Below are 144179 nucleotides of genomic sequence, written 5' to 3'. Positions count from 1 at the left end.
ACAGCACCCAGAACTCTGATGCTGTGCTTAGTGGGATGTGTGAAGCTTGTGATGGCTCAGGCAGGAGCGTTCTCCAGAGCTGAGGCTATGGCAGCCCCCAGAGTTGAGGCTCCATGGGAAGAGACTGCAGTGGGCACTGAAGAGCATGTTTGGGTAGTCACTTTTCCCCCAAAGCCATTTGGGAGAGGCTTGAAACTCTTCCTCGTTTTACTTCCAGGACACCTTAGGAGAAGTTTAGTGACTCTAGAAAAAGTAAAGGGGAAAAATGGCATGTAATTGTATCAGTTTTAAAAATTGGCTATTTTCTTATTTACTTCAGAGAATGCGGCTTTGAATCCACAACTTAGGGAAAATTCCTGAGCAGAGGAGAGTGGGAAATGGAATGTTAACTTGGGTAAAGGGATCTTCATCCAGTGAGGACTGACTATACCTTGGAGCTGTTTTCCTATTTTGTTTTGCAGGCAAGAAATGAGTGGTGGGATTGGGAGGGGTGGGAGTGGTGAGTCTTGTTTAGGGGTCAGCTTCTTCCTTCTGTAGCCCCAAGCCCTCTGCATCTCCATGGCAGGTGTCAGGAGTTATGAGGAGAGCAGGGATCCAAGAAACTCCAGTATCCAAGATATTCATATATCTGTGCCTCAATCTTTCTGTAGGTTTTTAGCTCTTTATTTTTCATTGGTTATCATCATCCCTTATTTAAACAATTTATATTGAGATGACAGTGATACGAGAGGGGGGCAGGGAAGTGCTGGGTAGAGAAGAGTGGGGTCCCTGGTGAGGGCTCCACTCTCAGGCCTATGCCCATGGACCTAAGTGAGGACAGGCACTCCTGGTTTTGCACCCAAATGTTGCATTTTCTAAGCCTGCTCTGACGCACCATGCCCCACATCCTGGGCCCATAAAATCTCCAAGACTCTAGTGGGCATGGGCACAAGTGGCTGGACATGGAGAGGAGCAGAAGAGCACACTGACTGATACCAGTAGATGCCGGCAGGCCATCAACAGCAGGACCTCATGGAATTCAGTGGGGGCAGTTGGAGGCAAGCTGGCCACTGGGTGGCCTGACTCCAGGTGAAGTCCATCTTCCCACTCCATCCCCTTGCTGGCCTCCCCATCCATCTCACTGAGAGCTACTTCCACCACTCAATAAAACCTTGCAGTCATTCTCCAAGCCCACGTGTGATTCGATTTTTCCAGTACACTAGAGCCTACAACAGAATATGGGATACAGAAAGCCCTCTGTCCTTGTGATAAGTCAGAGGGTCTAATTGAACTGATTAACACAAGCCTCCTGCAGACGGCAAAGCTGAAAGAGCACACTGTAACACATACCTACTGGGGCTTTGGGAGCTGTAAACACTCAACCCTAGATGCTGCCATGGGGTCACAGCCCAAAAACGCTCCCACAACCTGCCCATTTGCATGCTCCCTCTAGGGGTTTGAGCAGCAGGGCACCAAAGAAGCAAGTCACACCCCTGTTGCATGCCCTGCAAATGGGATAAGGGAACTCCTCCCATTTCAATGGCACACTCTGTGCTGGGCAAGGCATATTCAAGAATAAAGATACTATCCCTACCCTTAGGCTGATGAGGTAGTGGGGCTGAGAAATAAGTAGGAAACTAAGTCTGAGCCAAGTGAGGGTGCTGAGATACACGTGTGTGGGAGTCCTCAGGCCTGAGGTCAGAGTTGTTGGATGTTAGTCCCTTGTTGCTCTGCAGTGACTTGTAGTGAATGATGAATACAGATGGTGTCACCTGCTGTCACTTGGGATGGTTGATGGGATGAGTAAGATGTGGATCCTGTGTCTGTCCAAGGACAGTAAACTCAGGCATGGCAACTAAGAGGAGTTTGTGGACCCAAGAAGCATGAAGCGGGTGATGAGGAGGAAGAGATAATGCTGGAGTGAGGAAGGATGGGGCTGACAGAAGCATTGGGGCATCTACAATCTTGAGGACAAGATGATATGCTTATTCAGAGCATCTGTTTTGGAGACAGGAACTTCCTAGTTTAATCTTTTGCCACTTCTCCTAATAGCTGTGTCAAGGTAGAGATGCCTGAGGCAGAAAAATCTATATGGAGACAAGATGATCCAGAGATGTCCCAGGTAAAACCAGAGACGGGGATAAGAAATCTAAAATGGCTGTGATGGTAATGTGTCACAGATTAACATACATTTAAGACATTGTGTCAGGATCTTAGTGACTATATTACTGATTCTAAGAGAGCCAGGAAAGAGAGTGATTCAAGTGGCTGGGATGGCTAAGAGAGATTAGTCCAACGATTAATGGTAATTAATGGGTGTGTTATAATGAGGCTGATGGTATAAACGTGAACACCTGACATAAAGTAGACTAAGTTTGTGGAGACAGATCTAAACTCTACACTATTTTCCATACTATTTATTATATATATATATATATACACACACACATATATATATGTATACACACACACACACACACACACACACACATTTCATCCTGAATCATGATATATTAAAAATAAGTAAAAATGAGGCTAGGATCAGTGGCTCACATCTGTGATCCCAGTGCTTTGGGAGGCTGAGGTAGGACGATCGCTTGAGTCTGGGAGTTTGAGGCCAGCCTGGGCAACGTAGGAAGACCTCATCTCTACCAAAAAAAAAAAAATAAAAAATAAAAAATAAAAATAAATAAATAAAAAATAAAAAATAAATAAAAGGAAAAAGGAAAAATAAGAAAAACATTTAAACTTCAAATATATAAATATATGCTAAAATCAGAAGATTTTGATAAAATATTTTTTATTTATTTTAGTTTAAGATGGTTGACTAGAAGCAGCTAGTGTGCACTGCTCTTATGAAGAGGATACAAAGTGGTGAGTAAATACTAGCTCTTCAAGTGAATTGTCAAAGAGATCACATTGGGATTTACCAAGGAAGTGACAGGACCCACAGAGAGCAGAGAGGAGCAAAGCTGGGCAGCTACACATCTGAGACTGGCACAGAGCTGGGGGAAGCTCCCTAAAGCAGAGAAAGAGTGAGTGAGAGTTCCCGGGAACTCACACTTCTGCCAGGAACCTTTGCAATACTAGGCATGGGAGAGCCCCTCTGACTCCTTGAGCCTCCAGACCAACACAGAGAGCCTGTGCAGAGGCATCAGTTAAGTCCACTTGGAGCCCCATAGGCCTTGTATCCCTAGCAGCCAGTGCCAGCTGCTGTAGGCCAGCCAAAAAGGGGCCTGGGCTCTTTTGCACACCCCTGGGATAGCGGTTGCTGCTGCATGGCTGAGGAGTGGTCAGGATTCAGACTCCATCCCCTGCTGCTACTTAGCAGATAAGGCCTGCATGCCTGGGCTCCCCGAGCAGTGGCCTCACCCCCACCTGAACAGTGCAGTTAGTCATGGTCCTATACTCCTCTGTTGCAAAACTCCCAGAGTAACAGACAAGGCTTGGCACTTTTGCATACCCCCAACCACAAAATCCAGTGGCAGCAATGGAGACTGGTGGGTATGGGGGCACATAGCATGCTGAAAATGGGTCCCCAGTCTCTTCCAGCTTGCAAGGTTTCTGATGAGTAGTCCACTGTTAGCCTGATGGGCTTCCCTTTGAATGTGATTTGACCTTTTTCTCTAGGAGCCTTTGAGTCTGACTATATGCCTGGGTGATGTTCATTTGTATATGCATCACTTGGTGGGAGAGAAGTGTGAGCATGCCATGTGCCCCCATAGCCACCAGTCTCCATTGCCACTACGGAGAGGCCCTGCCCTCCCCAGTGAAAGGCCCACAGCACAGCCACCTGCCCCTGCCTGAACATTTCAGCTACAGCCCAGAGCCCTTCTAAAAACTGAACCCTCGCAGGCCTCTAATACTTCCTAAGGCTCTTACCACCTAAGCATTCTGTCTGCCACTGCATAAGAGTTTGGCCCATGACCCAGGGACCAGCCCAGCCTTTCCCATCACAACCAACACCCGAACTCTGGGCTAGCCTGACCCTGGTCCAACCCCTTTAGGACTCATACTCACTGTCCAGGGGGCCATGTAGGAACTGGGGAACTCCCCACCCCATTACAACTCTGCTGACACCTGACTACTTCTCTCATGGCCTGAAGTTGGGCTGACCTAACCAAGCAACACCACCACAACCAGTATCCACTCACACAGCCACAGTGATGTAGCCCCTCTACTTACAAGAAGTGGCTGTATTGCCTCATTAGAGAACAGGTGAGCAATAAAGCTATCTGTTTTAGGCTGAGTGACAACATTATTCTCTGAAAACACTCCCATGGAGTATCACAAAACATGCATTTCCCAAGGCTGTCAACCACATTGTGGCCAAGAGATAGACTACAGTGTGCTTCTGAACTAGGAGTCATGAGTTCTGGGTCAAGGGTATGATAGGGAAACAGATCAACTTCCTGCCTACCTAAGATGAGGAACCAGTGCAGCTTCCTTGTCTCCCCACAGAGACTTCAGTGTGCTTCACAAGAAGCTCCTGTCAGCCACCCTTTTCAGGGCTTGTGCCTGTGCTTGCCATTGCAGTATTCATGGGCAAGCCAGGGACTCCAGTTCTGCCCAGCAGTGTCCCCCTCTCCCCATGGAGCTGGAAGCTCAGGGCACTGGGTGCTCCACTGTCCATCCTGTCACCTGAAACAACAAAGAGCACTTCACAGTAAACAAAAATTATACCCACCTGCTTGTGCTGCAGCTGGATCTTCTTACCTGTAAGCCCTATCTACTGGCCTGTAGGTTGAACTGCACAGCCCAATATAAAACCTACTAACGTAAGCGCATAGGGCTATAGAAGCAAAGCCAAAAGTCTTTTCCCAATATACTTTACAGTCATACCCTAAAGGGAAAGAAAGAATATATAGGAAAAGAGAAAAAAAGTCTATTTGCATGAAAATAATTATAATAATTAGAAGTGCCAGCCTTTCTAGATGAGAACAAACTGGTATAGGATCTGGCACCATGAAAAATCTGAATGTTGACACACCACCAAAGTATCACACTAGTTCTACAGCAATGGTCCCTAACCAAATGGAAAAACAGAAATGACAGATAAAGAATTCAAAACATGGATTTCAAGGAAGTTCAACAATATCTAAGATGATGTTGAAAAACAACACAAAGAAAATTCTAAAGCAATGCAGGAAACAAAGGAAGAGATGAACATCTTAAAAATAAATCAATTGGAGGTAATGAAATGGAAAAACTCACTTAGGAATTTCCAAATGCAGCTGAAAGCTTTACCAACAGACTCAACCAAACAGAATAAATAATTTAATAGCTTGAAGACTGGTCTTTCTTTTTTGTTTTTTTAATTATACTTTAAGTTTTAGGGTACATGTGCACAACATGCAGGTTTGTTACATACATATACATATGCCATGTTGTTGTGCTGCACCCATTAACTCGTCATGTAACATTAGGTATATCTCCAAATGCTATCCCTTCCCCCTCCCCCCACCCCACAACAGGCCCCGGTGTGTGATGTTCCCCTTCCTGTGTCCATGTGTTCTCATTGTTCAATTCCCACCTATGAGTGAGAACAGGTGGTGTTTGGTTTTTTGTCCATGGAATAGTTTGCTGAGAATGATGGTTTCCAGCTTCATCCATGTCCCTACAAAGGACATGAACTTGGGGGGAGGAGCCAAGATGGCCGAATAGGAACAGCTCCGGTCTACAGCTCCCAGTGTGAGCGACACAGAAGACGGGTGATTTCTGCATTTCCATCTGAGGTACCGTGTTCATCTCACTAGGGAGTGCCAGACAGTGGGTGCAGGTCAGTGGGTGAGTGCACCGTGCGCCAGCTGAAGCAGGGGTGAGGCACTGCCTCACTCGGGAAGCGCAAGGGGTCAGGGAGTTCCCTTTCCAGGGGTGACAGACGGCACCTGGAAAATCGGGCCACTCCCACCTAAATACTGTGCTTTTCCGACGGGCTTAGGAAATGGTGCTCCAGGACAGTATAGCCCGCACCTGGCTCAGAGGGTCCTACGCCCATGGAGTCTCGCTGATTGCTAGCACAGCAGTCTGAGATCAAACAGCAAGTCGGCAGTGAGGCTGGGGGAGGGGCGCCCGCCATTGCCCAGGCTCGCTTAGGTAAACAAAGCAGCCTGGAAGCTTGAACTGGGTGGAGCCCACCACAGCTCAAGGAGGCCTGCCTGCCTCTGTAGGCTCCACCTCTGGGGGCAGGGCACAGACAAACAAAAAGACAGCAGTAACCTCTGCAGACTTAAATGTCCCTGTCTGACGGCTTTGAGGAGAGCAGTGGTTCTCCCAGCACGCAGCTGGAGATCTGAGAACAGGCAGACTGCCTCCTCAAGTGGGTCCCTGACTCCTGACCCCCGAGCAGCCTAACTGGGAGGCACCCCCCAGCAGGGGCAGAATGACACCTCACATGGCCGGCCAGGTACTCCAACAGACCTGCAGGTGAGGGTCCTGTCTGTTAGAAGGAAAACTAACAGAAAGGACATCTACACCAAAAACCCATCTGTACATCACCATCATCAAAGACCAAAAGTAGATTAAACCACAAAGATGGGGAAAAAACAGAGCAGAAAAACTGGAAACTCTAAAAAGCAGAGTACCTCTCCTCCTCCAAAGGAACGCAGTTCCTCACCAGCAATGGAACAAAGCTGGACGGAGAATGACTTTGACGAGCTGAGAGAAGAAGGCTTCAGATGATCAAATTACTCCGAGCTACGGGAGGATATTCAAATCAAAGGCAAAGAAGTTGAAAACTTTGAAAAAAATTTAGAAGAAAGTATAACTAGAATAACCAATACAGAGAAGTGCTTGAAGGAGCTGATGGAGCTGAAAACCAAGGCTCGAGAACTATGTGAAGAATGCAGAGGCCTCAGAAGCCAATGCGATCAAATGGAAGAAAGGGTATCAGCGATGGAAGGTGAAATGAATGAAATGAAGCAAGAAGGGAAGTTTAGAGAAAAAAGAATAAAAAGAAATGAGCAAAGCCTCCAAGAAATATGGGACTATGTGAAAAGACCACATCTACATCTGATTGGTGTACCTGAAAGTGACGGGGAGAATGGAAACAAGTTGGAAAACACTCTGCAGGATATTATCCAGGAGAACTTCCCCAATCTAGCAAGGCAGGCCAACATTCAGATTCAGGAAATACAGAGAACGCCACAAAGATACTCCTCGAGAAGAGCAACTCCAAGACACATAATTGTCAGATTCACCAAAGTTGAAATGAAGGAAAAAATGTTAAGGGCAGCCAGAGAGAAAAGTTGGGTTACCCTCAAAGGGAAGCCCATCAGACTAACAGCAGATCTCTCAGCGGAAACTCTACAAGCCAGAAGAGAGTGGGGACCAATATTCAACATTCTTAAAGAAAAGAATTTTCAACCCAGAATTTCATATCCAGCCAAACTAAGCTTCATAAGTCAAGGAGAAATAAAATACTTTACAGACAAGCAAATGCTGAGAGATTTTGTCACCACCAGGCCTGCCCTAAAAGAGCTCCTGAAGGAAGCACTAAACATGGAAAGGCACAACCGGTACCAGCCACTGCAAAATCATACCGAAATGTAAAGACCATCGAGACTAGGAAGAGACTGCATCAACTAATGAGCAAAATAACCAGCTAACATCATAATGACAGGATCAAATTCACACATAACAATACTAACTTTAAATGTAAATGGACTAAATGCTCCAATTAAAAGACACAGACTGGCAAATTGGATAAAGACTCAAGAGACCCATCAGTGTGCTGTATTCAGGAAACCCATCTCACATGCAGAGACACACATAGGCTCAAAATAAAAGGATGGAGGAAGATCTACCAAGCAAATGGAAAACAAAAAAATGGCAGGGGTTGCAATCCTAGTCTCTGATAAAACAGACGTTAAACCAGCAAAGATCAAAAAAGACAAAGAAGGCCATTGCATAATGGTAAAGGGATTAATTCAACAAGAAGAGCTAACTATCCTAAATATATATGCACCCAATACAGGAGCACCCAGATTCATAAAGCAAGTCCTGAGTGACCTACAAAGAGACTTAGACTCCCACACATTAATAATGGGAGACTTTAACACCCCACAGTCAACATTAGACAGATCAAGGAGACAGAAAGTCAACAAGGATACCCAGGAATTGAACTCAGCTCTGCACCAAGCAGACCTAATAGACATCTACAGAACTCTCCACCCCAAATCAACAGAATATACATTTTTTTCAGCACCACACCACACCTATTCCAAAATTGACCATATACTTGGAAGTAAAGCTCTCCTCAATAAATGTAAAAGAACAGAAATTATAACAAACTACCTCTCAGATCACAGTACAATCAAACTAGAACTCAGGATTAAGAAACTCACTGAAAACCGCTGAACTACATGGAAACTGAACAACCTGCTCCTGAATGACTACTGGGTACCTAATGAAATGAAGGCAGAAATAAAGATGTTCTTTGAAATCAATGAGAACCAAGACACAACATACCAGAATCTCTGGGATGCATTCAAAGCAGTGTGTAGAGGGAAATTTATAGCACTAAATGCCCACAAGAGAAAGCAGGAAAGATCCAAAATTGACACCCTAAGATCACAATTAAAAGAACTAGAAAAGCAAGAGCAAACACATTCAAAAGCTAGCAGAAGGCAAGAAATAAGTAAAATCAGAGCAGAACTGAAGGAAATAGAGACACAAAAAACCCTTCAAAAAATTAATGAATCCACGAGCTGGTTTTTTGAAAGGATCAACAAAATTGATAGACCGCTAGCAAGATTAATAAAGAAAAAAAGAGAGAAGAATCAAATAGATGCAATAAAAAATGATAAAGGGGATATCACCACTGATCCCACAGAAATACAAACTACCATCAGAGAATATTACAAACACTTCTACGCAAATAAACTAGAAAATCTAGAAGAAATGGATGAATTCCTCAACACATACACCCTCCCAAGACTAAACCAGGAAGAAGTTGAATCTCTGAATAGACCAATAACAGGAGCTGAAATTGTGGCAATAATCAATAGCTTACCAACCAAAAAAAGTCCAGGACCAGATGGGTTCACAGCCGAATTCTACCAGAGGTACAAGGAGGAACTGGTACCATTCCTTCTGAAACTATTCCAAGCAATAGAAAAAGAGGGAATCCTCCCTAACTCATTTTATGAGGCCAGCATCATCCTGATACCAAAGCCTGGCAGAGACACAACAAAAAAAGAGAATTTTAGACCAATATCCTTGATGAACATTGATGCAAAAATCCTCAATAAAATACTGGCAAACTGAATCCAGCAGCATATCAAAAAGCTTATCCACCATGATCAAGTGGGCTTCATCCCTGGGATGCAAGGCTGGTTCAATATACGCAAATCAATAAATGTAATCCAGCATATAAACAGAACCAAAGACAAAAACCACATGATTATCTCAATAGATGCAGAAAAGGCCTTTGACAAAATTCAACAACCCTTCATGCTAAAAACTCTCAATAAATTAGGTATTGATGGGACGTATCTCAAAATAATAAGAGCTATCTATGACAAACCCACAGCCAATATCATACTGAATGGGCAAAAACTGGAAGCATTCCCTTTGAAAACTGGCACAAGACAGGGATGCCCTCTCTCACCACTTCTATTCAACATAGTGTTGGAAGTTCTGGCCAGGGCAATGAGGCAGGAGAAGGAAATCAAGTGTATTCAGTTAGGAAAAGAGGAAGTCAAATTGTCCCTGTTTGCAGATGACATGATTGTATATCTAGAAAATCCCATTGTCTCAGCCCAAAATCTCCTTAAGCTGATAAGCAACTTCAGCAAAGTCTCAGGATACAAAATCAAAGTACAAAAATCACAAGCATTCTTAAAGATCAATAACAGACAAACAGAGAGCCAAATCATGAGTGAACTCCCTTTCACAATTGCTTCAAAGAGAATAAAATACCTAGGAATCCAACTTACAAGGGATGTGAATGACCTCTTCAAGGAGAACTACAAACCACTGCTCAAGGAAATAAAAGAGGATACAAACAAATGGAAGAACATTCCATGCTCATGGGTAAGAAGAATCAATATCATGAAAATGGCCATCCTTCCCAAGGTAATTTACAGATTCAATGCCATCCCCATCAAGCTACCAATGACTTTCTTCACAGAATTGGAAAAAACTACTTTAAAGTTCATATGGAATGAAAAAAGAGCCCGCATCGCCAAGTCAATCCTAAGCCAAAAGAACAAAGCTGGAGGTATTACACTATCTGACTTCAAACTATACTACAAGGCTACAGTAACCAAAACAGCATGGTACTGGTACGAAAACAGAGATATAGATCAATGGAACAGAACAGAGCCCTCAGAAATAATGCCACATATCTACAACTATCTGATCTTTGACAAACCTGAGAAAAACAAGCAATGGGGAAAGGATTCCCTATTTAATAAATGGTGCTGGGAAAACTGGCTAGCCATATGTAGAAAGCTGAAACTGGATCCCTTCCTTACACCTTATACAAAAATCAATTCAAGATGGATTAAAGACTTAAATGTTAGACCTAAAACCATAAAAACCCTAGAAGAAAACCTAGGCATTACCATTCAGGACATAGGCATGGGCAAGGACTTCATGTCTAAAACACAAAAAGCAATGGCAACAAAAGCCAAAATTGACAAATGGGATCTAAGTAAACTAAAGAGCTTCTGCACAGCAAAGCAAACTACCATCAGAGTGAACAGGCAACCTACAAAATGGGAGAAAATTTTTGCAACCTACTCATCTGACAAAGGGCTAATATCCAGAATCTACAATGAACTCAAACAAATTAAAAGAAAAAAACCAACAACCCCATCAAAAAGTGGGCGAAGGACATGAACAGACACTTCTCAAAAGAAGACATTTATGCAGCCAAAAAACACATGAAAAAATGCTCACCATCACTGGCCATCAGAGAAATGCAAATCAAAACCACAATGAGATACCATCTCACACCAGTTAGAATGGCAATCATTAAAAAGTCAGGAAACAACAGGTGCTGGAGAGGATGTGGAGAAATAGGAACACTTTTACACTGTTGGTGGGACTGTAAACTAGTTCAACCCTTGTGGAAGTCAGTGTGGCGATTCCTCAGGGATCTAGAACTAGAAATTCCATTTGACCCAGCCATCCCATTACTGGGTATATACCCAAAGGACTATAAATCATGCTTCCCTAAAGACACATGCACACGTATGTTTATTGCGGCATTATTCACAATAGCAAAGACTTGGAACCAACCCAAATGTCCAACAATGATAGACTGGATTAAGAAAATGTGGCACATATACACCATGGAATAGTATGCAGCCATAAAAAATGATGAGTTCATGTCCTTTGTAGGGACATGGATGAAATTTGAAATCATCATTCTCAGTAAACTATCGCAAGAACAAAAAACCAAGCACCGCATATTCTCACTCATAGGTGGGAATTGAACAATGAGAACACATGGACACAGGAAGGGGAACATCACACTTCGGGGACTGTTGTGGGGTGGGGTAGGGGGGAGGGATAGCACTGGGAGATATACCTAATGCTAGATGACGAGTTAGTGGGTGCAGCGCACCAGCATGGCACATGTATACATATGTAACTTACCTGCACATTGTGGACATGTACCATAAAACCTAAAGTATAGTAATAATAATAATAAAAAATAAATAAATAAATAAATAAAAAAAGAGAAGAAAAAAAAAAAAAGGACACGAACTCATCATTTTTTATGGCTGCATAGTATTCCATGGTGTATATGTGCCACATTTTCTTAATCCAGTCTAACACTGTTGGACATTTGGGTTGGTTCCAAGTCTTTGTTATTGCGAATTGTGCTGCAATAAACATACGTGTGCATGTGTCTTTATAGCAGCATGATTTATAATCCTTTGGGTATATACCCAGTAATGGGATGTCTGGGTCAAATGGTGTTTCTAGTTCTAGATCCCTGAGGAATCGCCACACTGACTTCCACAATTGTTGAACTAGTTCACAGTCCCACCAACAGTGTAAAAGTGTTCCTATTTCTCCACATCCTCTCCAGCACCTGTTGTTTCCTGAGTTTTTAATGATCACCATTCTAACTGGTATGAGATGGTATCTCATTGTGGTTTTGATTTGCATTTCTCTGATGGCCAGTGATGATGAGCATTTTTTCATGTGTCTTTTGGCTGTGTAAATGTCTTTTTTTGAGAAGTGTCTGTTCATATCCTTTCCCCGCTTGTTGTTGGAGTTGTTAGTTTTTTTCTTGTAAATTTGTTTGTGTTCATTGTAGATTGTGGATATTAGCCCTTTGTCAGATAAGTAGGTTGTGAAAATTTTCTCCCATTTTGTAGGTTGCCTGTTCACTCTGATGGTAGTTTGCTTTGCTGTGCAGAAGCTCTTTAGTTTAATTAGATCCCATTTGTCAATTTTGGCTTTTGTTGCCATTGCTTTTGGTGTTTTAGACATGAAGTCCTTGCCCATAATGCCTAGGTTTTCTTCTAGGGTTTTTATGGATTTAGGTCTAACGTTTAAGTCTTTAATCCATCTTGAATTAATTTTTGTATAGGGTGTAAGGAAGGGATCCAGTTTCAGCTTTCTACATATGGCTAGCCAGTTTTCCCAGCACCATTTATTAAATAGGGAATCCTTTCCCCATTGCTTGTTTTTCTCAGGTTTGTCAAAGATCAGATAGTTGTAGATATGCAGTGTTATTTCTGAGGGCTCTATTCTGTTCCACTGATCTATATCTCTGTTTTCGTAACAGTACCATGCTGTTTTGGTTACTGTAGCCTTGTAGTATAGTTTGAAGTCAGGTAGTGTGATGCCTCCAGTTTTGTTCTTTTGGCTTAGGATTGACTTGGCGATGTGGGCTCTGTTTTGGTTCCATATGAACTTTAAAGTAGTTTTTTCCAATTCTGTGAAGAAAGTCATTGGTAGCTTGATGGGGATGGCATTGAATCTATAGATGACCTTGGGCAGTATGGCCATTTTCATGATATTGATTCTTCCTACCCATGAGCATGGAATGTTCTTCCATTTGTTTGTATCCTCTTTTATTTCCTTGAGCAGTGGTTTGTAGTTCTCCTTGAAGAGGTCATTCACATCCCTTGTAAGTTGGATTCCTAGGTATTTTATTCTCTTTGAAGCAATTGTGAAAGGGAGTTCACTCATGATTTGGCTCTCTGTTTGTCTGTTATTGATCTTTAAGAATGCTTGTGATTTTTGTACTTTGATTTTGTATCCTGAGACTTTGCTGAAGTTGCTTATCAGCTTAAGGAGATTTTGGGCTGAGACAATGGGGTTTTCTAGATATACAATCATGTCATCTGCAAACAGGGACAACTTGACTTCCTCTTTTCCTAATTGAATACCCTTTATTTCTTTCTCTTGCGTGATTGCCCTGGCCAGAACTTCCAACACTGTGTTGAATAGGAGTGGTGAGAGAGGGCATCCCTGTCTTGTGCCAGTTTTCAAAGGGAATGCTTCCAGTTTTTGTCCATTCAGTGTGATATTGGCTGTGGGTTTGTCATAGATAGCTCTTATTATTTTGAGATATGTGCTATCAATACCTAATTTATTGAGAGTTTTTAGCATGAAGGGTTGTTGAATTTTGTCAAAGGCCTTTTCTGCATCTATTGAGATAATCATGTGGTTTTTGTCTTTGGTTCTGTTTATATGCTGGATTACATTTATTGATTTGCATATATTGAACCAGCCTTGCATCCCAGGGATGAAGCCCACTTGATCATGGTGGATAAGCTTTTTGATGTGCTGCTGGATTCAGTTTGCCAGTATTTTATTGAGGATTTTTGCATCAATGTTCATCAAGGATATTGGTCTAAAATTCTCTTTTTTTGTTGTGTCTCCCCAGGCTTTGGTATCAGGATGATGCTGGCCTCATAAAATGAGTTAGGGAGGATTCCCTCTTTTTCTATTGCTTGGAATAGTTTCAGAAGGAATGGTACCAGTTCCTCCTTGTACCTCTGGTAGAATTCGGCTGTGAATCCATCTGGTCCTGGACTCTTTTTGGTTGGTAAGCTATTAATTATTGCCTCAATTTCAGAGCATGTTATTGGTCTATTCAGAGATTCAACTTCTTCCTGGTTTAGTCTTGGGAGAGTGTATGTGTTGAGGAATTTATCCTTTTCTTCTAGATTTTATAACTTATTTGCATAGAGGTGTTTGTAATATTCTCTGATGGTAGTTTGTATTTCTGTGGGATCGGTGGTGATATCCCCTTTATCATTTTTTATTGCATCTATTTGATTCTTCTCTATTTTTTTCTTTATTATTCTTGCTAGCGGTCTATCAATTTTGTTGATCCTTTCAAAAAACCAGCTCGTGGATTCATTAATTTTTTGAAGGGTTTTTTGTGTCTCTATTTCTTTCAGTTCTGCTCTGATTTTACTTATTTCTTGCCTTCTGCTAGCTTTTGAATGTGTTTGCTCTTGCTTTTCTAGTTCTTTTAATTATGATGTTAGGGTGTCAATTTTGGATCTTTCCTCCTTTCTCTTGTGGGCATTTAGTGCTATAAATTTCCCTCTACACACTGCTTTGAATGCATCCCAGAGATTCTGGTATGTTGTGTCTTGGTTCTCATTGATTTCAAAGAACATCTTTATTTCTGCCTTCATTTCGTTAGGTACCCAGTAGTCATTCATGAGCAGATTGTTCAGTTTCCATGTAGTTGAGTGGTTTTGAGTGAGGTTCTTAATCCTGAGTTCTAGTTTGATTGCACTGTGATCTGAGAGATAGTTTGTTACAATTTCTATTCTTTTACATTTGCTGAGGAGAGCTTTACTTCCAACTATGTGGTCAGTTTTCGAATAGGTGTGGTGTGGTGCTGAAAAAAATGTGTATTCTGTTGATTTGGGGTGGAGAGTTCTGTAGATGTCTATTAGGTCCGCTTGGTGCAGAGCTGAGTTCAATTCCTGAGTATCCTTGTTGACTTTCTGTCTCATTGATCTGTCTAATGTTGACAGTGGGGTGTTAAAGTCTCCCATTATTAATGTGTGGGAGTCTAAGTCTCTTTGTAGGTCACTCAGGACTTGCTTTATGAATCTGGGTGCTCCTGTATTGGGTTCATATATATTTAGGATAGTTAGCTCTTCTTGTTGAATTAATCCCTTTACCATTATGTAATGGCCTTCTTTGTCTCTTTTAATCTTTGTTGGTTTAAAGTCTATTTTATCAGAGACTAGGATTGCAACCCCTGCCTTTTTTTGTTTTCCATTTGCTTCATAGATCTTCCTCCATCCCTTTATTTTGAGGCTATGTGTGTCTCTGCATGTGAGATGGGTTTCCTGAATACAGCACACTGATGGGTCTGGACTCTTTGTCCAATTTGCCAGTCTATGTCTTTTAATTGGAGCATTTAGTCCATTTACATTTAAAGTTAGTATTGTTATGTGTGAATTTGATCCTGTCATTATGATGTTAGCTGCTTATTTTGCTTGTTAATTGATGCAGTCTCTTCCTAGTCTCAATGGTCTTTACATTTTGGCATGATTTTGCAGCGGTTGGTACCGGTTGTGCCTTTCCATGTTTAGTGCTTCCTTCAGGAGCTCTTTTAGGGCAGGCCTGGTGGTGACAAAATCTCTCAGCATTTGCTTGTCTGTAAAGTATTTTATTTCTCCTTGACTTATGAAGCTTAGTTTGGCTGGATATGAAATTCTGGGTTGAAAATTCTTTTCTTTAAGAATGTTGAATATTGGCCCCCACTCTCTTCTGGCTTGTAGAGTTTCCACTGAGAGATCTGCTGTTAGTCTGATGGGCTTCCCTTTGAGGGTAACCCAACTTTTCTCTCTGGCTGCCCTTAACATTTTTTCCTTCATTTCAACTTCGGTGAATCTGACAATTATGTGTCTTGGAGTTGCTCTTCTCGAGGAGTATCTTTGTGGCATTCTCTGTATTTCCTGAATCTGAATGTTGGCCTGCCTTGCTAGATTGGGGAAGTTCTCCTGGATAATATCCTGCAGAGTGATTTCCAACTTGTTTCCATTCTCCCCGTCACTTTCAGGTACACCAATCAGATGTAGATGTGGTCTTTTCACATAGTCCCATATTTCTTGGAGGCTTTGCTCATTTCTTTTTATTCTTTTTTCTCTAAACTTCCCTTCTTGCTTCATTTCATTCATTTCACCTTCCATCGCTGATACCCTTTCTTCCATTTGATTGCATCAGCTTCTGAGGCTTCTGCATTCTTCACATAGTTCTCAAGCCTTGGTTTTCAGCTCCATCAGCTCCTTCAAGCACTTCTGTGTATTGGTTATTCTAGTTCTACATTCTTCTAAATTTTTTTCAAAGTTTTCAACTTCTTTGCCTTTGGTTTGGATATCCTCCTGTAGCTCAGAGTAATTTGATAGTCTGAAGCCTTCTTCTCTCAGCTCGTCAAAGTCATTCTCTGTCCAGCTTTGTTCCGTTGCTGGTGAGGAACTGCGTTCCTTTGGAGGAGGAGAGGTACTCTGCTTTTTAGAGTTTCCAGTTTTTCTGCTCTGTTTTTTCCCCATCTTTGTGGTTTAATCTACTTTTGGTCTTTGATGATGGTGATGTACAGATGGGTTTTTGGTGTGGATGTCCTTTCTGTTTGTTAGTTTTCCTTCTAACAGACAGGACCCTTACCTGCGGGTCTGTTGGAGTACCCAGCCGTGTGAGGTGTCAGTCTGCCCCTGCTGGGGGGTGCCTCCCAGTTATGCTGCTCAGGGGTCAGGAGTCAGGGACCCACTTGAGGAGGCAGTCTGCCTGTTCTCAGATCTCCAGCTGCGTGCTGGGAGAACCACTGCTCTCTTCAAAGCTGTCAGACAGGGACATTTAAGTCTGCAGAGGTTACTGCTTTTTGTTTGTCTGTGCCCTGCCCCCAGAGGTGGAGCCTACAGAGGTAGGCAGGCCTCCTTGAGCTGTGGTGGGCTCCACCCAGTTGGAGCTTCCTGGCTGGCTGCTTTGTTTACCTAAGCAAGCCTGGGCAATGGCGGGCGCCCCTCTCGCAGCCTCTCTGCCACCTTGCAGTTTGATCTCAGACTGCTGTGCTAGCAATCAGCGAGACTCTGTGGGCATAGGACCCTCTGAGCCAGGTGTGGGATATAATCTCTGAGTGTGCCGTTTTTTAAGCCCGTTGGAAAAGCGCAGTATTCGGGTGGGAGTGACCCGATTTTCCAGATGTCGTCTGTCACCCCTTTCTTTGACCAGGAAAGGGAACTCCCTGACCCCTTGCACTTCCCGAGTTAGGCAATGCCTTGGCCTTCCTCAGCTCACACACGGTGCATGCACCCACTGACCTGTGCCCACTGTCTGGCACTCCCTAGTGAGATGAACCTGGTACCTCAGATGAAAATGCAGAAATCACCCGTCTTCTGTGTCACTCACGCTGGGAGCTGTAGACCGGAGCTGTTCCTATTCAGCCATCTTTGCTCCTCCTTACCAACAAAAACACTTTCAAGACACTTGGGTGAATGGGGTTGTTCCCTGAGAATGAGACTGGGAAAGGACGAGGACTTTTCAACTTTCAAACAAACATTTCATGGTTGGAATAACTACCTATTCCTTGCCTCACTAAGCTCTTACCTTGGGTGTGGAAGCAAGCAGATATTAGATGTCCTTTTTGTATCCACTAAGACAATGATATCCAATGTCAAAAGTTTGCCCATGATGGGTGCCTTCACTAGGTTTAGCCACCCTTTGCCAGCATCTGTCAAGTGCCCCAGAGTGGGAATCCAATTAAATATACAGCCACATTTGTCTAAATCTGCTGCCAGGCAAGGAAGCCAGAAGATGCCTCCAATGGGCCCACTGGAAAATAAGCTCCCTGAGAGGGGACTTTGTCTTGTTTCAAACTGATCCAAGCACCTGGACCAGTGCCACATAACTATGTACTGAATGAATAAATTTTTGAACGAATGAGGCTTGGCCTAGAAGTCCCCTGATGATTAATGAAAAGTCTGTCTTCACACTTACTGAGACCTCACTTGTAGGAATCAGCTTCCAGTGGCGGGTCACCACTGCCATAACTTCTGGCTCCCATGAACTGTAATAATGTCTCAAATCCAAACTTTCTTAGTTGATTCTGGTGCCACCTTTCTACACCTTGGGGTAATTCACTGACAGCAGGAGTTCTAGTGGTACTTTGGAGCACAGATCTGACTCCACAGGCACAGCTAAGTCTCTGTGCCCAGGTCTAGGGATCCTTTTTTTTTTTTTCATATTTCTTAAAACATTTTAGAGGAATTCAGGGTACCATGGTGGTCAGGAGCATGTGGTCAGTGAAACTGTCTGGGTTTGCACGGCAGCTTCTTGGAGACCTTGGACACCCATTCTACACGGATTCCCCTCTGTAAAATGGGAGAAGGCTAGTATCTAACTCAAAGGACTGCAGTGAGGATTAAGTTATTTACGGTATGTCAAGCCACTGGTACATTATGAGTCCTATATAAATTATCGATCCTATGAATACATATCCAATTTGCAACTCCTGAAATGATCTCATTTTTTCCCCTTTCCCTAAGTTCCTCTCAGTATATGCCCTTGCAACCACCTCCATTTCTCTCTTTGCACCCATCACCTCGTTAGCTTTCAAGGATCCCTTCCTACCCCATCAACACCCAGATCTTCCCTATAGAAATAATAGGAACATTTTCTCTGCAGCCGTGTGTCCTTCTGCAACCTCTTTCCAGGCCTAACACATAAATTCCTCACGGTCTCCCTATGAATGGAGATAAGTGACATTTCTCATTCTTCTTGTCCTGTGAGGCACTCAGCCTGGGAAATAAGAAGGGGAAGAGCAATAGAGCAGCCTTGGGAGGGGCAAAATAGAAATGTAGGTGGAGAAGAGAAGCTTTATTTTTCACAGAGTGAGACATAAGTGCTGCTAAGCACTGACAAGAACATGGGTGTGGAGACAACCATGAGGGACACCCAGGGAGACCGCTGGAGATCACTGACAACCCTCGTCAGGATGAACTCAGGAGCTCAGATCATGGGCAGGAGGTTAGGAGCGGGTACATCAGACTGAGGTTAACCCTGGGCACTTTGGGTCTCTGGTTCCTCTAAAATTGCTCATCTCAATGTACTGCCAAGGTCAGCAGTAATTCTCTAGCAATGGCTGGAGCCCTTGGCAGGCTCACTGACAGCACTAGAGGCTGTGGTGCCTGTGCCAGTAGAAGAGGTGGGGCCTTTGGTAGGTCAAGCAGCAGTGCCCCACAAAAGTTAAAGTGACCCCAGAACTAGGGCTGCAGGGAAAGGCTGGAGGTAGGTATGAGGCTTAGTACTGGGGTGTGCACTTTGAAGGCTTTGGGGGTTATCACTGCTGCTGGTTTTGCTGGAGGGCATCTCAGAAGACATCAATAGAATCAGATGTGCTTGTAATGCACAAACCTCTGTCAATATCTCTTCTGTGATGGGTGTCATAGACCCCATGCTCTACTAGTGAACTAAGAAATGCACGGAAGAAATGAAAAGTTACTTGGATTTAGTTTACCCTGGAAAAATGCATTTTTCTCTGGTCTCCTACCAGAAAAGGATGCTGAGTCTTTTCTAATTGGGCCACTCAGGTATCTTATCTCCATGTAATCACAGAGAAGAATAAGCCTGTTTGGGTAAACCTTCCTTGATGATGTCTGGTGAGATCAGTGTATCTCTCAGAACATATGTAGGAAGAAGATGAGGGTGTGCTGAAAACCCATTACCTTCACAGTCCTAGGACACCTGAAACATCCTGGGAGGGTGCCCATTAACCCCACACTCTTCCTGGTGCCTCCATCCGAGACCCTCTGCTTCCTTCTCCCCTGATGGAAGCCTGGGCTTGTCTTCCTATGTCTTCCAGCTCAGGTCCTGTCTCCAGCTAGACATCCATCTGATTTCACAGAAGCCAGAGAATGCTGATTTTGAGAAGTCCATGGACTGGAGAGCCCAGGACAGGAGCTCCTAGCATGTGAGGGGCAGCATGAGTGGGCTGCTGGGGGAGTTGACAGCACTAAGCACCCCAGCCCAGCTTCAGGACTTATCCACCTTCCCTGGAACAGGATGGCATGTTTGATCACAGAGAGCCTGGTCCTCACTTGTGCATCTTCCACCCAGGCCTACACGTGTCCTTAAAAGAGGCTGTGCCCTGTGCTTTGTGGTGAAAGGTAGAGTTCAATATGACATGTCACCTGACTTATAGAAATTAATTTTCTAACTGCACAGGCAAACAAGTAAACAGGGAGCCTGCTTCCATGAGAAAATTGCTATAATGTAAGTCACTATGCACAAAGTCTGCAGGTCTTTGTCCATCTACTTTTTTCTAGCATGTTCCCTTAGGAAAACCAAACACCCAGATGTGGTGTTGGGGTGGTGACTTGCTGTTGGGGCAGTGACTGAGCTAAGGATGCTGGACATTCAGTATGGTCTGTGTGTAAAACAGATGGAAGCCTAAAGTCAGGGGAGGTGAGGGTCCCTGAAAGAGCCCCCAGGACGGAGAGGAGGGGAGCCAAATGAATACCTGATTGAAAGGCAAATGTAGAGAAGGAAAGTACAATAGTTGCAGTAATAAGAGTCACAACTGACACATTATAAAAAAGCATGACCTTCCATCAAAATCCAAGGAATGCGTGCTCTTTATTTGAAGACGATGAAAACACTGAGGGAGGAGTCGTTCATCTGCTTGGACTCGGAAAGGAAGTTGTGCAAATGTGCATGATAATGGATGGGCTTGATGAAGATGGCTTTGCTGTACGTGTTGCTGCTTATGAGGTTGATGGTAGTGCTGGGTGCATCTCTTGTAATGAAGCTGACCTGATAGTGTCTATGTTTTGAGTATGCAGAATTGATGCAAACTGAATGCTATTTCCCTGTTAATTTCATTTTAATTTTAAATGAATTTATCATTCAATTAATCTCTAATATTAAAAGACCTTTTGATAGATATTTTTCAAGATAAATCACAGTCAGGACTATAACCAAACTTTAGCCATATTAAAATTATAATTTTCAAAGAAAATTAAATTATGTTCATTATCAGTGGGTGTAATTTTTCTCTTGTTCCACCTAAGAGTTTGCCCCTTTAAGTACATAGTGATGCCTGTAGGAGCATAAATGCACTGGGCTGTAGGGAGGACAGTGGTTCTGAGTGTGGATAGGTAGAGGGTGGGTGCAGATTTTGATATCCTCAGCATCCTTTTCCTGCCTCCAGCCCATGGTCCCTGCCTCTGGCTGGAAGGTATTTTCAGAATCATCTCCAGAACTACTCCTGAGTGGCCGTTTTTCTCATGTTGTTTAGGGTTTCTTCAGTAGACCCTGGCCTGCAAAAAGGCATGTAAGAAAGATGGACCAAGTACTTTCTCATGGTACGTAGATTGTGAAGCTGAACAAAGCTGGGTGGCCACTTTTGCTTCTTAGGAGTAGAATCTCTAGTCTTTGGGATACAACAACAGAGGAGTAAGTTCTAAAGTTTCAAAACACCCCAGAACTGTAGTGGTGGCCCTCCTTCTGTGTCATGGAATGCAGTAGATGTCTGCATATGGGCCTCTCCACAGCCCCACCCCTGATGCCTGGCTTGGGAGGCTCCATACTTGTCCTGGTGAGGATGCCCATCAACCTTTCTTCTCCTCCACGAGGAACTCCCACTTTTTGGCCCCTCTGTTTGTTATCAGAGCAGGAGCTCTGTAGGTTCAAGGCTGAGCAGGTGTCCTGGGATGACTGAGGCTTGGCTGGAGGACCACTGCCCTGCCACTTACCCAGAGCATGACATCAGCTCTCTGAGGGTAATCTCTACCAGGAGTACCACCCTTAGATCTCTGGCTTTCTAAGTTTCTGTGAGCTCAGGTGACAAGAGAACCTGGCCTGCCTGGATATATCTGGATAATTTCATGAGTTAGTAGTGCCAATGGGAATGATGGGCACAGGTGGTATAATGGCTCAGGTTTGGCTCTTTGGAGTGCATTTTAATCAGGCCATATAAAATACATGTAAATGACAATCTAAATAACAAAAAGATCTTCTTCATTCCCTGCAGAACACAGCTTCCTTTCAGTTTAGGACCTTCCCATCCCCAAACCATTAGCATGACCATGGCAAGCAGCTGAGACAATCTGGGTTCTCAATGTTATCCTTGTGTCCCTAGTGGAGACACAGGTACCACAGAGAGATGTGAAGCCCTCCATGTTGTGGTGGTTGGGAGTACAAGGGGAATGGGAAGAGAGCCTTACTAATGGAAAGGATCCAGGAATCCCCCAAACTGTCCAAATATCTGTTCTTTAAATCTTCTGTAGGCCTACCATCTCTTATTTTTCTTTTTGTCCTTCCTCCCCTCATCCCTTCTCTTCTTCCTTCCTGCCCTTCTGTTCTTCTCTTTCCCTTCCTGCCCCCTCCCTCTCTATTCCTTCCCATTCCCTTTCCCTTTCCCTACCTTTCCCTCCTTCTGTCATTCTTTCCCTCTTTACTTTGGAATATGTTGAGCTGAACAGCTGTAATCTCTATTACTATGCCCTCTATATCTTCTTGGGCAGATGCTAAGAGTTTTCTTGTGAGGGAAGTCACAGGACTCTTGAAATTCCTGGGGCCCAGCGTTCCTGTAGGCCTGTCATTTTAATTTTTTCTTTCATTCAGTCATCCATTTATTCAATTATTCAAATGAGATGTGTTGCACTGATATGGCACACCAGGCATTTTGCTATACACAGGAGAGTTATAAATGAATAGGATTTGTTCTCTGTTCTTGAGTAGCTCACAGTGCAGTGGGGCAGACAGACAAATAACAAAATAAGCATGATCCAGTGTGGCAAGTACAGTAATACAGGTGTGTGGAATGTCCTTGGGCTCAAGTTCAGACCCTTTGGGTGTCAAACCCCTTTTACTTGGAGTGACTCTGTGGGGGAAAATGTGTCTAGATGTTGCCACATGCTATCATTTGAGGACGAGATCACTGGCGTTTGACAATAGTATTTGTGCAAGTAGCAGGAGCAGAGGTATAAATCCTTGATCTGTCTGTGGGCAGCCAGCCAAGATGGTGATACCAAGAGGAGCTAACGGAACCCAGCTAATGGAACCTCACCAGGAGGAAGAGATAATGCTGGTGCTAAGGAGAAGGGAGCTGAGGGGGACCCTGGGGGATCTAAGACACAGTGGAGGGGGCAGGATAATGGGCTTGTTCAGAGCATTCATTTTGGACTCAGACATTCCTGAGTTTGAATCCTGCTTCCCCAGGTAGCAGCTGGTATGGTGGTGGGGAGCTACAAAGTGATAGAGGCACAATGGACCAAAGATGTGAGGGGCAAAATCAGAGAAAGAGACAGAAAGTCTATAGAGGCTATGAGGACATGGTTTACAAATTAAAGTATATCTGAGGGCCATTGTATCAGTATCTTTGTGACTGTGGTATTTACTCTAAGAGCTCCAGAGTAGTTTCAGGGAGGGAGTGATCCACCTTAGCTGGGGTGGCTAAGGGAAATTAGCTGAGCTGTGAATAATACTTCATGGATGTGGTGATGATGAGGCCAACAATGGGGAAGCTTGTGAACACTGAATGGGCAGTGATTGAACAGGATTTTGCAAATTGCAATTACATAAGCTATGTAGTATTTGTTCCATTGCATTTTACTATAACATTAGAGATGCATTGCCTCTGAAACACCACATTTAAAAATGGGACAAATCTTTTAAATCAAAAACACAAATTAAAATGATCACAAAATGTTACTGTCTTTTATAAACATTGATGAAAACTTTGTGTCTGGTTATCCTGTTACAGGGAGGCGTATAAGTGATGAAATCTCCATTAGATGATGAAATAGTTAATATTCATGGGAGGAAAAGAGAACCTGTGAGAAGAGGTTTATTCACAGGGCTGTGGAGAGAGGTAGGGAGATGGGGAAGGGCATGAGGAGAGAGGCCTGCTTGTGCAATAACTTTGTCCCCTTGGTAGTCATGATTTATCCTTTCTTCTTTCTTGGCTGTTGTCTTTTGATGTGGAAGCTAGAAAACACTTGATGCCCTTTCCTTTTGTCACCACCAAAGCCACCGTCTCAGAGCCTCAATATTTTGCCTAGGCTGAGTGTCTTCTCTGGGTTTATTAAATAAACACCAGTGTCCACTTACCTCCAGAGGCTGAGAGGCCAACTGAGGAGAAGGCCACGGTGATTCACTCTGCGATGCATGCAAAATCGGGAACTGTCTCCTTTGGACCAATTTTCAATGTGAGTTCCCAAAAAACGGAAATTTGTCTCTCTGATTCCTTATTGTGTCCCTAGTGCCTACAATCAAGCACATAATCAATGCTCAATAAAAATGTGTCAAGTGAATAAATGGGTCCAGGGCTCAGGACTTGGTATTGCCCAGATGCAGTCTGGGGCTCTGTTTTTCTCCACTGCTGGAAACTCCCTTATTGGACTCCATTTTTGAGAGGTCTTTTTATACTTCTTTATAGATTCCCAGGATCTCATTGGTTTGCCAGCAATATTGACTCTGCTCCGTTTTCTCTCCACTCAGATTCAATCCAACCATAGCCAGAACCCCGTCATTCTTCAGTGTAGTGGAATGAGGTGCTCTGGGCCTCCAACCTTGTTCTGCAGCCCCTGACAGGAGGCAGGCTCTAATTCTCCAGTTTTGTCCAGCTTGTGTCATGCTGCTTCCAGGTCTGCACAGAGATGCTGGGTCTGCATGTGGGTATCGCTCACATTCCAAGTGTGGAGCTTTGCAGGCTGTATCAGCCATGGCACACTCTTCCCTGGAGGCCGGGCCTTTCACCCCCTTCACTGTCCCTGGGTGAGAGCTCTCCAGTGATTTCAAACCAAACTTAAACCAAAGGCCCAAAGCTGTGCCTCCTGCTTCAATTTCAACAAATTTCTTTTTTTTTAAATACCGTTGGTGTATATCCGAATATCTGATATTAAACTTCTCTCAGGGTCTTTTTTATTTCTTATTTTTGGAGATGGAGTCTCACTCTCTCACCCAGGCTGGAGTGTAGTGGCACAATCAGCTCACTGCAACCTCTGACTCCTGGTTCAAGCAATTCTTCTGCCTCAGCCTCCTGAGTAGCTGTGATTACAGGTGTCCGCCACCATGCCCAGCTAATTTTTTGTATTTTTAGTAGAGATGGGGTTTCACCACATTGTCCAGGCTGGTCTTGAATGCCTGACCTCAAGTGACCCACCTGCCTCGGCCTCCCAAAATGCTGGGATTACAGGTGTGAGTCACCATGCTGGGCCTCAGGGTCTTTTTGATCCCTAAATTTTAAGAATTAATTTATAGGATTTGACAAAATCCTTTTTTAGTTCAATGGACTTATAAGGTTATCCATCTTTATTTTTAACACCCCCCCTCCACCTGCTCTACTTAGCCCTCACATCAACTTCTCTTAATATTTGTAATTTGACTGTAGTGCTATGTGACACTTCTCTGGCTTTCTGGTAGTCAAAGTGAGATGTTACTCTTAGTTCACATAAAAAAACATTCCTTCAACCCCAGGAGCATCTCAGTTTCACAATTTAGGCCAAAACATGTGACTCCATTGAAGTTGTAACTTCCATGTGTTGATGTCAAGGTCGTGTAGTTACAAAATTAATAATTTTTTGCTTCTTTGGTATATCTATTTATAATTCCAGGGACACTTCTCATTTTCTGCCTTTTTCTTTTTCCTAAAATTCTCATTTTGCACATTCCAATCATCTCATTGACTAAACTCCCAGCCACATCTCTGCTCCATTATCTCATTAATTTAAGCACCTCTCTCAGCTTTCATCCCTTTCCCTGGATTTTCAGTCACTGAGTTATACTTCTTCCCCAGGCTTACATCTCTTCCCTCCATCTTTTGATTCTGCTTCTCCTCTCCCTATTTTCTGTTTCTTTGCCTCTTGATTTCCTGTTTCTTAGTTAGCACCCCAGAAACAGCCCATCAAAACAAACTAGTGGTCTTCTGTCATACACTGGAAATTCCCCAATTGTATTAATGTCCTCTCAGATTTTACAGGAAAAGTCAATTTTTGCACTGATACCCTCTTTGAGTTTGAGGTTGAGTTTCAGGGCCTCAAACCAACACAGCCTGTATCGTTCTCTCCCTCCCACTACAACATAAAACTCTCCCCTTCCCTCCCATCAGTGGAGCGGGGTCGGATCCACTATGCTTTCCTGGTGCAGAGATAAGCTTTGTCTCCTGAGCTGGGTTGTACTGACCAAAGAGCTGTGGAGAGAGACTGTGAAATGCCCAGTGAGATGCCGGTGGTAATGAGGACAAAGAACTTTATTTTTTTGATGAGGTTGGGCACAAGCACTGCCAATCCTTGGCAGGTACACGGGTAGGGGGACATATGACATCCTGGACATAAAACAAGAAGTGCCTTCTGGGGAGAGCTCAGATCCCCCACAGGAAAACCCCCAGTTCAGCCGGTGAAAGTCAGAAGAGGGTATCTGGGAACTCATGCATCAAGATGGGGTTTTCCTGGGCCCTTGGGATTCTTGTTTTCTCCAAAATCACTTGTCTCAACATCAGGATCCAGGTCAGCAGCAGCCTCCAGAGCCATGGCCGCAGCCAGAGCCCCTGCCTTGCTGACCACTGCCCCTGTCACAGGAGTTTGACCTCTGGCGCCGGCATCGGTGGTGGTGCCTGTGGTGACTCAGGAAGCAGCCGCCCTCGGAGCTGGGGCCACAGCCCCCAGAGCTTGGGGCACAGCCAGAGGAAGCTGGGGGCAGACACTGTGCTGGGCTCTTTGGGGGACACTTGGGTGAGGGGCACTTGGGTGGGGGTTGGCACTGCTGCTGGTTCTGCTGGCAGGACATCTTGGCAGGAGTTGAGTTGTCCTGGACAAAACAAAGCCATTTGTTAGTTCAAAATCTACAGTCCAATGTCTCTAAGACCAGCTGCCTCCTGAGGCAAGAGCTGCAGGAGGGTGAGGGAAGCTGATGTGGAGTTGGTGGGACATGCCAGATACTTCTCACATTTCTCTCCACCAGGGACAGATTGCTGCGAGTCTAAGTGGGCACGTGTGTTTCTGTTTCTCCAAAGAACCCCTAGGGGATGCACCCTTTTGGGAAAAAGAATTCTGTAGAATGGATGTTACAGGAAATGTGCCTGCCTGAGTAGAAAGAGGATGGGAGGGAATTGTGAGCTCTGTGGCCTTTGCAGGTCATGGAATTGCTGTCAGTTGCTGCAGGGTCTCCCTCCTGCCACCTTCCCCCATTGCTGCCCTCTCACAGTCCTGTATCTGGGTCTTTGTTTCAAACCTCTCTGTTTCCATCTCTTCTGCTATGGCCTTAGCTTTCTGTTCTAACATCCCATATCAAGCCCTGTCCCCTGCTGAATACTTACCAGGTGCAGAGGAGGCAGGAGAAGGCTGTTCCTGAGGAGACTGCGGATGAGGAACCCAGGGCAGGAGTGCTTTTATCCTGTGCAGGGTGTGTGATGCACAGGCTGGGCATGCTGCTGCTTTCACAACCAGGGGAGGTGACAGCCAGGTACACCCTTGGGACTATCCATTCATCACCTTCCTGTGCACTCACCAAGATGCCTGACAAGAGGGAACCAGGAAGGTCTGAAGCCTGTTTACCTTCATCTCATTCAGGCCTGCTGGGGTTTGCAATCCTACCTTCCTTGAAGCAATTGTTTTTATCACCACCCATTAGTAGTCACTCGTCATTCCACATTGCCCCTCTGGCAGCCAGTAATCAATTTTTTGCCTGTATGGACTTGCCTATTCTGGACACTTCATATAAATAGAATCATATAATGTATGGCATTTTGCATTAGCTTCTTTCACTTAATATATTGTTTAAGATTTATCCATGTTGTAGTATGTATCAGAACTCCATTCTTTATGGTTGAGTAATATTTCACTTTATGAATTTAGCACATTTTATTTAACCATTCATCAAGTGATGGACATTTGAGTTAGCTCCAATTTTTGTTATTGTGAATAATGCAGCTAGCTATGAACTTAATCTTTATTATTTCCTTCCTCCTGCTTTATGTTTAGTTTCTTCTTTTTTTCAGTGTTTTAAGGCAGAAGGTTAGGTAATTGATTTGAGATTTTTCTTCTTCCTTAATGTAGGCATTTGCAGTCATATATTTCCCTGTAAGCATTTCCTTTGCTGTATCCCATAATTTTTGGTATGTTGTATTTTTATTTTCTTTTATCTCAAAGTATTTTCTATGATTCTTTCTATGATTTCTCCTTATGATTTCTTTCTGAACTCATTGGTTGCTTAAGACATTTCTGAATTTTCCAGTTTTCCTTCTGTTATTGATTTCTAGTTTCATTCTACTGTGGTTACGGGTGATACTTTGTATGGTTTCAGTGTTTTAAAATTTAATAACACTCCTTTTATGACCCAACAAATGGTCTACCCTGCAGAATGTTCCATGTGCAATTGAGAAAAATGTGTTTTCGGCTATTGTGGTTGGAGTGTTCAACAAGATGTCTGTTAGATCTAATTAGTTTATAGTGTTGTTAAAGTCTTCAGTTTCTTTGTTGATTTTCTTCCTAGTTGTTCTTCCATTAATGAAAGTGGAGTATGAAAGCTTCAACTATTATTGTTAAATTGTTTATGAGTTGTCTGTTTCTCCCTTCAATTTTGTTAGTTTTTGCTACATGTAATATGGGACTCCATTGTTAGGTGCATATAAATGTATAATAATTATTTCTTTAGTAGATATGGATCCTTTTGCCATTATAAAATGTCCTGTTTGTCTCTGCTATTAATTTCATCTTAAAGTCTATTTTGTCCAGTATTGTATAGCCACTCCAGATCTCTTGATTACCATTGCATGGTGTATGTTTTTCTACCTTTTACTTTGAATCTATTTTGTCTTTGAGCCTAAAATGTGTGTCTTATAGACAGCATATAGTCAGTTCATGCTATTTTATCTATTTTGCCAGTCTTAGTCTTTTGATTGGGGTATTTAATCTATTCACAATTAATGTAATTACTATTAAGGTAGAATTTATATCTACCATTTACTATTTATTTCCTATATATTTCATATGTTTCTTTGCCCCTCTTTTTCTTCACTATGGCTTTGTTTTTTGTTGAACAGCCATTTTCTAGTGTACCCTTTCAATTTCAATGTTATATATTTTAGTATATTTTTTGAGTTATTTTCTTAGTGGTTTCCTTGGGAGTTCTTATTAACATCTTAACTTACAGTGATTATAACTCAGATCAATACCAACTTAATTTTGATAGCATGCAAAGCTTTGCTCCTGTGTAGGTTTCTTCCCACCCCCTTCTGTATACTGTTATTGTCATATAAATCATATCTTTACATTAGAAGGCCATCAATGCAGCTCTATAAGCATTTCTTTATGCAGTTGTCTTTCAAATCAAATTGGAGAAAAAAGACTTAAAAGCACAAAATGCATTTACACTGTCTTTTATATTTACCATGTAGTTAACTTTACCAATGCTGTTCATTTCTTCATAAAAATTTCAAATACTGTCTAGTGTTATTTCATTTCAGACTGAATTAATCCTTTTAGTATTTTTTGTAGAGCAGGGTTTCTGGAAACAAATTTTCTCCATTTTTGTTTATCTTGGAATGTCTTAATTTTTGGAGAATAGTTTCGCTGGATATAGAACTCTTGGTTTACTTTTTTTTTTCTTTAGCACTTTGAATATGTTATCCAACTGGCTTCTGTCCTCCATGGTTTCTGATGAGAAACCAGCTCTTAATGTTATTATCAATTTTTTTTTGTATTTGATGGGTCTTTTCTCTTTTGCTGTTTAAAAATTCTTTGTCTTTTGACATTTGAACTATGGTGTGTTTAGATGTGGAGATCTTTGACTATACCCTGCTAGGAGTTTGCTGATCTTCTTAGATGTGTAGATTAATATTTTTCATCAAATTTGGTAAGTAATTAACTGTTATTCCTTTGAATGTTCTTTCTGTCTTTTTATTTCTCTCATCTCCTTCTGGGATTATTATTATAAATATGTTGGTGTGCTTGATGGTTACCCACAGGCCTCTGAGGCTCTGTTAATTTTTATTTAATCTCATTTCTTTCTGTTCCTTAGGTTGGATAATCACAATTGACCTATCTTCAAGTTCACTGATTTGTTCTTCTAGTTCAAACCTGCTGTTGAGCCTTTCTAGTGAATTTTAAATTTCAGTTATTATATTTTTCAAGCCTCGAATTTCTATTTGTTTGTTTTAAGAAATTCTTTTTAATTCTTCATTGTTATTCTCTATTTGGCAAGACAACATTCTTATGTTTTCTCTTAATTCTTAAGACATAGTCTATTTTAGTACTTTTCACAATTGACCTATCTTCAAGTTCACTGATTTGTTCTTCTAGTTCAAACCTGCTGTTGAGCCTTTCTAGTGAATTTTAAATTTCAGTTATTATATTTTTCAAGCCTCGAATTTCTATTTGTTTGTTTTAAGAAATTCTTTTTAATTCTTTATTGTTATTCTCTATTTGGCAAGACAACATTCTTATGTTTTCTCTTAATTCTTAAGACATAGTTTATTTTAGTACTTTAAGCACATTTAAAATAGTTGATTTTTATCTTTGTCTAGTAAGCCCAATGTTTAAACTTCTTCAGGGACAGTCTCTCTTGACTGCCTCCCTGGACCTTGCCCCTTGTGTATGCCATACTTTCTTGTTTATTTGTAGCTCTCTCTTTTTTTTGGTTAATAAGTGGACATTTAAAATGATATAAAATCCTGGAAATCAAATTTCCCAACCCTCTCTGGGGTTTGTTGCTGTTTGTTTTCACTGTCCATTTGCTTCATGACTTTCCTGACCAATTTTGTAAAATCTGTATTCTTTATTGTGTGTGGTCATTTAACTGTCTACTCAGTTAGCTTAGTAGACAGATATTTCCTTAAATGGCTTGAGTTAATGTCTTTCAACCTTTGCTGAGGACCTCTGTGTGTATGTTGGGGCATGTTTTCAAGACTTCAGAAGACAGTTTACAAGTCTGTCTTAGGTTTCATTTCCTGCTTGTATGGAACTTCAAGATCAGTCAAAGTTGAGATATTAGGGTCTTCCCAGGTCTTTTCTGCGCATTCACACACCCTGTAAGTCCACATAGTCTCCTAGATTTCCAGAAATATGTCATAGATTTTTAAAACTCTCTATAAGAATCTCATTCCTCAGATTTTCCATCTAAGTTTTTGGTCAACTTCCGGTTTGCTCAACTATCACCATCACAGGCAGCTGTGATGCTAAACATTTTTTACTGATTGTTTTTGGCAAACACCCTGGGGTAAAAGCTGTTTTCAGTGAGAGAGCTCTGAGTCAATTGGAATGAAAACAAGCTTGGCCAGTTGGGATTCCTAGGGGAAATGGGAATGGGATCTTCATTATGTGCCATACAGTCAGATAATGACATTTCTTTAGGGATGGGGTTTTTAGATAGTTTCAGATATGTTCTGTTACCTCCATGTGCTACTAGCATTTCAGATTTCAAGACTATGATGGCACTGGGAACAGGGAGATGATAATAGGGCAAGTTAAAATGTCACAAAGCTCACTGCTCTTACCCATATTCAACTGCTTTTCTTAAGTGAACACTCTAATATTTTTGCAAGCCTTTGGTAAATCTCCAGAGTTTTGCAAAAGTTGATTTTCACAATTTTTCATTTTCAAGGTGTTTTTAATGGACGAGCAGATTTTTGGAGATCCTTGCTCAATCTTTCCCAATCTTGTCTTCTTAAGTGAAACATGTGTCCCTAGTTTGTCATCTGGGTCACAAACTTCACATCCAATAAGCATTATTATTTTGAGATATACAGCTCTTCTCATCACCACAGAGTTGCTTCCATATAATATCCAGGTCATATATGAGAAAGTAAGATTAAGCTTTTCTTGTTTTATTGAGATTTGACAAAAATAACTGCCAACTTTTAAACAATAGGCACAAATAACTCTCCACCTTATAAAGAGGTTGGACGGAGCCCTGAAATGCTATCACTCTTCCCTTGTTATAGTGATGAGAAGTTTCCAAAACTGGATAGAGTGCTGTGGATTTTCCCCTTACATTTCACATGCGGAAGCAACAGGTTATTACTCTCACCCTCCACTAGAGGAAAAGTCATAGGAATTTCAAGGGGACAAATTGTAGAACTTATCAATGCCTAAAAAACAGAAAGACTTGGCCAGGAGCGGTGGCTCATGCCTGTAATCTCAGCACTTTGGGAGGTGAAGGTGGGTGGATCACTTGAGGTCAGGAGTTCAAGACCAGCCTTGCCAATGTGGTGAAACCCCATCTATACTAAAAATACAAAAATAGCTGGGTGTGTTGGCTGGTGCCTGTAATCCCAACTACCCAGGAGGCTGAGGCAGGAGAATCGCTTGAACCAGGGAGACGGAGGTTGCAGTGAGCTGAGATTGCGCCACTGCACTCCAGCCTGGGTGGCAGAGTGAGATTCCATCTCAAAACAAAACAAAACGAAACAATAAAACACACACACACACACACACACACACACACACGCAAAACCCAGGAAGACTAAATTTTCAGGTCTCAGCGTCATCATTGGACTTGCTGAACAGTTCTCTGGCTATTCTGGAGAGTGAAAAATAATTGGAAAGAGAAAAGGGAAAGGAGAATGGGGAAAAGAGAAGCAGCCAGTCCCTTACTGCTTGACATGGCCAGAGTTCATGAGTTTCCCTGAGCCAGTGGACAGTTTGGAGGGCAGCTAGGCATAGCTGTACTGCCACAGTCCTGCTAGGAATGTGGCTAGCAAGGCAACAGGCCTGTACCAATGGGGCTAAGAGTGTAGGGGAGTGTCAAAACAGGCCAAATTTTTCACATCAGGTCACTGTGCTAAAGATTCCTTAAAGAAATCAGTCATTTATCTGGTAACAGAGCCCTCATAGGTCAGCACAAAGAGGATGCAGCCACCGAGTGACACTAGCAGTACCAGCCAAATATGAGATATTTGCTTCGTCCCCCCTTTTCTCATTCCAGCCTCAAAACAGTGTAGAATAAAGGGAACCCACAGGGGAGAGGAGGAGGTGGACAATAAATGATGGCGCTGACCATGTGTCTTTTCCACACACTAGATGCCTGTTTTCCACACAGTCCTTTAGGAGACAGTTGGGCTGTGCTGGGTTGGAGAGGGAGGAGTTAATATTCTTATTCTGAGTTATATCCAACTGGACAGGATAGGATGCTCCCTGAATACCTGAAAAATGATTAGAAAGGCCTGAAACACACTTGAGATATTATCAAAGTAGAGTCAGTATAACATAGTAGAAGACAGAGACTGGAGGAAAAATAAATCCCTATTTATATCTGACACTGAGTTCAGACTGCTTAATAAACTTGCAGAGGCCCTTGGAAGATTTTCCTGCCAAGGATCTCTCTTGGTTCTTCCTCTCTTTCCAATATCAGTCAATAAAATAAATCAATACTCAATTTCATGAATTGCATAATATTTTTTAAACTGCATTTAGGAAAACATTCCTTCTTGGAGCTAATCATCACCGTAAAATCAGGGCTTTGTGGTGAAAAATGTGAAAGACTTCAGATGTCAACAATGAAAAGTTTTGTCTCCAAACCCCATGTCACCCTCAAACCATTCAGTTTCTGTGAGCCATCCTGGGTGGTCTGTGACATGATCTTTCTTTACTCTTGAGCTGGGCTCCAATTTTCAGTACAGGTCATGGTGGGCCTGGAGTGCTGAGGAATGGGTCAGACCTCCAATCATCCAGGGGGCTTTGAGTTGCTAAAAGTGGTGTAGCGAAGGCAGATAAAGTTGAAGAAAGTTTTGTTATTTCACAAAGTCACATATAGAAAGAGGAGATGGGGGTGGGGGAGGTAGGGAGAAGATGGGTGCCAGGAGATCAGAGAGGGTGAAATTTCTGGAGAGAAAAGAGAACCCTCTACCTCAGAAGTTCTCAGCTTTGGCTGCACATTGGCATCATCTCGGAGGGTTTTTTAAAAATACGAAACTCTGTGTTTCATCCTTCAAGACACTGGTTGGCTTCGCCTAGGCATCAGGGTTTTAGTATCTCCCAGGTGATTCTGATGCACAGTCAGGTTTGAGAGGATCAGATCACATGAGGTGGAAGAGAAAGAATTGGAGGTTGGAGAATGAGATCACCTGTGGGCTTACATGCATATGTACATATTGTCCACAAAACAAACAAAAAATTCTTTGGCTACAGTACTAGTCTCTGGCTGGTCAGGAACTGGCTGATTTCTCTAGTCTCAACTTCTACTATCCTCTTCTACTTCTTTAACTGTCTTTGTCACACCAAGGGGTCTGAGGCTTCTGCCTGGGCCTGAGCTGGGGGGCACCTTAGTGACTGATGCTTGGTGCTCAGAGAATATCTGTCTGAACACCTTGAGGAAAGAGGCAGATGTCTCAGGAAGTTCTAGTTCATAGACTGTCTGGACAGGATCTTGTTACCAGGGTCTATGTTGCTTACTTATAGGCTGCAGGGTCCTGGTAGTAGGCGGGGGGCGGGAGGTGTGGGGGAGGAAAGAGTAAGTTTTTCTAAGAGAGGGATCTGGGATGCCCCAAGACTATCTGGGTACCTATTTCTTAAGTTTGTTGTTGGTGTGTTTTCTTCTCTTTCTCCCATCCTCTTTTGCTCTCCCCCTCTCTTGACATTCCTTCTTTACTTTCTTCTATTCTCTAAAAAACAAACAGATATTACACAGTGGGCATGGTGATAGATATGCAATCCATTGGATGGTGGACACACCTAATCATAAATAAATGAGATGTGGTTCTGGTTGAGTAGCTTACTGTGTAGCAGGGCAGACAGACAGGTGATCAAATGACTATGACCCAAGATGATGAAAGCTACATAAAACATGTGTTGGGTCCTGAGGCTTAGGCAAGAGCTTTTGGTTATCAGTCTCCTGTCTCCTCAGTGTGCCCAGAGGTTGTCATTCGGTATCACTTGAGAGTGGTTGAGGTGAGGTCAGCAGCCTATAGGAGCTGAAGATGGGCATGGAGCAGGAACAAAGGGATAAGGAGTCTGACCTCCTATGCAGCTTCTGGTCAGAGAGACACAGAGAAACTCATGAAACCTAGGAGGCAGAGGTGTCCCTGCAGAGAGAAGGGGGATGGACAAAATTCCTGAGGACAGAATATGGTGGATACAAGCAGCCAGAATAATAGGTTCAATAAGAACATAGGTTGGGGAGTCAGATATTTTGGGCTTTGTTTTCTTATTTCTTCAGGTGATAATTGTCATAAGGTAAAGGTGTTTGAAGAGAGAAAAAACTACAATGGAATGAAAGCACAGTGGACCACGGATGTTAGAGCTGCAACCAGAGATGGAGATAAGAAACTAACCTACATCTGATGAACGATGTGCCAGTAAGCCACTCACTTTGTAAGTTTCTGAGTTGCAGACATGGGTCAGAGAAGAAGATGATTCACCCAGGCTGGGATAGCCAGGGAGAATTTATCTGAAAGGTAAATTATAATTAATTGAAGGTGAATAATTATAGATACATTTGGTAGTGTTATTATGTATACCTGATGTAATGCAATTGATGTGTGACTAATGCCTGTAAAAATTGCATTTGAATCAGCTCTGTAGAATTTTCCTATTGCATTTTATTATAACAATAAAGATGCATTTTCTTCTGAAATATAAGCATACTCAAGAATAAGACAAATCTTTTATATCACACATGTAATTAAAAATATGTATTTTTTTCAGACAAATACACTGGTGGTTCAGAATAGAAAGCCAAAAAATAAGGCCACACACCTACAACCATCTGGTATTCAACAAAGCTGACAAAAACAAGCAATGGAGAAAAGACTCCTAGTCCATACGTGGTGCTGGGATAACTGGCTAGCCGTATGCAGAAGATTGAAACTAGACTCCTTCCTTACACCATATACAAAAATCAACTTAAAATGGATCAAAGACTTAAATGTAAAACCCAAAATTATAAAAACCCTGGAAGACAACCGAGGCAATACCATTCCAGACATAGGAATGGACAAAGATTTTATGACAAAGATACCAAAATCAATTGCAAAAATTGACAAATGGGATATAATTAAACTAAAGAGCTTCTGTACAGCAAAATAAACTATCAATACAGTAAACAGACAACCTACAGGATGGGAGAAAATATCTGCAAACTATGCATCTGACAAAAGTCTAATATCCAGCATCTATAAGCAACTTAAGCAAATCTACAAGAAAAAAAAAAACCCAATTAAAAAGCAAGCAAAGGACATGAACAGACACTTTTCAAAAGAAGAGGTGCATGCAGTCATTAAGCATATTTTTAAAAAGCCCAACATCCCACTGGTCATTAGAGAAATTCACATCAAAACCGCAATGAGGTATCATCTCAAACCAGTCAGAATGGCTGTCATTAAAAAGTCAAAAAATAGCAAGTGTTGTGAGGTTGCAGAGGAAAAGGAATGCTTATACATTGTTGATGTGAGTGTAAATTAGTTCAACCACTGTTGGAGACAGTGTGGCTATTCCTAAAAGACCTAAGGACCGAAATACCATTCAACACAGCAATCCATTACTGGGTATATACCCAAAATAATATAAATTGTTCTATCATAAAGACACATGCACACATATGTTTATTGCAGCACTATTCACAATAGCAAAAACATGGAATCAACCTAAATGCTCATCAAAGAGAGACTGGATAAAGAAAATGTGATACATATACACCATAGAATACTATGCAGCCATAAAAAAGAGTGAGATCATGTCCTTTGCAGGAACATAGATGGAGCTGGAGGCCATTATCTTTAGCAAAGTAAGATGAGAAAAGAAAACCAAATACTGCATGTTGTCATTTGTAAGTGGGAGGTAAATAATGAGAACACATGGACACATAGAGAGGACAACAGACACAGGGACGTACCAGAGGGCGGGGAATAGAAGGAGTGAGAGCACAAGGGAAAATGACTAATGGGTCATTTTCCCTGGTCTTAATGGGCTTAATACCTGGGTGATAAAATAATCTGTACAACAAATCCCCATGACACAAATTTATCTGTATAATAAACCTGCACATGTAACCCTGAACTTCAAATAAAAGTTAAATAAAAATGCACAGCTTTTGAGAAAACATTATTAGTACAGTAAATGTGTCTGTTTATCCTACTACAGGAAAGCCTATAGTCGTGGCTACCCACTTTGAGATAAGGTCTAACAGGAGGAAAATGAGAGTACCTTCATACTACTGGTGCAAACATTATTTTTTCCACTGGCAAGGGTCTGAGAACAAGGCTTTCTTGTGCACTAATATTCATCCCATCACCACTAGCAACTCATCCCTTATTCTTACTTGATTACTGCCTGTGATATAAAAGTAAGGTGTTACTACATGAGTTTTTTGCAGTAGCAAAGCCAGTATATTTAATCATCAATGTTGTTCTCAGGCTAGTGTCTTTCATTGTGTTTATCAAAGCTACACTGCTGCCTCCTCAACCCAAAGATATGGGAAACCAACTGGATAGAGGGGTGTTGATACCTTACTTTGCTGTTTTACAAGCAAATCAGAGGACTGTCTTGAATGGACCCACTAGATTGGAAGTTCCCTGAGAACATCTTATTTTTTCATTTTCTCTAATGTATCTCCAGTATCTATAGTGGTGTCTGTATATAGTAGATGTTTAATAAATAGTTTTTAAATAATGAATGATTAATTATTAATTATTGAATCCTAGGCTGGGTTGAGGTGGTCTTTATTAGTGACCTGTTGGTGTCCACTTTTAGGAGCAGCGACATGAACTGCATAACATCTGTCTTTGACTGTCTTGGTATTGCAGGTTCAAACTTCGTAAGTTGGTCCAACTCCTATTTCTTCTCCCTCCTGAGTGGACTCACAGTGTGTGTAAGAATTGGCAGACAATTTGACATCAAGAGCTTGACCTTGATAGGTGCTTGGAGCCTCCAGTCCTCTTTCCATAGACTTTGACAGATGGCAGGCTTTATTTCTTCAAAGGCTGGATCTTTTCTCTTGCAGGTGATATGCAGTTAGGAATTTGTCTCATGAATTCTAGTCCTGCTCTAAACAGTGATCCTCAGTTTCTGGACTAGTGGAGTGGTTCTGGCTAGATCTGTGGGTTCCTTGGTGTGCAGTCCATGTGGCAAGGCCTCACACACAGGGTAGCAACTCCAACCTCCCAGCCAACCTTATGCATTCTCAATATTTTTGAGACATATTTGAATTATAACTTGACACTGTTTCTGTCCCATGGTGGAGTGCTACCCAAGGATGTCTCCAGTTTTGAGTAACAAGCAGCTTGTGGTGATGAATCAAACAGGACAGCTGTGGTTCCTACCTTCAGCAACTGTGCTGAGCTGGAGAGTAATCAGAACTGGTTAAAGCATTTTTCACATCAGACTCCTTGAGAGCCCTTTTCTTTACTAAATTCCAGAGATTTTAGAATTCCTGAGTTCTTAGACTTTGCAGTAAAAATAGATAGGCAGTTTGACATTTTCAGAAGAATATTTTTGATTCAATAAACTCCTAATGTGCAATCTATATTTATTTATTTTTGCTTGTTGTACCCAGCTCCACACAGAGTTCTCCCACATTTTCAATTTGTAATTTAATTCATGTCCTATGGGGTTCCTTTGGCTTATTCTAAGAACTATATGAATGGCTTTGATGAACTGTTTCTCTACGCTAGTATTTCAACAATCTGGCAGACAGAGTGAGACTCATCTCTAAGGAGGTAATTCAACCTACAGGGCGGTTAAGTATCACACATCCAAAACATGACAGAGAAAAATTTTTAAAAAGTTTTATTGAAGTTATGAGTCACATAGTTGGGCTCTTAGTTCTGCAGATTTAAAAAAATCAAACAAAAATAAAAACAAAACACGGAGTTAAACAGGACAAAATAAATGTAAAGTAGAAAATACTAATTGTTTCTAAAGATCTCTTGAAAAGTCTCCAGGGAGGGACAAGTGGCATCAGCCAGGATCATGGACTTACTGGCTGTGTGGCCTGGGTCCTGTGCAGAACTGTTGGACCCACAATTTCCCTGTTTGTAAAATATGGTTATTAAGAGCACCTGGCTTATCGAGTTAGAAAATTGAGTTCATAGTAGTCACTTAGGGTTTTCTAGCACCTAATAAGCAAATAAGTTTTTGATCTTACAATTATTCTAATTTATAAGCCTAGCAATACTTCTCATTTTCTCTCTTCCTTTATCTTAATGGTCTCGGTCCACACCCTCCACATTACTACATTCCCTAAGCTCTCAGCTCCATTTCTCCCCTGACCCAGGACTTCTTAAGCTTTAATTAATTCTACTCCCTCCACCTTCTCTCTCTGAGAATTTAATTGTGTATATGGAGTTATCTGTTTTTCCTGAGACCAGCTTTTTCTTTTTTCTTTTCTTTTCGTTCTTTCTTTCTTTTTTTTTTTTTTTTGAGATGGAGTTTCACTCTTGTTGCCCAGGCTGGAGTGCAGTGGCACAACAGGCTTACTGCAACCTCTGCCTCCCAGGTTCAAGCAATTCTCCTGCCTCAGCCTCCTGAGTAGCTGGGATTACAGGCATCTGCCACTATGCCGAGCTATTTTTTTTTTTTTGTATTTTTAGTAGAGACTAATCATATAACATGTGGTTTCATCATGTTGGTCAGGCAGTCTCAAACTCCTGACCTCAGGTAATCCACCTGCCTCGGCCTCCCAAAGTACTGGGATTACAGACAGCCGAGGCCATTTTTTTCTTTACCCGTCTTTTAATTTTAGTCTAAAGGTTTTCAGCCTTGCAATTATTGGACTTTTTGGGGCAGATAGTTCTCCACCGTGGGGCTGTCCTATGCTTAGTAGGAGGCTTAGCTGCATCCCTGGCCTCTACCCGCTAGATGCCAGAAATTCTCTTTCTACCTCTAAGTTTTGACAACAAAAAATGTCCCTTGGAGAGTCAAATTTACCCCTTTAGAAGAAATGCTAATTCTGCCTATTTTTTTGATAATTGCCTGCTACATCTTCACTGTTTTGTAATAGGGACGTCAGAAACATCTAGTAGCTCCTCCTATGACTGGGGAGTCCATTATGAGAGGAACACTCACATTTCAGTCATTCTTTTCTGACAGTTAGAGGCCTCACTACAATCCCTCTCATCACATCCTGTCCCCCACTGCCTCACAATTCCAGCAGAAAAAGACTCAACAGATTCCTGAATTTTGCAGACCTAGAGCTAGAATTCTGCATCTTCCCTGTGGTGGTGCTGGATGTCAGGGGCAGACAGGAGGGCACACTTCCAGCCCCACCTAGGGAGAGACAGAGTGAAATGCCAAGGGAGACACCGGTGGTAATGAGGACAAGGAGCTTTATTTTTTGATGAGGTCAGGCACAAGCACTGCCAATCCTTCACAGGTACAGGGGTAAGGGAACATGTGACATCCTGGACATCAGACAGGAAGTTCCTTCTGGGGAGAGCTCAGACCTTCCACAGGAAAACCCCCAGCTCAGCCTGTGAAAGCCAGAAGAGGGTATCTGGGAACTCATGCATCAAGATGGGGTTTTCCTGGGCCCTTGGGATTCTTGTTTTCTCCAAAATCACTTGTCTCAACATCAGGATCCAGGTCAGCAGCAGCCTCCAGAGCCATGGCCGCAGCCAGAGCCCCTGCCTTGCTGACCACTGCCCCTGTCACAGGAGTTTGACCTCTGGCGCCGGCATCGGTGGTGGTGCCTGTGGTGACTCAGGAAGCAGCCGCCCTCGGAGCTGGGGCCACAGCCCCCAGAGCTTGGGGCACAGCCAGAGGAAGCTGGGGGCAGACACTGTGCTGGGCTCTTTGGGGGACACTTGGGTGAGGGGCACTTGGGTGGGGGTTGGCACTGCTGCTGGTTCTGCTGGCAGGACATCTTGGCAGGAGTTGAGTTGTCCTGGACAAAACAAAGCCATTTGTTAGTTCAAAATCTACAGTCCAATGTCTCTAAGACCAGCTGCCTCCTGAGGCAAGAGCTGCAGGAGGGTGAGGGAAGCTGATGTGGAGTTGGTGGGACATGCCAGATGCCTCTCACTTTGTTCTCCACCAGGGACAGATTGCTGTCAGTCTAAGTGGGCATCCATGTTTCTGTTTTTCCAAAGAGCTTCTAAGAATGTACCCTTTTGACAAAAGGCATTCTGGAGAATGGAGATCATAGGAAACATGTGCCAGCCTGAGTAGAAAGAGGATGGGAAGGAATCATAAGCTTCTGTGGCCTTTGCAGGTCATGGAATTGCTGTCAGTTCCTTCAGGGTCTCCCTCCTGGCCCCACTTCCCGCATTGGTACCCTCTCTGCCATCCTCTCTCTGGGCTTTTGTTTCAGATCTCTCCATTTCCCTCTCTTCTGCTGTGATCTTAGTTTTCTGTTCCAACATCCCAAGTTGAGTCCCATCCCCTGCCACTCACCAGGTGCAGAGGAGGCAGGAGAAGGCTGTTTCTGAGGAGACTGTGGATGAGGAGCCCAGGGCAGGAGTGCTTTTATCTTGTGCACGGTGTGTGATGCACAGCCTGGGCATGCTGCTGCTTTCACAACCAGGGGAGGTGACAACCAGGCACACGCCCAAGACTAGGTTTGTAGCTTGGGTACTTTCATAATATCCAACCAATGACATTGAACCTGGAAGCAGGATCACTGTCCACATACCTCTCACCTGGGAGGCTACCACTGCTTCCTTTCTTCCTCCCTTCTTCCTTGTTTCAACTCACATGCTGTGGAGCAGAGTCTGTCCCTTACAATTTCCTGGGAATTAGTATGACATAATTCTTTTTTGAGTCATGACTGGAGAAATAATAGTCATTTCAACAAATAGAGCTGAAATAATTGGACATCCATATATAAAAGAAATCATACCTAATGCTAGATATAAAAATTAACAGATCATAATTTAAAAAATTAAACTATGAAACTTCTACAATAAAACATAAAAAATCTTTGTGACTTTCGGTTATGCAAAATTTTTCAGATATGCCAAAAAGGTACAATTCAAAAGAAATATAGGACTTCATCAAAATTAAAAACTTCTGCTTTTCAAAAGGCACTGCTAGGCAAATGCAAAGAAAATTCACAGATTTGGAGACAATATTGTAAAACACATATCTTATCAAGGACTTGGGTCATGAATTTTTTATTTTATTTTTATTTTTTGAGACGGTGTCTCGCTCTGTCGCCCAGGCTGGAGTGCAGTGGCGCGATCTCGCTCACTGCAAGCTCTGCCTCCTGGGTTCTCGCCATTCTCCTGCCTCAGCCTCCCAAGTAGCTGGGTCTACAGGCGTCTGCCACCACACCCAGCTAATTTTTTTGTATTTTTAGTAGAGATGGGGTTTCACCGTGTTAGCCAGGATGGTCTCTACCTCCTGACCTGTGATCCACCCGCCTCGGCCTCCCAAAGTGCTGGGATTACAGGCGTGAGCCACCGCGCCCGGCTAATATTTTTTAAATTCTCAAAAATAAGTAATAAAACAGAAAATATGGGCAAAGTATTTGAAGAGTCATTTTAACAAAGAAGATATGTGGGTGGCAGTTAAGCACATGAAAAGATACTCAACCTAATCAGTCATTAGAGAAACGCAATTTAAAAGCAAAGTGAGATACCACTCTATACACATTGGAATGGCTAAAATAAATGACAATACCAAGTAATATGAGGGATGCAGAACAACAAGAAGCCCAAGTCATTGCTGGTAGAAATGCAAAATTACATTAGTTGGCAGTCTATCAAAAAAATTAAACATACAACTTACAATTTGCCCCAGAAATCCTATTCTTAGATATTTAGCCAAGAGAAATAAAGTTGTATATTCACAGAAAAACCTGTAGCCCAACATTTATAGTGGCTTTATTCATAACTGCCCTGAACTGGAAGAACCCCACATGCTCTTCAACTGATGAATAGAGTTTTTAAAATGGTATATTTATGCAATGGAAGGCTACTTAGCAATAAAAAAGGAATCAACTACTGATATATAAAACAACAGGGATGAATCTCAAATGCAAAAGAAGTCAGACTTTACATACTACATATTATTTAATTAATAATAATAATATAAAATAAATAATTTTAATTATAGGACGTTCTGGAAAAGGCAAAATTATAAGAACTGAAAATAGGTCAGTGGTTGCCAAGGGTTGGTATGAGGGAGAGGTTGATTTAATACGCACATGAGGGAATATTTTGAGGTGATAGAACTGTTGTATGTCTTAGTTGTTGTGGGGTTTACCTGACTATATATGTTAGTTAAAGCTCATAGAATTGGATAATTAAATGGATGATATTTTGGTACACAAAATCTCAAGAAATGAAACTTAAAATAGAAAAAGCAATTAAAATAACAATTTTTAGAAATAAAAAGTAATGAAATATACCAAAAGTGAAGCAAAGAATGATGAATACAAGATTTAGGATCATGGTTATATTAGATGGGACAGGCAGGGACATGGGTGAAGGCTGAATTACATAGGTGCATGTAATTTACTATCAAAGTTATCATTTTCGCTTGGATGGTGAATTTTTGTGTGTTTGTTATTTAAATGATAGACAAGCAGGTAGGTACATTAATTAAGAAGGCCAAGCATGGATGAATTGTGAGCATATAATATGAACAGAAGATATTTGTTAATCTAATTTTGTGCTTCTGAAATCCAGTAGTAGGAAAACTAAATGACATAAACTCCACGACATCTTGGACAACTTCCCAAGTTGCCGTTTTTGGCTTGCTCATCTCATCTTCCCCAAGAATGACTCAGCTGCTTTTCATAGCATCAGTCATATATTGCAAAGGAGAAGGGTTGATCCTTGGTTGGTTGGTTGTCCACTCATTTATTACTAATATGACTTCTCAGAAGATTCACCCTGGAACTAGACCTCAGATAAAGCACCTCCTGGCCCAGAGTCAACATGCTTGTTATTGGGTCATAACATCCTCATTTTGAGCCAGTCAAGTAAATTTCTTCTTCATTATCCCCGGTCCTCAGGATGTCAGGGATACTAAGAAGTTCTCACAGTGCAGAACATTTGGAGCTGCTCCATGCTCTGAGAGAAGTAACTGGGCTGTGGACTGTATTCTGAGAAGAACAAGTGGTTGGAGATTTCATAAGAGATATGTGAGATTAAGGAGTTCCATCCCAAGAAGAAAAAGAATGTCTCCAAATCAGGATATGGAGACAGAAACTCAGAAAGGGACCCAGTGGTGGAGCTAAGAAAAAGCCAGCTGTAAGTCAGCTTAAATTCATGAGGAAAAGGGGACCCCTCTGCTGACAAGTTCTGAAATGCTTTCAGTCACACTGACAGGCGGACATGTGTTATACTCAAAATGAAGTCTTACAGCAATTCAAAGTTGTACATCATTAGGATTAAATATGGACTCTGTACTTATTTCTGGACAATGACTGTACATGGAAAAGTAATTATTCACTTCTGAAGCTAGGTTTGAACTCCAAGACAAAGATAGTTCTCTCACCCACACTATAATGTCTACATTTTGCCTTTGGGCTCAGTCATTACAGATATAAATACCATATTTGTGTAGTGTCTATGTTCTCTGCTAGGTTGTAAGGTCCCTGAAGAAAGTAAATGTGCCCTTTATTCACTGCTGAAACCCAAGCTGAGCAAGCCACTTACTGGCCTTAGCAGATATTCAGCTTGTGTTTCTCAAATAAAGGATGGTGAGAGTCAATTCCAGCATGTAAGATTGGTGATGGGATGTCGGAAGGAGAGAGGCTTAGGTCAAACTTTGGGCTTGAGGAGAAAAGTTATAGAGTGATGTCTCCAGTGAGGTTTGCAGATCAGGGGTCAAGGTAGACCCAACAGGGTGTCTGGGATTCTCTGGGAGCACCCTCTCACTCCTCTCACTCAGGCTGCTGCATCCCTGTTCTCTAGGCTTTAGGTCTGACACCACCGGCATTTTTTCCGATATTTTTTTTCCACTCTCTTTGTTCCTTTTCAGCCTCACCATCTAGTTTGACATAAAAAAGCACATTGCTCCTGTTATGGGACAGTCACTAGATGAGCTAATGGCTGCTCTCAGTGCAGCAGTTAAGCTGAAAATGCAAATACACTTAGAAACCCAGAAGGGAATGGGGATCTTATGTTGAAGACCAAGAGGACTTTGGTATATGGGGTGAGATAAGGGTCCAGTTTCATTCTTCTGCATGTGAATATCTAGTTTTCCCCAAACCATTTATTTAAGAAACTATCCTTTCTCCATTGTGTGTTCTTGGCACCTTTGTCAAAGATCAGTTAACAGGAAGTGCGTGTGTGGGTTAATTTATGGGCTCTCTAGCTCTCTATTCTGTTCCATTGATCTATGTGTCTGTTTTTTTTTTTCCATGCTGTTTTGATTACTGGAGCTTTGTAGTACATTTGAAATCAAGTGGTGTGTTACGTCCAGTTTTGTTCTTTTGTCCTTAAGATTGCTTTGGCTATTCAGGGTATTTTGTAGTTCCACATGAATTTTAGGATTTAAAAAAAATTCTATTTTATTTTTCAAGATGGTATATTGGAGGCTTTAGCATGGCTCTTCCACTTGGAAATAGCAAAATAATGCATAAAGATCAAAATTATGGCTTTAATTCAAGAATGAAAATGGGAATTCACTGGAATAGCAAAAGACACCACAGTTCCTAAGGAGGAGAAAGTGGGCAAACAACCGTTGTTATAGAGTCCAGCTGAAAAGTGAGTGAAGCCCCAATATGTGAGAGGGGCACACACTATGACTTAGCTTTCTAATGGGGATCCATGCAACCCAGGCCAAAGGAAAACACCATGTTTCTCCCACGCCCTGGAGCTAGCTTGAGAAGAGGTTGGGAGACACTGAGAGGGAAAGACACTGGGAAAAGCTGCGGAGATTTTCCCAAACCCAGTACTGAAAGCAGGATGCTGTTTTTAATCCAGGCACATACAAAGTCAGCCATTCTCTGATGACTTGGCAGTATGGCTGTGCAGGCATTTTAGTCTTGGGCCAGAGATTGGAGCACTTACCCTGGAGTAGGGTAGGGGTCTCTACAGCCAGAATCTAATGGCAAGTGTGGAAAGTGCCCCACAAGTAGGTGCTGGAACTGTGTTCTCCCCTATCACTGCAGTAGAACTACTGCAGCTGCTGTTTCTTCTGGGTGGTAAGACTTGCAGCCAGGGCCACCTGGCGTGGAGACCCAGAATTAGTCTGTATGTGACATTCATGCGTATTCCAGCCTGCTTCCCTGAGACTGTGCTGCAGCAGGGCAATTTCTGCTCCATGTTCCTACAGATCTTCAGACATTCAGGACTCCACTTGTCTGGATCAGCAGCCTGAGCTGCCCCATTCTTCCAGTGCAGATTGTGGTAAAGCAGGGCCCTCTATGCTCTATGTCCAGGCAGATATTCAGGCATCTGGAGCACCCACTCTCCTGGATTAGGAGTTCAGGCTGCCCCCCAACACTTCCATGCAGAGAACTTGGGGCCAAGGAGGTTTCCCAGCTCCAGGCCTAAGCACCCCACTGGGAGCCTTTCTCCCTTGGTGCTGGTTCTTGTGCCTGCCATTGGAGGATCTGTTAGGTGGGCTGCCCAATGTGGCTCCACCCATCTTGGTATGCCCTCAAGGACTGAGCAGGGAGCTCAAACCACTGATCACCCCACAGATCAGCCCATTGCCTGAAGCAATTCAGAGCTTCTGTCCATAAACAAGTATCAAATATATGCCTATTTGCATTGGCCACTGCTGGCTTTTACTCATAAGCACCATCTACTGGCCTGTAGGTCAAACTGATCAGCCCAAAATAAAACCTGCCAATAGAAATGCATAGGGCATAGGGCTACAGAAGTAGTCAAAAGACCCTAGCCAACATTTTCTACAGTCACACCTTCTAGGGAGGAAGGAGGAAGGAAAAACAAAAAGAACAAATCAATAAAATTATAGGGAAATAAATAAAGAACAAATCTTATCCACATGAAAATATTTACATAGAAGTGCTAGCTAGCATCACCAGATGAGAAAGAACTAGCACAAGGACTCTGGTACCATGAAAAGTCTGAATGTTGTGACACCTCCAGAAGATCTTCAGCAATGGTCCCTAACCAAAATTAAATCTCAGAAATTACATATAACAAATTCAAAACATGGATTGCAACAAAGCACAATGAGATCGAAGACAAGGTTGAAAATCAACATAAAGAAACTTCTAAAGCAGTGCAGAAAATAAAGGAAGAGATAAAAAATCTTAAAGAAATCAATCAGAGATTCTGAATTTAAAAACTCACTTAAAGAAATTCAAAATATGATTGAAAGCTTTACCACTAGACTGGACAAAGCAGAAGAAAGAATTTCACTGGTATGAATACCAATCTTTTGAACTAATCCAGTCAGACAAGAATAAAGAAAAAAGAATTTAAAAAATGAACAAAGTCTTTGAGGAAGGATATTCTGTAAAGCAACCAAACCTACAAATTACTGGCATTTCCAAGAGAGAAGGAGAAAGAGTAAACAACCTGGAAAGTATATTTGAGGGAATAACTCAAGGAAATTCCCCTCATCTTGCTAAAGAGGTAGACATTAAGACACAAGAAGTACAAAGAATGTGTGCAAGATACTATACAAAACAAACATCACCAAGGCAGATAGTCACCAGACTGTCCAAGATTAATGCTAAAGAAAAAAATCTTAAAGGCAGCTAGAGAAAAAGGTCAGACCACATACAAACGGAAGCCCATCAGGCTAACTGCAGACTTCTTAGCAGAAAACATACAAATCAGAAGACATTGGGGGCTCATTTTCAGCATCCTTAAACAAAAGAAATTCCAACCAAGAATTTAATCCCCTATCAAACTAAGCTTCAAAAGCAAAGAAGAAATAAAATCTTTTCCAGACCAATGATTACTAAGGGAATTTGTTACCACTAGACTAACCTTACAAGAAATCTTTAAGGGAGTTCTAAACATGGAAGCAAAAGAACAATACCTTGTCCACAAAAACACACTTAAGTACATAGCTTGCAGACCCCATGAAGCAGCTACACAATAGAAACTACAAAGCAGCAAGCTCACAACTTCACAATCAAAACTTCACATATCAGTATGTGGGCTTGAGTGTAAATGGTCTGCATGCCCAATTTAAATGGCACAGAATGGCAGGTAGGATGAAAAAGCAAGACTTATCCATCTGATGTCTTCAAGAGACCCATCTCAAATGTAGCGACAATTATAGGCTCAAAGTAAGGTGTGGAAAAGGATCTATCATGCAAATGGAAAACAAAACAAAGTGGGAGTCAATATTCTTAGATAAAATAGACTTTAAATCAACAAAAACTGAAAAAAAAAAAAAAACCAAAGAAGGCAATTACATAAAAATAATGCATTCAATTAAACAATAAGATTTGACTATCCTAAATATATATGCATTCAACATTGGGGCACTCCAGTTCATAAAACAAATACTTCTAGGTATATGAAAAGAACTTAGCCACACAATGATAGTGAGGACTTCAACACTCCATTGGCAGTGTTAGACACATCATCGAGGCAGAAAACTAACAAATTCTGGACTTAAATTGGACACTTGATGAATTGGGCTAACAAACTTCTACAGAGTACTTCACCCATTAATCACAAAATAAATTCTTCTCACCTGCACACGGAACATACTCTAAGATTAACCACATGCTCAGCCATAAGGTGAGTCTCAATAAATTTAAAAAAATTGAAATCATACAATTTATACTTTTGGACCACAGTGGAATAAAAACAAAAGTCAATACTAAGGAGATATCTCAAAACCAAACAATTACATGGAAATTAAACAACTTGTTTCTGAATGAATTTGGGGGAAACAACAAAATTAAGGCAGACATAAAAAATTGTTTGAAATAAATGAAAACAGAGATGAAACATCCAAAAAGTTAACAACCTAACATCACACCTAGAGGAACTAGGGAAACAAGAACAAATTAACCCAAAGTTAGAAGAAAAGAAATAACTAAAATCAGAGCAAAACTGAATGAAATTAACTTCCAAAACTACACAACTTCCCAAGACTAAATCAGGAAGAAACTGAAACCTTGACCAGACCAACACTGAGTTCCAAAATGGAATCAGTAATAAAAAAAACCCTACCAACCAAAAAAAGCTCTAGACCAGATGGATTCATAGCTGAATTCTACCAGCGGTACAAAGAATAGCTGGTACCCATTCTACTAAAACTATTCCAAAAAATTGAGGAGGAAGGACTCCTCCCTAACTCATTCTATGAGTCCAGCATCATTCTGATACTAAAAATCTGGGAAAGATACAATGAAAAAGAAAAATATAGGTCAGTATCTCAGATGAACAGACACAAAAATCCTCAACAAAATACTAGCAAGCTGAATCCAGCAGTACACCAGAAAGTTAATTAACCACAATCAAGTAGGCCTTATTCTTGGCATGTAGGTTCGGTTCAACATATGCAAATCAATATAAGTGATTCACCTCATAAACAGAATTAAAAACAAAAACCTTATGATTGTCTCAATAGTGCAGAAAAATCTTTTGATAAAATCTAACATCCTGTCATAAAAACCCTCCACAAACTAGGCATTGAAAGAACATACCTCAAAATAATAAGAGCCATTTATGATGAACTCAAAATCAACATCATACAGAATGTGTAGAATCTGGAAGCATTCCCCTTAAGAACATGAACAAGACAAGTAGGCTCCTTCTCACCACTCCTATTAAATCTAGTACTGGAAATTCTAGTCAGAGCAATCAGGCAAAAGAAAGAAATAAAAGACATCCAAATAGGAAAAGAGTAAGTCAAATTATCTCTTTTCTCTGATTCTGTACCTAGAAAACCCTAAAGACTCTGCCCTAAGTCTGCTAGAACTGATAAGCAACTTCAGTAAAGTTTCAGGATACAAAATCAACACACAAAAATAAGTAGGACTTCTACTCACCAATTATGTTCAAACTAAGAGCCAAATAAAGAATGCAATCCATTTACAATAGACCTCCAAAAATACCTAGGCATACATCTAACCAAGATGGTGAAAGATCTCTATAAGGAAGACTAAAAATCACTACTGAAAGAAATCGTAGATGACACAAAGAAATGGGAAAACATTCCATGCTCTTGGATTGGAAGAATCAATGTTGTTATAATGACCATATCGCCTGAAACAATCTACAGATTCAATGCTATTCCTATCAAACTACCAATATAATTTTTCACAGAATTTTAATAAAAACTACTCTAAATTCAATATGGAACCAAAAATGAGCCAAAATAGCCAAGGCAATTCTAAGCAAAAAGAACAAATTTGGAAGCATCATATTACCCAACTTAAACTATACTGTAAGGCCACTAACCAAAACAGCATGGTACTGGTACAAAAACAGACATATAGACCAAAAGAACAGACAGATTACCTAGAAATAAAGCAATACTTCTATAGCCAGCTGATTTTTGACAAAGTCAACAAAAATAAGCAATAGGGAAAGGATTCCCTATTCAATAAATTATGTTGGGATAACTGGCTATCCATATGCGGAAGAATGAATCTGGACCCCTACCATTCATCATATACAAAAATTAACTCAAGATGAATTAAAAATGTAAATGTTATATCTCGAACTATAAAAATTCTGGAAGAAAACCAAAGAAATACAATTCTGAACATCAGCCTTGGCAAAGAACTTATGATTAAGTCCCCAAAGGCAATTGCAACAACAAGAAAAGTCAAGTAGGACCTAATTAAACTAAAGAGCTTCTGCACAGCAAAAGAAACCATCACAGAGTAAACACATAACCTACAGAATAGGAGAAAATATTCACAAATTATGCATACAACACAGTTCTAATATCCAGAATCTTTAAGGAATTTAAACAATTTGACAGGCAAAACCCACCCACAAATAACCCCATTAAAAAGTGGGCAAACACTTTTTAATGGGGATATGAACAGACACTTCTCAAAAGAAGGCATATAAGCGGCCAACAAACATTTGAAAAACACTCAATATCACTAATCATCAGAGAAATGCAAATCAAAACCACATGAGATACCATCTCACACCAGTTAGAATGGCTATTATTAAAAAGTCAAAAAATAACAGAGACTGGCAAGGTTGTGCAGAAAAGGAAATGCTTGTACACTGCTGGCGGGAATGTAAATTAGTTCAGCCACTGTGGAAAGCAGTTTGGAGATTTCTCAAAGAACTTAAAACAGAAATGCTATTTGACCTGGCAATCTCATTACTGGGTGTATATCCAAAGGAAAATAAACTGTTCTACCAATAATTATAGTAATAATAATAACCCATACACTCTTAAATTCATCACAGCACAATTCACAATAGCAAAGACATGAAATCAGCTTAGATGACCATCAACAGTGGACTGGAAAATTATAAAGTGATTTTCCATGGAATATTACACAGCTATAGAAAAGAATGAAATCACGTCTTTTGCAGCAGTGTAGATCCAACTGGATGCCATTATCCTAAGAAAATTAATGCAGGAACAGAAAACCAAATACCTCATGTTCTCACTTATAAGTGGGAGCTAAATACTGGATACACATAAACATAATGATGGCAACAATAGACACTAGACAACTAGAAGGGGAGAGAGGAAAGGATGCAAGGAGTGGAAAACTACTGTTGGGTACTATGTTCACTACCTGAGTAAAGGGATCATTTGTACCCAAACTTTAACATTGTGTAACATACTAATGTAAACAATCTGCTCCTGTACACCTGAATCTAAAATAAAAGTTGAAACTGTAAAAACAACATCAAAATTTCTGTCAAAATGTCATTGGAATTTTGATAGACATTGCAGTAAATCTGTAGATTGCTTTGGGGAATATGGACAATTTATTCATTTATTTATTTTAATGTATATTATTTTTAATTGACAAACTAGAATTGTATTACATTTATTGAGTACAATGTGATGTTTTGACATTTTGTGTAGTGATATATTTGAAATTTGCTCTCTCTATTTTGAACTAAGCCACACATAATTATTGACTATATTCACTCTCCTGTGCGATAAATCTTAAAACATATCCCTGCTGTCTAGCTAAAAATTTTAAGTTTTTGATTAACTCCCCAAGTCCTTTGCTGCCCTCTCCCTCTAGCCTCTGTTAACCACCATTATACTGTCTGCTTCTATGAATTCAACTATTTTTAGATTCCATAAATAAGTGAGATCATGCATTGTCTTTCCATATCTGGCTTATTTCACTTAGTGTAATGTCCTTTAGGTTCATCCATGTCATCACAAATGACGGGATTTCCTTATTTTATAAGGCTGAGTAGTAGTCTATCGTGTACGTATACTACATTTTCTTTCTCCATTGATACACACAGGTTTATTCCGTATCCTAGATACTGTAATTAATGCTGTAATAAATATGGGAATGTAGATATCCCTTTGATACAACGATTTCAATGCCTTGGATATATTTTCAGAAGTAAGATTGCTGAATCATATTTTAGTTCTATTTTTAGTTTTTTCAGGAACATCCATATCATTTTGTATAATGTTTATTATAATTTACATTCCTACCAACAGTGTATAAGTTTTCTCTGCATTCTCACCAACACTTTTCTTTTTTTTTTTTTTTTAATATATAAGCCATTCTAACAGGTGTGAGCTGTTATCTCACTGTGGTTTTAATTTGCATTTTCCTGATAATTAGTGATGCTGAGTTTTTTTTTTTCCCCTAAACCCATTGGTCATCCCTATGTCTTTGTTTGAGAAGTGTCTGTTAAAGTTCTTTCCCCATGTTCAAATTTTTTTCTTGCTACTGAGTTGAGTTCATTATGTATTTTGGATATTAACCCTTTATCAGATATATGGTTTGCAAATTTTTTTCTCCACTCTGTGGGTTGTCTGTTCACTTTGTTAATTGGTTCTTTGGCTGTGAAGAAGATTTTTAGTTTAACTAACAAAAGCAATCCAATTTTTCTATTTTTGCTTTGGTTGCCTGAGCTTTCAGGGTCATATTCAAAAAATTATTGCCCCGAGCAATGTCATGGAGCTTTCCCCCTATGTTTTCTTCTAATAGTTTTAAAGTTTCAGGTATTATGTTTATGTCTTTAATCCATTTTGAGTTTATTTTTGTGTATGCTGCAAAATAAGGGTCTAATTTCACTTTTATGCATGATAACCAGTTTTCCCAGCACCACTTATTGGAGAGACTGTCCTTTACCCATTGTGTGTTCTTGGTACCTTTGTCAAAAGTCAATCAACTGTGAACGCTTAGGTTTATTCCCTGGCTTTCTACTCAATTGTTCCATTTGTCTATGTGTCTGTTTTTATGCAAGCACTGTGCTGTTTTTACTACTGTAGCTTTGTAGTAGATTTCAAAAATAGGTCAGGTGATATCCCCAGCTTTGTTATTTTTGCTCAAGATTGCCTTGAACTGTTTGTGTTCTTTTGTGCTTTCACGTGAATTTAAAGATTATTTTTGGCCGGGCGTGGTGGCTCACACCTGTAACCCCAGCACTTTGGGAGGCCGAGACGGGCGGATCACGAGGTCAGGCAATGGAGACCATCGTGGCTAACACGGTGAAACCCCGTCTCTACTAAACATACAAAAAAATTAGCTGGGCGTAGTGGTGGGTGCCTGTAGTCCCAGCTACTCGGGACGCTGAGGCAGGAGAATGGCGTGAACCCTGGAGGCGGAGCTTGCAGTGAGCTGAGATCGCGCCACTGCATTCGAGCCTGGGCGACAGAACGAGACTCCGTCTCAAAAAAAAAAAAAAAAAAAAAATTTTCTATTTCTGTGAAAATGACAGTGGAATTTTGATGGAAGTTGTATTGCATCTACAGATCACTTCGAGTAATATGAACATTTTAACAATGTTAATTTTTTCAAACCATGAACATAGATATTTTTATATGTGTTTTCTTCAATTTATTTGATCAGTGTTTTAATAGTTTTTAGTATACACGTTTTTCTCCTCCTTAGTTAAATTTACACCTAAGTATTTTATTTTCTTTTGTTGCTGATGTAAGTGGGATTGTTTCCTTAGTTTTCTGCTTGGATAACTCATTATTAGTGTATAGAACACTACTTATTTTCATATGTTGATTTTGTGTCCTGCAACTTTACTGAATTTATCAGTTCTAACAAGTTTTTGGTGGACTCTTTAGAATTTTCTTTATATGAGATTATATTGTCAGCAAATAGAAACACTTTCATTAATTCCTTTTGTCTTAGGATTCCTTTTATTTCTTTCTCTTGCCTAGTTGCTCTGGTTAGGACTTCCAGAACTACGTTGTAAAGAAGTTGTGAGAGTGGGCCTCCTTTTATTCCTAATCTTAGAGAAAAAGCTTTCAACTTTTCATGATTAAGTACGATGTTTGCTATAGGTTTGTCAGATATGGCATTTGATCAGGGCAGATGATTCGTTTGATATGTAGTTGCATTTGGTTTGCTAGTAGTTTGGTGAGGATTTTTGCGTTTAGGTTTATCAAAGGCATTGGCCTGCAATTTTCTTTTCTTGGAGTGTCCTTGTCTGGATTTGGTAGCAGAGTAATGTTGGTCTTGTAAAATGAGTTTGAAAGTATTCCTTCTTCTTCAATATGTTGGAAGAGTTTCAGAAGGATTGGTATACACTCTTCTTTAAGAGTTTGGTAGAATTTATTTTTAAAGCCACCCAGTCCTGGGCGTTTCTTTGATAGGAGACTGTTACTGATTTAATCCCTTATTTATTGCTGATTTAATCCCTTTACTCACTATTGGTCTGTTAAGGTTTTCTATTCATGAGTCAGTTTTGTTAGGTTGTATGTGTTTAGGAATTTATAAATTTCTTCTAGATATCCAATTATCTGGCATACAATTGTTATAATCATTTGTATTTCTGTGGCGTCAGTTATAATGTGTCCACTTTGATTTCTGATTTTTATTTCTTTGAGCCTTCTTTCTTTTTTTCCTAGTTAGTCTAGCTAAGGTTTGTCGATGTTGTTTATCTTTAAAAAAACACAACTATTTGTTTCATTAATTTTTTTCTACTGTTTCCCTAGGCTCCATTTTATTTATTTCTGCTCAGATCTTTGTCATTCCTTTCCTTCTCTTAACTTTGGGCTTAGTTTGTTCTTCTTTTTCTAGTTCCTTGAGATGTAACATTACATTGTTTATTTGAAATCTTTCGTCTTTTTGATATAGACATTTATTGTTATTATTTTCCCTCTTAGCACTGCTTTTGCTGCATCCCACAAATTTGTTTTGTTGTGTTTTCATTTTTGTTTATCTCAAGGCATTTTTTGATTTTCTTTTTTTCTTTCTTCTGTGACCCATTGGTTTTTAAGAGCATCTTGCTTGATTTTCACATATTTTAAAATTTTATAAGATTTCTCCTGTTACAGATTTCTAGTTTGATGTCATTGGTTGGTTGGTATAGTTTTAATCTTCTGAGATTTGTTAAGAATTGTTTTGTGGCCTAACATACAGTCTATTTTAGAGAATATTCTATGTGCTCCTGAGAAGAAAGTATATTCTGTTGCTGTTTGGTGGAATGTTTTGTATGTGTCTGTTAGTTCTCTTTGGTCTGAGGTGTAATTCAAGCCTAGTGTTCCCTTATTAACTTTCTGCTTAGATGAGCTGTCTGTTGTTGAAAGTAGAGTATTGAGATTTCCTGTTGTTATGGTATTGCAGTCTATCATTCCCTTCAGATAATTTAATAATTGCTTTGGTATATATGTGCTCTTATGTTGGGTGCATATGTATTTACAATTATATTCTTTTGATGGCTTGGCACTTTCTATTGTTGTAAAATGACCTACTCTGTCTTTTTTATAGTTTTTGACTTAAAGTATATTTTATATGCTATAAGTATAGCTACCATGCTCTCTTTGTTTCCATTTTTATGAAGTATCTTTTCCCATCCCTTCATATTCAGTCTATGTATGTCCTTAGAAGGAAAGTGAGTCTCTTGTAGGCAGCATATGGTTTGATCTTTAAAAAAACTATTGAGCTCCTCTGTCTTTTGATTAGATAACTTAATTCTGTTACATTCAAGATAATTTTTGATAGTTATAAACTTACTACCGTTATTTTCTTAATTGTTTTCTGGTTGTTTTGTCGATCTTTTGTTTCTTTCTTAATTTCTTGTTCTCTTCCTTTATGGCTTGTAGTTTTCTGTGGTGGTCTTCTTTGATTTTTCTTTTTATATTTTGTTCTACAGGATTTTGCTTTATGGCTACCATGGGGCTTATATAAAACATCCTAAATTTGAAACAGGTTATTTTAAGCTAATAATAACTTTAATTACAAACAGAACTGCACATTAATTCCCTCCTTCCCCTTGTATACTTTTGATATTTACCTAGTTTTGTAATTTGTATCTCTTAATTATTTATTGTAGCTACAGTTATTTTTAATAGTTTTGTTTTTTTAATTCTCATAGGACAGATAAAATTGTTTTATGCTTCACCCTTACAGTTTTAGAATATTCTGAATATGATTACATAGTCGTATTACTTATACCATTGAGTGATTTACTCTTGTGTTTTATGTTATTAATTAGCAGCCTTTCATTTTAGCTTGAAGAACTCCCTTTAGCAATTCCTGTGGAGCAGGCTTAGTGATGATGAACTCCCTTAGCTTTTGTTTGTCTGAGAAAGTTTTTATTTCTGCCTAATTTCTGAAGAACAGACTTTCCAGGTAATGTATCCTTGGTTAGCACTTTTTTCTTCAGAATTTTGAATATGTAGTTCTACTTTCTCATGGCCTGCAGAATTTCTGCCAGGAAAGCTATTAACGGCTGTATTGGGACTGCTTTGAATGTGATGTTTCTTATCTCTTCGTGTTTTTTTTGTCTTTCATTTTTGATAATTTTATTCTAGAATTAATCTTTGGGTTGAATTTATTTGGAGACTTATGAGCTTCCTGTACCTGAATGCTGTCATCTTTCTTCAGATTTGGAAAATTTTTAGTCATTATTACCATAAATGTGCTTTCTGGGCCTTTGTCTCTCTCTTGTTTTTCAGAAACTCCTATTATGTGGAGGTTAATTCTCTTAATAGTGTCCCATAATTTCTGTAGGTCTTTTCTATTCTTTTTTCTTTTTACTCCTCTAACTGGATAATTTCAAATATCCTATCTTCAAGTTATTCTTTCTTCCACTTGATCAAGTCTGCTGTTGAAGCTTTCTATTGAATTTTATAGTTCCGTTATTACATACTTTATCTCTAGGATTTCTATTTTTATTGTTTCTATTTATTTGGCAATCTCCTTATTTTGTTTTATAAATTGTTTTCCATGTTTAATTTAGTTTTTTATCTGTATTTACTTGTAGTCACCTATAAGTAATACAACTATGTATCATATTCAGAATATTCTAAAGCTGTAACAGTGAAGTATAAAAAAACTTTATCTCTCTTGTGAAGATTAAAAAGACACAACTATTAAAAATAACTGTAGGTACAATAAATTATTAACGGATACATTTTACAAAACTAGGTGAAAATTTTTTTTTTTTTTTTGAGACAGAGTCTTGCTCTGTCGCCCAGGCTGGAGTGCAGTGGCACGAACTCGGCTCACTGCAACCTCTGCCTCCCAGGCTCAAGCAATTCTCCTGCCTCAACCTCCCAAGTAGCTGGGACTACAGGTGCATGCTGCCACACCCGACTAATTTTTTGTATTTTAGTAGAGATGGGGTTTCACTTTGTTCAAGAGAATTATTCTGAATTCTTCATCAGTCATTTTATAAATCTTCACTTCTTCAGGATCCCTTATTGGAGATTTATTAATTTCCTTATGATGATGATGTATTTTTTCAGATTTTTCATAATCCTTGTGTCCTTGCATTGGTGCCCAAACATTTGAGGAAATGGCCAGCTATTCCGCCTTTGTTTGTGTTATTTGGCCATGGTATACCTTCACTATTTGATCAAACCTGGAATTCTGATTAAGCAAGTTGTTGGTGACCTTGAATGGGAAGACCTTGCTGTCATGCTCTCTAGCTGGGCTGAACTATTAGCTGTACTGGTTGAATAGAATTTCTGGCTATGTTCCATGGTCTGGTGAGAGCACTGGCTGGACTCTATAATAAGACAGAGCTGCTGGCTGAAATTGTCTCTGATTGAGCAGTATTGTTGGTTGTCTTCCTTAGAGGCCAGTACTACAGTTTTGAATATGTAGTTGGGCAAGGCCATGTTTTAGGTGTCAAGGCTGAACAAAGACTCTGAGATTGCTACCTAACCATGCAGGGTGACAGGACCAGAGGCTGTGCTCCACAGATACACATGGGCATGGGTTCACCTCTAATCCTGGGATGACCTAAAGCAGAGCACCATGGCTTGATATATTAGCCACTTGGATGCTGGGCCTGGGTGGAACAGATGCTCCTTCTACAGTTAATTGCCACCATGCCCCTGTTTTCTGGCCTTAGGAAGCGTTAAGGCGCACAATGGGCGGGGCTTGACTGGGTGAAAGCTTGGCAGCTGGGAATGGTTGGGGCCAGATATTCTCTTTGCAGGTAATTGCCATCCTACCCTTATCTCCTGGACTGGGGAAGTTTCAAGGGGAGCACTGGGGCTGAGTGTGGAAGCTAAGCAGAGATTCAAGCCTGGGAGACTAATCAACTATGCTTCTTGTTGAGCACTGCAAGCCTCTCTTGTGGTGTACCTCTGCTGACCAGAATGCAGAGCAACTATCAAGACCCCTGAACTGGTCACTGTGAGTCTCACCCTGTTCTGAGTTTCTAAATAAACATTGCTAATGTTTCCTGTGGGATAAGACAAGAGAGTTTCTTCTGCGAAGGATTCCAGAATGGTGGGAAAGCTGAATGTTCATTCTCAACTCTCTCTTCCCTCTGTAAAAGCCATGGGTTCTAGGAATCCTCTTACGTGTGATGTGCTGGCTTGAGGGAGGGACAGTGTGGTCAAAGTAAAATCTCCTCTTGCTCTATGTGTGTGGTTTTTCTCAGTATTGTGGTCCAAGGGGATGTCTCACTTCAAGTTCTGAGATATTTACAAGGGTATTCTTGTCTGCTGTTGGTTGCTAGTTGGATTTATGTGGTGGGACTACTGGAGTCAGAGAATTCCTATTCTATTATATTTCTAACGTCTCCCCTAGTATGAACATTTTAGCAACATTCACTTTTCCAGTCTGTGAACATAGAATATCTTTCTATTTGTGTCTTCGTTTTCTTTCCTCAATGTTTTATAGTTTTTAGTACACAGATCTTTCACTTCTTTGGTTAAATTTATTCCTAAGTATTTTTGGATGATATTATAAATGGGATTTTTACCTTCTTTTTTGGATAGTTTGTTATGGTATGTGTAAGTAAGTGCTACTGATTTCTGTATGTTGATTTTGTATTAAAGTCTTAAACACAAGACCTGAAATTTTAAAACTACCAGAGTAAAACACAGGGGGAAAACTTCTTGACATTAGACCTGGGCAAATATTATTTTTGAATTTTGACCCTAAAAGCACAGGCAACAAAATAAAAAATAGACAAATGTGATTGCATCAAAGTAAAAAGCTTCTGAAAAATAAAGGAAACAATTAATGGAGTGAAGAGACAACCTACAGTATGTGATAAAACATCTGTTAACTACACATCTGATAAGGAGTTAATATTCAAAATATTTTAGAAACTCAAACAACTCAATAGCAAGAAAACACATAAACCAATTAAAAAAGTAGGCACAGGGGGTTTTCCAAAAGAAGACATACAAATGGCTTACAGTATATATAAAAAAGTGCTCAACATCGCTAATAATCAGAGAAATGCAAGTTAAAAACACAATATCAACTCACACCTGCTAGAATAGCTATTATCAAAAGACAAGAAATAACAAGTATTGGCAAAGATTTGGAGAAAAGGGAAACTTTTTACAGGATTAGTGGGAATGTAAAGTAGTATGGCCATTGTGGAAAACAGTATGAAGTTTCCTTAAAAAATTAAAAATGACACTACTATGTGATTCAACAATCCCACTACTGGGTATATATCTAAAGGAAATGAAATCAGTATTTTGAAGAGATATCTGCACTCCCATATTTATTGCAAAATTGTTTACTATAGTCAAGATATAGAATCAACCTAAGTGTCCTTTAGTGGGTAAATGGATGAAAAAAATGTTATATAAGTGTAATGGAATACAATTCAGCCTTATATAAAAAGGGAAGTTTCTAATTTGTGACAACATGGATAAACCTGAAAGATATTATGCTAAGTAAAATAAGCCAGATATAGAAAGACAAATATTCGTGATCTCACTTATATGTGGAGTCCTAAAAACTCAAGTGCGTGGAAGTAGAAATCATCATTATTAGGGGTTGGGTTGGGGAGTGGGGAAGAACTGGGGAGATGTTGGTCAAAGGATACAAAATTTCAATAAGACAGGAGTAATAAGTTCAGGAGATTTATTGTACAGCATGATGATTATAACAATGTATTTTATTTTTGAAAATTTCTAAAAGAGTAAACTTTGAGTGTTCTTATTACAAAAAATGGTAAGTGTGTCCAGCTGTCATTCCTGGAGAACACCTGAAAACCATCACCCTTTGGGACCATCAGTGCAATAGAGGACTGACTTACAAAGGCTGTGGTCTTAGGCTTGAAGTCTTTTTAAACACTTCTGTGATAGTGCTTATTTTGTCAGATCAAATATATTTACTTTTCTGAGTGATAGTCCATTTAGGCTGTAAGGTGCTCAATGGAAGAAATATCTCCGATACATCTCCGTACTACTACTGTTGAAAGAAGTAAAACGAACAGAGCCTGTGAATGAACAAGCAGAGGTGGGCAGGAGGTTCAGGGTGGACCAGAGTGGGAAGTACTTCTGCAGTCATGAGGATATCCTGGTTCCATCTTATTAAATCTTTAGGCATGTGCCCAGGAAGACACAGGGGTCATCTTATTACACCTTTAGGTACATGCTGAGGAAGCAGGCAACTGGGAAGTGTCTGGTGCTGTCACCTCCCTGGTTGTGAAAGCAGAAGCATACTCAGGTTGTGCATCATCGTGTACACTGCACAGGATAAAAGGGCTCCTACCCTGGGCTTCTCATCCACAGCATCCTTAGGAGCAGCCTTCTTCTCCTACCTCCTCTGCATCTGGTGAGTGGCCAGCAGGGGACAGATCCTCAGCTGGGAGTGTTTGGGAAAGAGAGGCCCAGAACTGAAATGGAGCCAACAGAAAGAGGCCCACAGTGGGCAGCAGTGGGGGAGGTGATGGAGAATAAGGAGACTCTAAGGCACATGTCAGGGACCCGTGAGCTGCAAAAGCCGCAGGACCTTAGGATTCCTTCACATTCTTGTTTGGAGCATGTTGTCAGGAATGCACGTAGATCCATTTTACATTGTTGAGGATGCTTTATCCAAATGCATGTGTAGGGTTCCCTCTACTACATTCCCATTTCTCTCCCACAGATCTTGGCTTAGAAAGTGGCTTCATCAAGGGGGTCAGTGTGTGACAAACCCAAAAATAAGGAGATGGTCTGAGGGTTCTGGGCTCAAATGTTTCTATTATTTTGTTCAAGGTTAAATTCCTGCAAAGATGTCCTGCCAGCAGAAGCAGCAGCAGTGCCAGCCCCTACCCAAGTGTGCCCCAAAGAGCCCAGCACAGTGTCTGCCTCCACCCTCTTCTGACTGTGCTCTAAGCTCCGGGGGCTGTGGCCCCAGTTCTGAAAGTGGCTGCTGCCTGAGCCACCACAGGCACCAGAGGTCCCATCAATGCCGGCGCCAGAGATCCAACTCCTGTGATAGGGGCAGTGGTCAGCAAGGCAGGGGCTCCTGCTGTGGCCATGGCTCTGGGGGCTGCTGCTGACCTGGATCCTGATGATGAAACAAGTGATCTTTGGAGGAAACAAGAATCCCAAGGGCCCAGGAAAAGCCTCATCCTGATGCATGCTTTTCCAGATACCTTGTTCTGGTTTTCACAAGCTGAGCTGGGGGTGTTCCTGTTGAGTATCCAAGCTGTCCGCAGAAGGTGCTTCCTGTCTGATGGCCAGGATCTCACAGTTCCCTCATCCCTGCCCCTGCCAAGGATTGGCAGTTCCCTGTGCCTAACCCTGCCAAAAAATAAAGCTTCTTGTTCTCATTACCACTGGTGTCTCACTTGTTAGGAAACTATCCAGGATTCATCCATGCAGGCCAGGTTTTCCTGTCACCTGACCTCACAGGACCTTAGAAAACCAGAGATTTAAGTGTGTTACCCCTGGTAGAGGTGACCCCAGAGAGCTGACCTCATGCTCTGGGCAAGTAGCTGAGCTGTGTTCTCCCAGCCAACCCTCTGTCATCACAGGACACCTGCTCAGCCTCAGACCTGTGTAGTTTTTGCTCTGATGACAAACAGAGAGGCCAGGAATTGGGAGCACCTCATGGAGGGGAGGAAAGGTTGATGGGCACCATCACCAGGATGAGTATGGAGCCTCCCAAGCCAGGCATCAGGGTTGGGGCTATGGAGAAACTCATGTGTGGACATCTGCTGCATTCCATAGGAACAGAAAGGCCCCCCCCACTACAGTTCTGGGGTGTTCTGAAACTTCAGAACTTACTCCTCTGTTGTTGTATCCCAATGCCTACAGACTTTACTCCTAAGAAGCAAAAGTGACCACTCAGCTATATTCAGCCCCATAATCTGGCTACCATGAGAAAGTGCTTGGTCTATCTCTTTTAAATGTCTCTTTGCAGGACAGAGGCCACTGAAGGGACCCTTAACATTATGAGTAAAGTGGCCACTCAAGAGTAGTTCAAGGGATAATTCCTGAAAATGCTTCCAGGAGAGAGAAGAGTCATGTGCTAGAGGCAGGAAAATGCTGCTGAGAATATCAATACTTAAACGTACCCTCTCCCCAGTCCACATTCAGAGCCACCCTCTTTCCTACGGCCCAGTGCCTTTATGCTCCCATGGGCATCACTATTTCAGTTCACTCAGGTAGACTGTCAGGCAGAATGAGAAGACAAAAATTATAACCCCGATAGTGAATACAATTTAATTTTTGTTGACAATTATAATTTAATTTAAATATGTATAAAGTTTGGTTGCAGCCTGACTGATTTATCTTGAAAAATATCTAGCAAAAGGTACTTATTTTAATATTAGAGATTAATTGAATGAGAAATTTATCTAAAATTAAAATGAAATTCACAGGGAAAATAGCATTCAGTTTGCATCAATTCTCCATACCCAAAATATAGACATGATCAGGTCAGCTCCATTACATGAGATGCACCCATCACTACCATCAACCTCAAAAGCAGCAACACATACCAAAGTCATCTTCATCAAGCCCTTCCATTATCATGCATGCTTGCAGGACTTTATTTCGAGTCCAAGCAGATGAAGGACTTCTCCCTCGATGTTTTCATGGTCGTCTTCAAATAAAGAGCACACATTCCCTGGATTTTGACGGAAGGCCATGCCTTTTTAATGTGCTTACTGTGACTCTTGGCACTCCACTTGTTGTACTTTCCTTCTCCATATTTGACCCTCAATTGGGTATTCATTTGGCTCTCCTCCTCTCCTGCCCAGGGGCCTATGTTACCTCCTGGGTACCAGTGAGGCTCTTTCAAGAGTCCTCATCTCTGCTGACTTTATGCTTCCATCTGTTTTACACACAGCCCATTCTGAATGTCCAGCATCCTTAGCTCAGTCACCACCCCAACAGCAAGTGCTGATCACATCTGGTGCTTGATTTTCCTAAGGGAACATTACAGAAAAAAGTAGATGGGCAAAGAACCATGGACTTTGTGGGTAGTCATTTACATTGCAGTACTTATCTCATGGAAGCAGGCTCCCTATTTTCTTGATTTACTTGATTTATGTAATTACTCCTATAGTTAATTTCTATAGGTCAGGTGATGTGTCATATTGAACTCTACCTTCCACCACAATGCATGGAGCACGACATATTTTAAGCACACATGTAGGCCTGGGTGGAAGGTGTACAAGTGAGAACCAGGGCTTCCGGTGTCAAACATGCCATCCTGTTCCTGGGAAGATGGTGAAGGCCTGGATCTGGGCTGGGGTGTTTGGTGCTGTCATCTCCCCGAGCAACCCATTCATGCTGCCCCTCACAATCTAGCACATCTGTCCTGGGCTTCCCAGACCATGGACTTCTTTTGAATAAGCTTTCTTTTGCTGCCATGAAATCAGATGAATGTCTAGCTGGAGACAGGACCTGAGCTGGAAGACCTAGGAAGACAAGCCCAGGCTTATTCCATCAGGGGAGAAGGAAGCAGAGGGTATGGGATGGAGGCAGCAGGAAGAGTGTGGGGTTAATGGACACCCTCCTGGGATTTATCAGGTGTCCTGTGACTGTGAAGGTCATGAATCTTCAGCACACCCTCATCTTCTTCCTATATATGTTCTGAGAGATGCACTGATCTCACCAGACATCATCAAGGAAGCTTTACCCAAACAGGTTTATTCTCCTCTGTGATTACATGGAGATAGGACACCTCAGGTGCTCCATTAGAAAAGACCCAGTATCATTTTGTAGCAGGTGACCAGAGAGAAAAGAACATCTTTCCAGGATAAACTAACACCAAATTGATTTTCATTTCCTCCCTATATTTCTTTTTTTTTTTTTTGAGATGGAGTCTCGCTTTGTCACTCAGGCTGGAGTGCAGTGGCGCGATCTCGGCTCACTGCCAGCTCCGCCTCCCAGGTTCACGCCATTCTCCTGCCTCAGCCTCCCGAGTAGCTGGGACTACAGGCGCCCACCACCACGCCCGGCTAATTTTTTATATTTTTAGTAGAGACGGGGTTTCACTGTATTAGCCAGGAAGGACTCGATCTCCTGACCTCGTGTTCCGCCCACCTCGGCCTCCCAAAGTGCTGGGATTACAGACGTGAGCCTCTGCGCTCGGCCCTCCTCCCTATATTTCTTAGTGCAGAAGTACACACATCAGAGAAGAGACATTACAAAGATTCATTTGCATTATTGTATGCTCTCTGGAGTCATTGATGCTTTCTGAGATTTCGTGTCAGCAAAACGAGCAGCAGGGATAGCCTCCAAAGGCTTCCGGAGTTCCCCACCCAGTCTGAGTCCCATGTCTAGTCTACCTTCAGTCTTCTCCTGCTATGGCTCCAGCTCCAGGGGTTGCTTTAACTCTTAGGGGGCGGCTGCTGCCTGGGCCACCACAGGTGCTGTCTCTTCCACTGGCAAAGGCATTAGAGACATGACTGTTGTGAGTTTACCCACTGGCAGCTGCAGCTGTTGCCAGAGCTTTGGGCACTGCTGCTGACCTGGGCAGTGCATTGAGATAAGCAGTTTTAGAGGAATCAGAGACCCTAAGTGCCCAGGATTAACCTCAGTCTGATGTACCTGCTCCTAACCTCCTGCCCATGGTCTGAGCTCCTGAGTTCATCCTGACAAGGGTTGTCAATGATCTCCAGTGGTCTCCCTGGGTGTCCCTCATGGTTGTCTCCACATCCATGTTCTGGTCAGTGCTTAGCAGCACTTATGTCCCACTCTGTACAAAATAAAGTTTCCCTTTCCCACCTACATTTCTATATTGCCCCTCCCAAGGCTGCTTCATTGCTCTCGCACTCCTTATCTCCCAGATGAATGCTTCACAGGATGAGAAGAATGAAAGACAACACTTCTCTCCACTCATACGGAGACCATGAGGACTTTATGTATTGCTGCTAGAAAGAGGCTACAGAAGGCCACATGGCTGCAGGGAGGAATGTTCACCTTATTTCTATATGGAAGGTCTGGGTGTTGAGGAGGTAGGAAGGGATCCTTGAAAGCTGAATAGTTGATGGGTGCAAGGGGAGAAATGGAGATGTCTGAGTAGGTATACACTGAGAGGAACTTAGAGGAAGTAAGAAAAATAAAAATCTGATCATTGCAGGAGTTGTAAACTGGATATATTCGTGGGGTCAATGATTTGCATACTACTTATGATGTGCCAGTGGCTTGACATACAGTTAATAATTTAATCCTCACTGCAGTCCTTCAAGTTACATACAACCCTTGTCCCATTTTACAGATGGGAATCACCATGGAATGAGTGTCCAGGGTCTCCCAACAGCTGCCATGCAAACCTTGGCAGTTTTGCTGAGAAGCCTATGCTCCTGATGACTGTGGTGTTCTGAGTTCTTCTGAAATGTTTTAAGAGATGTGAGTAAACAATGGATTTGTTTTGAAATTATTTTAGTCCACAGTATTTTGTTGTTTGAATTATACAGCACTAAACCGCCAAACCATATGAATCACACTTTTAAGGAGTTCGCTTCCCAGAGTTTGGACCCAGAGTGTAGTATTCAGCTGCACCACAGGATTAAAATCATTATTTTTGATGTGTGCTAAAAGAACAATTCACTTTCACTACCAATTTTGAGAATGTTAATGAACTGGAGAAAGACTCAGTAAAAATTCAAGCCTTGGTGCTCATCAGGAAAATACTAGCAATCCAAGGAGGCCTCATAAACTCTAAGCCAAAGTGAAAGAGCAGATCTTAAGAGTAGTTTAGGGCTAGATACAACAGAGAAATTAATGTATCCAGTAATAGGTGAATATATTAAATTTTAGAAGCTTTTTTTCCAAGCTCTTGGGAAATAGGGAAATGAAAATTATTCCCCTCTTCTGTGTTCATAGATATTTATTTTCTTAACTCATTGGGATGAAAAAGGTACCCAAAGGGATCCTATGAGGAAGTTGATGTCAGAACTGCTCTGATGAGTTTAGATCGACGCCCAGCTCAATTCTTCTTAGTTGCAATGCCTGGGTTTATTGCCCTTGGATGGATACAGGCTCCACATATTACTCATCCCATCAACCATTCCAGGTGACAGCAGGTGACACCATCTGGATTCATCATTTACTCCGGCTGGATTCATCATTTACTCATTCAACTAGCTAAGAAAGATTTCTTTAAGAAGTTACCATAGCTGTAGGACTTATAAAAGCCTATTATATAGACTTTTGATTCACTAAAACAACCACTTGCTACTCAAAAATTGAGAAATTCTTAAATAAAATCAGCCCAGGAGACATAAAGAATGTTGTGTTATGACTTCTAGACCAAGTCCAACACCCATTCACTCATAATTTATCTGCTTAACACGTAGTTATGTGGCACTGGTCTAGGTGTTTAGATCAGTGTGAAACAAGATGAAGTCCCCTCTCAGGGAGCTTATGTTTCAGTGGGTCCATTGGAGACATCTTCTGGTTTCCTGGCCTGTCAGCAGATTTAGAGAAAGATGGTTCTATATTCAGTTGGATTCCCACTCTGGAGCACTTGACAGATGCTGGTAAAGGGTGGCTAAACCCAGTGAGGGCGCCCATCATGGGCAAACTTTTGAGAACTGGATATCATTTTTTGGGTGAATACAAAAAGGACATCCAATGTCAGGTTGCTTCCACATCAAAGGTAGGAGATTAGTGAGGCAAGGGGTGGGTGGGTGATTCCAATGGTGAAATGTTTGTTTAAAAGTTGAAAAGTCCGTGTCCCTTCCCAGTGCCTTTCTCACTTCCCAGTTCTCAGTGAACAACCCCATTCACCCAAGTATCTTAAAAGTGCTTCTGTTTGGTACTTAGCTATAATGTATGGAGCAAATAAAAAAAAAATGGTCATACCTATACCCTTCCCTGTATCAGGATACTCAGACACATTCAATGGAATAACAATGTTTTATCAAAACCTTGTCATTTTAGGATATGTTTGAAACTTACATGTGTATTCCATTTTTACATACTTTTAATATATCATGATTCAGGGTAAAATATATATCTATTGTTATAATAAATGCATTGGAAAAGTACTATAGAGTTTAGTGCTCTCTCTACAACCTTGGTCCACTTTGTATCAGGTGCTCATGGTGATCATATTAACCTCATTATAATCACACCCATCAATTACCATTTCTATTTGGACAAATCTCTTTTAGTCATCCCATCCAATTTGAATCACTCTTTTCCCTGGGTCTCTTAGAATCAATAGTACAGTCACTAAGATCCTGACACAACGTTCCTTAAATGTATGTTAATCCGTGATGCATATTACCAACGCCATTGTAGATTTCTTATACTTGTCTCTGAATTTACCTGTGATATTCCTGGGTCATTTTGCCTCCATATAAACAGATTTGTTTTGCCTCAGACATCTCTACCTTAATGCAGCTATTAGAAGAAGCAGGGAAAGATTAAAACCTGGAAGTTCCTGTCTCCAAAACAGATGCTCTTAATGAGAAAATTTCTCTGCCTTCGAGATTGTACATGTCCCCAGTGCTCCCCTCAGCCCTGTTCTACCTCGACCTCAGCATTGTCTCTTTCTCCTTGGCACCTCCTTGATGTTTCTTGGGTCCACAAATTTCTCTTAGTTGCCATGCCTGGGTTTACTGCCCTTGGATGGATACAGGCTCCACATCTTACTCATCCAATGAACAATCCAAAGTGACAGCAGGTGACACCATCTGGATTCATCATTTATTCAGAGTCAGTACAGAACCAAAAGGGACTAATGCCCCAAAACCCTGACTTCAGGCATGGGGACTTCCACACACTGTATCCCAGCACCCTCTCCTGGCTCAGGCTTAGTTTCCTACTTATCTGTCAGTCTCACTACCCCATCAGCCTAAGGGTAGGGATGGTATCTTCTTCAGTCTTGTATCTGCTTTGCCCAGCACAGTGAGTGTCACCATCTCAATGTAACTTGTTTAAAGAAGGAATGATGTTAATGAATGAAAAATAAAGAATTGCAGACCTACAGAAAGACTGAGGCACAGATATGTGAATAGTCATTGGGTTTCTTGAATCCCCACTCCCCTCAAAACTCTTGACACCTGCCATGGAGATGCAGAGGCCTTGGGGCTACAGAGGCAAAGAAGCTGACTCCTAAACGAGACTCACATTCTCACCCCTCCCAATCCCACCACCCATTTCTTGCCTGCAAAACAAAATAGAAAAAGAGCTCTAAGGTTTGCTCAGTCCTCACTGGAATCAGGATATCTCAACCCAAGTTACTTTCTATTTCCTGCTCTCCTCTGCTCGGGAATTTTTCCTAAGTTGTGGATTCAAAGCCACATATGCTTTGAAATAAACATAAAAAGATCCAATTTTAAAAATTAATACAATTACCTATTATTATTTCTCTTTTTACTTCATCTATAGTCACTATACTTTTCCCAAGATGTCCTAGAAGTAAAACTAGGAGGAGCTTCAAGCCTCTCCCAAATGTCCCTAAAAGTGGGTACTCAAACCTGCTCCTCAGTGTCCACTGCAGTCTCTTCCCACTTAGCCTCAGTTCTAGGGGCTGCCATAGCCTCAGCTCTGGAGAACGCTCCTGTTTGAGCCATCACAGGCTTTACACATCCCACTAGGCACAGAATCAGCCCTCTGGATGCTGTCACTCATGCAGTGACCAGGGCGCTGAAAACCACAGTGGAGCAGGGTTGGATGATCCAGTGAAGCAAAGAGAGAAGCCTCTTCCCAGTGTGGTGATTTTCCTTTTCCCTCACCTCTGCTCCTCCTTGGTGGAGAAGTCCCATGGGACATTAGTAAAGATGATAAGTGTGGGAATGTCCTTGTAGAATTCACTCTTAATAGTCTGAGAATTGGGCATGTACTATAAATCCTAATCTTTTGTGTTTCAAAGCCATTTGCATCAACAAATGTTTGGTTTCTAACTCAGCGTATCCTTGTCTTAGTAATCCCTTCTTAGGTCTTATTACCAGAAAGATCCTTACTCAACAGAATGCCCAGGTGCAGTTCCAGTCAGAACACTCTTGTGGTGCCCACTCCCGATTTTCTCTGTCAAATATCATTGAGCTCTTTCAATGCTTCCATTCACTTTTCCCCCAACCACTCTGCTGCAGTTTTGCATCCCACAATGAACAAGACTGTGTCCATTCCAAGCCCCCTGGAGATGAGACCTCCCTCAGTGCCAAAGTATATTCATTGAGCACAGAGTATCTGTCACTAAAGTGATGCAGCTGCCTGGGACCTAGCACACTCCCTTCATGCCCCTAGTATGTCCACTCCTCTCTCCACATTCAGGATAGGCAGAAAGTTGAAAGAAAACATGGTGAAAGATAATTGTAGCAAAGAATTGGCAAGAGAGATGGCAGGTGTTGAAGAAAAGGAATTTGACAAGGGTCGTATTGGTCAGGGTCTTCTATTGCCTCCCAGAGAGTTTTCCTTTTTCCCCATGGACTACAGGTAAGTAGCACTTGAATATTTTCACCAACCAACCCCCAACCACCTGTCCTCCCTCTTGATCTCCTAAGATACTCCTATCCGTGAAAGACTTCCTCCCTGACCTTCCAAACCCCATCGTGTCTCCAGTAACTACCCAGTTTCTACTTCCAGTTGCCTTTACAGTACCTGTGTGTGGTCATTTTGAAGCTTCCACCAACATTCCTGAACTTGCTTCTGGTTTGTCCTCGGGGCCTGAAATCTTGGCATTTATTGATTTGATTGATGCTAGAAAGGGTGGAAGAATCCAAAACTGCCCCTATCTTGTAAAAACCTAAGAGCCTACTAAGTTATGTATTGAACAGTCTAAAGTCAGTACAATAAACACATGAAGCATTGTCTTTTCCTATGCTCTGTTGAATCTCTCTTGAAAATACCTCAGGGAAATTCCACATTTCGTCAGTCACTTCTATGGATATTAAAGTCCAGACCAGCTAAATTTAATTCTGAACAAAACTTGAAACTCAAATTCTCCCTCGCACGCAAGCATTGCCCAGGTATCTCCCAGAAGACTGGAGTTGTAAGGGGAATATGATAGGCTCTTTCTCTCATTCACTACCACCCCTCCACCTTCTTCCTCAGTACCCCTTCCTCCTCCGTTGTATTGGGAGATGGAAAAGGGGAGGGGGAATCATTACACATGTGACTGTACCACTAGCCTCCTCTGTTGGCAGTTTCTGCAGGAGGGCTGTTTCTCCTCCCTCTGTGTGGCAGGTTCTGCAGGAAGGCTGTCTTATAGGGTGCTTTTGTGAGTCCTGGAGTATCGTCAAGGATTTTCCTAACAGCATGATTTCCAGACATGGGATGAGCAGTCAGATTTAACCCTTCAGATACTACCTAAGCTCCTAACTTCATTGGCACCAGCCATAGCTTCTCGATAATGAGGTCTCTCTGCCCAACAGAAAACCATCCTAAGCACAACACTAGCAAGACTGTGGAAGCTGGCTTCCTTCTTAGATGTCATCTGCTGTTATGTCTCAATGTCCTGTTCTATCCCTTCAGTTCCTTTTCTTTGTTCAACAATAGGCTCAGAGGTTAGAACATCAAGTCTACTACTACAGCAGACTTTCTGCTGAGGGATAAAAATGCTGTCTTCCTTTCTTGAAGGAATCTCTAACATCTACAAGCTGTCATTGTGAATCCTGCCATTTCAAGTGACTTCTGTTGTAGGAGAACAACCAGTTTCCCTCCCCTGTACAAGATTAGGGGGAGACTACAACATTGTCTTTTAGGATAATAACTTCCCTATCTAAAAAATTCTCACCAAAGTTCAGCCTTCCAAATATATAGCGGTACCAGAGAAATAGAGTTCTATTTTTTTCCTAGCAAGTCTTGCAGAGATTTTCAGCAGCTTATCCTAAGGTTACTTTAGTATGTGGGGATAAGAGGCATCTACTATTTTCATCTTTTGACTTCAGCCAACATCCTAATACAAGAAGAAAATTTGAGTCTAACATCTTACACACTGGGTCCTACCAGAGCTTTCTCAGGAGAATAGAGAGGTGTAAATATCTCAAAATACCATTTAATCTGAGGGAAAAATTCAAATCCATATAAGAAACTTAGGCATGTTGGAAGTATATGGCACTTTCTGGCTACTGCTTCCCATTTTCCTTAAGAATGACTTAGCTGCTTGCCATGGAATTTGATTGTCACAGACATGGCAGGAACAGAATGGAGAAGGAATGGTGAGTTGTAAGCAGAGGAAGAAGAATTCTGTTTGTTTACTCATCCTTGATTGCTGATGTGGAATGTCCAAAATGCACTCCAAGGAGCTAAATCTGAGCTCCTGCAGTACCTGTTCCCATAGTACCAATTGGAATGACTAAGTCATGAAATTCTTCCTGGATTCATCCAGCCAGAGCAATCTCTGTATTTCCTTGATGTCTTTGGACCACAGGAAGCCAAGTTTCCTCAGGATGGGACTCCTGGGACTAGTGATTCTCAGGGAGGTGCCCTTGTGCTATAGGGGAAGTGACCAGATCATGATCTTATAGCTACTGTTTGTCATCACGGGACAAATCCTGTGCGTGTGAGGACTGTGGACACCTGATTTCAGGGGGAGGATAGTGAGTGACAGGAACAATCACTAAGGTAGAAGGGAGATTAATGAGCTCTCCAGGTCTTGTGAGGAGGCTTTCAAGACAGACAGTCAAGAATGGGGCTGGAGGAAAGCCTAACAGTCATCCATTGTGTTTTATAAAACAGAGGTAAGACGATATATTGAATGTCACTGGCAAGGATGTTTTGTTCCTTTGAGACTTGCCGAAAATGTGTGATTTATGTTTCTTTCTCAATTAACGCTTCCACCTCCTACCTCCCCCAGCTGCCAATGACTCAGGGTTGCAACCCATGCAGGAAAATGGCTATCATGTTTGCTCTGTTGGGAGGACAAGGCTTGCTTATGACAAACACAAGATAAAGAAAAATAAATGTTCAGATTTGCAGCAAAGTCTAAACCCCAGTAATTTTTTAACTGAATTTTTCAACAGATTGTGTTACTCTTCAGCTTCACCAGTATGGAATGAGAAAGTATCCATTTCAACCATCATGAGTAATTTCTTCCAATGCACTAGCAATTGGTGGGTTCTAAAGAATGTAAAAGAAATGGAAATCTAGCGTAAGCCCAAAAATATCCCTTCAGCAAGAGGCCTCTGCAGACAGAAGAATATCAGAGAGTCAACGACAAGTCTAATCCTTTTCCTCTTCCTCCATTCCCAAGCCACATTCCTAGAGACGATTCACTTTCTCTTAAATATCTCAAAATAAATCATAGAATTCTGCCCCCCACCTCCCACCATTTTTTAAAGAGGGTAAGTTGTAAAGTGCATACTCTGATAAGGAGTTTGTTGTCTAAAAGCCATAAACTATCAAGTACAGGGAGCAATAACAGGCATTTACCCTAAACATGTATTATTTAAAATTACCATTTAAGTTAATGTTCTGTTATACTTCTGACTTTAATTTTTTAGAAACAAATAGCAAAGTTCAGGTATTATAATAATAGAGATGAATTCAGTGAAAAATTCATGTCTAAAACTATTATAAAATCAAATGGGAAAAATATGCATCAGACTTTATATGTCATCCTACAGAAACCTTAGAATTTATAAGGTTTGTTCCATTAAATGTGATGCACATGATGTTACTACCATCACTAACCTCATCATCAGCAATACATTGAACAAATCATGTTCATGACTCACACCAATTATCTTACATATTTTATGCTCATGGACCATTTTATTTGCTTATAATCAGTATCATATATCCCACGGGAAGCTAAATATGGGCAAACTGACTTTTTTCATATTAAGTAAGAGTCTTGTGATCTCAACTATTGTATGTTCCTTAATGATTTTGTCTGCTTATTCATATAATCCTACCTTAATTCTCTTAAGGGCCCCAATTGCCCCAGACAGGGCCCGTGTCCCATCCTCCATTCATTACCTAATACATCTCACTCCCAGGGTCCAATAATCTCAGACCACCCAACATCCCCAAGAGTCAGGAGCCAATTACATCTCAACAAAGCACGCCCCTGGGGAATATGCAGAGGAATAGGGAAGTGATGTCCAAAAAAAGATGTCCTGGGATACCCAGGACGAATCACATGGTATCATATCAGACACATATGTTTACATCTCTGATGTTAGTCCAGTTAACTTTGAAAGGCTCAAGGTCAGGAAATGTGTCATATGCATCTCTACATTCTCCCTCAAAATGCAAGGGGCAGAGCTCAAACTAAAGCATCTGAACTGAATGAGTGAAAAGAGAAGAAATGACAGGTCCCCAACGCACATGGAAATCTGTCATCAAGACTTCCTGGTTCCCTCTTGCCAGGCATCTTGGCAAGCATGAAGCAAGATGCTGGAGGCCTGGGATGGGAGTGTTTGGCTCTGCCACCTCCCTTTGTTGTGAAAGCAGAATGCCTGGGCTGTGCATCACTAACCCTGCACAAGATAAAAAGGCTCTTATCTTGGGCTCCTCATCCACAGCCTCCTAGAGAACAGCCTTCTCCTCTTCAGCATCTTCTGTATCTGGCAAGTATCTAGCAGGGGACCCTCAGCTGGGGGTGTCTGGGGAAGATAAGCCCAGATTTTACTAGGGAAGGGGGAAGCAGAGGTGTCAGATGTACAGACAGCAGGAAGAGGACTTCAGAGGGCGGCTGAAGGTAGGGGAAGGGGCAGTGAGCAAGAAACCTCTTTGGGGTGCATGGGAGTCTGTGACACACCAGAGCCTTGGCTCTCAGCATTCTCTCCACCTTTTCCTGGGAGATGCATACATGCCCAGTGATATTGTTTGAGAATCATTACTCAATTAGGTGCTTTGGCATCAGTGTTTCTGTGAAGACGGGAGGACTTGGGACCCAGTTGGAAGACATCAGCATTCTTTTCTGGAAGAGGGAAAAGTGGAAGGAAATGTCTTAGTAGGCCAGTTTTACTTGAGATCAGTTTCTGTTTTTATTTCTGAAGTGTATATCTCAGGAAGCAACTGGTCTTAGGAGTAAGGGCTTCATAAAACCATTCGTAGAGGAGATATTAGCCTGGAGCTTTTGCGTTGACCTTTTCCTTTTATCTATCCAGGCTCTCACCTCCTGCCAAGATGTCCTGCCAGCAGAACCAGCAGCAGTGCCAGCCTCCCCCCAAGTGCCCCTCACCCAAGTGCCCCCCAAAGAGCTCAGCACAGTGTCTGCCTCCAGCCTCCTCCTGTTGTGCTCCAAGCCCTGGGGGCTGCGGTGGCCCCAGCTCTGAGGGCGGCTGCTGCCTGAGCCACCACAGACGCCACAGGTCCCACCGATGCCGGCGCCAGAGCTCCAACTCCTGTGACAGGGCCAGTGGTCAGCAAGACGGCGCCTCCGGCTGTGGCTGTGGCTCTGGAGGCTGCTGCTGACCTAATTCCTGATGCTGAGACAAGCGACTTTAGAGGAAACAAGTATCTCAAGGACCAAGGAAAAGTCCCAACTTGATGGATCCTTTCTTAGACATCCTAATTAATCATTCGCTCATGGGGAAGAATTGTGCTTTTTCCAAAAGTCTCCACCCATGTGTTTTCCAAGATCGTGGAAGCCTCCTTTCCTCCTGACAATGTTATCACTTGTGTCTGATTATGCAGAGAAATAAAGCTTCTGAACAGCACCTGTATCTCACTTGTCTTTCACTCTGCTCCACAGAAGGCTGCTCAGTGGGTCTCCCCTCCCTCAGCTCCTGAAGGTCTAGCACACCCTGCATCCAGAATACTACTGGCTTGTGGCTGGAAAATTAAAGGGTCAGATTTTTCTTCATGGAGGGGGTCCCTGTGGGAGATTTGAGGATAGAAGTGTAGGAGAAAGGGGAGGTGTTGAGACAGGTTGGTGAAAATCTCTTAAAAAAGGCCTGACTTTTCTTGGATGACACTGTGGGAGGAGTGATTTGACCCTGGAGCCCACATTTTCTGTTGAGGGTGGTGTAGAGAATCAGAATATCGAAAAGAATGAGACCAAAGAGGATGGAGGGTGTGGAGGCAGGAAGAAAGGTCTGAAGGATGAAGATCAAGTCAAGCTGCACATAATGGACTTTACAGAGGGAGGTGAGCTGAAGTCAGTAAATTCTGAAGCAATTGGAATTGAAGTTTTCTCTGACGGGAATGCTAATGAGGGGCTCTGTGCTCTGAGAAAACAGAAAAAAGAGGACACGATGAATGTTTCCGGGGGTACAGATTTCATATCTGTAAATTTCTTTTAAGAGATTTGAGATAGAATTGAACTCATTATTATTATTATTTTCTGTCATGCGTTACTTTTTGAAGTCAACAATAATGAGACATAGCCATATTATAGTTACCATTGGACACTAACTGGGGAGCTCCTGCCCCAGCACTGGAATATGGCAATGTTTTATCTCTACTCCAAACCAAAGTGATTGATGTGAATCATCAGTGCTGCTTCATTTTGATAGCTGGATTTTGGAAATAATGTTGCAAAACAGGGGGCTGTTCAACCCAAGCCATGATGGTTCTTCAGATAACTTCAGAAAGATGAAAATAAACCATACAGCTGTGGCTACAGTCAAAGCAGAAATTTTTGAGGGAAATCAGAGTTTGAGCATGAACATTTTAGACAGAGAATAAAACCTATATGATACTTTGGGAATTCAACTAATTATAATACTTTTTTTAAATTTCATTTTTAAAAAGTGGCAAACTGGAAATCAGTTTTGCTCCAATATACTTGGACACATTATTTCTTAAGAAACTAGAACGAAAAGTGTCAAAAGGAACCATAACTGAAAGTTGAAGTCAAATCTGTTCTGCTAGTCAAATCACTTAACTGGCTGAGAAGGGTTCTCTGAGAAAGTGAACAGAGATATGAAACTTAAATTGAGTAGACTTGAATCAATGTAATAGGCTTCTTGCTCTGGTACACTTAAGACATGCTTGGGAAGTACTTTTTAAAAGTCAGAATTAAAACACATAACGGAGAAAAAAGAAAAAGGATGGGCAAGCTCCTTACAGGAACACCTAAGTCCCACATTCAGCTAAGTTGTACATACAAAGCCACAAGCATTGATGAAGCTAGTTGGCCTAAAATTCATAGGAATTGTGTGCATTTCAGGGTGCATAGAGACTGAGATTGCACAAACATCTGAGGAGTGTTGGGGTGATCAGACCCAACACCAGGCTGGGGGCGCTACGAAGTCCGGCAGAGTCAAAGGAATGAGAAAAGAAAAGTTAAGAGAGAAAGTGGGACCAGGGGGCCAACGCTAGTATGGAGGCTGCAAAGGCCCCGAGCTCTGGGAGCCCATGCTATTTATTTGTGATCAAACAAAGAAACAGGTGGTGAGGATGTGAGGGTTGAAAGGAAGCGATGTATTAAGCGAATGAGCTACAGCTGTGATGGTTTAGCATTTTCTTTGAAACATATGGCTACTTGCAATAATGGGAATGCTAGAAGCAAGGAGCCAGCAAGTCTAGACACATTCCAGAGGCCACGAGGGGTTTTAGACCCTGGACCCCAGACATGTTCCAAGCCCTGCCTCAGCTTGTCTCCCAACACTCAGCTTTTCTCCCAACAATGAGTGTATCTCCCATGCCAGGTGCCGCTTTAGGCATTGTAGCTACAATGGGAACAGATGAAGTTTCTTTTTACTTGGAGCAGACATTGACTGCGCATGTTGTAGGCTGACATTTTCCTTGCTCTGCATTCAGTTGGATTCTCATATCCTGTGTATCATGAGTGTCAGTGTAGGTGGTATAAACCTAGCCTTGGAAAAACATTAAGGCATGAAAGCGCTGAATTTTGGGGGGACTAAGAAAGCTATCTAGTGGCTATTGGCACCTCAGCAGAGCTAACAACTTTAGAAGGAAGAAGGTAAGTTTCTGATGGCAGAAAATCAGCGGGTATCCTATTGTTACATAACAAATCACCCCAAAACTTAGTGATGTGAAACAATACACTAAGTGATGTGGAATGACAGCCATCTTGGTTTTCTCACAATTTTATGGGTCACAAATTCAGAAAGGACTCAGCGGAGCAATTCTCATTTCATGCATTTGTCATCAGATACTGATTGGAGCTGTTGTCATTTGAAGGATGACTGGGCTGGACATCCGAGAAGGCTCACTCAGATTGTTGGCTGTTGATGCTGGATGCCAGCTGGGACCTCTTCTGGGGCTGTCACCTGGAGGACCTACATCTGGCCTGTCTTGCATGATGGTCTTAGAATAGCCAGACTTTTTACATGGTAACTGGCTTCCCCAGAGACAGCCTCCTAAGAGGACCAGGTGGAATCTGCATGACATTTTGTGACCCAGCCTTTGAAGTCACATAGCATATTTCAACCATATTCATTTGGTTAAAGGAGTCACAAGCTCGCTTAGATTCAAGGTAAGTGGACATAGGCCTAACTTCTAAATGAGAGGAATGTCAAAAAACTTTGAACCATGCTTTAAAACCATCACAAATAGATATTAGCCAAATCCTCACCCTCTTGTCAGTTCACTCCACATATTGCTGAAGCCCTAGTATAAATTAACATTCCCACAGTGTTTTGAAAAGACTCAGATTTTGGTAATGGTTGTAATGTATTCAAGCTTTGAAGAGGGTGGCCGCTCCTATAACCTTTATGGAACTAGAATGTCCAGAACTATTGCTGCAATAATGATGTCTTACCAAAAGATATCAAAGTTATTTACATATGCCAAATAATTATCTAATTCCTGGACAACATGGTGAAACCCCATCTCTACTAAAAATACAAAAATTAGCCAGACACGGTGGCTCGTGCCTGTAGTTCCAGCCACTCAGGAGGCTGAGGCAGGAGAGTCACTTGAACCTGGGAGGTTGCTGTGAACAGAGATTGCGCCACTGCACTCCAGCCCTGGAGACAGAGTGAGACTCCACCTAAAAAAAAAATTAAATGCAATGGGAAAATATTATACAGCTGCTATTTATATTCAGCAGAAACACTGGTGAAATAAACTTAATTAACACTATTATCCATCACTTTATTATTTCTCCCATCAATTATCATTCAATCCCTCCTTTTTCCTAAAGTGTTTTGGCCAGTGTGATATAAGCATCCCTGTGTCTGAACCATTCCTATCTCTTTGATCAACAGTGCAGTCAAGTAAATGCTGAAGCAATGTCTGTCATGTCACGGATCTAGACTGCTAGATTTGAAAGTCTGTCATGTCACAGATCTAGATTGTTAATTGGTGGCTCTGATTTTAATTCCAGCATTTCTGGTTCATTTTGCCTTTATTTTTTAGTTTTGTTTTTCCCTAGACACCTCAAGGTTTCTCCCAGTATTTATGGACTTCCCACACACTGATGTAATAGTCCATATCATTCCAGCTCATAAGTGGATTGCTGACTTGTCAGTCAGCATCTCAAGGATGGGAACCATATTTTACACATTTCTGAGTCCTTTGTGTCAACATATATCTGAACTGTGTCCTCAACTCCTGTTGTTTGAATTAATTAATAAATAAAATATTATAGACAATTGACAATTAGTTTTCAACAGTCCTGATGATCAAGGCCAGATATTTGGGTATTATAGGGACTTCCTGGTTCCCTTCTATCAGAAAACATCTGGGCATCTACTGAATAATTGTTGAATTTCCTACCGAGGGGCTAGAGTTTGAAGAGCTGTTACTTGGAGTAGAACCCATCACCATCATCACTCTCCATGTCCCATCTCCTTTTTTTCTGATTCTAAATCAAAGTAGGAAGAGAGAATATCTTGATCAGCAAACACCCTGAGCCAATTCATCCCTGCCCAAGGCCCTGTTTCCCTGCTGCCCTTAGGTTATCAAAACTGTGAGCTTAGGGTCATAGGGTCAGGGTCTGAGAAAGATGGTGAGGGACAAGGGGAGAAAGAAAGAAAGAAAAAGAAAGAAAGAAAGGAAGAAAAAGAAAAGAAAGAAAACAATGATTTACTTTTTCATTTCTTCCAGGGATCACTGAGCTGAGATGTCCTGAAAGGAAAAACTAACAGCACTGTCAGCCCCCTCCCAAGTGCCTAACCCTCAAGTATCCTTTTGGTTCTTTGCTGCCAGTCTATTTCTGTTGTGGTTCCAGCTCTGGGGGAAGCTGCTACCGGAGTCACCATGTGCCCACAGATCCCACTGACATGGCCACCAGAGCATTCTGGAGGCTCCAGTTGCTGCCACAGCTCTGGGGGCTACGGTGGTCCTGGGTAATGAAGACTGCAGAGTATCAGAGTTGGAGGAACCAGAAGACCAAGGACCTGCTCCTGTCTGGAGCTTCTCCTCTTCTTCTCTGCAATGCCTAAGGTTGAGCTGCCGAAGTGTTTTCTGAAGGATCTGAACGGGCCCAGTAAGCTCATTCCTTTTGCTTTCCAGAGCTCTGTGTTTATTCCCAACTCATGCTTCTGTCTTTGACCTCGTGAAAGACTGCTCTCCTGATTCCCATCCTAATATACAACTCCCCTAAAGGGTTTTATGAGTTGAGGGGTGTATGACCCGCTTGTGTCTGTTCCTAAGATAGGCCTATGTACCCAATGTGGGGCAGCCTCTGTAGGGCAGACAGGAACACACTGGACAGAGGGTGCAACGAGAAAGCACAGCTTTGTTCTTCACAGCACAAGGATATTAAAGAAGGATGGGAAACACTGAGACCAGCAGGATAAATCCCCTGGGGGGAGTATCTGAAACTCTTCAAGGAACACCTCAGTAAGAAAGAGGGGACAGGAGCAAAGATGCACCAGGCTAGGGCTAGTTCCAGTCATTTTGGCACTTTCTTTTCTCAAATGTTTTTACTTAATCTGGTGGCTCAGGTCAGCAGCAGCCCGCAGAACTGTGGCCACAGCTGGAGCCCCTGCCTTGCTGACCACTTTCCCTGTCACAGGAGTTGGAGCTCTGGCGCCGGCAACGGTGGGATCTGCGGCATCTGTGGTGACTCAGGCAGCAGCCACCCTCGGAGGTGGGGCCACAGCCTCCAGAGCTTGGGGCACAGCCGGGGGAATCTGGAGGCAGACACCGTGCTGGGCTCTTTGCAGGGCACTTGGGTGAGGAGCACTTGGGCGGAGGCTGGCACTGCTGCTGGTTCTGCTGGCAGGACATCTGGGCAGGAGGTCAGGGAGCCTGGGCAAAACAAAAGCAAAGCAAAATACGTGTCAATGCAGGTTTCAGGCCAGGGCCTCCTCATGCTTTGGTTTAATTGTGGATCCCTTCCCCTAAACTCAGTCTGCCCTCTAGCCGAGACCTGGGGAAGGGGAATGCAAAGTGATCTGAAGTTAAACCGGCCTGATACTGCGCCTTCCTCCGGCCCTCTCCTCTGCCTGGGAGGCAGCTGACACTCCTGGTTGGGCCTCTGGGGCTTCTACGCACGCCCTGTGGGGCCTGTCACACCTCCGGACCAGATGCAAACAGCGCCCCCTGCAGGCGTCCTGTGCACACAACGCCCATGATCCTGCAGGGTAGCGTCTCTCTGGACGCCTGTGAGGAGTGTGAACATCACGGAGGGTGTGAGGAGGCAACGCATCTCTGGGCACATGAGGAAGGGAGTGTCCTGAGGTCGCAGCATCGCGGAGCCCCTGAAGTGGTTGGCAGACTCGTCTTTCTCACAATCCCGTCCATCTCCCATCCCAGTCCCACCCTGCCCCCCACCGCAGGCTGTCTGCCTCCTCCACGCTGTCTGCCTCCACCCCTCTCCTTGTTGAAGCATAGACGGGTTTGCGCAGCCCTTTCAGCCCAGGTCCTCTCGCCAGCTGGACGCTCACCTGGTTTGGTGGAGGCAGGAGAAGGTTCTTCTTGAGGTGATTGTGAACTGAGGAACCCAGGGCCTCAGCCCGTTTATCCTGGGTATTATGATGCACAGCATATCCTGGGTATTATGATGCACACTATGTGTCCTCTTTCGCTCCCCAAAGGGAGGGGAAGCACCACACACTCCCAAGGACCAGGCTTTCAGCATATTCTTAAGGCACATATCTTGAGGAATGACAAAAGGGAAGAAGGAAATCTCGATGACGGTCCAATTATCCACCGTTCAGGCCCTCTGGCTGCTGTTCCACTTTTTTTGTTCATTCAGCTCACATGCTCTGAAGTCAGGGTACATCCTTTGTGGGCCCGGGTAATATGGGGACAAACAGAACACATTTCTCTCCTTGACTAGCTCACAGCTTTTCAGAAGGCCAGATGGACAACTGAGCAATTAAATCACATCCTATGTGCTAAGCAATGCAGCAAAAGTGTGCACAAACACGGCCGGCCTGGGGTTACTGCCTTTGGGTGTCAATCCCCATTGCTTTGTGGATTCCTTTAGATGGATGATGGAATCAGCCCCTGTCTTGGGGTGTTGGCTGCACTGAGCTCACTGGACCTTGGGAATGAGATATGGTTGAGTAAGGGGTGGAAGAATGGAGCTAGGGCCATGGCTTGAGAGGTAGTGCCTTCAGAAAATATCATGGCATCTTACAGGTGGCATAGGGCACTGAGGGGGGAGAGAAGTAGAGTGGAGGGAGGAGCAGATGGTATACAAATGTGACCTCCATCTGTGGGGTCAATAGAAATCACACTTAATGGGAAAAAAGGGGCATCTGTTTTTGGCTGTCTGTGAAATGTGTAAGGCTGAATTTAATCCTGTATATTATGTTAGTAATTCATTAAAATTTTGTTGAATTTGTTGATAATGATGAGGTTGATGGGTTGTATGCATTTCACTTAATGAATACCCGTCATAATGCTTAAAGTTTGTATATGATGAATTCATATAAATTGAATATTATTTACCATTTGGTTTTAGTTATATCAGTGATAAATGTATCAGTGAATTCATCTCTAATAATATAAAACAATATGCTATAGTCTCTAAATAAAAACCACTGTCATGAATTTTTAAATAATCTTTATTATACTATATATTCTTCCAAGGAAAATAATCACAATTGAAACCATATTAAGTTTTTAATAATCATGAATTTAAATTATATTATAATTTTAAGCAAAATGTTATTTTGATCAGAGTATATGAAAGCCTGAAGATGCTTGTTCTTTGGCACAAAATACACTGCTAGAGGATATTAGTTCCTTCTTCCCTTTGCCTATCACTCCACTTTGAACAATTGCAATACCATGCATTCTTTTAAGAGTCCTGTGAGGTCAGGAGTTCAAAACCAGCCTGTCCAACATGGCAAAACCCCGTCTCTACTAAAAATACAAAAATTATCTGGGTGTGGTGCCGGGTGTCTGTAATCCTAGCTACTCGGAAGGCTGAGGCAGGAGAATCGCTTGAGCTGGGGAGGCAGAGGTTGCAATAAGCCAAGATCACACAACTGTACTCCAGCTTGAGTGACAGAGCAAGACTCTGTCTAAAAAAAAAAAAAAAAAAAAAAAGTTCCGTAGAATTATGAATGGAAGAGTGGGAATTCTGGGTGGAAAGCTGGTGAAAGGCTAGGACGGGTGTGCCAGGCGCATGTTTTGAGGAACATGCTCCTGTTTGCTGAATGGGGTCCTCAAGGCTTTGTTAAGTTTTAGTCGCAGTGGTATGCTGGAAATAATTTTGCCCTTATATCCTTAAGTACTCCTACTTTCTTCCCTTAGAGGATATAATAATAAAAAGAGACAATTGCAAAGGATGTGAATGGGCACTTGTGGAATGCTACAGTGGGTGGTGTGAATGAGAAGAACGTAAAGGAAACATAGATCTATTCGCAGTGCTGCACTGACTTTACTGGTGAAATGGGTGTGAGAAAAGGACAGAAGGAGGGGGTCACCTTGAGGGAAGCATGCTATTAGAGAAATCTGGGCCTCCTGCTGACTTAATCCTTGTCTGAACCAAATGCCTTCTCCAGACATAGCCCAAAAGGTTGAGGAGAATGGGCTGTGATACCTTCAGAGCAGGGAAAACTTATCTCTTGGACTGTTGGTTCACCTAATGCTCTTCTTCTGAGACTGCCAGGCCCACATCAGCAGCAGTCACTGACCTGTGGCAGCAACGGAAGCTCCCACTACTGACCACTGCAATACCATGACCATAGGTAGTAACATTGGTGGGATCAGCTCAGGCATCTGAGCTGCTCCTAGAGCTGGAGCCATGGTGAGATGAGCCTGGAAGAGGACTTGGAGCTGGTCAAAGGTAGTCACTTTAGAACGCACTTGGTGAATTACTTAGGAGTGAAGCACTTGATAGGTGTTTGGGATGGCTGATGGTTTTATTGGCAGCTTGTCTCAGCAGGATCTATTTAGCACATATTTAGATGCATCAAATAATAATAAAAAAAGTTTCCTTTTGAAATTAAAATCACATTATGTAGACAATATATACGTAAAATAAACAAGTTTCAGAAAGAAAATTTTTTACCCAGGTTAATTTCTGTGAGAAGACTTCTTTGTCTCTAAATAAATATAGATAGGTAGCCATGTACATGTATTCATAGATCTACATGGCCTGGGCCAGGCTCTCGGCTACTTGCAGAAACTCAGCCAAGGGAGGTTGAACAGTGGCTGGGCTGAGAGTCACTTTGCCCTGGCCTTTAAGGCTATACAATTCCAGGGCCAGTTCCTTCTCTATCTGGACTTCTCTTTATTCTCCAATCTCTTTCCTTTTTTTTTTCTTGTTCAGTCATTTTCACCTTTTCTTCTAAGACTTGTGAATCCTGCCACAGAGAAACTTCCCTGGTTTCAGACAAGAACTCCTACCTGTGGAGGCAGACTGGAGGAAAGGCTCGTGATGAAGCCCCCTTTCCTGGGAGATCCCAGGGCTGGGCTCTGAGGTGTGACATGGCTATTGGTGGAGCAGGTCGAGCCTCTTACACTTGCAGAGCAGGTAAAGGCCCTTCCTGGCATCCTGTGCTTGCTCATTCCTCCTGTGGTGGCCCCATGGAAACTCCCAAGGGGTTGCTTTCTGTTGCCAATGAGGAGATGAAGCTTCGCCAAGGAACACCCTTTCCTCAGGCTTAGTCCCCACTGAGCAGCCTGGGGATTCCCAAGGAGCCCGTCATTGGATTAGAGATTATGGGACTCCAGGTATCCGTGTGTCTATTCCTTCTTAGGAAACATCTGGTCACACCCTCTCCTTTAACCTATTTGAAAGAGGGCAGGAGGAAAGGAGATCAGTTGCTGGCCAGGGGACTGAGAGAACAGAATGGATTTGTAGAAAAGCATATTCAAGACTTAGTGACTCATTGTCTGTGCAAGATGGAGGATATGAATGAGCCAAGATTAAGTTATTAACTCTCCTAATGATTAGGAGCATAGAAAGCTCTCTTTAGAGAATTTTGAGCTTGAGATCACAGCAGGACCCCGAAGTGGATATAGGTTCAGGATGTTTGAAGAAATGGTGGAGACTTGTGATCTACTGGTCAAGAGAGTCCTGGAGGGAAACTTCTGAATCACACTCTGATTATTTTCTTGTACTTCTCCTCCTTACTTCCATCCCTCCCTCTTTGCCTCTATTCTTTTCTTCTTTCTTCCTCCTTCCCTCCCTCCCTTCCTTTTCCCTCCCTTCCTTTGCACCGCTAACCAAGAACGAATTTGGTCTATGAGACCAAACAAAGCCAGTGAATAACATACATGATGTTTCTGTTGTCATTGCAGCACCAATCAGCTAAGAGTGGTGGGTGGTTACAAAAGTGTCTAAAACTTTAAATCACTGATGTGAAGATTCATGGAGGCAGTGACCACCTTGTCAACAGCACAGTGTTCCTAATAGTTCCCAGTTTATGGTACAATGGTGATTGTTCCTGGGCATTATGGGACATATGGCTATGTACTAGAGACTTTTCATCCTTCTGCTCTGAGCACACCCATCTACACACATTCACCACATATCCGTACACATACTGATGCTCTGTTATGACTATTCCTGTCAAACGGAATGAGGGAACCACAGATGACATCACAAAGGCCATTTTTAGATGATTCAGTGTCTTGACTATCTCATTGGAAAACAATAATTCAAACTTCAAACCTGTGCAACTGTCCCTTCCTTCCTTTGTTCTTTCCTTCCTTCCTTCATTTTTTCTTCCCTCCCCCTTTCCTTCTTTCTTTCTTTTTCTCTTCTAATTATTATAAGATGGTTTTCAAATATTCCACTGAACTTTGAAAAATTTGGGGGAGATCCTTATGTTATCACCGTTGAATTCCTAAGCAATGATGAACTGAGAATTGTCTTTATGGAAGGTGTTTAATTAATCTTTGCTGAATTAAACCCACAGTTCTGAGAGGATAGTGGCCATATCTAGGAACAGAAAATCAATGAGAACTTGGAGACTGAAAAAAGAAGAGTCACGGAGGCCAAGGGTTTGGCTAATGTCAGGAATTCCCACGGCACGTGCTCTTGTTCTTGGCCCATGTCTGGCTTCTGACAGCTGAGTACCCTTGCCCCATTAACATGCTCTGTTCTGCTTATGACTACTGCATCTCCATGCTCCCCAGATGAGACTCAAGGCTCAGCAGGGATTTGGATCTCAGGGCTGAGCATGTCCCCTCCACCTCATCAAAGAGCCTCCTCCTTGCTCTGTGCTTGGGAAATGCTATGGAGAATCCAGCCCAGAATAGAATCAGGGGATCTGACAGGAGAGATCCTGTTCTGGCCCAGGAGTGGGGCCAAGGGGGAGCATCTGTAGTGAGCTGAGGAACCTCCTCATTGGGATATTCACAGGAACCTAGCAGGTGAGAGACAGAGAGGTCTAAGGAGGCTGAAATCTAATTTGAGGCTCTGGGAGAGGAGCCTTACAGAAATCATGTAATCTGAACCCCTTCAGGAAAGGTGTGGATGCCTGAAGATGTCAAAATCCTGTTTCTTCAGAGTTCCCTCACATGGACACAGGAATATCCTGCTTCTTTATTCCATTTCCTAGGAGTGGGATCTTATGGATTCAACTTGATGAGAAAATAAGTGTTAGAGAAAGAGTTGCCTGGATGTAACTGAGCAATTTCTGAATGCTTTCTCAACCATATGAGGAAATCTATGGAGTGAGATTGGACTTCCCTGAGAACATCTGTGTTCTGTAGCTGCTATGGGTCATGGTTGAACTGACTGCATATTAAAGGCATGGGGAGGGGGAAGGAGTTAGGGGTGAAAGGTGTGGGGAAGAGCTAGATAGGATCTGAGGCAAATATGTGGGGGTGGGGGGTTCTCTATTACCTTCTGTAAATTTACTCTCTGTAAATTACTTAACTTCCCAATGCCTCAATTTCCTTATCAGTAAAATAGGGATTAACCTGATGGTATAGAATATAAGTATCAATTAATGATATAATAAGCAAGGCAGTGGGGAGAGGTGGAGCAAGATAGTCAAATAGAAGCCTCCAGCAATTTCCCCTCTGCAAGAACACCAAATTGAACAACTATCCACACAAGAAACCACCTTCATATGAACCAAAAATTAGGTTAGCAATCAGAGTACCTGGTTTTAACATCATGTCAAGGAAAAAGGCACTGAACAGGGTAGGAAAGACCATCTTGAACTGCTGACACCATGTCTTCCTCATCCCATGGCAGCAGCTGCATGGCATGGAGAGAGATACTGTGTGCTTCGAGGAAAGAGAGTGCAGTGATTGTGGGGCTTTGCATTGAAACTCAGCTCTGCCTTGTCACAGTAAAAAGAAACATGGGGTAGAATTCAGCTGATGCCCATGGAGAGACCTTTTAGACCAGCCCCAGCCAGAGAGGAATTACCCATGCTAGGGGTTGAAATCTGAGTTCTGGCTAGCCCCACTACCATGGGCTAAGTGCTCTGGGATTCTAAATAAACTTGAAAGGCAGTCTAGGCCACAAGGACTGAAATTCCTGAGCAAGTCCTGGTGCTGTGCTGGGCTCGGAGCCAGTGGACTTGGGGTGCACATGACCTAGTGAGACACCAGCCAGGGCAGCCAAGGGAGTGCTTGTCTTACTTCTTCCCCAACCCTAGGCAGCAAAGCTTACAGCCCTGGGAAAGTCTCCTTCCTGACACTTGAGGAGAGGACAGAAGAGAGTAAAGAGTACTTAGCCTTGCAACTTGGATAGCAGCTCAGCCACAGTATAATAGGGAACCATGCAGTGGCCTAAGGCTCCCATTCCCAGCCCTAGCTCCCAGTTGACAATTCTAGACACAGTCTGGGCCAGAAAAGAACCCACCATCTTGAAGGGAAGGACCCAGTCCTGGCAGGATTCATTACCTGCTGACTAAAGAGCCCTTGGGCCTTGAATAATCATCCGTGGTAACCAGACAGTTTTCACCTCAGGTTTTGGGTAAGACCCAGGGCTGTGCTGGCTTCAGGGGTGACCCAGTGCCTTTTCAGCTGTGGTGGCTATGGGAGAAGACTCTTTCTGCTTTAGGAAAGGAGAGGAAAGAGTAAAGGGAACTTTGTCCTGCAGCTTGGGCACTGGCTCGACCACAGTGGGATAAGCACCAAGCAGGCTCCTAGGGTCCCTGATTCCAGATCTTGGCTCCTGGACAGCATTTCTGGACCTACCCTGGGTCAGAGAGGAGCCCATTGCCCTGGAGGGAGAGACCCAGGCCTGGCAGCATTTACCACAAGCTGACTGAAAAGCCCTTGGTCCTTGAGTGAACATCAGTGGTAGCCAGGCAGTATTCACTGAGGGCCTGGAGTGGTGGTGGCCATAGGGAGAGGCTCTTTCTGCATAAGGAAAAGAATAAAAAGAGTGGGAAGGACTTTAGTGGCTTTGGTGCCAGCTATCCACAGTAAAATAGAGGACCAAGTAGATTCCTAAGATTCCCAACTCTAGTCTCTGGCTCCTGCATGGCATCCTGGGGCCTGCCCTGGGCTGGGGTATAGCTCACTGCCCTGAAGTGTAGGACACAAGCCCAGTTGGATTCACCACATGCTTACTGAAGAGCCCTTGGGCCTTGAGTGAACATCAACAGTAGCCAGGCAGTGGTCACTGAAGGCCTTGGGTAAGACCCAGTGCTGTGCTGAACTTGAGTCTGACCCAGCACAGTCCCAGTGGTGGTGATCGCAGCGGTGCTTATGTCACTCCTCCCATAGCTCCAGGAAGTTCAGCACAGAGAGATTCTGTTTGTCTGGGGGAAAGTAAAAGAAAGAGAACAAGAGTCTCTGCCTGGTAATCCAGGGAATTTTCATAGATCTTACCCAAGACCACCAAAACGGTACCTCTACGACTCTGCAAAAGTCACAGCATTGTGGGGCTTGGGGTACCCCCTAATGCAGATACTGCTGCAGTGACCAAAGATTTAGATCACAACACACAATTATCTTTGAAAATTTGGAAACTTTCACAAGGACAGGGCGATGTCCTGTCTGTCTTCAAAAGCCCAGACTGCAAAGTCTACAATAAATACCTAACTCTTCGGTGATCAGACGTGAATAAACATCCACAAGCATTAAAACCATCCAGGAAAATATGACCTCACCACATGAACTAAAGAAGGCACTAGTGACCAGTCCTGGAGTGACAGCAATATGTGACCTTTCACACAGAGAATTCAAAATACCTGTTTTGAGGAAGCTCAACAAAATTCAAGATAACACAGAGAAGGAATTCAGAATCCTATCAGATAAATTTAACAAAGAGATTGAACTAATTTTAAAAATCAAGCAGAAATTCCAGAGCCGAAAAACTCAATTGGCTTACTGAAGAATGCATCAGAGTCTCTCAACAGCAGAATCAGTAAAGCAGAAGAAAGAATTAGTGAGCTTGAAGATGGGCTGTTTGAAAATACACAGTCAGAGAGACCAAAAAAAAGAAAAAAAAAATGAAAGAAGTGTGCCTACAAGATCTACAAAACAGCCTCAAAAGGGAAAATCTAAGGTTTATTGGCCTTGAAAAGGAAGAGAGAGAGAGAGAGAGAGGAGGAGAGAAGAGAATAGAGATTGGGATAGAAAGCTGATTCAAAGAGATAATACAAAGAACTTTCCAAACCTACCCCAAGCAATCTACTGATTCAATGCAATCTTTATGAAAATACCATTGACATTCCTCACAAAAATGGAAAAGACAATCCTAAAATTTATGTGAAACCACACAAAACCCAGACTAGCCAAATCCATCCTGAGGAGAAAAGCAAAACAAAACAAAAACCTGAGAGAACCAAGAGGAAACCAATCCCAAAGCTATCAGAAGACAAGAAATAATCAAAATCAGAGCTAAACCGAAGGCAATCAAGACACACACACAAAAAACCATTCAAAAGATCAACAAATCCAGCAGTTGGTTTTTTGAAAAAAATTAATAAAATAAATAGACCACTAGCTAGACTAATAAAGAAAAGAGAGAAGATCCAAATAAACACAATCAGAAACAGCAGGGAAGGTTACCACTGACCCTACAGAAATATAAACAACCATCAGAGGCTACAATGAACACCTCTATGCACACAAACTAGAAAACCTGGAAGGGATGGATAAATTCTTGGACACATACAGTCTCCTAAGACTGAACCAGGAAGAATGGATTCCCTGAACAGACCAATAATGAATTCCAAAATTGAATAAGTAATAAGCACGCTACCAACCCCCAAAAAAAGCCCAGGACCAGGTGGATTCACAGCTGAATCCTACCAGAAGTACAAAGAAGAGCTGGTACTATCCCTACTGAAACTGTTCCAAAATATTGAGGAGGAGGGATGACTCCCCAACTCATTCTGTGAGGCCAGCATCATCCTGATACCAAAAAACCTGGCAGAGGCACAATAAAAAAGAAAAATGCAGGCCAATATCCTTGATAAACATTGGTGCAAAAATTCTCAACAAAATGCTTACAAATCAAGTGTCAAACTACAAATGACATTCTTCACAAACTAGAAAAAACTATTTTAAAATTTAAATGGAACCAAAAAAAGCCCAAATACCCAAAGCAATGCTAAGCAAAAAGAACAAAGCTGGAGGAATGACATTACGCAATTTCAAACTGTACTACAGAGCTACAGTAATCAAAACAGCATATTATCGGTACAAAACCAGACACATAGACAAATGGAACAGAGTAGAGAGCCCAGGAATAAGGCTGCACACCTATAGCCATCTGATCTTCAATAAAATTGACAGAAATAAGCAATGGGGAAAGAACTATCTATTCAATAAATTGTGCTGAGATAATTGTCTAATCATAAACAGAAGACAGAAACTGGACCCCTTCCTTACACCATATACAAAATTCAACTCAAGATGGATAAAAGACTTAAGTGTAAAATCTAAAACTATAAAAACCTTGGAAGACAACTTAGGCAATACCATTCTGGACACAGGAATGGGCAAAGATTTCATGATGAAGATGCCAAAAACAATTACAACAAAAGCAAAAATTGACAAATGGGATCTAATTAAATTTAAGAGCTTCTGAACAGTAAAAGAAACTATAACAGAGTAAACAGACAACCCGACAAAACGGGAGAAAATTTTTGCAAATTAAGCATCTGACAAAGATCTAATATCCAGCATCTATAAGAAACTTAAACAAATTTACAAGAAAAAAGCAACCCCATTAAAAAGTGGGCAAAGTAAATGAACAGACACTTTTCAAAAAATTACATACATGCAGCCAGCAACCATATTAAAAAAAAGTTCAGTATCATTGACCATTACAGAAACACAAATCAAAACCACAGTGAGATGTCATCTCACACCAGTCAGAATGGCTACTATTAAAAAGCCAAAAAATAACAGGTGGTGGCAAAGTTGCAGAGAAAAAAAAAATGCTTATACTCTGTTGATGGGAGTGTGAGTTAGTTTAACCATTGTGGATAACAATGCAGTAATTCCTAAAAGAGCTAAAAACAGAACTATCATTCAACATAGCAATCCCATTACTGGGATATACCCAAAGGAATATAAATTGTTCTACCATAAAGACACATGCACACATACGTTCATTGCAGCACTATTCACAATAGCAAAGACATGGATTCAACCTAAATGCCCATCAATGACAGATGGGATAAAGAAAATGTGGTACATATACACCTTGGAATACAATGCAGCTATAAGAAATAATGAGATTATGTCTTTTGCAGGAACATAAACGAAGCTGGAGACCATTATACTTAGCAAACTAATGCAGGAACAGAAAACCAAATATCACACTTTCTCACTTATAAGTGTGAGCTAAGTGATGAGAACACAAGGAGGGGAACAACAGACACTGGGGCTTACTTGAGGCTGGAGGGTAGGAGGAGGGAGAGGATCAGAAAAAGTAACTATTGGGTGCTAGGCTTAGTACCATGGTGATGAAATAATCTGTACAATAAACCCCTATGGCATGAGTTTACCTATATAACAAACCTGCACATATACCCCTGAACCCAAAATAAAAGATAAAAAGTAAAAAACTAGAGGAATCACATTACCTGACTTCAAATTATACTACAGAGGTATAGTAATCAAAACCATATGGTATTGGCATAAAAACAGACATATAGACCAATGGAATCAAATAGAAAATCCGGAAATAAATTCATATATCTCCAGTAAACTCATTTTTGACTAAGGTGCCAAGAATATACATTGAGGAAAGGACAGTCTCTTCAATAAGTGGTGCTGGAAGAACTGGATATCCACATGCAGAAGAATGAAACTCAACCACTATCTATGGCCATATAAAAAATCAAATCAAAATGGACTAAGACTTGATGGACTTAGACCTCAAAATATGAAACTACTATAAGGAAACATTGGGGAAACTCTCTAGGATGTTGATCTGGGCAAAGATTTCTTAAGTAATATCCCAAAGCACAGGCAACAAAAGCAAAATGGACAAACTGGATCACATCAAATTAAAAAGCTTCTGCACAGCAAAGGAATAATCAATGAAGTGAAGAGACAACCCACAGAATGGGAAAATATATTTGCAAACTATCCATCTGAAAAGAGATTAGTAACAACAATATATAAGGAACTCAAACAACTCTATAGGAAAAAAGTCTAATAATCTGATTTTATTTCATTTATTTATTTTCTATTTTTGGGATAGAGTCTTGCTCTGTCACCCAGGCTGGAGTGCAGTGGCATGATCATGGCTCATTTCAACCTCTGCCTCCCGGTTCAAGTGATTCTCCTGCCTCAGCCTCCCTAGTAGCTGGGATTACAGGCCCATGCCAACACACCCAGCTAATTTTTGTATTTTTAGTAGAGATGGGGTTTCGCCATATTGGCCAGGCTGGTCTCAAACTCCTGACCTCAGGTGATCCACCTGTCTTTGCCTCCCAAAGTGCTAGGATTACAGGAGTGAGCCACCATGCCTGGCCTAATAACCTGTTTTTAAAATTGGGCAAAAGACCTGAATAGACATTTATGAAAAGTGGATACACAAATGTCAAACAGGCATATGAAAGGGTACTCATCAGCGCTTGTTAGAGAAATGCAAATTAAAACTGCAATGAGATATAATCTCACCCCAGTAAAAATGACTTTTATCCAAAAGACAGGCAATAATGAATGCTGGAGAGGATGTGGAGAAAAGGGAACATTATTGGTGGGAATTCGTAAACTAGTACAGCCACTATGGAGAACAGTATGGAGGTTCCTCAAAAAACTAAAGATATAACTACCATATGATCCAGCAATCCCACTGCTTGGTATTTCTCCAAAGGAAATGAAATCAGCATGCCGAAGAGATATCGGTGCTTTTATGTTTATTGCAGTACTAATCACAATAGCCAAAATTTGGAAGCAACCTAAGTGTCCATCAACAGATGAATGAATAAAGAAAATATGGTACATATATACAAGGGAGTATTATTCAGCATAAAAAGAATGAGATCCTGTCATTTGCAACAACATGGATGGAACTGGAAGACATTATGTCAAGTGAAATAAGCCAGGCACAGAAAGACAAGCTTCTTATGTTTTCACTCATTTGTGGAATGTAAATATTCAAGCAATTGAATTCATGGACATTTTATATACCATTAGATGTAAAAGAAAAGACCTGCTTTTGGAAATGGAAAAGTAGGTTGCTTTATACAAAATTTCCACAGAGAATAACTGTAAAAGCTAGAAAAGACAAAATAAAATATCTGTCTAAATATGTCATCAACCTATCAATTCAGTGAAGATTTTTGGGACCAAATTCTAAAAAGCAGAGAAGCCAAGAGACAGCCTAGAATGTAACACAACTTTTCTTTTGATACATTTGCCAATTCTGAAAAGCTGTAGCTGAAAGTTGAGAATATGAATATATCTTTCAGAAAATTCATGGGGGTCAGGGAGGAGGGAGGACAAAAATTAGAACTCAGGGCTGTCGAGAAGGAGGGGTTCTGGTAAACACTCCAGGATTTGGTTGGAGCCAGAAGGGCTATAAACTACGAATGAGAAGAATCAGAAATAGAGCAGCATCCTGGCAGGGCACAGTAGCTTATGCCTGTAATCCCAGCACTTTGGGAGGCGGAGGTGAGAGGGTCACTTGAGCGCAGGAGTTGGAGTCCAGCCTTGGCAACATGGTGAAACCCCGTTTCTACTAAAAACACAAGAATTAGCCACAAAAATTAGCCGGGTATGGTGGTGTGTGCCTGTGTTTCCAGCTACTTGGGAGGCTGAGGCAGGAGAATCATTTGAGCCTGGGAAGCAGAGGTTGCAGTGAGCCAAGATCGCACCACTGCACTCCAGCTTGGGAGACAGAGCAAGACTCTGTCTCAAAAAAAAAAAAAAAAAAAAGCAACCTGCAATTCTGCAAAGAGACTGAAGCCAGGCTTTGAATGATCTTAGTCCCTGATCAGATTAGTATTACCTGGGAGTGTTAGTGCTTCCAGCCTAGATGCTTGCTAGAAACAAAATAAAATCAACATTTAGAGACTAAATGACTTCTATAAATTTTTCATATAGAGCTCTACAATTAATGAAAAAAATAACCCAATAGATTTTTAAAAATTTGACTAGAAAAAGTAAGAGAAAACAAGCAATGCAAACAGACCGAGGATATCTAGCTAGTATAGTTATGAGATACAGATTTGAAAATATCTATGATTAGTATGCTGAATGAATTAAAAGGCAATGTGGAAAACTTGCACAGGGATCTAGAAATTCTAAAAGGTAACAACATGGAAGTCTAGACCTGAAAAATTAATAACTGAAATTAAGAACTCAGTAGAGAGGTTAAATAACAGACTGAGCACAACAGAAGAGATAATTAGCAACTGTTAGATTGGACAGAAGAAAATATTGAAGCAAGGGAAGACAAACAACCAGAAAATACAAAAAAAAAAATACAAAATATGTATGGACTATAGTGAAAAGTTCTAATATCTAGATAATAATACTTGGAATCCCAGAAGAAGAGAGAGAACAGAAATAAGCAGTACATGAAGAAATAATCGCTCTGAATTTTGACACACTGACAAAAGATATCAAACCAAAGTTTCAAGAATGATTAGGCATTCCATGCACAAACTTCTTCTACTATTAGTGTTTGGGGATCCACCTGAGGCCTGGTGTTTCCTGCACTCCTTCTTGTCAAGCTCTGAACTTCTTCCTAGTGAGATGCTGAAATCTTGATTTGGCCTCTCAGCTTCTTAGTCACCACTTTCACTTTCAGCATTCACAAATGGCTGCAGGGAATACATGTCCCAAATACCTGACCCACCCTGCTTGGATCCCCTCTGTTTCCAGGTCTTGACATCGTCTGTTTTCACTGCCTTGGAATAGGCTTGCAAGATAAAATATAAGATGCCCAGTTAAATTTAAACAATGGATAAGCAGCAAATACGTTTTTAGTGTAAGTATATACTATATAGTATTGGAGATTTATACTAAAAAGTTGTTGTTTATCTGAAATTTACATTTAATTGGGTGTCTTGTATTTTTATTTGCTAAATCCAGCAATCTACCTTAGTGCCTCTTCTGGGCCTTCAAAGGAGTTTAGAAACACATTGTCCACATATTTTAGCTGTTCTTATTGGGAAGCTAAAACAACCTAGTTGGCTATTGCTGGGAGAAAAATTCCTGAGTTTTAAAAGATAACTTAATTGAAGTATTACATGCATAAAGCAAAGCACACAATCATTGTATACAGCTTGATGCTTTTTCAAAAAGGTAACACACTTAAATAACAACACCCAGATCAAGAGAGAAATGATTACCAGCATCTTAGAAGCTCTCCTTACTCCCCTTTCGAGTTACCGTTATTCCCATCCACACCAAAGGTAACTGTTATCCTGATTTTTAACAGTATGGATTAATTTTGCTTGTTTTCAAACTTTATAGAAATGAAACCATATGCTAAGGTGCTCTTTTGCACCTGGTTTCTTTGCTCAGCATTATGTTTATGAGACTCATCCATAGTGTTATGTGAAGTTATAGTTTGTCAATTTTCATAGTGATATAGTATTTAATTGGGTAAGCATTCCACACTTAATTCTCTGATTAAAGGACATTTGGTCAGGTTTCGGTTTTTTGTTTGTTACAAGTAGTTCCGCCATGACCATTCTTATATATGACTTTGGTACATATATATGTGGATTTTGGAGGATTATGTTTGGGGAATAGGTCACAAGTTGTGCATATGCTCAGTTTTAGTAGATACTACCAAGTAATTTTTGAAAGCGTCTGTATGAGGGTTATTGCTCTGTATTCTTGGAAGTCCTTGGCATCATTTGTGTCATCATGTTACCCATTCTTAGTGTTTGTCTCAATGGCAGTGAAAGTCTGCCTTGTGTCTGTGATGGGTCTTGGGCAGCAGAGAGGTGGTGTAGGCTGTTCTCATTGAGAAGGTACTCTTATTAGCTAGCTCCCTTCAGTCCTACATAGACTATCTTGGGTTATCTTACTATATACTCCCACAGTCCACATTTTGTAGTAATTTCTTGCATAATTGGCTGCTTTAGCCATGAGTTTATTACCTCCATGAGGATAGAGACTAAAATTGTTTTGTTTATATGCTATAGTTTAAATGTCCCCTCCAACACTTATGTTGCAATTTGGTTGCCATTGTAACAGTGTTGAAAATTTGGGCCTTTCAGAGGTGATTGGGCCATGAGGGCTCCACTGTCATGAGTGGATTAGTGCTGTTGTCATGGGAGTGGGCTAGTTGTTGCAGGAGTGGGTCCCTGATAAAGGAATAAATTCAGTCCCCATTTTCTCTCTGTCTCATATATTCACTTGGCCTTCTGCCTTCTGCCACAGAATAACCCTTACCAGATACTAGCACCATGCTCTTGGACTTCCCAGCCTCCAGAACTGTAAGCCAAATAAACTATTGTGTTTAAATTATCCAGTCTTTTTTTTCCCCTAACTTTTATTTTAGGTTTAGGAGTACATGTGCAGGATTGTTATATAGGCAAATTGCATGTTATGGGGGTTTGGTGTACAGATTATTTAGTTGCCCGGGTGATAAGTATAGTAGCTGAGAGGTACTTTTTTTGATTCTCTCTCTTCTCCCAGTCTCCATCCTCAAGTAGGCTCTGGTGTCTGTTGTTGTCCTCTTTGCATCCATGTGTTCTCATTGTTTAGCTCCCACTTACAAGTGAGACATGAAAAAAATTAACTAGTGTTTGGTACTCTGTCATGGCAGCAGAAAATAGACTAAGAAATCACTTAATAGTTTCTGGCATAAATTTGCCACTCAATAAATAACTGGTCAATGAATAAATGGATGAGATTTTGTTGCGCCTCCCACCAAAAAAAATTTTAGAAATATATTTACTATTTAAAGAGCTGCCCCCTTATGTTGATGATATTTAAGATGTCAAAAGTGATGATATTGACAAAAACCCCATGTCTAGGTGCCATCTTATGATGTGGTTGTGGGGTTAGAGTGTTTAATTGGCATTCTTAACCATAGAAATGTCCACATTCCTTTATATCTTTCTATTTTTTTTGCCCCAACAGCAAAACATTAACAATTAGTATGAGCGTCTTCCATATATGGGTCCACTGTATGTTACTGGAGAGAAGCTTTTGAAGGGACTCATGGCAACCAATTGACCAATCAGCATATCTTCTCCTTGGCTCTGTACTCAGGTCTGTGCTAGAGCTGGGTGACAGAGACAGTTTAATAGGTCTTGATTTCTGCCCTCAATGAGCTTTGACTAATTGGAGGCAGTAAATTTTTATTTAATTAAAATTAAAAGGGAGGAAGGTTTTCAAGGCCCAAAGATAGCATGAGTTTGTGCCTGAAGGCAGTAGGATGAAAGGTGTGCTCTGGTACCAATAAGCAGGGGTGTCAATAGTACTATCTGGGTGGCAGGATATGTGGGGATGATTATTAATCTATTCTTTCTATATCCCCATGGTTTCCAAATTATTTTTACAATTTTAAAGTTGATTGAAAAAGAATCCTAAATGGTTACTGTTGCAGTACGGAAGGTTTTTTTTTTTTTTTTTTTTGGTTGGGGTAAGCTATATGTAGAATGGCCACCCAACCAGTTATTTTTCTAGTACAGGAGATAGGCAAAGGCCAGTCTGTGGCATGTGCAGTGGGATAGGGAGGAGCAGATAGCTGTATAACATGCAGAGCCTCTCTGTTATCAGAATCTCAGCCCAATCTGGATCTAGAATTTTCTCTACAAAGACTCTTCTCAGTTTGACACTAGGGAAAGTTGTCTTTATTTCCCTGTTGGTACTTGAGCCATTTCCCCAACATTTTCCTGAGTCATAGGCCCTATGATGTCCGGAGGATTAAGCTTGGAAAGAAAGCAGATATTCTGGTTGGATCTTGAGGGCTGTGGGTGTTCTAAAAATGTATTCTCAGTTCTCACCTGTTCTTGGCCCTGGCAAGCAAGAAAAGCAACAAGGGTGATGGCCTTCAGCTTTGGCCTCGTGTGGTGGGTATGATTGTTGAGTAAGTCCAAATGGAAACGAGACATTGGTTCAGCTTCCTAGTCTAGACTTTCTGGCAACCCAGACTCACTTTTCACAGCAAAACACCAGCAGCAACAACAACAAATAATTACACAGGCTTCATTTTAGGACAGTCTCTGCTGTTAGCATGTTACATATATTAACCCGTTTAACTCACAACTCTTCAAGGAAGACATTATTATTATCATTCCCATTTTACAGATTAGTAATCTCAGGCTCAGAGAGGTTCACACAGCTACTAAGTGGCAGGACTGGAATTCAAACCCAAGAAGTTTGGTTCAGAGTCTATGCTCTTAACCACCAGGTAATAGGCCAGACTAGACAGAGACACATAGGCATCTGGACAAACTCATTTTACAGGTAATTTCAATCTGGTATTGTGCAAATATATATTCAACACAGATTGAGAAGAGAGATTGAGCTCTGTAATAGGAGAAGGTTTAAACAAAAGGATGTTTCACCAGTGGCAAAATAAAATTCTACAATTAACTGGATTTACTCTATAGGCATATTTCGAAGATACTGTGGGTTCAGTTCCAGACCACTGCAGTAAAGCAAATATTGCAATAAACCAAGTCAAACGAATTTTTTGGCTTCTCGGTGCATGTGAAAGTTATGTTCACATTATACTACAGTCTATTAAGTGTGCAATAGCATTACATTTAAGAAATAATGTGGATATCTTAATTAAAAATACTTCATTTCTAAAATAAACACCATAATGTGAGCCTTCAGTGAGTTATAATATTTTTGCGGATGCAGGGTCTTGTCTTGATGTTGATGGCCACTGATTGACCAGGGTGGTGGCTGCCGAAGGTGGGGTGGTTGTGACAATTTTCTGAAATAAGACAACAATGACATTTGTTGCACTGATTGACACTTCCATTCACAAAAGATTTCTCTGTAGCATGTGATGCTGTTTGATAACATTTTACTTACAGTGGAACTGCTTTCAAAATTTGAGTCAATCCTCTCAAACCTTGCTGCTGCTTTATCACAAAGTTCATGTAATATTTTAAATCCTTTGTTGTTATTCAATAATGATCACAGTATCTTCACAGGAGTAGATTCCATGTCAAGAAACCACTTTCTTTGTTCATCCATAAGAAGCAGCTCCACATCCATTCAAATTTTGTCATAAGATTGCAGCAATTCAGTCCCATCTTCTGACTCCACTTGTATTTCTCTTCCTATTTCCATCACGTATACAGTTACTTTCTCCGCTGAAGTCTTGAATCCCTCAAAGTCATCCATGAGGGTTGGAATCAACTTCTTCCAAACTCTTGTTCATGTTGATATTTTGACATTGTCCTATGAATCATGAATTTTCTTAATGGTATCTAGAATGGGACATCCTTTCTAGAAGGTTTTCAATTGATTTAGCTCAGACCCATCAGAGGAATCACTGTCTATGGTAGCTATAGCCTTACAAAATGTATTTCTTATATAATAATGATGCTTAAAACTGAAATTACGGCCAGGCGCAGTGGCTCACACCTGTAATCCCAGCACTTTGGGAGGCCGAGGCGGGCAGATCAGGAGGTCAGGAGATTGAGGCCATCCTGGCTAACACGGTGAAACCCCGTCTCTACTAAAAGTTCAAAAAATTAGCTGGGTGTGGTGGCAGGTGCCTGTAGTCCCAGCTACTCAGGAGGCTGAGGCAGGAGAATGGCATGAACCCAGGAGGCGGAGCTTGCAGTGAGCCAAGATCGCACCACTGCACTCCAGCCTGGGCAACAGTGTGAGTCTCTGTCTCAAGAAAAAAACAAAAACAAAAACAAACAAAAAAACAAATTACTTCTTGATTCGTGGACTTCATAACAGATGTTGTCTTAGTAGGCAGGAAAACAAGATTAATCTTGTACATGTCTATCAGAGCTCTTTGCTGAATAGGTGCATTGCGAATAAGCTGTAATATTTTGAAAGGTATCCTTTGTTCTGAGCAATAGGCCTCAAAAGTGGGTTTAAAATATTCAGTAAACCATGCTGTAAACACATGTGCTGCCATCCAGGCTTTGTTATTCCATTTTATAGAACACAGGCATAGTAGATTTAGCATAATTCTTGAGGACCCTAGGATTTTTGGAATTATAAATGAGCATTGACTTAGACTTAATGTCAACAGCTGCATTAGTCCCTACCACAAGAGTCAGCCTTTCTTTGAAACTTTGAAGCCAGGCATTGATTTCTCCTCTCTAGCTATCAATGTCCTAGATGGCATCTTCTTCCAATATAAGGCTGTTTCACCTACATTAAAAATCTGTTGCTTAGTGTATTCACTTTTATCAATTATCTTAGCTACATCTTCTGGATCACTTGCTGCAGTTTCTGCGTCAGCCCTTGCTGCTTCACCTTGCACTTTAGGTTTTGAAGATGGCTTCTTTCTTTAAACATCATGAACCAACCTCTGTTAGCTTCCAACTTTTCTTCAGCAGCTTCCTCACATTTCTCAGCCTTCATGGAATTGAAGAGAGTTAGAGCTTTGCTTTGGAATAGGTTTCGGCTTAAGGAAATCTTGTGGCTGGTTTGATCTATTATCCAGACCACTAATTTTTTTTTTTTTTTTTTTTTTTTTACCATATCAGCACATATCAGCAATAAGGCGGTTTTGCTTTCTTACACTTTTGTGTTCACTGGAGTAGCACTTTTAATTTCCTACAAGAACTTTTCCTTTGCAGTCACAACTTGGCTAACTGGACCAAAAGGCATAGCTTGGCTTTCCACATGCCTTTCTTATTCAGCTTAATTATTTCTAGCTTTTATTTAAAATGAGAGATTTGTGACTCTTCACTTCACTTGAATGCCTAGAGACCATCGTAGGGTTACAAACTGGCCTAATTTCAATACCGTTGTGTCTCAAGGAATAGGAATACCTCAGGAGACAGAGAGACAGGAGAATGGCCAATAGGTGGGGCAGTCAGAACACACACAACACTTACTGATTAAGATTGCTGTGTTATATGAATGCAGTTCATAGTGCCCCCAAAGTAATTACACTGATTCAAAGGTCACTGATCATAGATCACCATGACACATATAATAATAATGAAAAAGTTGAAATATTTTAAGAATTTCCAAAATGTGACAAAAAGGCACAAAGAACACATGCTCCTAGAAAAATGACACTGACAGACTTGCTGGATGCAGGGTTCTGCAAATCTCAATTGTAAAAAAAAAAAAGCAGTATCTGTGACAAACACTAAAGCTATTTGCAATGACAGGTATGTCTATAATTAGAAGACTGCTTATGAACCTAAACTGCGATGAGATAGCATATTTTCACTTCTATCTGCTTTCCATTTCTTCTGTTACATAAGCTCACTCCTCCAAACAAGCTCGGCTGAGTACATATTCCTCAGTGTCACTACACTTCTCGTGATGTTTTCTTTTTTTTTTTTCTTTTTTTAATTAATTTATTATTATTATACTTTAGGTTTTATGGTACATGTGCGCAATGTGCAGGTTAGTTACGTATGTATACATGTGCCATGCTGGTGCGCTGCACCCACTAACTCGTCATTTAGCATTAGGTATATCTCCCAATGCTATCCCTCCCCCCTCCCCCCACCCCACAACAGTCCCCAAAGTGTGATGTTCCCCTTCCTGTGTCCATGTGTTCTCATTGTTCAATTCCCACCTATGAGTGAGAATATGCGGTGTTTGGTTTTTTGTTCTTGCGATAGTCTTATATCTCATATTTAACACACACACACACACACACACACACACAAACCCTGGGAAGCTGCCCAGTTACCCACCCCTTAGTCAAGCTCTGCCTTGGCCTCAGGCTCTCTGAAGAAGGGCTCACTGATGATTCTGGACTATGCAGGGCTGAGAGAGTGACCAGGGCACACTTTAAGTAGGAAACAGGAACTTTATTTTTGCAAAGAAAATGGAAGATAAGCAGAATGTTCTACGTGTGGAAATGCCTGAGTTAGCTTTGCGATCTACCATCCCCAGGATGTTGAAATGAGGGAATGGAAGAATGAGAAGCAAATTGTTTGATGCTTTGTCCCATGTGTACTTCAGAGGTCCTCAGGACCCAAGTCAGCAGCAGCTCCCAGAGCTGTGGCAGCAGCTGGAGCCCTGTGAAGGCTCACATTCACAGTAGCTGGAGCTCTGGGGTCTGTGGCAGTGGGACCTGTGGCACCTGTAGTGCTCAGGCAGCAGCCACCACCTCCTGAGCTGCAGCAGCCCCCAGAGCTGGAGCCACAGCAGCCCCCAGAGCTGGAGCTGCAGCAGGAAGAGACTGGGCATAGTGCTGTGCACTGGGATGGACACTTTGGGGGGCATTTCAGAATACACTTAGAAGGGCACTTTGCAGAGGGCTGACACGGCTGCTGGTTCTGCTGGCAGGACATCTGGGCAGGTGTTCAATCAACCTGGAAGAGAATAATGACATGGTATGGATTAGTTAAATCAAGGGGCATGTTTTTTACCTCCTCTAGAATCACTATGAAGGGCGATAGTAAATGATATTTAGAAAACATGAATAAGCATCCAGAGGAAACATATAAATGTTTCCTCTAATTAAAAGTACATAGATTTAAAATGCAGATGTAGTAAACAACATCTTATTCTCCTTTATAAAAGGACACAAGGATTTCTCAGTCTTCATAGTCCTGCATGCAGCATTCAAAACTCTCTGAAGTGCCACCATATTATTATAAAAACAAGCCCCTAAAATAGATGAGGTTGGCAAACTTGCCTTTTGGCCCAGGGCAGTTTCCAGAGTGGCAAAGTGCCACTGACATCTTAAGCCACAAGGCAATAGTTTCCTCTCCCTCTGAATTTTATTCCTGTTCAGTAGGGCAGAAATCAAATGCATTTGATTTCTTTTCCTAAGACTCTTTACTTCCTCCAATCTCTCTGTCCTTCTCCAACCCCTCTGGTCTCCCAGGTTCTCATTCATCCTGGTCACACAAAAGAGCACAGGCATGTCCCTAGGGAGTCAGAGCAGATGAGGTGCTGGAGCTGGGTATGTGTCTTTTATAGACCCAGGCTTGGCTCCAGTAAGAGCAGGAAGTGGCTCTTGCCCAACCAGGCATGTGCTGGGTGATTTGTGATGTTTCCCTCTCTCCTTGTCCCTGCAAATCAAGGAGGACTTGGGAGCTCCCAGGACCTCTCTCTGGGGCTAGGGTCTAGACACCCTTTATCCAGTTGCACCCTCTTCTAGGCTGGAGCTCTGAAGAGTTAACTTGGGATGCACAGGGAGCCAATGTCTGGATAAAGATGCTGTTTGTTCTTTGGGAAAACTCAGGTCAAAGCCACATTTTATTTTTTATTTTTATTTTTCATTTTTATTTTTCATTGTGGAAGCATTCCATTCTGATTTTCCCCACATTTGGAGTTTGTCTTTGAGGTCCTGCTTTAGGTAACAGCCATTCCTAGGCTGGTTGTTCTGGAGTTTTGAATTAGGAAGAACCCTCCCCACCCAGCCATCCTTCCTGGAATCTGTCCTTCAGGGTGGACTTTGGGTCTCTGCTTCTCCCTCAGCTGTCCTCTGAGAAGCAGCTGTGCTATTCGGATTTATTTTAGTTGTGAGGATAGTGATGACTGAGCTGATTTAGTCAAAACAATTAACTCTTTCTTAATTTGGCAAGAAGAAGGCAGGCTATAGAGGTCAGGTCTCTGTAACTACAGTCAGGGAACCTGGTGTCAATTCTAGCTGTAACTCATGACCTTTGAAATGTCACTCATGTTTCCTAGGCATCTGTGTTCTTTTTTTTTAATTTTATTATTACTATACTTTAAGTTTTAGGGTACATGTGCACAATGTGCAGGTTAGTTACATATGTATACATGTGCCATGCTGGTGTGCTGCACCCATTAACTTGTCATTTAGCATTAGGTATATCTCCTAAAGCTATCCCTCCCCCCTCCCCCCACCCCACAACAGTCCCCAGAGTGTGATGTTCACCTTCCTGTATCCATGTGTTCTCACTGTTCAATTCCCACCTATGAGTGAGAATATGCGGTGTTTGGTTTTTTGTCCTTGTGATAGTTTACTGAGAATGATGATTTCCAATTTCATCCATGTCCCTACAAAGGACATGAACTCATCATTTTTTATGGCTGCATAGTATTCCATGGTGTATATATGCCACATTTTCTTAATCCAGTCTATCACTGTTGGACATTTGGGTTGGTTCTAAGTCTTTGCTATTGTGAATAGTGCCGCAATAAACATACGTGTGTATGTGTCTTTATAGCAGCATGATTTATAGTCCTTTGGGTATATACCCAGTAATGGGATGGCTGGGCCGAATGGTATTTCTAGTTCTAGATCCCTGAGGAATCGCCACACTGACTTCCACAAGGGTTGAACTAGTTTACAGTCCCACCAACAGTGTAAAAGTGCTCCTATTTCTCCACATCCTCTCCAGCACTTGTTGTTTCCTGATTTTTTAATGATTGCCATTCTAACTGGTGTGAGATGGTATCTCATTGTGGTTTTGATTTGCATTTCTCTGATGGCCAGTGATGGTGAGCATTTTTTCATGTGTTTTTTGGCTGCATAAATGTCTTCTTTTGAGAAGTGTCTGTTCATATCCTTTGCCCACTTTTTGATGGGGTTGTTTGTTTTTTTCTTGTAAATTTGTTTGAGTTCATTGTAGATTCTGGATATTAGCCCTTTGTCAGATGAGTAGGTTGCAAAAATTTTCTCCCATTTTGTAGGTTGCCTGTTCACTCTGATGGTAGTTTCTTTTGCTGTGCACAAGCTCTTTAGTTTAATTAGATCCCATTTGTCAATTTTGGCTTTTGTTGCCATTGCTTTTGGTGTTTTAGACATGAAGTTTTGCGCATGCCTATGTCCTGAATGGTACTGCCTAGGTTTTCTTCTAGGGTTTTTATGGTTTTAGGTCTAATGTTTAAGTCTTTAATCCATCTTGAATTAATTTTTGTATAAGGTGTAAGGAAGGGATCCAGTTTCAGCTTTCTACATATGGCTAGCCAGTTTTCCCAGCACCATTTATTAAATAGGGAATACTTTCCCCATTGCTTGTTTTTCTCAAGTTTGTCAAAGATCAGATAGTTGTAGATACGTGGTGTTATTTCTGAGGGCTCTGTTCTGTTCCATTGGTCTATATCTCTGTTTTGGTACCAGTACCATGCTGTTTTGGTTACTGTAGCCTTGTAGTAGAGTTTGAAGTCAGGTAGCGTGATGCCTCCAGCTTTGTTCTTTTGGCTTAGGATTGACTTGGTGATGTGGGCTCTTTTTTGGTTCCATATGAACTTTAAAGTAGTTTTTTCCAATTCTGTGAAGAAAGTCATTGGTAGCTTGATGGGGATGGTATTGAATCTATAAATTACCTTGGGCAGTATGGCCATTTTCACGATATTGATTCTTCCTACCCGTGAGCATGGAATGTTCTTCCATGTGTTTGTATCCTCTTTTATTTCTTTGAGCAGTGGTTTGTAGTTCTCCTTGAAGAGGTCCTTCACGTCTCTTGTAAGTTGGATTCCTAGGTATTTTATTCTCTTTGAAGCAATTGTGAGTGGGAGTTCACTCAGGATTTGTCTCTCTGTTTGTCTGTTACTAGTGTATAAGAATGCTTGTGATTTTTGTACATTGATTTTGTATCCTGAGACTTTGCTGAAGTTGCTTATCAGCGTAAGGAGATTTTGGGCTGAAACAATGGGATTTTCTAGATATACAATCATGTCATCTGCAAACAGGGACAATTTGACTTCCTCTTTTCCTAATTGAATTCCCTTTATTTCCTTCTCCTGCCTAATTGCCCTGGCCAGAACTTCCAACACTATGTTGAATAGGAGTGGTGAGAGAGGGCATCCCTGTCTTGTGCCAATTTTCAAAGGGAATGCTTCCAGTTTTTGCCCATTCAGTATGATATTGGCTGTGGGTTTGTCATAGACAGCTCTTATTATTTTGAGATACGTCCCATCAATACCTAATTTATTGGGAGTTTTTAGCATGAAGGGCTGTTGAATTTTGTCAAAGGCCTTTTCTGCATCTATTGAGATAATCATGTGGTTTTTGTCTTTGGTTCTGTTTATATGATGGATTACATTTATTGATTTGTGTATATTGAACTAGCCTTGCATCCCAGGGATGAAGCCCACTTGATCATGGTGGATAAGCTTTTTGATGTGCTGCTGGATTCAGTTTGCCAGTATTTTATTGAGGATTTTTGCATCAATGTTCATCAAGGATATTGGTCTAAAATTCTCTTTTTTTGTTGTGTCTCTGCCAGGCTTTGGTATCAGGATGATGCTGGCCTCATAAAATGAGTTAGGGAGGATTCCCTCTTTTTCTATTGATTGGAATAGTTTCAGAAGGAATGGTACCAGTTCCTCCTTGTGCCTCTGGTAGAATTCGGCTGTGAATCCATCTGGTCCTGGGCTCTTTTTGGTTGGTAAGCTATTAATTATTGCCACAATTTCAGAGCCTGTTATTGGTCTATTCAGAGATTGAACTTCTTCCTGGTTTAGTCTTGGGAGAGTGTATGTGTCGAGGAATTTATCCATTTCTTCTAGATTTTCTAGCTTATTTGCATAGAGGTGTTTGTAGTATTCTCTGATGGTAGTTTGTATTTCTGTGGGATAGGTGGTGATATCCCCTTTATCCTTTTTTATTGCATCCATTTGATTCTTCTCTCTTTTCTTCTTTATTAGTCTTGGTAGTGGTCTATCAATTTTGTTGATCCTTTCAAAAAACCAGCTCCTGGATTCATTAATTTTTTGAAGGGTTTTTTGTGTCTCTATTTCCTTCATTTCTGCTCTGATTTTAGTTATTTCTTGCCTTCTGCTAGCTTCTGAATGTGTTTGCTCTTGCTTTTCTAGTTCTTTTAATTGTGATCTTAGGGTGTCAATTTTGGATCTTTCCTGCTTTCTCTTGTGGGCATTTAGTGCTATTAATTTCCCTCTACACACTGCTTTGAATGTGTCCCAGAGATTCTGGTATGTTGTGTCTTTGTTCTTGTTGGTTTCAAAGAACATCTTTATTTCTGCCTTCATTTTGTTATTTACCCAGTAGACATTTAGGAGCAGGTTGTTCAGTTTCCATGTAGTTGAGCGGTTTTGAGTAAGTTTCTTAATCCTGAGTTCTAGTTTGATTGCACTGTGGTCTGAGAGACAGTTTGTTATAATTTCTGATATTTTTCATTTGCTGAGGAGAGCTTTACTTCCAACAGTGTGGTCAATTTTGGAATAGGTGTGGTGTGGTGCTGAAAAGAATGTATATTCTGTTGATTTGAGGTGGAGAGTTCTGTAGATGTCTATTAGGTCCGCTTGGTGCAGAGCTGAGTTCAATTCCTGGGTACCTTGTTAACTTTCTGTCTCACTGATCTGTCTAATGTTGACAGTGGGGTGTTAAAGTCTCCCATTATTATTGTGTGGGAGTCTAAGTCTCTTTGTAGGTCACTCAGGACTTTATGAATCTGGGTGCTCCTGTATTGGGTGCATATATATTTAGGATAGTTAGCTCTTCTTGTTGAATTGATCCCTTTACCATTATGTAATGGCCTTCTTTGTCTCTTCTGATCTTTGTTGGTTTAAAGTCTGTTTTATCAGAGACTAGGATTGCAACCCCTGCCTTTTTTTGTTTTCCATTTGCTTGGTAAATCTTCCTCCATCCCTTTATTTTGAGCCTATGTGTATCTCTGAACATGAGATGGGTTTCCTGAATACAGCACACTGATGGGTCTTGACTCTTTATCCAATTTGCCAGTCTGTGTCTTTTAAGTGGAGAATTTAGCCCATTTACATTTAAGGTTAATATTGTTATGTGTGAATTTGATCCTGTCATTATGATGTTAGCTGGTTATTTTGCTCATTAGTTGATGCAGTTTCTTCCCAGCCTCAATGGTCTTTACAATTTGTCGTGATTTTGCAGTGGCTGGTACCAGTTGTTCCTTTCCGTGTTTAGTGCTTCCTTCAGGAGCTCTTTTAGGGCAGGCCTGGTGGTGACAAAATCTCTCAGCATTTGCTTATCTGTAAAGTATTTTATTTCTCCTTCACTTATGAAGCTTAGTTTGGCTGGATATGAAATTCTGGGTTGAAAATTCTTTTCTTTAAGAATGTTGAATATTGGCCCCCACTCTCTTCTGGCTTGTAGAGTTTCTGCCGAGAGATCCACTGTTAGTCTGATGGGCTTCCCTTTGTGGGTAACCCGACCTTTCTCTCTGGCTGCCCTTAATATTTTTTCCTTCATTTCAACTTTGGTGAATCTGACAGTTATGTGTCTTGGAGTTGCTCTTCTCGAGGAGTATCTTTGTGGCGTTCTCTGTATTTCCTGAATCTGAATGTTGGCCTGCCTTGCTAGATTGGGGAAGTTCTCCTGGATAATATCCTGCAGAGTGTTTTCCAACTTGGTTCCATTCTCCCCGTCACTTTCAGGTACACCAATGAGACAGAGATTTGGTCTTTTCTCATAGTCCCATATTTCTTGGAGGCTTTGTTCATTTCTTTTTATTCTTTTTTCTCTAAACTTCCCTTCTCACTGCATTTCATTCATTTCATCTTCCATCACTGATACCCTTTCTTCCAGTTGATCACATCAGCTCCTGAGGCTTCTGCATTCTTCACGTAGTTCTCGAGCCTTGGCTTTTGGCTCCATCAGCTCCTTTAAGCACTTCTCTGTATTGGTTATTCTAGTTATACATTCGTCTAAATTTTTTTCAAAGTTTTCAACTTCTTTGCCTTTGGTTTGAATTTCCTCCTTTAGCTCAGAGTAGTTTGATCATCTGAAGCCTTCTTCTCTCAACTCATCAAAGTCATTCTCCGTCCAGCTGTGTTCCGTTGCTTGTGAGGAGCTGCGTTCCTTTGGAGGAAGACAGGCGCTCTGCTTTTTAGAGTTTCCAGTTTTTCTGCTCTGTTTTTTGCCCATCTTTGTGGTTTTATCTACTTTTGGTCTTTGAAGACGGTGATGTACAGATGGGTTTTTGGTGTGGGTGTCCTTTCTGTTTGTTAGTTTTCCTTCTAACAGACAGGACCCTCAGCTGCAGGTCTGTTGGAGTTTGCTAGAGGTCCACTCCAGAACCTATTTGCCTGGGTACCAGCAGTGGTAGCTGCAGAACAGCAGATTTTCGTGAACTGCGAATGCTGCTGTCTGATCGTTCCTCTGGAAGTTTTGTCTCAGAGGAGTACCTGGCCGTGTGAGGTGTCAGTCCACCCCTGCTGGGGGGTGCCTCCCAGTTAGGCTGCTCAGGGGTCAGGGGTCAGGGACCCACTTGAGGAGGCAGTCTGCCCATTCTCAGATCTCCAGCTGCGTGCTGGGAGAACCACTGCTCTCTTCAAAGCTGTCAGACAGGGACATTTAAGTCTGCAGAGGTTACTGCTGTCTTTTTGTTTGTCTGTGCCCTGCCCCCAGAAGTGGAGCCTACAGAGGCAGGCAGGCCTCCTTGAGCTGTGGTGGGCTCCACCCAGTTGGAGCTTCCTGGCTGCTTTGTTTACCTAAGCAAGCCTGGGCAATGGCGGGCGCCCCACCCCCCCGCGGCCTGTCTGCCGCCTTGCAGTTTGATCTCAGACTGCTGTGCTAGCAATCAGTGAGACTCCGTGGGCGTAGGACCCTCCAAGCCAGGTGCAGGATATAATTTCCTGGTGTGCCATTTTTTAAGCCCGTCAGAAAAGCGCAGAATTGGGGTGGGAGTGACTGGATTTTCCAGGTGTCGTCTGTCACCCCTTTCTTTGACTAGGAAAGGGAACTCTCTGACCCCTTGTTCTTCCCGAGTGAGGCAATGCCTTGCCCTGCTTCGGCTCGTGCATGGTGTGCTGCACCCACTGTCCTGCACCCACCGTCTGGCACTCCCTAGTGAGATGAACCCAGTACCTCAGATGGAAATGCAGAAATCACTCATCTTCTGTGTTGCTCACTCTGGGAGCTGTAGACTGGAGCTGTTCCTATTCAGCCATCTTGGCTCCAGCCCTGTGTTCTTTTTTAAATGATCAATGAGTACCCTAATACTCATTAATTTGAACATTAAGAAAGAAAATATGTAGCATATGTTTGGTACATAGAAGATGCTCAATAATGCATGCTAAAACAAATGAACAGCATCTAGGCCTTATGGGGCGGTCAAAAGATGGTCACTTATGGTTGCTGCTTTTAAGGAGCTTATCCCTAAACTCTGACAAGTGGCCTGAGAAGGGCTTGCCATGCTAGGGAGCTTCTAAATCTGGAGCCCAGTTATCCCTGGGAATGAGGAATGGGAGATGACATTGACTGAGGGATTGAGTACAGCCTGACATTGAAAAATCAGGGAAGAGTTTGAGTTAGACAGATTTTTTCATTTATTGAAGGCAGTCATTGTACCATTCATTGTTTGAGAAGCAGAATAAAGCTGTGAACTAAATGGCAGTGGCCACTCCCTCACTGAGGTTCCCAAATAAGGAGAAACGTATGACCTCAAAAAGTCTCTTTTAGAGGTGCTCCATTCTCAATTTATTTATTACCTATTTTCGGACAAGGTCCCTACCCTCCACAAGCTTTCAGGCCAAATGTAAAATGGATAAAAAAATGAACAAAGTGTTTGGTTAAATGGACATTCATTTAGCACACCAGATGAGGTCTGTGGACATCAGTCTGGAATTTGGGATTTGGAGGTGAATCAGACACAACCTCTAACCTTGAGAGGCTCACAGTCCACTAGAATCTCTGAAGCACTTCTTTGCATGAGAAAAGCTCATAAGGTCCAAAGCAGGTGGCTCTGAATTTCATCTCCTGAATCATTACTTTGCAATGAGATATGTGAGATACTTTGCTTAGTCCAACTTTTTCTTTGGTGTTGTCAGCCTGAGTTTCCTCATTCTCTGTGAAGAGATGTTTGTAGCAACCATGATGGAGTGAGAGGCAGGACTGAAGTGTATGGGCACTTACATGTGGTGTGTGTGTGTGTATCCATGCATGTACACACACAAACACACACACACTTATATACTTAATTGGCGGTGAGTACTAAAGCACAAAAAAGCCAATTCCCCTGGTTTTTGGTAGCTGGGGGATAGAGAAGCACTTCATTACACCCACCGGTGTCCAAGTTTTTTTAGTGTGCCTTCTCACTGTTCCATGAACCGAAATGCATATGAAACAGCATACTATTTCACAAAGTTGTCCCTACTCCATAAGATTTCTTACTAGTATTTTAAAACATTATAAAATATGTGTGTTTATCTCTACAATTCTGATCCTATCAGAATGTGAGAGCTCCTGAGTAAAGAAAACCTGTACTCATCCTCTTGGTTCCCTGTAAAGTGGTTGTTCAAATAAATAAATAATTATGTTAGATGGATGAGTAAATAATGATGAATGCCAGGGTGATGATTTCAGAAGTTTATCTCCAAGTCCCTTTAGACTGGGAATCGATAACCTCCAAGGTGGTATCTCTAAATGTCTCCAGAACCTCTTCATTCATCAGAAGGTCTTGCTAGGACCTCAAATCTACACCCCTCCCAATATTTGTTCTCTTTCCACCACATGATCATTTCTCTGGTCAAGACATTTGATATCTTGGTATAATCTTTGATCTATCCCTTTTCCCCATCATATATACACAAAGGGACATCCAGTCTTGTAGATTATTTTGAAAAAACTCTCTTAAAGTTTTCTATCCTCTCTTTCCTATTTGTCTCATCTAAGCCCCACCTCACAAAGCCTGGCAAGAAAGACGTGACCACCTATTTCATGAGAAGGGACTGGCACGCAGCAACCCGGGCCTTAGAGCCTCAGCCCAGTGACCAGGTTCTTGGGATCTCAGGCCATCTGAGGCTTATATTTGGGAAAGGGTGTGACCTATTGAAGGCCCACAGGTCTTGGGTCCCAGTGAGAGGCCAGAGTGCTACTGCAGCTCTTTCGGAAGGAGAATGTCAGGAATGGCCCTAAGTGTTCCTTGGTTGTGAGAGATTTTCTCCTGCTCTTTCCAGAGACAAGGCTCATCTCTGAGCCCAGCCTGGGGACTCCTCCTATGAAAGGTGTCCCTGGTTCTTCTTCTTCATCCTTTTGGACACCTCTGCAGCCTGAGCTAATTCTGAGACTCTTCCTGGTAAGTGTGTCTGTGCAAAACCAAAGGACGTCTCTGGATTTGGCAGTTTTGTGGTTTTCAGATGTTTACTCTAAGCATTCTTGTACATGTCTTCTAGGAGCAGAATTGCTGAATCTTGGTGTATTTAGTAGCTAAGAATTTAAATTTATAATGGAGTGCTAATCTGCTTTTCCAAATGATTGAATTTTTATGCCCAATATGCTTAAATAAATTTGAAACAATCTACTCCTTTATAGTTTTGTACTGTTTGCCTAGAAAACAATTTTGGCCATTGTTTTCTATGTTTCTTAATAGTACTTTAGTTTCTCAACTAGTTATAAGAGAATTCATACTTTTTGTCTCTTCTTGAGCTTATTTTACTAGACTATACTTTTTAATGTATGTTTTCCATTTTGTCTAAGCTTTCAACGTTGGCAGTGTATAGTTATTGACAGTCTTTTATTTTTATATTTTGTTCTCTGCTTTATTACTGTTATGAAGATACATAACTTTTTAATTTATAATATTTGATGATAACTTCTCTTTTTTTAACCTAGATTAGTCTTGCCAGGATGGGTTTTCTGGGTATTTGTTGTTGTTGTTGTTGTTTGTTTGTTTGCCTATTCTGGAATTGGGACTCCTCTATTTAAAAATATTTCTCATTCTTAAGGATGAGAGTTCTTGGCAAGTTTTCCTTTCAACTATTTTCAGACCCCAGGGTATGGTGGTCAGGGAGCTACCACGGAGGATTAAGTCCCCTCTTGAGTAAAGCCAGGGAAACATAGAGAAACCCTGCTCTTGTGAAGAACTCAGGAAAAGGGTTGGGAATTAAATTAGTTTGAGTTTCACATCCTCATCCCTCTTTCTCTGACCCCCTAGAAGGTGGTAGACTACAATCTAAAAGGTAGGTAATATTTTTTGCCAGGGTGGGGGAAGGAGAAGTACTGAGGTAAAGTCCTCACCTGATGAGCTGGTTTCCTGATGCTTGGACTATAAACTGGGGCCTTGACCTCACTGGGGGCTTGACAGAGACACTGGAGCCTTTCCCTTGTAATTATTTCCAGTCAGAATCTCTAATACTCCCTAGCAGAGTATGAATTCACAGGCTTAAATGATAAGAACATAAAGTCACAAGCATTGAAAAAGATTCCATTAACATCAGAGGTATTAGAAATAATTCACCATTGTTTAAAATGAATACATAAGATTCTTTGATATTCTATGAAGTAAATTCTTAATTCATCAGCGCTTTTTGCCCCTGACTAATACTTTTTAAAAAAAGTATTATAAATATACTGAATATGAAAAGAAATTGAATCAAAAGACAAGAAAAAAGAAATTGAATCAAAATACAAAACTCCTTATGAGATGTCCAAGGAATAATAAATACAACTAAATGTACAGTAAGGGACGCACAAGTTAGAAAATATAAAAGAATAACAACAACAAGAAAAACCCCTAAAGGGTAAGACAGAAGGTAATGAATATAGAAGACAGACAATGGAGATCTAATTTACATATAATTTGTATACCTGAAGAAGGAAAGGAAGACAATGAATTAGAATAAATACTTCACATTATAATTCAGAGACTTTTATCTATGTATGGAGTAAAATTCTCTTTCTTCCACTCAATGCAACCATAAAACCTGGGAAGACTGACAGGAACTAGCTAGTTGGAAGCTAGAAATCACAGCAGACAGACAGGGGAAGGACATGAGAATTCAAAAGGTAGAACTGAAAAGGTGCATAGCTTCCCTTTTCCTCCTTTGGTTTCTCCTGGCCTGAACTTAATGCAGGTGGAAACCTGGAAATGAGCGCTGTGGGGCAGATACAAAGTTTTTGAAGAAGTCAGCTAGTTCTGGCTTGAGGAGCAAAAGGGTAAGCCCATAGAAGATGTGGAAGTCTCCCATTTCAATCTCCTTGTTCTTTCATACCCCATATCTCAGGCAACTCCATGGTGGATGGCAGTGACAGCAGCTGATAAGGGAGCTAGCAGGAGTATAATGTGAGAAGAGGAACTCCTTCTCCATTTCATGGAGCTGTAATCCCAAAAGGGTGGGGCCAACTCCTATTGCTTTCTTTCTCTCGCTGTCTTCCCAATTCTTGGTCCTAGACATGGGCCTAGTCATATAAATGTGTGGCAGAGAAGGGCAACTAGAGGCTCAATTTCTGGCAAGAAGACCATGAAGGTAAGCCTCGCTGAACCTGAAAGTACTGAGGAGATTGCAGAGGGAGAGACAGAAGCTCAGGAAAGAGACCCCACAAAATTGTTTATGAATTCCAGAGTTTGCTACAAGGACACATGTGCAAGGATCTGATCCTCATTAGCAGACAAAAACGTGATAACTTATTAATAGAGGTTCTACTTCCCAGATCTCAGGCTGATGCTGGTTGGCACTCACTCTGGACAGTTATGAACAGCACTACAAAAATTTCAAAAACTTAATTGATAATTGGAATAGTTTTACATAGAAGGTTGCCCGTTAAAATGAAAACATCAACATTTTCCATCAAATTTAAACAAGATCCAGAGTCTTGGTTAGAATGTTAAAAATATCCAGTATACAAACAATTACCTTACAAAAGAAGAACCATGAAAATGTCACTCACATGGGAAAAAACAATAAACAGAAACCAATGCTCAGATAACACAAATATTGAAATTATCTGGCAAAGACTTTAAAGCAGCTGTTATACGAATGCTCAAATGAGCAATTATAAACACTATTGAAATAATGTTAAAATAAAAAGTCTCAGCAAAGATAATAATATAAAGAAGAACCAAATACAAATGTTAACACTAAAAAACACAATAATTAAATTTTCAAAAAGCCACTGGATAAATTTCATAGCAGAATGGAGATGACAAAGAGTCAGTAGACTTGAAAATGGATCAAGAGAAATAATCTAATCTAAACAACAGAGAGAAAAACAAACAAGAAATTAGCAGAGCATCAGGGATCTGTGAGACAATAACAAAATCTATCATTTATGCCATTGAAATCCCAGAAAGACAGAAGAATGAGTGTAGAACTGAAAAAAATGTGTGAAGAAATAATGGTTGAAACTTTTCAAGTTTAGTAAAAGAAATAAACATACAGATTCAAGAATCAGAGTGAACCCAAAACTCATGAAATCACCAAGAGTGATCCCAAGCTAAGCTCAAAAAAACCTGGTAACATCAGCTGAAAACTAAAGACAAAGGAGTAATCTTGAAAACAGCCAGAAAAAATGATGCATCACTAAAACAGGAGCAAACATTCAAATCATTGCAGATTTCTTATCGGAAATCACAGAGGCCAAAAGAAAGTAGCTTATCGTTTTTAAAGTACTGAAGGAAAACAACAAAAATGACAATTGTCAACTAGATATTTATGTGCGGCAAATAATCTTCTGTCTTTCAACAATGAAGGTGATATAGAGACATTCTCAGATGGGAGAAAACTAAGGGAATTTAGGACCTGCCCACACCTGGACATCCCTAGTACTTCCAGCTCTCTGCATGTATGGGCAAAGTGGCTCCAGAACTCAAGGGCAGCCTAGATACTGATGAAGAGCTGCAGGTGCTGGCTGTTGAAGGTGAGAAAACACCAGAAGGTGGGGGGTGGGGTGGTCAGTGTGCACAAGAGCAGTAAAACGGGACAAGAGATAATCCAGGTAGTACATGCATGTTGACTGCCAAAATTTCCCCTGAAGTATGTTCTTTATATTTTAAGAATCCTAACAGAAGACTTATATTGCTCATTTCCATTCTTCATTTAGACTAACTATGCATACATATCAAAGTTCATTTGTTCACAATTAGTTGTCACTCATATACATTTTTGCTTTATTTATGGTAAAATTTTTCATATTGTGTGCCGTCTCATTTTATTGCATTGTTTTCTGGGTATACACATTTATGTTTTCCTCAATTTTAAATATTTAAATTATTTTTTCACTCAGATAACATAATATACATTTGCTTTTATTTTTTCTGAATAAAGATATATGCTTTTCTTCTCCTTTCAAGTCTTCGATAAACCTAGAATTTGTCTGAAGTATTTGGTGATGCCTCCCCTCCCTTGGTTTTCCATGGTAGAGATAGATTGCATTGTTACCAGTATTCATGCCCTTATGCATTGTGACTTTGCAGTTCCCCTCACTGAGGAGCAAAATATATTTCCTAATCCCTTGACCTCAAGTTTGGCCTTCTGGTTTTCTTTGGTCAATAGAATAAGGCAGCAATGATGGTATCCCACGCCCACAAGGAAAACATGTCCAAGATAGCCTACAGGCCCCAAAAGGAGGAATGAAAGACCTGTGGAGCAGAGCTGAGCCACCAGCTGAGACCAGCCTAGGTCTCCATCACCCTGAAGACCTGCACTCTCACAAACTAAATAAATAATTGTTCTATGTATTTTGTTTATTACTTTGTCATTGTGCGCTATAATTGAGGCCATAGTTAATGGATATATTCCTGAACTCTAATCTTCGTCTCATAAACCACGAAAAGCTTTGCAACATTCTAGAGACTTCCCACTTAGGTTTTAGCTTATTGTCCTACATATCCCCGAACTTGTCAAATACCTTAGGGGAAAACTAAGTGTGCACTTGAGGGCCTCCATGTCTCTGCTACAGGCTCAGTTGATTTCTTTGTCTCCCAGCTATGTTATTTCCATGCTTAAAATCTGGATTCTCAGTGTTTTACCTGCCCAGAATTGACAAATACTCTCAGGATTAAAAGTGGTTGCAGAAGTCAGCTCCTCTCCCTGGAGTCTTAGCTCCTCCAGTTCACACTGCCTCAGCACTTCTCTGCTGCCTTCCAAAACACAATTTCTGGTTTAATCTGAATTTTATAGTTATGTTAGTTAGGAAAACTGGTCTCTCAATAACTATTTCATCTTATCCAATGAGGAAAGTTTTCAAGGGAAGGTATGTTTTGTAATTAGAAAATCTACCAATGTAATCAGTGTATTTACAGATTAAAGAAAAAACAAAAAGATCATCTCAATAGATGCAGAAAAAAACATTTAACAAACTTTAATACCATTCTCAATACAGACCTCTGAAAACCTGTAATCAAAGAGAATATTCTTATTCCACTAAACAGTAATTAGCAAAAGTCTGCAGCATGTGTTCAGTCAGCCTTCTTGAACTGGAACTCACAAGTTTAGGTTATTTTTTCTTTTTCTTCATTTTGACTGACACTAGAATTTTATTAAACTTTTTTGTTATCAAAAGACATTTTAAAATCTATTAGAGCCAGGCGTGGTGGTGTGTGCCTATAGTCCCAGCTACTCAGGAGGCTGAGGGAGGATTGCTTGAGACCAGGAGTTTGAGACCAGCCTAGGTGACATAACAATATCTCTTAAAAAAGAAAATATATTAGGATAATCGTGCTTCTTCTCCTTGTTGGAGCTGCAGATAGGCACTTTTAAAAAAACATAAAACTGCTTTCATTATATCGCCATTACATTTTTAAAGTCAGAGGGACCTTAGATGGAGAAACTGATGCTCATAGAGGTGAAGTGACTGATCCCAAGTCACAAATGAAAATGCAGGCAAAGCCAGAGCTAGAGGACTTTTTTTAATTCCCAGTCTACTGTTGGACCCTAAACACTTTGAGGCTTGCACAAAAGCTTGCACTGTCTCCTTACTACCGATAGAAGGAAGTCAATTAAATAAAAATTTTTCTCCTAATTTTCAGCTTCATCTGCTGACTACAACTTGGCTTTTTAATATAGTCTTCCTCTTTCCATTTTTCAGCAATGCAAACCCTCAATTGGAGTCACATAGATCTACTTACTATGCATTTACTCACTTTAGTTGCACTTTTAAAGTGTGGAATCATGCATGCATCCCTGCTTGAAACATGTTTCTCTATTTTCTCCATCTACCCCAGCAGCTGTCTGTGGACTGATAAACTCTTGTCTGTCAGCTCCAAACTACCCTTCGGGGCTCTACTTCGTGATGTTGGCCTGGGCTTTGCAACTGTGGTTCTACTTTGCGGGCAGTCCTCTATTAGGTTTTGTCACTAGGGGGCGCAAGAGACGCGGAAGTCAGGAGAGAAAGAAAGGCCTGTGTCACCCCATAGATTTTTTTTTTTTAATCTGGCAGCAGCAGTTGGTTCCTGTTCCCAGTTTTCTCCACACTTCCAGAACCATCCTCTTCTCCTTTCCTCAGAAGCACCGACCCCACTAGCCAGTGTCCCACCTCAGAAGTTTGGGTTATTGCTCTGCAGGTCTGTCCTCTAAATTCCCAGGTTTCAAGAAGTCCAACTCCTTTCCCTTGTTCCCTATCCTTAGTGTGGCAATAGCCACTCCGTGTGATGCTAGAATTCTCCATATTTGCCTTTTCAATCCTCTAATACCTGTTTAATCCAATGCTTATTGTTTCTGTCAAAATAAGGAGTGTTTCTGTTTTCCCGAATGGACACAGACTGATACAAATCTCTAATAGGTTAACATGGAGGAACTGATGGACAAAAAGAATATCCTGAAATAATAATGTACTTATTTCATTTTGTGAACTTGTAACAATTTTACTGGCAGAAAAATGTGACTTATAAAGTGAAAATAGGTCTATATAGTTCAAAAGCAATTGTACCTGATGTTTTAAGAAATCTTAGATATTTATACTCTTTCTTGCTAGCAGAAAGGCATTGAAATGTCAAATGTTTAAGTAAAATGTAAGAGCAAAACATAGTTTCTTAAAATTGGGAAGACTTTATGAAGGGAAAGAGTGTAAGTATCCAGTTCTTACAGAAGACCTTTGATAGACACGGAGAACACCAACATTCAATGAATGCAATAGGATCCCTTATTTTGAAAAAAAATTTAAAAAAATAGTCGTCTTTAAAAAGATATAGTTAATATATGTTTTTGAAAAGAGAAAGAGAAAGAGAGCGAGAAGCTGGATCACAGACTGAATTAGGAAGAAAGGAAACTTATTTATTTATTTCCAAGAAGGAACAGGACCATAGAGTCTTGAGAAAACAGATTCTTGTCTCAAGGGTCAGGAATCCTATGCTGCTTTATGGAGTCCCAGCCTAGGAAATAATATACTTTGATGAGATTTCGTTCTCTAGCTTCAGAAGAGTAACTCAGTATCTCCCTGGGAAGGATGGTTTGAAGAGACAGGGAGGGAAATGTCAGGAATTACCCTGCAGATGCCTCAGTATGGGAGGAACCACTTCCTGCTCCACCCAGAACCATGGCTCACTAAGGCCCAGTCAGGCGAGTGCCTGCCTATAAAATGTGTGTCAGGACCCCACTTCTCATCTGCCCTGACACCCTGGGGACTGCCTGTTCCACACCTGGGTCTGACCAGGGTGAGTGGATCTTTTGGAGCCTAGACAGAGCACAACTGAAAGGGTAAGTAGCTGTTGAAAATCACAGGAGGAAAGGAAAGACAGGAAAAAAGAGGGTAATAGGAGTTGAGATGTTGGCCTAGGAAGATCCAGCCTGGGAATTAAGAGTCCCTGAGAATTAGAGGGATTAGCCAGTCCAAATTCTTGCCAATGTCTGGCTTCTGGCAACTGAGTCAGCTGGCTGGGGAGGGATTATTCCACGATATTCACATCTCATAGATCCATTTCTAGATGCTTAGAGAAGATGGCAGAGGCACACAGAGAAAATGGCAATACCCAATATTACCGTGAAATGCCAACTGCTATCCTTTCCTCTACCTCAGATATAATTCCCTCCCTCCTTCCCTTCCCCAATCTCTTCCTCCCTCCCTTCTTGGCTACCTTTCTTTTCTCGTTTATTTATTCATTCATATATTATTCCTATATCACCAGCTATGTATTGAGCTCCTACTAATTACCTGGTGTTATTCTAGACATTGGAATATGGAAGTATGCAAAAGAGGGGAGGATAGTCCCTGCTGTTATGGTGCTTCCATTTCAGGGGGAAATCTACATTTATTGGACATCATATATGTGACAAGAACTGTGCCATATCTTAGAGACAGAGAAATGAACAAGATGGAGGCTTTGGCTTGACTGTGTGTGTGGGGGAGGGTGGGGGAGTTATGATTTGTTCAGTATATCAGCAGCCCCAGGGTAGATTCCAAAGGAGGAAACAGTGATCTAAGATTTAACAAGTCTATAAAACACCTGTATTGGCTTTTAGGTTGACTGAACTCCCACAAAGATGTACTGCCAGCAAACCCAGCAGCTGTGCCAGCCTCCTCTTAAAGGGCCCACTACCAAGTGCCCCCCAAAGTGTCCCCCTAAGGGCCCTCCTAAGGTGCCCTGTTCAAGTCTCTTCCTGCTCTAGGCCTAGCTCTGGGGCTGCTGTGGTCTCAGCTGATGATGGCATCAGGGCCTCAGCTATTGCTTTGGGGCTGCTGCTACCAGGACTTTGAACATCACCTGAGTGACCGAAATACCAACAACCTGCACCAGTCTCATGCATCTCGTTCATCAGTGCCTTTCATCCCTTCAAGAGCTCTTGCCTCAGAGCATTGCTATGCCTGAGCTGTGTCTCAGAAGCAGCCATTGGCAGAGTGACTTGGGGCTGGGCTCAAAATTTGCTCTCTTGAAGTTTGGATGTGATTGCTCTGAACAAGCTGCTTTGCCACAATAAATATTTTCAAGTTTCCTTGCTTCTATTTTTAAATATTTTATGTTTCCATCTACTTACCAATTCCCATTTCTTCTTCCTGAATACACTACTAAGGTTCCTAACTTTGGATGAATAGAAGAAAAATCAACCCTCCAACATAAAGAAATTAACTTTTAAAAATACATAAATGCTTTGTTTTAATAAATAAAATAAGACGAAATAACCTAAAATGTGAACACACCATTGAAATAAATAAATTAAGGATATAATGGTGTATCAGGGAAAATATTACTGTAATATGTTCAAAATATTCCTTTAAATAATTGTCTTTTAGGTGACTATGAAAGAAAATGTCCTTGCATATAAAAAGACATTGTTTCCTAAATGCTCTTATAATAAAATATGAGATAAATGTACAATTTTGTGCTCAGTCTCTGTGGCAGACCTAGCTGTTACATAAAAGAGGATTTCTGCAGAGGACTGCCATGGTTTCCCTGAGTGCAAATGAAGGAAGCATATTATCCCCTGCTCTGATTCTTTGTTCCTTCTCATGCACAGGTAAAGATAATTGAATTAAGCCCTCTTGACATCCACACATCAAAATAGAAGCCCATTTCCAAATGTGCAGTGATCCGGAGAGGATGCCTATGTGGTTCTTCCTTGTCCTTTTCACTCTTACAGCCTCGGGGTGGGGATGTCTCAAAGACACCCAGCTTACAGTTTCTCCAGCCTACAGAGACCCTTCTGATTGATGTGGTGGAGAGCTATTAAGCAATCTTAGTACCCACCTCTGTTGGACCTCCAGAATAGTCAGTCAGGAAAGGCCTTGAGAAATAAGGTTGGGTCTCAACGGGAATTCCTAGCAACATTTGAAAACCTGCAATGGGATATTTCCACCCGCCTGAATGCCTATACAGATGTTCCTCAATTTATGATGGGTTTATGTCCAGATAAACCTATGGCGAGTTGAAAATATCCTAAGTCAAAAACACACTTAATATAACTAACCTACCAAACATCATAGCTTAGCCTAGCCTTCCTTAAACAGGTGTAGAACACTTACATTAGCCAACAGTTGAGCAAGATCATCTGGCAACAGCGTACACCATAGGGTATTGACTGTTTATGCTTGCAACCCCATAGCTGAGTGGGAGCTGCAGCAGTGTGCCAGGCATCAACACAGACTTTCATTCATAGGATGTATTGCTAGCTTTGGAAAACATCAAAATTCAAAATCCCAAGTATAATTTCTACCAAAATAATAAAGTTGAAAAATCCTAAGTTGAACCATCATAAGTTGAGAACCATTTATAATTAGTAATTATATATATTTTTTTATTTGTTAAGCTTCTGTCTCTACACTGAAACATAGTCACAGTGGGGAGAGACTATATTTCTTTCATATCATGTTGTATCTCCAGAGTTGACCACATAGTCAACAATACTTGCTGAGTGTATGTGAGAGTGAATTAATGAACTCTGATTTTTGAACTTACTAATGGAGGACAGTCCAGGAAATCCTCAAATTGTTTTCTCTTTAGAGATGTTCTGTTTTTTTTTTTTTTAATTCAGCTGATCATATCCTTCTCTCATTTACTCTTGTAAGACCTGCTTAATGATTACCTAATTTGCTCAGCACAGAATCTTTGAAAATAGTTCTTTGCTCTGGGAAATCCCAAGGCATGGATATGCAGTGATTACAATTATAATATTTAATTAATGTGACCTGTTCATCTAACACTGAAATTCTTCTAATTCCAGTGATTAAAAAGATAGGAATACTGGATATAAATGGACATAGGCAGTGAGGGTGCTGGTGTGCATGTGTAGTGATCATATGTAATTAACATAGTTTTATCCCATGATAGTCTATAAATAGTGCTGTCTGGGTCATGAAAAATGATGGGTTCTGTCTTAGTTTTGATTGGGAAGTAAGTGCATAGATATTGCATAAAACTAGGAGGACTGGAGAGAGGGAGCACAGCATTCAGCTGGGAAGGCCCTTGGTCTTTGCACTTTGCACTTTGGTTCCACAGAGATATAGTCAGTACAGCACAAACAAGGCTGCTGACACTGCACAGTAGCTGGAGCTGCTTCCCATGCAGGGTTCAGTCACACAGGAAGAACTGGAGGTGAACATGGGGTGTGCACTGGAGTGGCACTGTGGAGGGCCCTTTAAAGGCATTGGCATTGCTGGTGGTGTTTTGTCAAGGTATCTGAGTTTGAAAGTGAATTGAATAATAAGTCAGAAAAATTAGAGCCAGGACGGGAATAATTTTGCCCTTTTAAACCTATTCACGGTGTGCTGGCAGACAGTTTATAAAATACATTAGTATCTAATTAGTACCTGTAAAGAAACATATTACCCCAAGTTAAAAGTGTTAGAAGTGAATTCCTGAAAACAGAACTAATGCTAAATCAATGTTAATTTCTATCTCTCGTCATTTCATTTCATATCTACAGACCCAATTCCTACCTACTGTATTTCATGAGCTTTAAGAGGGTATCAGTTGTAAGGGGCACCCTTATTTCATGCACCATAAGGAAAGAGAAAAATGTTGCAAATTCAACTATTACATGCCACCAATCATATGCTATATGCTGATTTAAGGGCTGTTAACAAATGTAAGAAGAGTGTATCATGGAATTGATGAATTAAGTATAAAACCCATCTTCTTTAGCTCATATAAATATGTATGTAAATACTAGACGGGCCATTCTTGCTTTGCCCAGAACACCCCTCTGTTGTCCTGCTCCCTATTGCAGGGCCCTCTTCTCCTCTCGTATTCCATACTCCTGGTGTTGCTCTTTAGACTCCCATATGGTTCTGTCGAGAGCCAGTTCAATGGCCCCCAGTGGTAAACTCACTCTGGCAACCAGCTAAGGAAAATGGCAGGTCCCAGATGAGGCAGAACAGATGCAGGGCAGTGTTAGGAAATCTCTTAAAAGTTATGCTAATATTAAGATCTGAAATGAGTCCCAGTTCTAGCAGGACCACGACATGTGAATTCTCTAACAGTTCTCTGCCTGGAGTTCATGCCCCTCTAATGTCTATCGCCAAATATGACTTCAGCAAGGAGCCATTCTGGACCTGGGTTCTGAAGCCCCACTTTCCTGTGAAATCATCTCTTGTTAAAAATTAGGGGATAAAATTGTCCAGAACTTAAAATTAAGCCAAAAAGTGATTTCTGATCAGTCTTTTAAATTTTCACTTCTTCCTAGTAACTAACAACCTTGCCTAAGATTTATAAGACTCTAGGTTTTTTTAAAAAAAATTGGTGGGATGATTTTGCTTACTATATATGGTGTTGATTAAGGCTCAGACTCTGTAAAGCTAGATTGAACTTACAGAAGATTTATAACCTCATGGTTTCATTGCCTTTTAAAACTGTAACCAGTATGTATCTAAATTTGCAATCTTGTTTTAGAATTTTTTCCTCTGACTGTATATACTTTGTTATCTCCAATTCTTTGAACCAGCATTACCATCATGCTGGTTCCCATATTAACGAGTGAAACAAATCTTTGATATATGTCTGCTATATATTAACATATATAAATATACTTTTAACTTTTTGGAAGTTATAGTTAAATAAACCCTTATCTCCACACTTACTCTTTTGGGAGTGAAAACAGGCCCAAACCAGACAGTGCCAGACAGTATCGACAAGAAGATCAAAAGGGCTACAAAGATATAGTAAAGGGAAAATTTGGACTGGTGAATCTATTAAATAAGGTGAGATACATCAAGATACATGGTAAGGCTTTTCTTGTACTGTGGCTAAAATAAATTTCCAGCATTTTGTGGGGAATAATTTTCTGGAATATATGGAGTTTAAGTTCCCAGGGAGACAAATCAAGGAGCTACATGGAGAGACCAGCCTGCAGGATACTGACTTTCCAGATGAGGTGAACTTCAGATGTAATGTCTGAAATCACCCCCAGGCCATTCTTCTCATGACACCTATGTGCTCCTTCATGAGGTCTTGCAATCATGCATTGATCCTGCCAACATTCGTGTGGCAATGGTTTGGCTGGTCCCTGAGGGAACATGGGCAACTTGACACAGGGTCTCCTGGCTCAGAGGGATCACATATGATGGTGTGAGGACTGTGGAGGCAGAAGCAAGAATACTTGCAGGCAGGTGTTTCTTCAGTGACTTGTGAACCAATTCTCAACATGTCTGATATATAAAGGGACAAAGTGGATATGTTAAAGAGCTGCTTATCTCCCAAGTCTGGTTTCCCAGGGGATCAGATCCCATTAGCTCGTCCATCGCTTATTCAACCACTCAATACAGATGTTCATGTATGTGCATGTTCATTTCACTTGCACTTTGATATGAATGCAGCATACACGCATACAGTACACACACGCACACACACACAGGCTTGCCTCCCCTACTTCCTCACTTACAACATTGTTACAAATATCTTTGTCAAAGAGTATGAGGAAGCTGAGGGTGATATCACCAAGAAGACAGTGGAATGAACTAACATCTTTTAATCACATTGGGAAATAGTAACTCAGGAGGTCCAGGCCCCAAACATCATCTTCTTTGGTACCCATGTTTGTCTGCAGTCATCTTCAAAAGGGCCAAAATTCTACAGTCCTTGAGGTCATGGGCTACATATTATTCACCTCTATATCCGTATGTTTGGACATACATGATCCAAGAATGTTGTAGGCTTTCAAAGAATGCCTTTTGAATTCACTGCCCTGGTCACACTGTGGACTTACTTTATCCTTCAGGTAAAAGCTCCCTGAGAGCAGGAATCAGATCTGATAATAGGATTGGATAACTAAGAGAACAGAATCCCTCAGTTAGAAGCTGAATGGGAAACTATGCTTTCTCCGCATCCTCCCCTCCCCCACTAAGTAGGCATTAGGCAATGTGAAGGCGCAGTCTGTTTCTGTTTTAATCAGAGGTGTGAATATTTTTTTCAATTCTAATTTTAACATCTTCATTGAGACGTAATTCCCATATTGTATAGTTCATTTGTTTAAAGTGTAAATTCAATGGTTTTCAGTATATTCATAGAGTTGGACAATCACCACCACAATTTTAGAACATTTTCATTACTCCGCAAAGAAAACCTGTATCCCTTGGCAGTAATTTCCCAATTTCTCCCAGCCTGCTAAAGCACCTGGAAGCCACTGATATTTCTCAGAGGACAGGCAGAAACGTAAAAGGAGATACAGGGAACAGAATCTTGTCCAGGCTCTTGTTCCTCCTTTACCTCATATTGTAATAAAGTTCTGATTTCTGACTCACTAAATGTCTTGGTCATTCTCTTCTCTTCTGAGATTTCTAATGTCTTCCAAAGGTCAGGGCCCCAGAGAAATTCTCTTCATGAGGCAAGGACAGGACATGAATAGGTGATACATGAAAGGCTGCTCCGAGGAACTGATTACCCCAACTGCAGGGTAGATGGAGCTCCAAGAGGATCACCTCTGGCAATGGCAGCTTTGACTTTCTCCCCACTAAGCCAGACATATGTTCTAATTTTCTGTGTATTCCAGACGTTGGGAAGGTTGGGAAACTCTGTAGACTTGTTCTTCTCTAGGGAGAAGAACACGTCTCTATGAAGCAAAACTTCCCTGCTGTTAGAATCAACAGTTGAATAAAATGCTTGAAACGAATGTTGAGACCCCTCCTCCTGCAAAGTACAGCCCATGTTCAGTGAACTCCCGTCCCAGGAGGGTGAGTCTGGTTAAGATCCGCCTTTTGACTTGCTCCCTCAGACACCTGGCGTCTCTTCCTCTCAGTGTTAAGGGAAAAGGGACACAGCAGGGGGAAATAAGGACTAGTGCTTCTTAGGTTCAGGCTGACAGGTGTCTAAATGAAGATGATGGATTCAGTGCAGAGAGGTTCTGTCAGAGGTGGAGTCTCTTATTAAGATGTTCATCTGCCTCCTCATCCTTACTGCTGCTAAGACAAACACCCAGCTGTTTAACCAGTCTGAGATTCTGTACTCTCCGCATTTTAAATCACCCACTGCACTGAGTCAGTTTATTTGACTTGATGCTTTTCATTATTTTTGCCAGTCTCATTATTAACTGAATTTTCAAGTCCCTGACCAGTAGTAATTTTGAGCTTCTAAAAATATGTACATTGGCCATTTCTACAAAATTTGTAATATGATATTAAATTTTCTTTTCAATTTTCAAGAGCTCTTGATATATCATGGATATTAACCTTGATCTGTGTTTATTAAAATATTTAATGCATCAGATTTAATTGAATCTGTTTATAATAGCTTTTGCTATGGAAACATTTTTAGTTTTTATACACTCAAATATGACTTTCTTTGCTTTTATAGCTTCAGGGTTTCCTGAGTTGGTTAAGAAGTTTTCCCTTGTCCTTAGTGTTTACATGTGAGCAGAAAACAAATGAAAAAACCAAACAGTACAAAATGGACTGCCAAGCATGGGACCTAAGGTTGCCCGGGGCAGTTGAAGGCTGGACTACAGAGAGGTGGACACCCAAGTGTGCTTTCAGGGACCTCTGCCTTAAGTAAGAGCAAACCACCAGCCATTCCCTTCCCCAATGGGCCTGCTATCTGGGCCTCCATGTGCTCCTTTCACGGTGAGCAACTTCCTTTCTCTATCTAACCCTCCATACACAGAATAATTTCCCGTCTAACTGTTTTTTTTTAAATTATTCTTTAAGTTCTGGGATACATGTGCAGAACGTGCAGGTTTGTTACATAGGTATACATGTGCCATGGTGGTTTGCTGCACCCATCAACCCATCGACTACATTAGGTATCTCTGCTAATGCTATCCCTCCCCTAGCCCCCTACCCACTGACAGGCCCTGGTGTGTGATGTTCCCCTCCATGTGTCCATGTGTTCTCATTTTTCAACTCACACTTATGAGTGAGAACATGCAGTGTTTGGTTTTCTGTTCCTGTGTTAGTTTGCTGAGAATAATGGTTTCCAGATTCATCCATGTCCCCCCAAAGGACATGAACTCACCCTTTTTTATGGCTGAATAGTATTCCATGGTGTATAAGTGCCATATTTTCTTTATGCAGTCTAACATTTGTTTTTAGTTGCATCTTACTTTGTGTTTGGCATGTGTGCAGGTGTGTTAGAAATTATGCTCTGATGCTATCAGAGGAACTCAAAATTACAGCAATTTAAAAAGGAAAGCAGACTATTTCCACTCACATATGATGAAGTCAGAGGTCAGTAGTCCATGGCTGGTACGGTGGTTCCCCGGAGTCTTCAGAGATGGATACCCCTCTGTGTTGTCAATTCATTGTTAGCAGTTGTTTCCTGGGAGGCAGTTGGTGATCTCGAGGTGCCTGATAGAGTTCTGATCTGCAAGACTGTGCTTCAGGTAGGAAGAAGGAGAAAGGGTGGGTAAAAGGCCCTGACCCCAGTAAAGCCTCTTTCTTACCTGAGCTTTCCTAAAGTCCCAACAATTTCCTAAATCTCACTGGCTGCTTGTACATACAAGGGGGGAGGGAGAAGTGTAAATTTTGATATCTGAACATGATTTGGTTCTGGTCCAAATTTAAAGATATAAGTTAAGAATGAAGGGGGCATGTATATTGGGCACTATCCAATTAAGTAATTTTCTATACAGTTTGACCTGCTGAGTAAAGACAGCTGGATTGCTGGTTATCTGGAAATAGTGACACAGAGTCTCTGAGTGCACTTCAGTTACCTCTTAACACAAACATTCAGGAACGTCCTGCCCACAGTTCCACCTCCAAGGGCTCTGCTGTATGCCCTGAGGCAAGCCTGCATGGAAGGTTGATTAGGCAGGGGAATTCCCTGCCTGAGGCTGAGGTCTGGAGTGCTGTGGGGAGCTCTCTGAAGACAGGCACAAGACCTGGCTGATGGACGTCTGGGGTAGGCTCAGAGTTACTTCTGCCTGTCTCCCCACCTCTAATCTATCCATCACCCAGCTGTGGGCCAAGAACCAGGGGTCTGGATCATCTCTCAAGGGCAGGAAGAGGGTGAGAAGAAAACATATTTGGTGTTATGGCTTCATCTCTTTCAAAGGTATTGAGAGCTGGAGGGTGACAGATGATTAACTCTGAGATGGGTTATCTGAAATATGACCCAAGTGAGGAGAGTCAACAGTAATCAGAACACATTATGAAAAGGAAAATGTTGATGTATTGTCACCTGGGCCAGAATCCCCAGAGAGCACTTTCACCTCCACATCGAGTGAAAATTCTACCTGGTCACTCTCTTGTGTCCCCAAAGGGTCAGCCCAGGAAGAGGGAAGAGTAGAAAAGGAGTTTTGGGCCAGGATGGATTCTTGAGTGTGTGGTTATCTCAACTCGGACCCTCTGAGATTCACAGCAGTGCCCGAGAGCTGCGGCGCTTCTCTCTCACTGACTTCCCAGGCTCTGTCACTGCTGCTGCAGCAGCTCTGCAGTTAAAGTCAGTGGCTCTGTGGTGCCCATGCTAACTCCAGGAGCAGCTGCTCCCAGAGCAGGATGAACAGTATCTCCAGTGCTAAGAAAAACTTGAGACTGAGGGATGAGTATATTGGCAGGCTCTTGGGAGGGAGCCTGCTGCTGGCTCAGTTTTCAGGATATCTCAACATGAGTTAAGCTGAGAGTGAATTCAGCAGTAGACCACCTGTGTAAACCTAGAATAAGGATACCTTTGCTTTTTCTAAACAATTCTCCCTCTGCTCCTAATTAATTGGCGAAGCCATTAATATTCAGAAAGACATTCCCCATGTTACCACTTCATGGTTGCTCTTTGGCCTTGCTAGGTCAGATTTCAATCCTAGTCAACCCTCATTCTGGTTGCATTGCTGCAGCTGCACACCTAATTCAGAACTCTGTACAGTAATTGTAGAATTAGGTAATTCTAAACTTTTGTACTTGTTATAAAATATGTACTTTTATAAGTGTTTTATGTGTAACTCAACCAAAGGATCAATTAATTCACACAATGTTGCTATTAGGTAATTACAGTTATTTTCCACACTTCATAGATGAGAAAACAGAGGCACAGACAACTTTGAGAACATTTCTAAGGTTCTAAGGCAAGTACCTGGTACTCAGAATATAACTCTAGGTGATATAGCTACTTAGTCTGTGATCTGAACCAGTTCTCTGGAGTTAAACTGGAAAGGCCTGCATTATTTACCATGTGTGAAATTGAAACAGCTCATGGTAAGATCTTCTCAACAAGCTAGACTTAAAGCAGCTATCCCCTAATTTTCTTGCCTGATATACTAATGTTTCTGGGCTAGTTCCCATACTGCACAAAAGAAATCTCTATTTCTCATACCTTTCTCTTCACCCATGTGCCTCTGTCCTTTCTGAAGAATATAGTCACAGTGGGCAGAGATTATATTTCTTTTATATCATGTTGTACTCCAGAGTTTGCCACATAGTCAGCAATACTTGATGAGTGTGTGTGAGAGTGATTTTTGAACTCTGAACATTGAACTTACTAATAGAAGACAGTCCAAAAAAATCCTCAATTTTTTTTTCCTCTTTAGTGATGTTCTGTTCTTTTAATTCACCTGATCATATCCTTCTCTCGTTTACTCTCACAAGGCTGCTTAATGTTTACCTAATTTGCTCAGTACCGAGTCTTTGGAAATAGTTCCTTGCTCCAGGGAGTCCCAAGGCATGGATAGACAGTGATTGCAATTATAATATTTGATTAATGTAACCTATTCATATAACACTAAAATTTTTCTAATTCTAGTGATTAAAATGATAGAAATACTGGATACAAATGGGCATAGGCAGTGTGGGCACTGATGTGTGTGTGTGTAGGGATCATATGTAATTAACATAGTTTTATCCCGTGATAGCCTATAAATAGTGCTGTCTGGGTCATGAAAAACGATAGGTTCTGTCTTTGTTTTGATTGGGAAGTAAGTGCATAGATATTGCATGAAAGAGAGGTTACATGGACAATGAGTTTGTCAGGGACTTGGTATGAGAGAGAGATTTAGAAAGCATAGTTATAAATAATCTGGAAAATTCATCCCACCAAACAAAATAGTTGGCTATCTGGACCAGACAGTTGGTCTGACACTGTGTGTGTGTGTGTGTGTGTGTGTGTGTGTGTGTGTGTATGGTACTGTATCTAAGCTGTGTGTAAATTTGTTCTCAGAAATCTGTTGACCTTATACTAAAGTTCTCAAAATTTTTTTTGGTTAAATTTTCTGAACTTTATTCCCAGCTGTGTGAAGTTGGGCTATTTGTTTAGTCCTAGGAGTCTTGGTTTTCTCATTAGTATAGTGGGGATATTAATACTACCTACATCACAGGATTGGCATGAGGATTAAATGAGATAATGTGTGTAAAACAATTAAATAACACCTAGAACAAAATAGGTGGTCAACAAGCATCAGTCATTATGTTACATTTTGTTATTTTTATCATTTGTACAGACACGTGTGTGTATATATGTATATATACATATGGAAGCAGTTGACCCAAAAGTACAGTTCCACTCAATCTATACCTCAGGGGAAGACATGGAGGTAAGGAGAACTGTATTAGTTAGGGATTTCCAGAGAAATAGAAGAGACGGAGGGAGAAATTTATATTAGGAAATTGGCTAATGTGATGACTGTGGGGGCTGGCAAGTCTGAAATCTTGCCAGACCCCATAATCATCGCATGATAATTGCAATGAATATGCAGGCCAGCAGGCTGGAAATTCAGGTAACAGTTGATGTTGCAGCCTTGAGTCTAAATTCTGCAAGGCAGTAGTCTGGAAACAGGCAGAGTTTCTATATGGCAGTGTTGATGACAATTGCTTCTTCTTTGGAAACCTCAGTCTCTGCTATTAAAGGCTTCAGCTGATAGGATGAGGCTGACATTGGGAAAGATAATCAGCCTACTCAGTCTACTGATTAAATACACACAAAGCAACATCTGGACTGGTGTTTGATCAACAACTGGATATCATAGGATAGCCTGGGCAAAATTAACCATCACAGAGACTGAGAGGATACATGGAGGTCATTAGAGATATGATCCAACAGACAGAAGAGGGTCAACAGTGACCAGGACACACTAAGAACATGCCATGATGGTTTTATTTTCACTTAGGATAAAGGCAAATTTCTGGACAGACCTTTGGAGAATATTGGGAAAACAGAACCTTCTACCTGGTAACCCCATGAGTCTCAACAAGGCTGTGATGTTAGGAGGACTGAAGGGAGGGAGCGCAGCATGCGGCTGGGGAGGCCCTTGGCCTTTGCACTTTGGTTCCACAGAGGTGTAGTCAGTACAGCACAGACAAGGCTGCTGACCACTGCACAGTAGCTGGAACTCTGGGAGCTGATGAAGCTGTAGCTGCTTCCCATGCGGGGTCAGTCACACAAGAAAACTGGAGGTGAACATGGGCTGTGCACTGGAGTGGCACTGTGGAGGGCCCTTTAAAGGCATTGGCATTACTGGTGGTGTTTTGGCAAGGTATCTGAGCTTGAAAATTAATCGAGTAATAAGTCAGATAAATTAGAGCCAAGATGGGCATAATTTTGCCCTTTTAAACCTATTCACGGTGTGCTGGCAGACAGTTTATAATATACATTAGTATCTACTAGTACCTATGAAGAAACATATAACCCCAAGTTAAAAGTGTTAGAAGTGACATTCCTGAAAACAGAACTAATGCTAAATCAATGTCAATTTCTGTCTCTCATCATTTCATTTCATATCTACATGCCCATTTCGTACCTACTATATTTCATGAACATAAAGAGGCTATCAGTTGTAAGGGGCACCCTTATTTCATGCACCTCAAGAAAATAAAAAATTTTGCAAATTCAACTATTACACACCACCATTCATATGGTATACACTGATTTAAGGGCTGTTAAACAATGTAAGGAGTGTATCATGGAATTGATGAATTAAGTATAAAATTCATCCTCTTTAGGTCATATAAACATGTATGTACAAACTAGACAGGCCAATTCTTGCTTTGCCCAGGACACCCCTCTGCTGTGCTCCTCCCTATCGCTGGGCCGTCTTCTCCTTTCATATTCCATACTCCTGGTGTTGCTCTGAAGACTCCCATATGGTTCTGCTGAGAGCCAGTTTGATGGCTCCCCATGGCAAACTCACCCTGGTAACCAGGCAAGGAAAATGGCAGGTCCCAGATGAGGCAAAACAGACGCGGGTCAGTGTTAGGACATCTCTTATAAGCTATGCTAATACCAAGATCTGAAGTGAATCCCAGCTCTAGCAGGACCATGACACGTGAATTCTCCAGCAGCTCTCTGCCTGGAATTCATGCCCCTCTGATGTCCATCAGCCAATATGACTTCAGCAAGAAGCCATTCTGGACCTGGGTTTTGAAGCCCCAGTTTTTTGAGAAACCATCTCTTGTTAGGAAATTTTGAAGCCCCAGTTTCTGAGAAACCATCTCTTGTTAGGAAATTGGGGGTTAAACTTATCCAAAACTTTAAGCAAAAAAGTGATTTATGATTAGTCTTTTAAATTTTTACTTCTTCCTAGTAACTAACAACTTTGCCTAAGGTTTATATGACCCTCTAGGTTTTTTTAAAAAAATGGTGGAATTATTTTACTTAATATATTTGGTATTGATTAAGGCCCAGACACTGTAAAGCTAGATTTAACTTATGGAAGATTTATAAGTTGAAAATTATTTTGTGTGCTCTAGAAAATGTAACCTAATGGTTTCATTGCCTTTGAAAACTTTAACCAGTTTTGTATCTAAATTTGCAAACTTGTTCGAGAATTTTTTTGGTCTCTCCTATTCTTTGAACCAGCATTACCATCATGCTGATTCTCTTATTAACAAGTGAAACAAATCTTTATAATATGCTTGCTATATATTTATATGAGTCATGCTTTTAACTTTTTGGAAATTACAATTCAATAAACCCTTATCTCCACACATACACTTTCAGGAGTGGAGACGGCCAAAATCAGAAAGTGCCAGACAGTATTGACAAGAAGATGAAAAGGACTACAAAGATATAGTAAAGGGAAAATTTGGATTAGTGAATCTACTAAATAAGATGAGATACATCAAGGGACATGGTAAGGCTTTTTCTTGTACTGTGGCTAAAATAAAGTTCCAGTATTTGGTGGGGGTTAATTTTCTGGAATATATGGAGTATAAGTTCCCAGGGAGACAATTCAAGGAGCTACTTGGAAATATCAGCTTTCAGGAGACTGACTTTCCAGATGAGGTGAACTTCAGATGAAATGTCTGGAATCAATCCCAGGCCATTCTTCTCATGTCACCTATGTACTTGTTCATGTGGTCCTGCAATCATGCATTGATCCTGCCACCACTCATGAAACAATTAAGTGTTTGGCTGGTCCCTGAGGGAACATGCACAGTGTGACACTGGGTCTCCTGGCTCAGAGGGATCACCTATGATGGTGTGAGGGCTGTGGTGACAGAAGCAAGAATACTTGCAGGCAGGTGTTTCTTCACTGACTTGTGAACCAATTCTCAACACTTCTGAGATATAAAGGGACAAAGGGGACATGTTAAACAGCTGCTTATCTCCCAATTCTTGTTCCCAGGGGATCGGGTCCCTAATGGGACTTATTCATCTTCCATCGCTTATTCAACTTCCATCGCTTATTCAGCCACTCGATACAGATGTTCATGTATGTGCATGTTCATTTTACCTGCATTTTTATATAAATACAACATACACACATACAGAACACACACGCACACACACACACACAGAGACACTGGCTTGCTTCCCCCACTTCCTCACTTACCACATTGTTACAAATATCTTTGTCAAAGAGTATGAGGAAGCTGAGGGTGATATCACCATGAAGACAGTGGAATGAACTAACATGTTCTAATCACACTGGGAAATAGTGACTCAGGAGGTCCAGGCCCCAAACGTCATCTTCTTTGGACCCATGTTTGTCTGCAGTCATCTTCAAAAAGGCTACAAAAATTCTACAGTCCTTGAGGTCATGGGCTACTTATTATTCACCTCTATATCCCTATATTTGGATATACATGATTCAAGAATGTTGTAGGCTTTCAAAGAATGCCTTTTGAATTCACTGCTCTGACCACACTGTTGACTTACTTTATCCTTCAGGTAAAAGCTCCCTGAGAGCAGGAATCAGATCTGATAATAGGATTGGATAACTAAGAGAACAGAATCCCTCAGTTAGAAGCTGACAATGGGAAACTATGCTTTCTCTGCATCCTCCCCTCCACTACCAAGTAGGCATTAAGCAATGCGAAGGCGCAGTCTGTTTCTGTTTTAATCAGAGGTGTGAATATCTATTTTTTTCAATTCTATTTTTAACATCTTTATTGAGACGTAATTCACATATTATGTAGTTCATTTGTTTAAAGTGTTAATTCAATGGTTTTCAGTATATTCATAGAATTGGACAATCACCACCACAATTTTAGAACATTTTCATTACTCCGCAAAGAAAACCTGTATCCCTTGGCAGTAATTTCCCAATTTCTCCCAGCCTGCTAAAGCACCTGGAAGCCACTGATATTTCTCAGAGGACAGGCAGAAACGTAAAAGGAGATACAGGGAACAGAATCTTGTCCAGGCTCTTGTTCCTCAGGTGCCCTGAGTCAGCTCTTCAGGGGTCCAGCCTGGGAGAGGCTGTAACTGGCTAAAGCCTCATCCCCTTTCTATTTCCAGAGATTTGCCTACTCTACACATTTCATATAAATAACATCATACAATATGCAGTCTTTTGTGACTGGCTTCTTTCACTTAGTGTAATGTTTTCAAGGTTCGCCCTCAATGTATCTGTTTAAACTAAATGAATAAATGAATGGGTAACTCTGTCTAGTGCAACCCAGAATCAGAACTCTGAATAACTAGACCCCTGGCTGACCCTGTACTTCCTGGTAGGAAAGGAGTTCCCTCTCCATAGGAGCCCCAATAAATGATGTCTACTTCCCAAGAGAGGTTTCAAATAATTGAAGTGTCTGGTTGAGTTAAGCTCTCTGAGGGTAAGGGCTCTATATGGGCAATTAATGACACATAAGACCTGGGCAAGTATCCAATACATAGCATTAGTTTTTCTTTTAAACATATATTTATTAAGGGTCTATCAGGCACAAAATGTCATACTTAGCTCTTTCTTACTTCTCACTTTACATTACAATACATATACATAGGTATACATATATATACATATATATACACATATACATATATACACATATATATACATATATATACATATATATACATAGGTATACATATACATAGGTATAGGTATACATATACAATAGATATACATAGGTATATCTCACTGCTAGGTTTATAATGGGCATTACATGTGAGAACTGACACTCATAGTAAGTATGATAGTAATACTCTAGCAATTATTGATAATTGTTACAGCAACTTCCAGAGATTACCCAGTTATCACATGCAAGTTTTCTGATTCCAGTAGCACATTCAATACAAGTCCTCCGACTGAAGGAAATGTTTAGATTTTAGAGGGAATTGTTTATTCTCAATCATATCCTTTGCTCTAGACCACAGAATCAACTCAGATTTAATCCACTGAATCTGCTTGCCATGGTGAGTTGGAGGAAAAGCAGAAACACAGAGGCCAGGAGGAAGGGCTGAGAGCCTAGGCAAGGGAGGGATGCCTAGAAAGAACCAAGGCTGTAGAAGCCCCCTGGGATGGCTGGATCCACAGCAGGACATGGAAGAGAAACTGCTCAGGGTGGAGGGAGTCATAATGGAACATTTCCACAAGGTCAGGGAAAGCTGTGGCTCAGAACTCATGTTTCCTCAGAGGACATGCATTAAAAAAATGCAGGGAACAGAATCTTGTCCAGGTGTGGGTCCCTTGGGTACCCTAAGTTAACTCTTTAGGGTTACCGCCTGGTGGAGGCTCTGACTGGCTAAAGCCTCTCTAGACCACAGCCCCAGAGAGGAGTCCTGGAAGCTCCTGAGGCCTCTTTGGATTGCAGTGACTAGGAGGCAGGAGAATGTCAGGAATGACCCAGCACGTGCCTGGTTGTGCAAGAGCCACCTCCTGCTCTTTCCAGAGCCAAGCCTGGGCCCTATAAAAGACACATCCAGCTTCAGCACTTCATCTGCTCTGACTCCCCAGGGACATATCTGTGCTCCTGCGTGTGACCAGGGTGAGTGGCAACCTGGGATACCAGAGGGGTATGAGCAAGGCAGAGGGATGGGGAGGATGGAGGTAGGCTGGAGAAAGAGTTGTGTGCTTGTGTTCTGCCATACTGAGCAGGAATGGGACTCAGTCTGCCTCGAATCTGTTGAGGCTCTGAGGCCTACCAGAACTCATATAGGTGGGGAAAGCTAACTGTGCACATCTTTTCCAATTCTGTGTTCAGTGACTTCATGTTGGTAACTTCAAAACTGCCATGTTGGACATATTTACACTATGGAAACTGGCAAAGTTTACATATTTACATATGGAAACTGGCAAATACTTCAAGCCAGGCCCTTTTATCTGGAGGTTTCATTGCAAAATATTTTCCAGAGGACCACTTGGTGTGTCCTGCAACACCCAGCTGGTCCTTAGGGCTTGTATTAAAGGAATAGGTACTTCAGGAAGCTGTGAATACTCTATTCAGGCTTGTGAGGATAGAGCAACCCATTTCCCCTGAAAGGAAGAGTAAGAAGCTCATTCTGTTGATTTTTTATCTATGTACTTTTATCTGGAGGAAAGATTCAAGCTGTTTCTTTCAGGTTACTGATGTGACTGTATTATCTAAATATCCTTCTTCTTCTACACATGCACTGATTTTAGAAGAGGTATAATATGATCCTTGGTTTGAAATATTTAAAGAGTTTCATTATTATCTTTTAGGTTGACTAAACTCCTGCCAGCATGTCTTGCCAGCAAAACCAGCAGCAGTGCCAGCCCCCTCCCAAGTGTCCTCCCAAGTGTACCCCAAAATGTCCACCTAAGTGTCCCCCCAAATGTCCACCCCAGTGCCCAGCTCCATGTTCCCCTGCAGTCTCTTCTTGCTGTGGTCCCATCTCTGGGGGCTGCTGTGGTCCCAGCTCCGGGAGCTGCTGCAGCTCTGGGGCTGGTGGCTGTTGCCTGAGCCACCACAGGCCCCGTCTCTTCCACCGGCGCCGGCACCAGAGCCCTGATTGCTGTGAGAGTGAACCTTCCGGGGGCTCTGGCTGCTGCCACAGCTCTGGGGGCTGCTGCTGACCTGGGCTACAGAAGAGCTCTTGGTACTGAATGGCCAAGAACCTGCTACAGCCTGATGGATACTCTTTCCACTTCCTTTCATTCCAATCATTGGTCAGCAGAGACCACAAAGACTCATGGGGCTTCCCTGGAAGAACTTCGTGCTTGATGTAACACCCCAATTGCAAGTCTTCTTTTCCTCCTTTACCTCATGTTATAATAAAGCTCTGATTTCTGACTCACTAAATGTCTTGGTCATTGTCTTCTCTTCTGAGATTTCAAATGTCCTTCAAAGGTCAGGCCCTCAAAGAAATTTTCTCCATGAGGCAAGGACAGGACATGAGTAGGTGATACGTGAAAAGCTGCTCCGAGGAACTGATTCCCCCAGATGCTGAGTGAATGGAGCTCCAAGAGGGTCACCTCTGGCTATGGCAGCTTTGCCTTTCTCTCCACTAAGCCAGACACATGTTCTAATTTTCTGTGTAATCCAGACGTTGGGAAGGTTGGGAAGCTCTGCAGACTTGTTCTTCTCTAAGGAGAAGAACACATCTCTATGAAGCCAAACTTTCCTGCCGTTAGAATCAATAGTTGGATAAAATGCTTGAAACGGATGTTGAGACCCTTCCTCCTGTAAAGTACAGCCCATGGTCACTCAGCTCCTTTTCATGAGTCTGGTTAAGATCAGCCTTTTGACTTGCTGCCTTGGAGACCTGGCTTCAGTTCCTCACAGTGTTAGATCTGAGTCCCAGGATGCTGTCCTGCCACTTGGCCCATGTGCTGGGCAGGGGAGTGATGAGTGATGGAGATATTAAATGAAAAAACATGGAAGTGTTACTTAGAAAATACAAAGAATATAAGGAATATAAGAATACAAAGAATACAAAATGCTGTACGAAAGAATAGAACTTTCCTCCTTCAATACTTATCTTCTTTGCCAAGCCACCCTCAGAATGTGAGGGGGGAGAAGTGCCAGGATGGGTGGGGCATCTTAAGTATTAATAGAGGAAGGGGAGGGAAGCAGGGGCACAGCAGGGGAAATAAGGGCTAGTACTTCTTACGTTCAGGCTGACAGGTGTCGACATGAAGATAATGGATTCAGCAAAGATGGATTTTGACAGAGATGGAGCCTCTTATTAATATGTTTAGCTTCTTACTTACCCTTAGTGCCACTAAGACAAAAACCTGGCTGATTAACCAGTTTGAGATTCTGTACTGTCTGCATTTTAAATCACCCTCTGCACTGAGTCAGTTTATTTGACTTAATGCTCTTTATTATTTTGCCAGTCTCATTATTAACTAATTTTCAAATCCCTGACCAGTAGTAATTTTGAGCTTCCATAAATATGTACATTGGCCATTTCTACAAAATTTGTAATAGGATTTAAAATTTTCTTTTCAATTTTCAAGAGCTCTTGATATATCAGGGATATTAACCTTGATCTGTCTTTATTAAAATATTTAATACATCATAATTAATTGACTCTGTTTATAATAACTTTTGCTGTGGAAATACTTGTAGTTTTTAAATACTCAAATATGACTTTCTTTGCTTTCATAGCTTCAGGGTTTCCGGAGTTGGTTAAGAAGTTTTCCCTTGTCCTTAGTGTTTACATGTCAGCAAACAAAACAAATAAAAAAACTCAAACAGTATAAAATAGAACACCGAGCAGGGGACCTAAGGTTGCCTGGGGCAGGTGAAGGCTGGCCTGTGGAGGGGTGGACACCCAAGTATGCTTTCAGGGACCTCTGCCTTAAGTAAGAGCAACTCACAGGCCCTTCCCTTCTCCAGTGGGCCTGCTATCTGGGCCTCCATGTGCTCCTTTCGTGGTGAACATAATCCTTTCTTTATCTAAACTTCCATACACAGAATAATTTCCAATCTGACTATTGGTTTTTACTTGCATCTTATCTTATGTTTGGCATGTGTGCATGTGTGTTAGAAATTACGTTCTGCTACTATCACAGGAACTCAAAATCACAGCAATTTAAAAAGGAGAGCAGGCTATCTCCACTCACATGTGATTAAGTCAGAGGTCAGTAGTCCATGGCTGGTACGGTGGTTCCCCAGAGTCTTCAGAGATGGATACCCCTCTGTCTTGTCATTTCATTATTAGTGCTTATTTCCTTGGAAACAGTTGGTGATCTCAAGATGCCTGATGGAGTTCTGATCTGCAACACTGTACTTCAGGTCTGAAGAAAGAGAAAGGGTGCGTAAAAGGCCCTGACCCCAATAGAGCCTCTTACCGGAGCTTTCCTAAAGTCTCAACAATTTCCTAAATCTCACTGGCTGCTTGTATGTACAGAAGGGATAGAGAAGTATAAATTTTGATATCTGGACGTGGTGTGGTTCTGGACAAAATTTAAAGATGTCAGTTAAGAATAAAGCGGAGCACGCACATTGTGTACACATCCAATCAAATAGTTCTTGATATAGTTCAACCTGCTGAGTAAAGACAGCTGGATTGCTGGTTTCTGGAAATAGTGACACAGACTCTCTGGGTACACTTCACTTACCTCTTAACCTCTTAACACAACATTCAGGAACGTCCTGCCCACATTTCCACCTTTATGGTCTCTGCTGTATGCACTGAGGCAAATCTGCCTGGAAGGTTGATTAGGCAGGGGAATTTACTGCCTGCAGCTGAGGTCTGGAGTGCTGTGGGGAGCTCCCTGGAGACAGGCACAAGACCTGGCTTATGGAAGCCTGGAGGAAGCTCCAGGTTACTTCTGCCTGTCTCCCCACCTCTAATCCGCCCATCACCCAGAAGTAGGCCAAGGATCAGGGGTCTGGATCATCTCTCAAGGGCAGGAAGAGGGTGAGACTCTGAGAAGAAGTGTGCTGTCCAATCAGAAACCATACTTGGTGTTATGGCTGCATCTCTTTCAAAGGTATTTAGAGTGGGAGGGTGACAGATGATTAACTCTGGGTTATCTGAAATATGACCCAAGTGAGGAGAGTCAACAGTAACCAGAACACATTGTGAAAAGGAAAAGGTGGATAGATTGTCACCTGGGCCAGAATCCCCAGAGAGCACTTTCACCTCCACATCGAGTGAAAATTCTACCTGGTCACCCTCTTGAGTCCCCAGAGGGTCAGCCCAGGAAGAGGGGAGAGTAGAAAAGGAGTTCTGGGCCAGGATGGATGCTTGTGTGTGTGGTTATCTCAACTCGGACCCTCTGAGATCCACAGCAGTGCCTGAGAGCTGCTACGCTGCTCTCTCACTGACTCCCCAGGCTCTGTCACTGCTGCTGCAGCAGCTCTGCAGCCAAGGTCTGCTGACTGTGTTTTGCCTGTGCTAACTCCAGGAGCAGCTGCTCCCAGAGCAGGACCAACACTACCCCCAGGGCTAAGAAAAACTGAGGGACAAGCATATCGGCCGGCTCTTGGAGGGACTCTTACTGTTGGAGGGACTCTTACTGTTGCTGGCTCAGTTGGCAGGATATCTCAACATGAGTTCAGCTGGAAGTGAATTCAGCTGAACAGAACACATGTGTAAACTAGGATAAGGCTACTTTTCATTTTCTAAACAATTCTCCCTCTGCTTGTAAATAATTGGCAAACCCATTAATATTCAGAAAGAAGTTCCCCATGTTACCACTTCATGGTTGCTCCTTGACCTTGCTAGGTCAGATTTCAATCCTAGTCCACCCCCGCACTGGTTGCATTGCTCATTCTTCACACCTAATTCAGAACTATGTACAGAAAGAGTAAAACTATGTAATTCTAAACTTTTTTACTTGTTATAAGATATGCACTCTTATAAGTGTTTCAGGTGTAACTCAACCAAAATAACAATTAATTCACACAATATTGCTATTAGGAAATTACAGCTATTTTCCAACTTCATAGATGAAAAGACAGATGCACAGACAATTTTGGGCACACTTCTAAGGTTTTAAGGCAAGTAACTGGTTCTCAGACTCCAAATCTAGGTGATTTAACTACATTTTGTGGTCTCAACAAGTTCTCTGGAGTTAAACTGGGAAAGCATGCACTATTTACTGTGTGTGAAATTCAAACAGCTTATGGTAAGTTCTTCTCAACAGGCTAGACTTAAAACAGCTATTCCCTGCTTTTCTTGCCTGACATACTAATGTTTCTGTGTTAGTTCCCACACTGCACAAAATGAGCCTCTATTTCTCATGCCCTTCTCTTCATCCACGTCCCTCCATCCTTTCTGAAGAATATAGTCACAGTGGGCAGATATTATATTCCTTTCATATCATGTAGTATCCCCAGAGTTGGCCACATAGTCAACAATACTTGCTGAGTGTGTATGAGAGTGAATTAATAAACTCTGATTATTGAATTTACTAATGGGAGACAGCCCAAGAAAATCCTCAAATTGTTTTCTCTTTAGAGATGTTCTTTTCTTTTAATTCATTTGATCATATCCTTCTCTCATTTACTCTCGTAAGACCTGCTTAATAGTTACCTAATTTGCTCAGCACAGAATTCTTGGAAATAGTTCCTTGCTCCAGGGAATCCCAAGGCATGGATAAGCAGTGATTGCAAATAGAATATTTAATTAATGTGCCCTATTCATCTAACACTGACATTCTTCTAATTCCAATGATTAGAAAGAAATACTGGATATAAATGGACATAGGCAGTGAGGGTGTTGGTGTGTGCGTGTAGTGATCATATGTAATTAACATAGTTTTATCCCATGATAGCCTATAAATAGTGCTGTCTGGGTCATGAAAAACGATGGGTTCTGTCTTGGTTTTGATTAAGAAGTAAGTGCATAGATATTGCATATAAGAGAGGTACACAGACAATGAGGTTGGCAGGGAATTGGTATGGGAGAGGGATTTAGAAAGCGTAGTTATAAATGATCTGGAAAATTCATCCCACCAAACAAAATAATTGACAATCTGGACTAGACAGATGGTCTGACATTGTGTGTGTGTGTGTGTGTGTGTGTGTGTACGGTAGTATATCTATGCTGTGTGTAAACTTGTTCTCAGAAACCTGTTGACATTATACTAAACTAATTGAAATTTTTTTGGTTAAATTTTCTGAACTTTATTCCCAACTGTGTGAACTTGAGCTATTTGTTTAGCTCTAGGAGCCTTTGTTTTCTCATTAGTACAGTGGGAATATTAATACTACCTACATCACAGGAATAGTATGAGGATTAAATGAGATAATGTGTATAAAACACTTAAATAATACCTAGAACAAAATAGACGGTCAGTAAGCATCAGTTATTATATTACTTTCTGTTATTTTTATCATTGTACACACATGTATGTATGCATATATATACACACACACACGGAGGCATTTGACCCAAAAGCACAACTCCACTCAACCTATACCTCAGGTGAAGATGCGGAAGTAGGTAGACCTGAATTGGCTAGGGTTTTGCAGAGAAACAGAAGAGAGAGATAAATTTATTTTAAGAAATTGGCTTATGCGATGACTGTGTGGTCTGGCAAGTCCAAAATCTTGGCTGGAAATTCAGATAACAGTTGATGTCGCAGCATTGAGTCTAAATTCTGCAAGGCAGTAGTCTGGAAACAGGCAGAGTTTCTACATTGCAGTCTTGAGGATAATTTCTTCTTCTTTGGGAAACCTCAGTGTCCATTATTAAAGGCTGCAGCTGATTGAATGAGGCTCATGTTAGGGAAGATAGTCTGCTTACTCAGTCTACTGATTAAATACTTACAGAGAAACATGTGGATTGCTGTTTGATCAAACAACTGGGTAACACAGCATAGCCTGGGCAAAATTAACCATCACAGAGACTGAGAGGATACGTGGAGGTCACTGGAGATATGACCCAAGAGACAGAAGAGGGTCAACAGTGACCAGGACACACTAAGAACATGCCATGATGGTTTTATTTTCACTTAGGATAAAGGTAAATTTCTGGACAGACCTTTGGAGAATATTGGGAAGACAGAACCTTCTACTTGGTAACCCCATGGTAAGCCCAACAAAGCTGTGATGTTAGGAGGACTGGAGAGAGGGAGTGCAGCATGCGGCTGAGGAGGCCCTTGGCCTTTGCACTTTGGTTTCACAGAAGTGTAGTCAGTACAGCACGGACAAGGCTGTTGACCACTGCACAGTAGCTGGAGCTCTGGGAACTGATGATTGCTGCAGCTGCTTCCTATGCAGGGATCACACAAGAAGATTCAGAGGTGAACTTGGGCTGTGCACTGGAGTGGCCCTGTGGAGGGCCCTTTAAAGGCATTGGCATTGCTGGTGGTTTTTTGGCAAGGTATCTGAGTTTCAAAATGAATTGAATAATAAAGTCAGATAAATTAGAGCCAGGACGGGAACAATTTTGCCCTTTTAAACCTATTCTTGGTGTGCTGGCAGACAGTTTATAAAATACATTAGTATCGAATTAGTAC

The 144179-nt window shown here is 41.4% G+C and overlaps 6 protein-coding genes across 15 annotated transcripts; 3 read left to right on the top strand and 3 right to left on the bottom strand.

Moving 5' to 3' along the window:
* Positions 1 to 26152: 26152 nt before the first annotated feature.
* LOC100434214 (late cornified envelope protein 3D) lies at positions 26153 to 27278 on the bottom strand. The gene is made up of 2 exons (XM_002810198.4): positions 27236 to 27278; positions 26153 to 26727 (listed from the first exon to the last, which is right to left on the bottom strand). Exon 2 carries the CDS (start codon positions 26704 to 26706, stop codon positions 26428 to 26430), a length of 279 nt encoding a protein of 92 aa, XP_002810244.1. The 5' UTR covers positions 26707 to 26727; positions 27236 to 27278; the 3' UTR covers positions 26153 to 26427.
* Positions 27279 to 40154: 12876 nt separating this feature from the next.
* LOC100433834 (late cornified envelope protein 3D) lies at positions 40155 to 41288 on the bottom strand. The gene is made up of 2 exons (XM_002810197.2): positions 41241 to 41288; positions 40155 to 40731 (listed from the first exon to the last, which is right to left on the bottom strand). The coding sequence occupies exon 2, from the start codon at positions 40708 to 40710 to the stop codon at positions 40432 to 40434; it is 279 nt and encodes a 92-aa protein (XP_002810243.1). The 5' UTR covers positions 40711 to 40731; positions 41241 to 41288; the 3' UTR covers positions 40155 to 40431.
* A 20018-nt stretch (positions 41289 to 61306) lies between these two features.
* On the top strand, positions 61307 to 61576 carry LOC100433471 (late cornified envelope protein 3C). Its single transcript, XM_002810196.3, has one exon. It carries the CDS (start codon positions 61307 to 61309, stop codon positions 61574 to 61576), a length of 270 nt encoding a protein of 89 aa, XP_002810242.1.
* A 12985-nt stretch (positions 61577 to 74561) lies between these two features.
* Positions 74562 to 74849, top strand: LOC100938932 (late cornified envelope protein 3B). The gene has a single exon (XM_003775568.1). It carries the CDS (start codon positions 74562 to 74564, stop codon positions 74847 to 74849), a length of 288 nt encoding a protein of 95 aa, XP_003775616.1.
* A 5194-nt stretch (positions 74850 to 80043) lies between these two features.
* On the bottom strand, positions 80044 to 81406 carry LOC100433084 (late cornified envelope protein 3A). Its single transcript, XM_002810195.3, has 2 exons — positions 81182 to 81406; positions 80044 to 80543 (listed from the first exon to the last, which is right to left on the bottom strand). Exon 2 carries the CDS (start codon positions 80520 to 80522, stop codon positions 80238 to 80240), a length of 285 nt encoding a protein of 94 aa, XP_002810241.1. The 5' UTR covers positions 80523 to 80543; positions 81182 to 81406; the 3' UTR covers positions 80044 to 80237.
* LOC100432322 (late cornified envelope protein 2B) lies at positions 81309 to 138055 on the top strand. Of its 10 annotated transcripts, XM_063727565.1 has the most exons (9): positions 81316 to 81513; positions 112038 to 112156; positions 115550 to 115716; positions 124326 to 124425; positions 131079 to 131171; positions 133574 to 133706; positions 134747 to 134924; positions 136690 to 136785; positions 137481 to 138043. In XM_063727565.1, exon 9 carries the CDS (start codon positions 137502 to 137504, stop codon positions 137832 to 137834), a length of 333 nt encoding a protein of 110 aa, XP_063583635.1. In that variant the 5' UTR covers positions 81316 to 81513; positions 112038 to 112156; positions 115550 to 115716; positions 124326 to 124425; positions 131079 to 131171; positions 133574 to 133706; positions 134747 to 134924; positions 136690 to 136785; positions 137481 to 137501; the 3' UTR covers positions 137835 to 138043. The 10 variants fall into 10 exon arrangements, with proteins under 10 accessions (XP_063583658.1, XP_063583635.1, XP_054383744.1 ...); XM_054527769.2 differs by lacking the exon at positions 134747 to 134924 and having other exon boundaries at positions 137481 to 138055; XM_063727588.1 differs by lacking the exons at positions 134747 to 134924; positions 136690 to 136785 and having other exon boundaries at positions 81309 to 81513.
* The last annotated feature ends 6124 nt before the right edge of the window (positions 138056 to 144179 follow it).

Source organism: Pongo abelii, chromosome 1 (assembly GCF_028885655.2).
Source record: "Pongo abelii isolate AG06213 chromosome 1, NHGRI_mPonAbe1-v2.0_pri, whole genome shotgun sequence".
Classification (NCBI taxonomy): Eukaryota; Metazoa; Chordata; class Mammalia; order Primates; family Hominidae; genus Pongo; species Pongo abelii.
The sequence above is the reverse complement of the archived record's forward strand: the minus strand, read 5'-3'. Positions and strand labels throughout refer to the sequence as shown.

Excerpts from the sequence above, each read along its gene's own strand:
- LOC100433084 (XM_002810195.3), bottom strand. The coding sequence starts at position 80,522 with ATGTCCTGCCAGCAGAACCAGCAGCAGTGCCAGCCTCCGCCCAAGTGC.
- LOC100433471 (XM_002810196.3), top strand. The coding sequence starts at position 61,307 with ATGTCCTGCCAGCAGAAGCAGCAGCAGTGCCAGCCCCTACCCAAGTGT.
- LOC100434214 (XM_002810198.4), bottom strand. The coding sequence starts at position 26,706 with ATGTCCTGCCAGCAGAACCAGCAGCAGTGCCAACCCCCACCCAAGTGC.
- LOC100938932 (XM_003775568.1), top strand. The coding sequence starts at position 74,562 with ATGTCCTGCCAGCAGAACCAGCAGCAGTGCCAGCCTCCCCCCAAGTGC.
- LOC100432322 (XM_054527769.2), top strand. The coding sequence starts at position 137,502 with ATGTCTTGCCAGCAAAACCAGCAGCAGTGCCAGCCCCCTCCCAAGTGT.
- LOC100433834 (XM_002810197.2), bottom strand. The coding sequence starts at position 40,710 with ATGTCCTGCCAGCAGAACCAGCAGCAGTGCCAACCCCCACCCAAGTGC.